Source organism: Chiloscyllium plagiosum, unplaced genomic scaffold, assembly GCF_037043375.1.
Source record: "Chiloscyllium plagiosum isolate Xiang-an unplaced genomic scaffold, Cpla_swu_hap1 HiC_scaffold_31, whole genome shotgun sequence".
Lineage (NCBI taxonomy): Eukaryota > Metazoa > Chordata > Chondrichthyes > Orectolobiformes > Hemiscylliidae > Chiloscyllium > Chiloscyllium plagiosum.
Window position 1 is genome coordinate 41,123,963 of NW_028270169.1, and position 144,179 is coordinate 41,268,141.

The 144,179-nt window shown below is 41.0% G+C and overlaps 1 long non-coding RNA gene across 1 annotated transcript; it reads right to left on the bottom strand.

Moving 5' to 3' along the window:
- Positions 1–22,463: 22,463 nt before the first annotated feature.
- LOC148141912 (uncharacterized) lies at positions 22,464–108,782 on the bottom strand. The gene is made up of 3 exons (XR_015752384.1): positions 108,739–108,782; positions 26,719–28,184; positions 22,464–22,737 (listed from the first exon to the last, which is right to left on the bottom strand). It is a non-coding gene; the product is annotated as an uncharacterized LOC148141912 (long non-coding RNA).
- Between the last annotated feature and the right edge of the window lie 35,397 nt (positions 108,783–144,179).

Here is a 144,179-nt window from a genome sequence, read left to right on the forward strand (position 1 = left end):
CAGCATTCCTGGAGCAGTGGCTGCCACAGCTTTTAAATCTGCAAGCTGGATCAGGCCAGGTAAGGGTAGAATGGGCCTACCGGGTCGCAATACGCGGGCCCGGCTCGAACCAGCGCCCGCGCACGGTCCTGTTCCGGCTGCAGAGCTACAGGGAGAGGCAGATACTCCTAGAAGCCTCTAGAAATCTCGGAAAAGACCCCCAAGCTATGATCTACAAAGGATCCAAGATCATGCTATTTCAGGACTTTTCCCCGGCTCTGGTTCGAAAGAGGAAGGCATTCGACGAGGTGAAGAAGCATTTAAGGGACTTAAATGTTCAGTACTCCTTACGCTACCCAGCGATGTTACGCTTTAACCATGATGGATCCGTATATAACTTTGGATCACCAGAAAAGGCTAAGGAATTCTTGGATTCTCTTAGATAAACTGTAGGACATAATGGATGTTGGTTTGCCTTTCCCCCCCGCTTTGGTTTATGTCCCCTCCTTTTTTTTTCTTTCTCTTACCTTACTGCTTAATATTATCATGGGGGGTGGGGAGAGGGATTTGATTTTCTCCCCCCCCCTTGGAGTTGTTTTCTGTTATTATTTTATGTATATATGAGGGATGTATGTATATGTGTGTGTATGTATGTATATATATATATGTGTGTATGTGTATGTATATATTATATATATATATATATATATATATATATATATAAGCTGGGGGATTTGGTTAATGTTGGTGGGGGGAGGTGGTTACCTTATTCAATTTTACCTCTGTCTTTAGGAGCGGGGTTGTTTTCCCTTCGTTATTTTGTATTATCATATTTAATTATTATTTGTTGAAGTGGTAATTTTATAGTTATATGTTTATATATGGTATTAACATTACCAAATATACCCAGGTGTTGGTATGGGTGGGGGTGGGGTGCTCACTGTTAACTCTAGCTTTGTATTATATTTGAATTCTCCTCATTTTATTGAGGAGTGCCTGGGTCAAGGGTGGGGCATTGGTTGGGAGAGGATATGAGGGACTTTTGGAGAGGAAGTGACGCCCCCTGGGAACAAGGGGGAAAGTCTCCACTTAGATACGTTTTATATTTTTTTTATTTAGAAATAGTTTTTTACTGTATTGTTGTGGGTGTATTAAAGAGGCTTTATTTTTGTAAATTTTACATGTTCCACGCTCGGGATGTTCTGGATAGGGCTCCCCCTCCCGAGGGGTCTCGGATTGGCCCAGAGGATTATGTTGATCAGTCGGTTAAGTGGTGCACCTGGAATGTCAAGGGGAGTAATTCACTCAAAAGGAAGAAAATATTATCAAATCTTAAGAAGGAAAGAGTTGATATAGCTCTCCTACAGGAGACACACCTGTCAGATAAAGAACACTTGAAATTACGACAGGGCGGATTTGATCAGGCCTTTTTTTCTTCTTTTAGCTCAAAAAGCAGGGGAGTTGTTATTCTTGTTCGGAAGAATTTCCCTTTCAAAATCCTAAAGCAGATAAAAGACGAATCTGGACGATATATCTTGATTAAAGCCCTCATAAATGGAGAGGAATATGGGATTTTAAATTTGTACTGCCCCCCGGCACACCTCTTTAAATTTATAACGGAAGCCTTTTCAAAATTGATGGCTTTTGATGCCCGTCATATAATTATAGGGAAAGACTTTAATTGTATTATGGATCCGGAAATAGATAGGATTCCCAAGAGTACTGCAGGAGTATCTCCCAGATCTAGACAATTGATGGATCTGAACAAAGAATTAGGATTAGTAGATGTATGGAGATGTCTTCATCCACAGGGTAGAGATTTTTCTTTCTACTCTAATCCACATAAATGTCATACCAGAATTGATATGTTTTTTGCCCCCTCGATTTTTTTAAATTCCATATCATCCTGTAAAATAGGTAATATAGCAATTTCTGACCACGCTGCTGTATATATGGAAACTAAGGCGAGGAACAGTGGGACATCCCCTCGGTATGGACCCCTTCCTAATGAAAGATAGTAAATTTGTAAAGTACTTCTCTCAAGAATTTAAAACTTTTTTAGAAATTAATTCAGGTACAGCTAGCAACCCATCAATGATGTGGGAGACCATCAAAGCTTACACGCGAGGCTTGATCATCTCCTACTCAGCGACCCAGAAGAAATTAAAGGGAGAACAACAGCATCTGCTTGAAGCCCGCTTAAAAGCGGCTGAAACAGCATACACTGATAGACCTTCTATTATTAAATTGCAAAGGATTACAGCTCTTAGGACAGCTCTAAACACTACACTTACTCAAACGGCTAAGAGGGAAATATTATTTGCAAAGCAAAGGTTATATGAATATGGCGACAAACCGGGTAGATACTTAGCATTTCTTGCAAAGAAAAAAAAGGCCCCTCAGACTATTATGTCCATCAAGGAAAGTACGGGTATTTTGACTCATGATCATAAAAAGATTAATGCGACCTTTAGAGAATTCTATTCTGAGTTATATAAATCACAGGATTGTGAAGATAGGACGAAGAGGATGCAGTCATTTTTTAAAAATTTGACTTTTCCAGACCTAACTCCGGAACAAGTATTGGTCCTAAATGCTCCTCTTACACCCCAAGAAATAGTTGATGCAATTAGGCACCTTCAAAATGGTAAGGCGCCGGGCCCAGATGGTTTTCAAGCTGAATTCTATAAAGAATTTACAGAAATACTGGCTGGTCCACTTATGGACATGTATAACTATGCATATAGTCAGGGCTGTCTCCCGCCTTCGCTGAAAGAGGCAAATATCTCTCTTATCCTTAAAAAAGGAAAGGACCCAGAAGATTGTACATCATACAGACCAATATCCTTGCTAAATGTAGATTTTAAAATCCTCTCTAAAACGTTAGCACTGAGACTAGAAAGGATACTGCCACATATTATAAAGGAGGATCAGACGGGGTTTATTAAGGGCCGTAGATCATCCAATAATGTTAGAAGGGCTCTGAATATGATTCAAGCTTGTCATCAGGGAAAGATACCAGGAGTAGTGGTTTCATTAGACGCGGAAAAGGCATTTGATAGGGTCGAATGGTCATATTTGTTTTACACATTGGAGGGGTTTGGCGTTGGACAGGTGTTTACCAAATGGGTCTCAACATTGTATAGTGATCCCAAAGCAGTTGTGGTTACCAATGGTTTAGGCTCGGATAGCTTCAGTTTGGGTAGGGGCTGCCGTCAGGGATGTCCCCTCTCACCATTGTTATTCACGCTAATAATTGAACCACTAGCAGAAGCTATACGAGCTGATCCTAATATAGTGGCCCCAAGGATTGGTACAGGTAAACATAAAATTACCCTTTATGCAGATGATGTTCTTCTATTCCTCAGTAACCCTTTGATGTCCATACCTCGCTTTATCCAAGTTATTAATACATTTAGTGCATTCTCAGGCTATAAAATTAATTTTTCAAAATCGGAGGCTATGCCAATGGGTGGCCTTGCTATGATACCCCGCTTAGCGGACGGTTCCCTTTTTCCCTTTCGCTGGTCCCTGGAGGGTTTCTTATATTTAGGCATTTTTATTACTCCAGTATTTGGTCAGTTGTATAAGGCTAATTTTGTGTATTTATTGGAAAGGATAAGGCAGGACCTCCAGCGATGGGGAGACCTACCAATTTCCTGGTTGGGTAGAATAGCATTAATCAAAATGAATGTCCTGCCCCGTCTCCTATACCCTATGAGAATGCTTCCGGTGATGCTGCCGAGGACGGCTTTATGTAAATTATATGGCTGGCTGAGTTCCTTTATCTGGAATCATAGGCGGCCCCTCATTAAGCTGAAGAAGCTACAGCTTCCACAGGCAAGGGGTGGATTGGACTTCCCAGACTTTAGGATATATCAGTTAAGTTCCCTATTAAGTTACATAGCTGATTGGGTCTTGTCTGATCCACAATCAATCTGGTTGGACATCGAGGCTTCTCAAGTAAAATACCCACTTATTAACCTTTTATTCTCAGACAAGAGGAAAATCATTACAGATCACTGTAAAAATCCTATAATACTAAATACAATCAAGGCTTGGAATATAATGCGGCAAAATGAGGGTAATTCACATAAAACATCCCCCTATGCACCGATAGTGGGAGCATGGGGATTCCAACCGGGGTTAACAGACGCCACTTTTAAACTCTGGAGATCCAGGGGTATCTCATGTCTAGGGGATTTATTTAAAGATGGGGTCCTGATGTCTTTCGGACAGCTGCGTCAGAAATTCGGATTACCCAATGGAGACCTCTTTCGATACTTCCAAATTCGAGATTATATACAGAAGAAGACTACGTTATTAGATAGTCTTTATAAATCCGATAGAGAATGTAGTGTCCTACGACCAGTGGGGGTATCTTCCGTCAGTAATATTTATCATTTACTACATGATGAAGTATCGGGAGATATGGATAATCTGCTTAAAACATGGGATCAGGATCTGGGACTAGAAATCTCCACAGAAACGTGGAATGATATCTGGGAAAATGCTAGAAGAATTACTATTTGTAACAGAACCCAGGCTATCCAGCTGAAGATACTTCATAGGGCCCATATAGCACCGGTTCGATTGGCAAAATTTAAGGCAGGAGCATCTCCAATGTGTCCTAAATGCAAAATAGAGGTGGGAACTCTTGTACATTGCTAATGGACCTGTCATAAGATCCGTAGATATTGGACTAAAGTAGCAAGTACCCTGACAGAAATTTTAGGAACGGAAATTAAAGTGGACCCTGTATCTCTCCTCTTGGGCTTTTCGAACTTTCCCTCCCTGGACACGTACGGGAAGAGACTATTTTCTATTCTTTCTTTCTGTGCAAGGAAAAATATTTTGGTGAACTGGGCGGCTGAGGGCCCCCCTGGACTTTCAAATTGGCACAGACTAATTATGGAATGTATTCCCCTTGACTTCCTTACAAATATGGTGCACCGAAAGACCGAATTATTTTATAAAATATGGCAGCCCTTTTTGAATTACATAAATACAGATATTTCGGCTATCCTAACAAGGGCTTTTATTTAATTGAGATTACAAACCTGGCTGGTCCGCGGCCCCTCGGGGGAGGGATCCCGCACGAATACGGGTTTTATTATATCTGATGCTAACACATCCCGAGCATGTAAGAGACTTAAATATACATCCTGGTTAGTTTTAGGTTAGATTAGTAGATAGTTGAGTTTTGTTTGTTTCTTTTTTTTTCTTTTCGTTTTTTTTTTGTTGTTTTGTTGTTTTTTTTGTCAAATTTTGGCTATTGTATATTTGAGCTAATTGTATATCAATGTTTATATCTGAGAGTTTTGTTTATTTTTGTAAACTTGTAAAAATGTTAAATTTCTAATAAAAATATCTATTAAAAAAAGAAAAATAGTGCTATAGGAACCATGGGTTTACTGTTGATTTTGATTAATCTGATGTAATGACACAACTGCCATAATGTTCAGGAAATGTAGAATACAGCTACTTAAACTGATTCACATTCAAATTCATCAAATAAACTACAGTCTATTTAAAAAAAAATATTACCAGTCAAAGGCAATATCCCACTTCATCAAAGTATCAATGAATGGATTAAGCAAAGAACTGCAGATGCTGAATACCTGAAACAAAAACAGAAATCACTGAAAAAACTCTAAAGTCTGGCAACATCTATAGAGAGAAAGCAGAGTTAACATTTTGAGTCCAGTCACTTCTTCAAAACTGAAAGTAACTAGGATAAAGTGGTACTTATGCTGAATACAGGGTTGGGCGGGGGGGGGAGGTAATGAAGTGAGTAGATAGTGGAGATAGAACCTAGAAAGAGAAATTTAGGTAGGCAAAGTGATAGTTAATAGTAAGCTTGGGAAAAAGAAAAGCTGATAATGGGGACAATATGTGCGTGAAAATGGATTGGCTGTGTTGAAAGCAGCTGACAGCATGACCTGGGATGTGGGGGTGATAAAAGACATGGTTAAAAAGGTGCTCAGGCCTGAAAATGATTGAACTCAATATTGAGCCCTGATAGCAGCAGGGTCCCCAAGTAAAAACCGAGATGCTGTTGTTCTCGCTTACGCTGAGCCTCACTGGGGTACTGCAGCAGGCCCAAGACAGAGATGTTGACCAGGGAAAATGTTGAAGTGGCAGGCAACTGGAAGCTTGAGGTAAGTGTAAGAGTGTAAGTGTTCCACAAAGCAATCACACAATCTGTGTTTCACCTTTCCAATGTAGATAAGACAGCATTGTAGAATTGAGCAAAATCCCCATATTTTACAATATTGGACCAAGATCCCAGACTTTCAATATTTAAAATACCGGACAAGAGCCAGAGATCAGGCTACAAAAAATACAGACACTGCTAGAATGATTTCAGTCTGGGACCATTGTTCAGCCCAAAAATCCAATTTACAACTTCACTTGAAGAGAATAATCAACTGGACCTAATACTCTAGACTGAAACTAACTTTTATACCTTGGGCTACCCAACCCGGACATTATGGAAACGGTACAGATACCAGACATTCAACTTCAATCAATATTCCTTCCGAGAGACATCGGGCATTCGACCTCTATCAAAATACATTTACATATCCTTGTTAACCACTGGGAAGCCAAATGGCTTCACCAGTAACACAATGACAAGTGCAGATTTGGCATGAAGATAAGATGTCTGCAATAGGATGACCTCAATCTCATCTGAGAGAGCTATCTTCCCTACAGCTATACCCATAGCTTTCTCCAGATCACCCCAAGAGTCAATCCCCAGGCAGCTATTCCCCAGGAGGCGTTCCAAACAGCGATCCTCAGAAGAAGAGTTCTAACAGCTAATTATAGTGACAATTTCCAAAAGCTACCTCTGGAAGGGGAATCCCGACAGCCATTTCTGAAACCTACTGATACAGACCTGTTCTCCACCAGGGGAACCAATGGCAAGCGAACACAACCAGCAGACCTGATAACCGGCAACCCCAGAAAACCACGGATCCAAGGCCTCAGACAGATCCTGAGTGAAAATGGCTCACAAAACTTACCAAAAGTAAGGAAAAGCAAGTACTTACTTGATAAATCCAAAACGCATCCTACCCCATCAGCGGACTCAACCCAGACTGTAGGCCTACACCGTTCGAAGTCTTCATCGAGGCACCGGGTACAGCAAATGGGAACAGCCACCTGTACTTCAAAATTGTGCTTTCCTCAGTGGTGAGCTTAAATTCCTGAGACCCCAAAGTTTCAAACTGAGCTAGCAGGGAGGGGAAGGTGGGTGGCAACAAAGCCGGGGCCCCAAGCCTGATTAAAGTTTCTGTGATTAAGACTGTTTATTACATTTGCTTTTATTTCTTGCATTATGCTAATCTTTTGTATTTAATAAATGCAGAGGTTCTTCTGCCCTAAAACATCTGTCTACTGTCTTCTTAATTTCACATTCCGAAATAAGTCCAGTGTTGAACCAGGGATCTCAGGGTGATTCAAACTACCAAAAAGCAGCAAATTGTAGACTGCAAACCAGAACCCTACAATTGTGAGCAGTGAATGTAGCAGACTAGATTGAGTAAAGTGCAGGTAAATTGCTGCTTCACCTGGAAGGTCTGCCTGAAGACTTGGGTAGTGAAGAGGGACAATGTAAACAGCAGATGTTGCATCCTCTGCGATTGCAGGGGAAGGTGCCAAAGGGGTGTGGGAATGTGTTGGAAGTGGAGGAGGAATGACCCACGTGCCCCAGAGGGAATAGCCCTTATGGAATGCTGACAAGGAAGGGGAGGGGCATATGTGTCAGGTGGTGGTATCCCACTGTAAGTGTTGGAAACGGTGTCTTCTGATTCTTTGGATGTGGAGGCTGTAGATTGGAAAGTGAGGACTAGTAGAGCCCTATGGTGTTGTGGGATGGAAGAGAAGGGGTGAGGACAGAAATGTGGGAAATAGGTGGCAAGCGACCACAACCAGCAGACCTGATAACCAGCAACCCCAGAAAACCACTGACCCAACCAACACCATAAGGTCTCAGACAGATCCTGAGGTGAAAATGGCTCACAAAACTACCAAAAGTAAGGAAAACCAAGTACTTACTTGGTAAATCCAAAAGACATCCTACCACATCAGCAGACTCAACCCAGACTGTAGGCCTACAGCTCCCTGTCAAGTATGCTGGTGGGGAATCTCCGATGATGCCATCTTCCACAGGTGGGCCTCAGAATTGTCCACCTTTTTCCTTAACTGAGGATTCTCTGCCACCTTGGTAAGACCTACCCATTTACTTCTTCCCCCCTCACTATCTCAGGTCCCTGATAGATTGTTCAGGTGGAGCAATTTATCTGCACTTCACTCAATCTAGTCTTCTGTATTCACTGCTCAAAATGTGATCTCCTCTACACTGGGGAGACAAAAACACAGACTTTGCAGAACATTTATGTTCTATCCACAAAAATGACTCCAAGCTTCGAGGTCCACATATATCAATTTCCACAGATACAAAAAAAATCTGTTTCTGCCTTATACCATGTATTAGCGATTGGAGATAGAAGAATAAGAATTTACAGTTTCACAAAGATGTACAAATGAACATGATACATCTCAATTGTTTATCTGATGCATATAAGCATCAAATTTTACAACCATTTCTTAATGCTGCCCACCTTTGATGGTTTGCAAGTTTTGTTTTCAGATGTTTGATGATGACTGGTGTTATAAAAACATTTAATTATTTTTCGTCTAGAATCTGAAAGCAAAGGTATTTACTGAGAAGGATTAAGTTGCCAAGGTTTACGGTTTCAGACAAAATAAAGTTACACGAAAAACAAAGAATGCTGACAAGTACGATGATCTTAAATATTCTGTTACAATGACAATATTAGAAGGATTGTACAATAAACACGGTCACTATAATCTAAATCAAACTTCTGAAATCAACTTTCTTTCTGCACCAATTTGACTTCCATTCCCAACAGCTCATTAGATAATTACCAGAAATTGGAAGATTTAGTATTTAGTCTGAGTAATGTTTCAAAGATTCCTATAAAGGCTGAATTTTCTTGGACCTTCCACTTACTTCCAGAGAGGCTGTCCTTTCAAATCTCCCCCAAATATTCCAGATGTTGTGAAACTTGAAAGGGTTCAGAAAAGATTTACGAGAATGTTGCCAGGGCTGGAAGGCTTGAGTTATAGGGAGAGGCTGAATAAGCTGCAGCTATTGTCCCTGGAGTGTCAGAGACTGAGGGGTGATCTGTAGAATTTAATAAAATCATGAGGGGCTTTGATGGGGTGAATACTCAAGATATTTTTCTCCAGGGTAGGGAATCCAAAACTAGAGGCATAGGTTTAAGTTGAGAGGGGAAAGATATGAAAGGAACCTAAGAGACAACGTTTTCATGCAGAGGGTCGTGCGTGCATGGAATGAACTACCAGAGGAAGTGGTGGAGACTGGTACAATTACAACATTTAAAAGGTATCTAGATAGGTATATGAATAGGAAGGGTTTGTAGGATATGGACCAAATGCTGGAAAATGGGACTAGATTAATTTATGATACCTGGTTGGCGTGGACTATTTGGACTGTGGGGTCTATTTCCGTGCTGTATATCTCTATAACTCTGTAACTATACATTCAAAATTAACTGTACATTCAATAAAAGTATCACAACTTTCTGGCTCTATTATTCTTTAATTCTGGAATCTTATATCTAAAATTCTATCTTTTCTTTTCAACATTACTATCCTAGAAGTTCAATGCACCAATTGAAATCCTTCAGTTAACAAGATTTTGAACTCATTTATCCAACTCCAAGATTTCACTGAATAATACTTGAAAACAATGTTTACAGTACCAAGTCAGTTCTAAAACTATGGGGGGACATTTACCAAATATCAGCTTAGTGTCAATTTCAGGGAATTTCATGAAGGGTTTCTCACGATGAACTCTAACGAGTTATCTTATGCTGCATCAAATTTCTATTGTGTTATGCTTAGGCTATCATGCATTTTTCATAGAATTCCTACAGTGTGGAAACAGGACCTTTGGCCCAACAAGTCCACAGTGATCCTCCATAGAGTAACCCATCCCCCCTACCCTATATTTACCCTTACTAATGCACATAGCCTACAGGTCCCTGAACACTATGAGCAATTTAGCACAGCCAATTCACCTAACCTGCACATCTTTGGACTGTGAGAGGAAACCCACACAGACACAGGAAGAATGTGCAAACTCCACACAGACAATTACTCGAGGCTGGAATGGAACCCAGGTCTATGGCACTGTTAGGCAGCAGTGCTAACCACTGAGCCACCCTGCCATCCCATTTACCAGAAGGGAAAGTCCTTCCCCACTGCTAGGACCTTCTAGATTCCCACTGCAAGCACCAGATTTAAATCCTGCTAGACAGGAATAGCTCTTCACAATTGCAATTTGAGATGAATTGCCCTCTGTCAGTGCTGACAGAAGAAAGTTTATACCGTGCTTTGCTGTCAGGGACCTGGAGCATCTGGTGAATGGAATGTTGGAGAGGGAAGCTATCACCTTTCCTGAGATCCAGCAAAGAACAAGACCACATCATAAGACCTGACCAAACTGATTTAGTGTGCGATTCAGGTGATGGTGTATCTACAGTTTGGAGGAAAACTAAGCAGTGTAGGGAAAAGGTTAATAATCTTCTGCACTCCACAAAGTTAACTGCTACAATATTCTCCCCATTACCTCACACAGCTGCTCTAACTGCTTACTTCACATATTTTTCTCCCATCACTTTCACCATTGCATGCAGCATCTTCTCTCAATGGCTGCCATTTATTCTATCTCCCAGATCAGTTACTTTTTCTGCCTACGCTTCTTACTAACTTGAGCTACCTCATGAACTTTCCTCCACCTGTTGCATCTACTTTCATCTTACTCAGTCCTGCCTTTGTCCAATTGCAGGAGGAAATGGCCCATGTAGAGCTGAAAGACTTAGGAGATTGGACAGGGTACCCAAAAATGGTCTTTTCATCCCAGACGAGGAGAAGATCCTTGAGGAGAGAAAGAGAATGGCTCATGTCTCAGTAACTTAGTTAGAATCATAGAGTCAGAGATTCATAGAGATGTACAGCACAGAAACGGACCCTTTGGTCCAACCTGTCCATGCCAACCACAAATATCCTAAACTAATATAATCTCATTTGCCAGTATTCGGCCATATCCTTTTAAACCCTTCCTATTCATATACCCATTTAGATGCCTTTTAAATGTGGTCATTGTACCAACCTCCACCACTTCCTCTGGCAACTCATTCCATACATGCACCTCCCTGCATTAGAATCTATTGTACCTCTCCCTCATTACCACTACTGTGAATGTATTCTTAACTAGCCCAAGCTCCCCTCTCGTCTTACTACTCATTCCCGCTTTTGTGTTTGCAGACACCAGCAATGTTGACACAGTTTCTGCCTTCATGAGAGCAATCCCTGTAGCCAACATCTCATTCTACATCCATGAGGAAGAAGTTATAGATGGCTCAGAGGCTACCTCCTGCATCTCCACCAGCTCAGCTACAGGCAGTTTGCTGGGTATGTTCAATAGATTAGAGTTAAGAGCACATTCTAGTAAGCATATCACTGCCTCATCTCTGTAGTTGTCTAAGGAGAAACACTCCAGTTCACTGGCATTTAGGGACTGTCGGAGATTAGACACCTGCTTATCCCCAAGCAGGAGATGACACTGTGTTATCAACCATTAACAACTTCCTGAAGATGTGCAAAGAGGCACAAGAGGTAGGTTTGTTGGAGACACTTAGGAAACAGGATCAGAGGTTGGAGGAGTCCATCATCACCCTCTGTGTGTTCTACTTTACTGTGCATGTGTCTGTGTGTCTCTATGGACCAGTTGGTGGCTGTGATGGAGAGCCAGATCCAACTGATTCAATGACTGTTGCAAAGGAACACAGAACTGCACTCAAGTACTGTAGCTATTGATGCTCAGCACCAATGACAAGGCAGGGGTACGAGGGACCCAGCCAGTGGCAGAACTGCAGGAAGCCCTGAAGTAATTACCTCTCATACAACTTAAAGGAAGCCCACCCAACCACATCTGCTCTGCCTGCATTTCCCAACCCTGTAGATTTTCATTTACTCAAAACTTACCTGGTTTAGGGGTAAACATATTTAATTTGACTGTGCATTTGCGATTTAGATGAGGATATAAGGCAGCACAGGGGGCACTTCACAGAATGAGTTTGACAGGCTCAGCTTGTCAATGTAAGTGATGCCCCAAACCTTCATGTTCTTTTCTGCCTTGCCCTTGCTGTCAACCCCCTCAGGTTTGATGTTCCCTACCCAACATTTGCTTTTATTCACCCATGAGATGTGGGTGTTTCTAGCTGGGCCAGCATTTGTTGCCCATCAGCTTAGTTATGCCAAATATAGTTTTGCACTGTTCCCTCACCAAAACCAGGGTGATAATGACTGTTGAGGACCCCCCAACCACCTGCAATACTCCTGTCTCCCTGTGTTCTACCATCTCCCAATCTTCCATATTGAGCTGTTCCTCCTCCCTCCACAATTATTATCCATTCTCCATCTTAGCTTGCTGTCTCCAAACCCCACAACTGACTTCTCCAAACTTACCCACCAAATGATCCCTGAACATCGGGAAGGACGTTCTGATGAAGGGCTCTTGTCCAAAACGTCGATTTTCCTGCCCCTCGGATGCTGCCTGATCTACTGTGCTTTTCCAGCACATCACTCTCGACTCTGATCTCCAGCATCTGCAGTCCTCACTTTCTCCTGACGGATATCTGTCTAGTTCCTCACCTAAGAGGGTGAGTGTGCAAAAGTGAATTTTGGAAGAGTTGTACTTTGCTTGATAACCACTCTTGGTATCTTTGCCATCTCTATCAGAATATGGTACCAGGTTAGGCTTGCTTGCGATAGTTCAGTGCTACCAATCCTCCTTGTCTTTGATTTGTATTCGGTCTATCTAGTGATCAGTGGTAGAAGATACACCACTGTAGAGTATCTACCGAAGTGGCATTTAGATAATAAGAAATTCTATTGCAAGAGAACAATAAGTGCAGATAAATTTCATTTGCCATAATTACTAGGGCTTTATGGAGCTGTTACAGATAGGCCTGTTCCTTCTGAAAGCCAGGCTTCACATCCTTGTCTCCACTCCCAGACTGTGTGTGGCATCAGTAGAATGGGTGAAAGCAATGAAACGTTGAACATTAATTCCTCAGAACCATTACCTTCTACAACATTTTGCCAACCCCAAGCTTTTACTCACCACAGCTAACCCAATGTAGAATCACATAAGTAATTATTGTATGTCTTATTATTTTGTATCCCACCTCCCAAGTCTATAACTGCAAAAATACAAGCAGTTTCAATTTTCACAGTTTTGTTTCCAGAATAATGGTAGGTCTGTTGCTTGAGGACAGTTGACTTTGATTCTGCTCTATGGATTATTTCTCCACTTGATGATCTTTTATCTCTCAGATTTTCTTTACAGAGAACATCATTCTTTGTTATTATTGGTTATTGCTATTGTTTTACTTTATCTGGAATATCTTTAATCTCCTGAATTTTCTTTCTGGAAAACAGCTACTTCATTAAAATAATGTTCCTTCCTTTTACCATTCCGGGTTTTTAAAATTAGACTATCTGTTTCTAATTTAAAATTGTAATTTGTAACATTCCTATTCCCTTGACATTATTCCACCAATGGAACAGTGTCTGCTCAGTAGGCGGTATCTTCGCCTTTTTGAGCCATGTTAATTTGTTTGATAGGATAGTGACCTTTTAACTCGCTTAAATTTAACAGTATTTCTATTGACAGAAACATGTCTGTAAATCCAGGATTGTTGGAAAACACCAATTTCCCCTATAAACATATGATAATCTTTTCTAAAGGAGACCACTGTAGCCTATTAAGTTCTTTGCGCATGTAACCTTCTTGTTTTCTCTAATTCTATAGCTGTGTACCACATCTGTAGTTTGATTTTGAAGTAATACTGTATGCATGATTCCATATCGACAGCAATGTGGGTGCCTTCTGAAATAGTTTGTGAGACACTCAACTACATTTGACAACATTACTGACTGGTCCCTTCTCAAAATCAATTAGGGATAGGCAACCAACACTCATTTTGCCAAAGATATTCATTTTCAATGAAACAATAAAGATCAAAGCAACACATAAGAAATTGCAATGACTAGAAGACAATGTTCTCTCCCCCAGTGTGCATTCATGTTTAACCCAGACATACGGAACTGAAGTTTTTGTGTCTAATGGTGTTTAGTTCGATCTGACCAAGGATACTTTAGGCATAAATATTAAATGACTGCATTTTCTGGAACATTGAAAGACTGATCAATACAATCTATCAGAGATTATGTACTTAATTAAATAAATGCTGGGAACATTTATGTTGTTCTTCATTTCAATACCTAAGGCTTGCTGATAAATACACCTGTAGTATGTACTTATGAAAGTCTACATCAGTTAGAGTTGAGAAAAATTGTTTAGGTGCCATATTTTTTTCAAAAATGTACTTTCTGGTTGTGATATTAGTTGTACCCTTGTGTGATTCTTGATTATCATTAGCAGTGAGATTGCAAAAATACCTGGAACATGAACAAAAAAAAAAGCAAGGTTTGAAACGTTTGAAAAGGATTCCAGAATCCAAAGTAACATGTAAGTCATTGATTGTCTGTCTGATGCTTTCCAGAAGGTTGCCTTGGGTTTCAAGTACATGTGTATAAGTAATCCTTGGGGTGATATCTGTTTTTGTTTTTAACTGTTGCTGGATATGTCAAATGGATGATGTGAGTGCATTTGACTAGCAATGGTTTAAGATTCAAGACTGTGCACGTTGGCTCAAATGTAAAGAATGCACTAATCATAGCTCAGACAGAGCATGATAATTGTTTGATTAATAAATATGAAATTCCCAGCTGTCAATGTATAATACATATTGCCAAAAAAGAATGACTAAGGGCCAGGAATGTAGTCAAGTGGGCCTTTAGAATATTCGAGAATCTTGTTGCAAATACAAGTTTGACACTGATGTGGTAGAAACAAATTTATTGCCCATTTTTGGAAAATGTTAGTTTCAGGAATAAAGCATAACTCCGTGCAATAACTATAACTCATTGGATTGAATCTCATACCTTTCTCATGAAGCGCATAGAGTCATAAAGTCTGACAGTACATAGACAGACTCTTCGGCTCAAACTGGTCCATGCCAACCAAAATGTCCATCCATGCTATCCTTGCACTTGGCCCATATCCTGCTAAACCTTTCTATCTATGTATTTGTCCAAAAGCTTTTTAGATGTTGTTAGCGTACCTGTCTCAACCACTTCTAATGGCAGCTCATTCCATATCCGTACCGCTTTCTGTGTAAAAAGGTTGCCCCCTCTGGTTCCCTTTTACTTTCCCCTCTAGCCTTAAACTGATGCTCTCTAGTCCTCGATTCCCCAACCCTAGGAAAAAGATTGAGTGCATTCAATCCAAGTTTCATTACCCTTTTTTAGAGAAAGTTGCCACAAGGTCCAGTGTCATTTCTTGCTGTACCATATCAAACATACTTCATAACTAACTACACTGCCCCTATGACATCCCTCATATCTGCTCCACACCTCGATCTTACCACATGCCATTCCCAGAATGACTGGCCACTCACCCAATATCCACGAAAAGACGAGCATCCGTGGTGCCCACACCATCTTTAAGTGTGCACCCGGATGGGCACTGGCATTCTGAATCTGCCTTGATCAGTCAAGGATGGAATCCAAACTTGTCAGAGAAGAGTAAGTCAGAGCCATGATAGGGACCTGGAGTCCTTGATCAAGAAGGAGCTACAAAGGAAAAGAGACCCTGGCAGTCTGCTCCAAGGCCATCACCCAGGGTAATGCCATCTCAACATAGAATCATAGAATTCCTACAGTGTGAAAGCAAGCCAGTCAACCCATCGTGTCCACACCAAACCTCTGAAGAGCATCCCACCCAGACCCACCCCCCTACCTTATCCCTGTTACTCAGCATTTTCCAAGGCTAATCCATCTAGCCTACACATCCCTGGGCAATGTAGCATGGCCAATCCATTTAAACTGCACATCTTTGGACAGTCTGAAGGAACAGCCAGCAGTGCCGTTCAAAGGTCAATATCCTTCTCTGCAATGCCAGGCTAAGTGCCACATTCTTGTCTGTGATAAAACATTAAAAGTCTAATCATGACCATGAATCCATTTCTTTTGTAAAAACCCATCTAGTTCATGAATGTCCTTTAGGGAAAGAAAACTGCCCTCTTTACCTGGTCTGGCCTAATTTGACTTCAGACCCACAGTGTTGTGTTTGACTCTTCATTATCCTCTAAATGGCCTAGCAAGCCATTTATCAACTGTATCAACTGCTAGAAAATTTCATAAAAGGAATGAAACATTGTGCATCACCGATGGATTGCAGCAGATCTAGAAGCAACTCAACGGTATTGTCTCCAGGTCAACTGGGACTGGGCAAAAACTGCTGGACCTGCCAATAATGCCCATATCCCATGAATGAACGAAAAAGAGAAAACAAAATCCTCACACACTGCCTCTGCAGCTGCATTCACTTCCTACCAATGTTCATGCTCTACCACTCTTACTACTGCCTACAATACCTTCTCTTACTCACTCTTGAATCCAATCACCTCCTGTGTATCCTCTGTGCTGCCAACTTAGCCTCTCAGAACACTTCATGTTTCATCCACCTACACCAGCACTAATAGTCATGTTTTTTCACCACACCCAATTCCTGGCTTTCTCTCACTAAAGGAGCCCAATCTGGTGAGCACCTCACTGCGATAGTTCCACAGCTGGCCAGGAAAGAAATGACCCAAGTCACTGGCACTCGGAGAATTGCTGGAAACCAGGCACAAGTTCAGTCCTGAGAGGAAAGGATCCCATACCGTCAGCAATTAGGATTTCATCCAAATATACATGAGGAACAGGAGTGGTAGACAGGTCACCTTGGCTTTTCCTTTCAGTCGCAGTGATACTTTTCAATCAAACAACACTCTCTTCCCTTCTTCAAATTATTCCAAACAGAGCTAATCCTTTGCTTAACTTTTATTTTAATATATTGCTCACCAGCCACCACTGACCCCAGATTATTAAAACTGTTCACTTACTCCAAATCTTCACCTTTAACTCGTACACTATAATTCTTTTCTCTGGACTCATTCAAACAGACCATGAATTGGACCTTTGTAACCATGACATCTTACTATCCTGGCAACCAAACTTCAAATTTACTTTATGTACTTACCTTATGGTAGGAGCTGTCAAACTGTCTGTCTATAATTCTAGACATTTAGATGACAGAAAACAGCAAGTGACTACTTTAAAAATTGAGCTGTAGTTTGCTTTTACCTGGCTATCCTTCACTATAAGGAACCGATTAGGTTTAAATTACAGGTTTGTGTTTTTGAAGGAACCCTGATTATAATTTTCTTTCAGAAATATGGAGCTCTTTCTTAACATATAAAAGTATATGAGTTGAAGTGTAAACCTCAATTAAAAAGTGTAGCAATCTCTTTAAAACCAGTCCATTTCCCATTGCAGTTCACAATTAAAAATATAGAAAAGTAAAAAAAAAAGGTCTTTATAGTAATTAGTCCTTCTGGAGTTATGTATGAGTACAGGTTTCTATCAAGCAATTTTTTGACTGCTCTCCACTGAACCCAATCCCCAAAACACAAACGCGGGCATAACACCCATCTCTTTAAATCGCAATACAAGGTTTATTTCTCTGTTAGCTCATTCCATTATTTTATAAGGTTTTCTAATATGCAAACAAGAGTGAAAATCTTAAATGCAAACTGTTAAGATTACAACTGCACTGGATTCACTGGGAAGTTGGTGTAACTGCACTCTCTTAATGCTACTTGAACATTTCTAATGCATTGTCAATGTTAGTATTACCAGGTGCATGCTTACATGGGTCAAGGAGCTCATTTCCACTTGAAAAGCTAATCACATCAATTATTGTGTTTGTTTTCTTGAAATTACCATATTAGGGGCAAAAAATAACATATTACCCTGACACACTCTGATATCAATGCTGAGCAACTCTGCTCCTGTACTAGCTGTGCCCCTAGCCAAGCTATTCCAGTACAGGTACAAGACTGGCATCCACCCAGCAATGCAAAAATTGCCCAGGTGTGTCCTGTTTTCAAAAAGCATGACAAATACAACCTTACCAATTACCATCTTATAAATCTACTCTCAGTCATCAACAAAGTTACGGAAGGGTTTGTTGACAGTGTTATCAAGTGTCATTTGCCTAGCGCTCACTAATGCTCAGTTTGGGTTTTATCTCAGTTTGGGTTATTCAACTTCTGACGTCATTACAGATTTGGTCCAAACAAGGATGAAAGAGTTGAACTACAGAGGTAATGTGGACAGCTACCATTGACAACATGATAACATTTACTAGAATGGTAATAAGGATCTCTAGCATAATTAGAGTTAATAGGAATCAGGTGAAAGCTCTCCACAAGTTGGAATCATAATCAAGGACAAAAGATGACTAGTGTTGATTTAATATGAAATATTTTCAAGTTCACAGCTGACACAAAGCTAGGTGGGAATATGAACCAGGTGACCCAATTTCAAAATTAGGGGAAAAACATTTAGGTCTGAGATAAGGAAACTGTGTTTTACTCTGAAGATTGTAAATCTTTGGAATTCTCCAGTCCAGAAGGCTGCAGAAGCTTAGTCATTGAATATGTTTAAAATATCAATGGACAGATTTCTTAACTCCAGTGTTGCAAAGGGAAATTATGTTTTGGGGGGAGTAGTGTGGGAAATGGCATTGAAATGGATGATCAGTGATGATCCCATAAATGGCAAAGCAGGTTTGATGGACTGAATAGCCTATTTCTGATCCAATGTTTCAATGATGGGGGTTGATAAACTTGGTCCCAGGAGTTGCTCAGAGTAGTACCCAATCTGCTAACCATCATCAGCTGCTCCATCATAAGGTTAGAAGTAGCGATGTTTGCTGTGTTTGCATAAGATTCAGCACAAGTCATGATTCCACAGACAGAAAAACTGCTTGAATCCATATGCAGTGAGATCTGGACAAAATCCAGGCTGGGGCTGATAAATAGCAAGTAGAATTCATACTACACAAGTAACAAACAATGACCATCTCAAATAAAAGATAATCTAACTATTTCTCCATGATGTTCAATGACATGACTGTCAGTGAATCCCCTACTATTAACATCCTGGGAGGTTACCATTGACCAAAAACTGAACTGAAGCAGCTATAGGTCAGAGGCTAGGTATTTTGTGGAAAGTAACTCATCTCCTGTCTCGTGAATGTTTACTCAGCATTTACAAGGCACATATCACTGAATGTCAATTATCCTCTAAGATATACAGAATCTTAACTTGGAACTATACCACTGTTCCTTTACTGTTAGTAGATTTAAAAAAACCTAAAACTTATTTCTTAACAGCACTGTGAATATACCTATACCAGTGGCTCAAAAATAAACAGCTCACCACTACCTTCTCAAGGGTATTTAGTGATAGCCAAAACATGTTTGCTTAACCAGTGATGCCCACATCCCATAAACAAATGTAAAAAATGCCATTTAGGAATTTGCATAATATTGTATTTATGGCGCATAAAATGAAAACTGGTAACAATTACTGGCAATAAACTTCAACACTTTCACAGAGAATGATTGTTCCAAAAACAGTAATTGAATCAGTTTTGTTTGATTAATCTAACTTTGTTAAACAGTAATTTACTTCAGATCTTGTTGTACTAACAAATGCACTTCCATGGTATATTTGGAGCTGAAAATAACTAATACACATTTTTTCATGAAACTGCTTTAGAATGATTATATCCTGCTGTAAAGCTTGCTTGAAAATTTATGTAAATGGAAATTGCATTTTATCCAGCTACTTTTATGAGATTTTCTGACATAAATCAAACCCCAAACTGATACACAAATGAAAATGAGTACCTAGAAATTAATGGGCAAAATATGTATATATCAATATATGCCAGAAAAGGAAAATGTAGAAAGCAGAACCACTTTATTGCACATATTCAGATTTTGTAAATACTGGCTCAGAAATTGCAATAGAAATGATGAATTCATTGTACCTGCCATATGCTGTGCATTTGAAAAAGATCAGCAATTTGTGTCAACTGAAACTTGAATTATGAATTATCAAAAATTGCTGGACATCTTATACTGCTTTACCATTAGACTTGTAAAGATGGGAGTCTGTATGTGTACCTTCCCATAAGCTTCAAGATTGTTGGATTTCGTAATAGTTGTAAATTTTCATGAATCCCACTAAAGATATTTAGGGCTGGTATTTTAGCTATGCCAGGAGTTCATGTGGTGCAGTGATAGTATTATTACCTCTAAACATGAAGTTTTGGTACAAGTCCCATCTCAGGACTGGTAGCCAATGAAGGTATGCTCATAATGTGACGACAAAGCTACATCTTTCCTTTAGAGAGTGTGAGTTTCTTTATCAACCATGTGATGAAAACAATTGAACCCTGTACCAACTATCTCTGTCAATTGTTTCAGATGCAAGTGTATGATACTGCAGCAATCTGCACTCCTTGGAGCTGATGTTTGATCCAGTTGGCTGGGCAGCCAGTGTGGGTCAGATACCTGTTAACTGTGAGGGATTTGATTCCTGTCCTGGTTGAGGTGGATTCAAGGCCTCACACCTTACCCTACCCTGTGGTGGAGGTGCCGTGGTCATTGTTGCCTTCAAGTAGAGAACTCAAGAAGATTTTATATCATAAGATGCTGGAACTAAGCATTTGCTATACAATACTAATTCAATGCTTTATATTTGAGCCAATGCTCTTTTAAAATCACACAGCTAACCATGATATTAAACAGTATGAAGGAAACCCCGCCAACACTAGTTAAGGTGATTATTGACAAGTTGCAAATTATTTGCAGATTCATTCCTTCTGCTTGTTGCTCCAACTGTACACACTTTTTGTATTATCCATCGATATTTCAGGTTTCAAAAGTTGCCACAAAGTAGATGTTGAAGAAATTATAGTACAATTCTAAGCTTCTCACAAGCTAGTCACTCCAAGACATGGGTACACTAGTTAGCCATTCTCTTGGAATTGAGCGTGACTGGAAGAACAAACAAAGTCTACATGGAGCAGGGCAAGCTGCAGGAGAAGTGAAAAGAGTAATGGAGAAGCAGAAAAGGGAGCATCCAGCAGGTGGTCATATCTTTTCAGTGAGCAGTTCTTCAAGCTGTATCTTAGCAGGAGTTATTATTTGAAATAGAGTGTTTCACTGAGGCAAACCTTCAAGCTTAGATCAGGGCAAGATCCTTACTATAAGACAATGTGATGATGACCATGGCTGAAAGAATATGAACCTGTTTTGACTTATGAGGAGAAAGTGAGGACTGCAGATGCTGGAGATCAGAGCTGAAAAATGTGTTGCTGGAAAAGCGCAGCAGGTCAGGCAGATTCAAAGGAGAAGGAGAATCGATGTTTCGGGCATGAAGAAGGGCCTATGCCTGAAACGTTGATTCTCCTGCTCCTTTGATGCTGCCTGACCTGCTGCGCTTTTCCAGCAACACATTTTTCAGCATTGTTTTGACTTATTCCAGGCAACTGTAGAAATATTAGTAACATCTTGCAGTTTGCAGTGAGCTGTTCCATAAAAGGTGTCCACAGAAGCTGTCTATTTATCTCTATCATTTCAATTCCCCTTGAGAAAGAAGCAAACAGAGTGAACCTGATGGTTTACAAGAAGTTTCAAAGGTGCAACATATTATTTTAGGCACACACAACACTTTTGCATGTACCTCATTTTGTTCCTATCATGTCTTCCAGCAACCTTTTACTTGTCATATCTACATGAGTACCAGAAGCAGGAGATGGAGGAGGAAGAAGAAGAGGAAGAGAAAGTGGTGCTGTATCCCAGACAACTTATTTCTGCTAGGGTTTGTTAATTCAAGTGTGGTTTCAGCAACTTCAATTGCAATTCTCCATATTCATCCCATGAGTTCTGCCTCTGTGATTGACAATCACTTTGTGGTCTTGTGCACAACGTAAACATAAAATCCAAAATAAAACAATAGAAAACTAAGTTGTGAGTGTGGTGCTGGAAAGGGCCAGCCAGTCAGGCAGCATCCGAGGAGCAGGAGAATCGACATTTCAGGCATGAGCCCTTCATCAGCACCACACTCTGGACTCTGATCTCCAGCATCATGAATGCTGCAATTTTCAGAGAAGTCTGTACATTTGTGTTCTGTTAACCATCTGCCTCTGCTTTGGGAAAACCTCCTCAACAATCCTAATTCATTGGAGATCAGTTTGTTGACTGATGAGCACAAAACTTTTTTCAAAGCATTATGCAAAAAAAAATGCTCAAATGATGCATATCGCTTCACATTGAATATAAGCATTCTGGAAGAGTTCCCACTAACTCAAGCATTTAATTATGTGTGTGCATCAATCGATTTCTGTAGTCTGATCCATGGAAACCCTCATCTAAATCCTCTGTGGTAAAATAAGATTATGCCTCACTCTCTGGTGAGTCAGAACTCCATCCCATCCCAGTCTGCCTCATGCTTAGTGTCTCATCAAGTGCATAATCCATCTCTGCACTATCGTCTAAAATACATGTCAATATCTGAACTGATGGGTACAAGTATAAAGTCAAGTGATAGTGCGTTATCTTCATCACTACCTCCCTCCATTGCCTGGCCTGGTTCGAAGTCTTCACATTTCTGAAAAAAGAAGACAAGGATAAGGTTATAGTTGAAACAGGTGGTGCTAAAAAAGCACATCAGGTCAGGCAGCATCCGAGGAACAGGAGAGTCAACGTTTAGGGCATAAGCCCTTCATCTGGATTGTGGAGGGAGAAGGTGGAGAGAGAGAAATAGGAGGGAGGGGCTGGGACTGGGGGGTAAGGTAGTTGGGAAGGTGATAGGCGAATGTCGGTGGGGAGGGTGGAGCAGATAGGTGGGAAGGAAGACAGATAGATAGGTCAGTTGAAGAGGGCGGTGCCAAGTTAGAGGGTTGGAACTGGTATGAGGTGGTGTGGGGGGGGGGGAGGGCAGATTTGAAAACTGGTGAAGTCATGTTGATGTCGTGTGGTTGAAGGGTCGCAAGGTGGATGATGAGGCGTTTTTCCTCCAGTTGGCGGGTGGATTTGATTTGGCGGCGGAGGCAGCCCAGAATTTGCATGTCTTTGAGTGAGTGCGAGGAGTTGAAATGATTGGCCATGGGGGTGGTGGAGTTATCTCCCAGAGATGTTCCCTGAAATGCTCCATGAATTGGCGTCCTGTCTCCCTGATGTAGAGGAGACCATATCAAGAGCAACAGACACAGTAACTGAGGTGTTTGAATATGCAGGAAAAGGTTTGGGCACAGGTTTTACACCTCCCGCTGCAGCAAGGGAGGTGCTGGGTATGGAGGGTGTGTTGGTAGGGGGGAGGACCTAACAAGGGAATCGTGGAGGGATTGGTCTCTGCGGAATGCAGATAGGGGTAGGTAGGGAAATATATCCTTGGTTGTGGGGTCTGTCTGTAGGTGGCAGAAATGGCAGAGGATAATGCGCTGTAGTCAGAGATTAGTGGAGTGAAATGAGAGGACTGGGGCAGGGGGGTTCTATGCTTGTTGCGGTTAGAGGGGTACGGTTCTCTTAAGTTCCTTTTAAGTCTTTCTCCTCTCACCTTAACCTTTGCCCTGTGATTCTGCAATCCCCCATCCAGGGGAAAAGATCATGATTTCATAAACCTCTATACGGTCACCCCTCAGTTTCGCGCTCCAGGGAAAACAGCCCCTGCCTATTCAGCTTCTCCCTATAGCTCAAACCTTCCAATCCTGGCAACACCTCTGTAAATCTTTTCTCAACCTTTTCAAGGTTCACAACATCCTTTCTATAGCAGGGAGACTGAGACTGCATGCAGTATTTCAAAAGTGGTCTAACTAATGTCCTGTACAGCTTGATTCCTTGTTTTTATCTTCACCAGGTTGTTACCAGATGGATGCCTGGTTCTGCTCCTAACATGCATCTCTGCACTGCTCATTGAACCAGGATAGGACTGTGGGTTTGTTGATAATGGTGGAATTGGTATCTGCTGATCCATTAGGTTATTTTAGGTCGACCGTTATGCAATGAAAAAGGATTAATTAATTATTGTCTAGATTAGAGTGGTGCTGGAAAAGCACAGCAGGTCAGCCAGCATCCGAGGAGCAGGAACATCGACATTTCGGGCAAAAGCCCTTCATCAGGAATACAGCCCTTCATCAGGAATAATTAATTATAGTTCAAGCTTAAACTAAGGTTGTAGACTTACAGAACAGTAGTAGTTCATTTGACTCAACATGTCTCTGCTAATCAAGAAAGATCTACCCTAATCCCATTATCCAGTTTTTGGCCCAAAGCCCTGGTGGCATTGACAATGCAAGAAAATCTTTAAATACTGCTTAAGTGCTACAAGAGTTTCTGACTCAGCCACCCTTTCAGATAATGACTTCCAGACTCCCACCTCTCACCAGTGAAAAAGGTCCTCCTAACGCTCTTCTTAGCCTTCTACCTCTAACCTTAACTCTATGATGGCTGTTTACTTGACTAATGGAAAATGTTTCTTATTATCCACTCTTTCTATGCCCCTCATAGTCCTACACATCTCAATCTGGTCCCCTCTCAACCTTCGCTTCTCTAAGGAAAACAACACCAACTCCCCAATCTTTCTCCATGGGTAAAGGGGAGGCAATGACCTGGTGGTATTATTGCTAGACTTTTAATCCAGAAACTTAGCTAATGTTTTGGGGACCCATGTTCAAATCCTACCATGGCAGATGGTGGAATTTGAATTCAGTAAAAAGAAGCTGGAATTAAGTGTCTAATAATAACCATGAAGCAATTGCCAGGAAAAACTGATCTGGTTCACTAATGCCCTTATGGGTGGGAAATCTGTCATCCTTACCGGGCCTGACTTACATGTGACTCCTGACACACAGCAATGTAGTTGACTCTTAATTGCCCTCTGGGGGAAATAAAAGTTGGCCAAGCCAGCAATGCCCTAATCCCATGAGTGAAAACTAAAACAAATCCTCAAGCCCAGGCACCATCCAGGTAAATCTCACCAAACCATCTCTTGTGCAATCATATCCTTCCTGTAAAGTGTTGACCAGAACTACACATGTATTCAACTTGTGGTCTAACTAGCATTTTATATAGTTCCGGCATTATGTCTTTGCTCTTATATTCTATGCCTCAGCTAATAAAAGCTAGCATCCCATCTGCCCACCGGCTTGCCTTGTTAACTCCAGGGATCTGTGGATGTCCACATCAAGGTCCCTTAGTTCTTCAGTAGTTCCCAAGAATCCTATCATTCAGAATAAAATCCACTGCAGTGATAGTTTTCCCAAGTACATTACCTCACACTTTTCTGGGTTAAATTCCACTTTCCTGTGCTCTGCTCTGCTCTGTCCAGCTGTCCAGTCCATTGATGGCTTCCTGCAATTTATGGCTCTCCTCCTCATTATTTACCATCCTACAAAGCTTCGTGCCATCTGCAAACTGCTTAATGACATATCCTACATTTAAGTCCAAATCACTAATGTACACTACAACAGCAGGGCTCCAGCACTGAGCCTTGTGCAACCCCACTAAAAATAGGCTTCCAGTCACAGAAATATTCCTCTACCATCACCCTCTGCTTTCTGCCGCTCAGCAAATTTTGGATCCAAAGTGTCACTTTAATTACAATCCCATGGGCTCTTACTTTGATCAGTGTGCCATTATGTTCCTCATCAAAAGTTCATGTAGACCATATCAAATGCATTATCTTTATCAAAATTTCTGGTTGCCTCCTCAAAAGAAAATTGATCAAATTTGTCAAACAATGTTCCTCTAACAAATTCATGCTGACTATCCCTGATAAATCCATGCAGATATTCCATCTCTTAGCATTCCTTCTTGTAACTTTCCCATCATTGAGTGACTGACTGGCTTGAAATTTCCTGGACTATTCCTTCCACTTTTTTCATTAATGGAATTCAGTCCTCTGGCTCTTCACCTCTGGCCAGAGACGATTTGAAATTACTGGCTTTCTCATCCCTTGTCTCCTTCAACAGCCTGGAATACACCTCACCTGACCTATAGATTTATCTAATTTAAAGGCTGCTTCATATTGTTACATCCTTCCTCTCTAGGTTAATTTCTCTTAATAATTCACAGTCCTCCACCTTGATATCCAGACCTTTCTTGTCCCTTTCCATTATGGAGGTTGATGCAAAGTATTAATTGAGATTGTGTCCATGTCTTCCAAATCCATAGAGAATCTCCACAGTCCCTAACGAGCCACACTTCAATTTAAGAAGTTTGTTTCTCCCTAGTCTGCACACTAAAACTATCACAGAGCTATGATTCATATTTCCCTTTGCCTTTCTATGCTCTCAGCTCATCTGTCTTGCTCCTCAGGCTCCTTCGCAATAAAGTATATTCCACATAGCCTTGCTAACTCATTTCTTTCTTACATAGAATGTGTTTCCTTTGCCCTTCTAACTCACTTGTTTGTGTTTTAATTTCTAATTTCATCTCAGCTCTCTGTCCTCTGGACGAATTGTCAGGATCCCAGTCCGCTGTCAATCTAGATTAGATTAATTGATTGACTTGATTTATTGTTACGTGTACCTAAGTACAGTGAAAAGCTTTGTTTGCAAGCAGCATATTTGGTCATACTTGAATTCCTTACATTTGAGTGGGTTTCCTGATCTGAAGGCCCCATGCCTGGTTTTTAGCAGGTTCTGAATGTCCTGATTCATCCAGGGTTTCCTGTTGGGGAACACCCGGATTAACTTCCTCGGTATGTAGTCCTCCACACACTTGCTGATAAAGTCTGTGACAGTGGTGGCGTACTCGTCCAAGGTACCTGCGGACTGTTTGAACATGACCTAATCAGCCGATTCCAGACAGCATCGGAGTTGATCCTCTGCCTCCTCTGACCAGCACTGGACCTGTATCTGCGAGGGGGGTCTCCTGCTTGAGATTTTGCTTGTAAACCAGGAGAAGAAACACAGCATTGTGGTTTGAGTTCCCGAAATGAGGGCGGGGGATGGAGCGGTAGGCATTGTTCATGCCAGTGTAACAGTGGTCTAAAATGTTCAGGCCTCTGGTGGGGGAGGTAATGTTCTGGTGGTACTTGGGCAATACCTACCTTAGATTGGCTTGATTAAAGTCAGAGTTCCAATAAACAGAGCCTCGGGATGTTCTGTCTCCAGGGTGTTAGTGGTGGAGTACAGCACATCCAGAGCTTCCTCAACTTTGCTTGTGGCGGTATGTACACAGCAGTTAGTATAGCAGCGGTAAATTCCCATGGTAGATAGAAGGAGTGGCATTTGGTGGTGAGGAATTCATGATTTGTCCATGCACCACAAGTTGTTGATTAAAAAGCAAACCCCTCCATCCTTTGTCTTAACTGAGCTTGATGTATGGTCCATACGATGGATAGAAAAACTATCAGCCTGAAGTGCGCAGTTGGGAATGGATGGGTTGAGCCAGGTTTCTGTGAAGCAGAGTGCGCAGCAGTCCCACAGATTACACTGGAAACTGAGCCGTGATTTGAATTTGTCCATCCTGTTCTCCAGAGATTGTATATTTGATAGGAGTAAGCTAGGAAGGGGGGCATTGCAACCATGTAGTCTCAGTCTTACTAGCAGGCCAGCATGCTTACCGCGCTTCCTCACAGGTTTCTTACATTTGAGTGGTCTGGTGATCTGGTGGAGTGTATTCTGACTGCTTCCAGTAAAGTGATCCTTCCTACAACCCTGTGGAGCAGGTAGGTTGCAGTTCAGTGCATCTTTGCACAGGGTCTGCTTAGGATCCAGTGGAGAAGTTCCTGGTTTCAGTTGCTGCTGATTTGCGGCTCCAGGACCAGCCACGTTTATTTTGCAGAAATGTTTGGGGGGCTCTCCAGGTACATTCTGATCAATTTCATATTAGGCAGGCATCTTATTGAGGCGGGAGTGTTTCCTGTCAGTTCTCCTTCCTGGGACAGGTCTCTCAGGTCCCTCCATTTGGCAGGCTCCAAGCCTGGGCCTCGCATAGGTTGCCTCTGGCTGGCCTGTCCTTCTTCCAGGGTGGTTGGATGGGGCATGGGTACTATGTAGTCAGCTGCCTTCATCCAGTAAGCTGGCTTTGAGGATAGGAGGAGCTTCAAACCTGTGAGTGTAGATAAAACATAGTTATTAGTAATTTGTAAAAGTATGTGATTAAGTTTAAAGAGTGTAGAATGATTGTAGGAAATAGGAAACTTAGATCTGCACGCAGGAGTTCACAAACAGTCAACTAAATCCGGCACCATCTTGCAGGGAAATGCAGTGCAGGGATTTTGCAGTGCAAGATAGCAGACGATGACACAGCCCTCCCAGATTGTCTCAACGCCTTCTATGTTCACTTTGAGCAGAGTTTCAGTGGAGAGGTAACACCTATTCTGACAAGTCGGAAAAATGTCTGGCTGTAACAGCTACTCCTTTTTTCAGTTATTTTAGGTGTTGGAGGGGATTTCTTTGAATTCCAGAAGTAGCAGTTACTGATTTATATGCTGTTGCATTGTTTTGGAATTTTGGATAAAAGAAAAGTCAAAACACAGCACTTTTAAAAGGGAGAGGAACAGATAAAGGAAGCACATGGTAAGGTCAGTGCAGGAGAGACAGAGACAGAGAGACAGAGAGACAGAGAGAGAGAAAGAGAAAGAAACCTACACTGACAAAGCAGTGAACCTGTATAGTTACTGCCTTTGCTATTTGAATTCATGTATTGCTGGACATCAGAGTACGTCTGGGAAAGTTAACAAACAGTGAAATTCAAAACTGATCTTGGAGGAACCTGTTTGTGAGAGGTCACAGCACAGAAACAGATAAGTGGATATTTTAAGCGTGGCCTTACAGTAAGTCTGCAGTAGTGAAGTAGAGTGGGTTATTTCTTGATTATATGTTTTATTGAGATATGTCTCTTGATTAAACTTAAAATATAAGCCATAAGTATTAATTTAACCTGGAACAGTGTTTTGTCGAGGAATAAGACAGTGCTATTTTCTGGGTCTGTAGATTTAAAGAAGCAAAAATGGCCTTTAGTAGAGTGATATGCTCCTCTTGTCAGATGTGGGAGCTTAGGGGGAGTTTATGGGTTATATCTGCAAAACAAAATGCTGTTGGTTGTGAATCCTATCAGATCAAATGGATCAGTTGGAGAGACAGTAAGAGGCAATGAGGAATTTACAAGAGCAAGGGGATATAATGGATGGCATTTATAAGAAGGGTGAAAAGTTGCAGATACAGTCACATAGATGGGTTAACTCCAGGAAAAGTAAGAGGGGGAGGAAATTAGCGCAGGAGTCTTCTATGGCTATCCCTATTTCAAACAATAATGCTGTTTTGGAAAATGTAGGGGGTGATGGGTTCTCAGGAGAATGTAGCATGAACAGCCAAGTATCTGTTATTGAGACTGGCTCTAATGCAATGAGCAGTACGTCGGGTTCCAAAAGATCGATTGTGTTAGGGGACTCTCTAGTCCAAGGTATAGACAGATGTTTCTGTGGCCTGCAGCAAAACTCAGAATGGTGTGTTGCTTCCCTGGTGCTAGGGTCAAGGATGTCTCAGAGAGGGAGCAGAATGTTCTTAAGGGGGAGAGGGAACCAGCCGGAGGTCATTGTACACATTGGAACCAACTACATAGGAAGGGAAAAGGTTGAGATTCTGAAGGGAGATTACAGAGAGTTAGGCAGGAATTTAAAAATGAGGTCCTCGAGAGTTGTAATATGTGGATTACTCCCACTGCTAAGGGCTTGTGAGAGCAGGAATAGGAGGATAAAGCAGATGAATGCATGGCTGAGGAGCTGGTGTATGGGAGAAGTATTTACATTTTTGGATCATTGGAATCTCTTCTGGGGTAGAAGTGACCTGTACAAGAAGGATGGATTGCACCTAAATTGGAAGGGACTAACATACTGGCAGGGAGATTTGCTAGAGCTGCTCAGGAGGATTTAAAATAGCAAGGTATTTGGGGGGGTTGGACCCAGGGAGATAGTGAGGAAAGAGATCAATCTGAGACTGGTACAGTTGAGAACAAAGGCCAGTCAAACAGTCAGGGCAGGCAGGGACAAAGCAAAGAACAAGGTAGGACTGATAAATTAAACTGTATTTATTTCAATGCAAGAGGCCTAACAGGGAAGGCAGATGAACTCAGGGCATAGTTAGGAACATGGGACTGGGATATCATAGCAATCACAAAAACATGGCTCAGGAATGTGCAGGATGGGCAGCTTAATGTTCCAGGATACAAATGCTACAGGAAGGACAGAAAGGGAGGCAAGAGAGGAAGGGGAGTGGCATTTTTGATAAGGGATAGCACTATAGCTGTAATGAGGAAGGATTCCCGGAAATATATCCAAGGAAGTTATGTGGGTGGAACTAAGAAATAAGAAAGGGATGATCCTTATTGGGATTGTATTACACACCCCTAATACTCAGAGGGAAATTGCGAAAGGAACTTGTAAGGAGATCACAGTTATCTGTAAAAATAATAGGGTGGTTATGGTATGGGATTTTAACTTTCCAAACATAGACTGGGACTGCCATAGTGTTAAGGGTTTAGATGGAGAGGAATTTGTTAAATGTATGCAAGAAAAGTTTCTGTTTCAGTATGTGGATGTATCTACTAGAGAAGGCGCAAACCTTGACCTGCTCTTGGGAAATCAGGCAGGGCAGGTGACTGAGGTGTCAGTGGGGGAGCAGTTTGGGGCCAGCGACCATAATTCTATTAGTTTTAAAATAGTGATGGAAAAGGATAGACCAAATCCAAAAGTTGAAATTCCAAATTGGAGAAAGGCCAATTATGATGGTATTAGACAAGAACTTTCCAAAGCTGATTGGGGGCGGATGTTCGCAGGTAAAGGGACGGCTGGAAAATGGAAATATGAGATGTGAGATAACGAAAGTCCAGAGAAATTATATTCCTGTTATGGTGAAAGGAAAGGCTGGTTGGTATAGAGAATGCTGGATAACTAAAGAAATTGAGGGTTTGGTTAAGAAAATGAAGGAAGCCTATGTCAGGTATAGACAGGATAGATGGAGTGAATCCTTAGAAGAGTATAAAGGCAGTATGGGTTTCCTCAAGAGAGAAATCGGGAGGGCAAAAAGGGGACATGAGATAGCTTTGGCAAATAGAGTCAAGGAGAATCCAAATGGTTTTTATAAATACATTCAAAACAAAAGGGTAACTGGGAGAGAATAGGGCTCCTCAAAGATCAGCAAGGTAGCCTTTGTCTGGAGCCGCGGGAGATTGGGGAGATACTAAACAAGTATTTTGCATCAGTATTTACTGTGGAAAAGGACATGGAAGATATAGAATGTAGGGAAATAGATGGTGACACTTTCAAAAATGTCCATATTACAGAGGAGGAAGTACTGGATGTCTTGAAACATATAAAAGTGAATAAGTCCCCAGGATCTGATCAGGTGTACCCTAGAACTCTGTGGGATGCTAGGGAAGCGATGCTGTGCCCCTTGCTGAGATATGTGTATCTTAGATAGTCACAGGTGAGGCACCGGAAGACTGGAGGTTGGCTCACGTAGTGCCACTGTTTAAGAAAGTTGATAAAGACAAGCCAGGGAACTATAGACCGGTGAGCCTGATGTCGGTGGTGGGCAAGTTGTTGGAGGGAATCCTGAGGGACAAGATGTACATATATTTGGAAAAGCAAGAACTGATTAGGGATAATCAACACGGCTTTGTGCATGGGAAATCCTGTCTCACAAACTTGATTGAGTTTTTTGAAGAAGTAACAAAGAGGATTGAGGAGGGCAGAGCAGTAGATGTGATCGATATGGACTTCAGTGAAGCATTTGACAAGGTTCCCCATGGGAGACTGGTTAGCATGGTTAGGTCTCATGGAATACAGGGAGAATTAGTCAATTGGATACAGAACTGGCTCAAAGATAGAAGACAGAGGGTGTTGGTGGAACATTTTTTTCCAGACTGGAGGCCTGTGACCAGTGGAGTGCCACAATAATCGGTGCTGGGTCCACTACTTTTCATCATTTATGTAAATGATTTGGATGTGAACATAAGAGGTATAGTTAGTAAGTTTGCAGATGACACCAAAATTGGAGGTGTAGTGGACAGCGAAGGTGGTTACCTCAGATTACAATGGGATCATGATCAGATGGGCCAATGGCTGAGAAGTGGCAGATGGAGTTTAATTCAGATAAATGTGAGGTACTGCATTTTGGGAAAGCAAATCTTAGCAGGACTTATACACTTAATTGTAAAATCCTAGGGAGTGTTGCTGAACAAAGAGACCTTGGAGTGCAGGTTCATGGCTCCTTGAAAATAGAGTCACAGGTAGATAGGAAGAAGGCGTTTGGTATAACTTTCCTTTATTGGTTAGAGTATTGAGTGCAGGAGTTGGGAGGTCATGTTGCGACTGTCCAGGACATTGGTTAAGCCACTGTCGGAATATTGCTTGCAATTCTGGTCTCCTTCCTATCGGAAAGATAGGGCTCACAAAATTTGAAAGGGCTCACAAAGGATTTACAAGGATGTTGCTAGGATTGGAGGATTTGAGCTATAGGGAGAGGTTGAATAGGCTAGGGCTGTTTTCCCTGGAGAATCAGAGGCTGAGGGGTGACATTATAGAGGTTTATAAAATCATGAGGGGCATGGATAGGATAAATATACAAAGTCTTTTCCCTGGGGTGGGCAAGTCCAGAATCATCGATTTAGGTGAGAGGGAAAAGATACAAAAGAGACCTAAGGGGCAACTTTTTCACGCAGAGGGTGGTACGCGTATGGAATTAGCTGTCAGAGGAAGTGGTGGAGGCTAGTACAATTGCAACATTTAAAAGGCATCTGGATGGGTATATGAATAGAAAGGGTTTGGAGGGATAGCAACCAAGTGCTGGCAGATGGGACTAGATTAGAACATAGAACATAGAACATAGAACAATACAGCGCAGTACAGGCCCTTTGGCCCTCGATGTTGCGCCGATCCAAGCCCACCTAACCTATACTAACCCACTATCCTCCATATACCTATCCAATGCCCGCTTAAATGCCCATAAAGAGGGAGAGTCCACCACTGCTACTGGCAGGGCATTCCATGAACTTACAACTCGCTGAGTGAAGAACCTACCCCTAACTTCAGTCCTATATCTACCTCCCCTTAATTTAAAGCTATGCCCCCTTGTAATACCCGACTCCATACGCGGGAAAAGGTTCACACTGTCAACCCTATCTAACCCCCTAATCATCTTGTACACCTCAATCAAGTCACCCCTAAACCTTCTTTTCTCTAATGAAAACAGCCCTAAGTGTCTCAGTCTTTCCTCATACGATCTTCCTTCCATACCAGGCAACATCCTGGCAAACCTCCTCTGCACCCGTTCCAGTGCCTCCACATCCTTCCTATAGTATGGCGACCAAAACTGCACACAATATTCCAGATGCGGCCGCACCAGAGTCTTATACAACTGCATCATGACCTCAGGACTCCAGAACTCAATTCCTCTACCAATAAAAGCCAGTACGCCATATGCCTTCCTCACCGCACTATTTACCTGGGTGGCAACTTTCAGAGATCTGTGTACATGGACACCAAGATCCCTCTGCTCATCCACACTACCAAGTATCCGACCATTAGCCCAGTACCCCATCTTTTTGTTACTTTTCCCAAAGTGAATCACCTCACACTTAGCTACATTGAATTCCATTTGCCACCTTTCTGCCCAGCTCTGCAGCTTCTCTATATCCTGCTGTAACCTGCCACATCCTTCCTCACTGTCAACAACTCCTCCGACTTTCGTATCATCCGCAAACTTGCTCACCCAACCTTCTAACCCCTCTTCCAGGTCATTTATAAAAATGACAAACAGCAATGGTCCCAAAACAGATCCTTGCGGAACACCGCTAGTGACGGCACTCCATGAAGAAACTTTGCCATCAACTACTACCCTCTGTCTTCTTCCATCCAGCCAATTCCTAATCCAAACCTCCAACTCACCCTCAATGCCATATCTCCGTATTTTCAGCAGTAGCCTACCATGGGGAACCTTATCAAACGCCTTACTAAAATCCATATATACCACATCTACCGCTTTCCCCTCATCAACCTCCTTCGTCACCTTTTCAAAGAATTCAATAAGGTTTGTGAGGCACGACCTGCCCTTCACAAAACCATGCTAACTATCCTTGATCACATTATTCCTATCCAGATGTGCATAAATCCTATCCCTTACAATTCTCTCTAAGACTTTGCCCACAACAGAAGTGAGACTCACCGGCCTATAGTTACTAGGGTTATCCCTACTCCCCTTTTTGAACAAGGGAACCACATTTGCTATCCTCCAGTCTTCTGGCACTACTCCTGTAGACAAAGAGGACATAAAAATCAAGGCCAATGGCTCTGCAATCTCCTCCCTTGCTTCCCAGAGAATCCTAGGATAAATGCCATCAGGCCCAAGGGACTTATCTATTTTCACCTTTTCCAGGATTTCCAACACCTCTTCTCTACATACCTCAAAGCCATCCATTCTACTTATTTGTGACACAGTATTCACATCGACGACAATGCCCTGTTCCTGAGTAAATACTGAAGAAAAGTATTCATTCAGTGTCTCCCCAATCTCTTCCGCCTCCACACGCAACTTCCCACTACTATCCTTGACTGGACCTATTCCTACCCTAGTCATTCTTTTATTCCTAACATACCTATAGAAAGCCTTAGGGTTTTCCCTAATCCTACCGACTAAGGACCTTTCATGTCCCCTCCTTGCTGCTCTTAGCTCTCTCTTCAGGTCCTTCCTGGCTACCCTATACCTCTCAATCGCCACAATTGAACCTTCACGTCTCATCTTGAGATAGGCCGCCCTCTTCCATTTAACAAGGGATTCCAATTCCTTATTAAACCACGGCTCCCTAACACGACCCTTTCCTCCCTGCCTGACAGGTACATAATTATCAAGGACACTCAATAGTTGCTCCTTGAACAAGCTCCACATATCATTTACACTCTTGCCTTGGAGTCTACTTTTCCAAGCCACACATCCTAAGTCATGCCTCACTGCATCATAATTTCCCTGACCCCAGCTATAACTCTTGCCCTGTAGTACACACTTATTCCTCGCCATCACGAGAGTAAAAATCACCGAATTATGGTCACTATCCCCAAAGTGCTCACCTACCTCTAATTCTAACACCTGGCCTGGTTCGTTACCCAGAACCAAATCCAGTATGGCCTCACCTCTTGTTGGCCTGTCTACATATTGTGTCAGGAAACTCTCCTGCACACATTGAACAAACACTGACCCATCTAACGAACTTGAGCTATAGCTTTCCCAATCAATATCAGGAAAGTTAAAGTCCCCCATAACAACCACCCTATTACTGTCACTCATCTCCTGAATCACCTTCCCTATCCTTTCTTCAATGATTCTAGGACTATTAGGAGGCCTGTAAAAGACTCCTAACAGGGTGACCTCACCTTTCCTATTCCTAACCTCAGCCCAAACTACCTCAGATGGCAAGTCCTCATCCATCGTCCTTTCCACCACTGTAATACTATCTTTGACAAGCAATGCCACACCTCCCCCTCTTTTACCCCCACCTCTGACCCTACTAAAACATTTAAATCCTGGAACCTGCAACAGCCAATCCTGTCCCTGTTCTAGCCATGTCTCCGTAATAGCCACAACATCGAAGTCCCAGGTACCAACCCACGCTGCAAGTTCACCTACCTTATTTCGTATACTTCTTGCATTGAAGTATACACACTTCAAGCCACTTTCCTGTTTACAGGCACCCTCCTTGGAAATTGAGGCCATGTTCCTAACCTCCCTACACTCCAGGCCCTGCACCCTGAAGCTACAATCTGGGTTCCCATGCCCCTGCAGAGTTAGTTTAAACCCCCCCCAAGAGCACTAGCAAACCTCCCCCCAAGGATACTGGTGCCCCTCAGGTTCAGGTGTAGACCATCCTGTTTATAGAGGTCCCACCGTCCCCAGAAAGAACCCCAGTTATCCAAAAACCGGAATCCCTCCCTCCTGCACCATCCCTGTAGCCACGCATTTAAGTGTTCTCTTTCCCTATTCCTCGAATCTCTATCACTTGGCACGGGTAACAAACCAGAGACAACAACTCTGTTCGTTCTAACTCTGAGCTTCCAACCTAGCTCCCTGAAAGCCTGTCTAACATCCTCGGCACTCCTCCTACCTATGTCGTTGGTGCCAATATGGACCACGACTTCGGGCTGCTCCCCCTCCCCCTCCAGGACCCGGAAAACACGATCAGAGACATCACGTACCCTTGCACCTGGGAGGCAACATACCAAACGTGAGTCTCTCTCGTTCCCACAAAACCGCCTATCTGTGCCCCGAACTATCGAGTCCCCAATTACTACTGCTCTGCTCTTCTTCACCCTTCCCTTCTGAGTAACGGGGACAGGCTCCGTGCCAGAGACCTGAGCCCCGTTACTTACCCCTGGTAAGTCATCCCCCCCACAAGTATCCAAAACGGTATACTTGTTCTTGAGGGGAACGGCCGCAGGGGGTCCCTGCACTGGCTGCTTCCTCCCAGTCCCCCTCACTGTCACCCATCTATCTGCCATCTTTGGAGTTACTACTTCCCTATAACTCTGATCTATGACCCCCTCTGCCTCCCGAATGATCCGAAGTTCATCCAACTCCAGCTCCAGTTCCCTAACACGGTCTTGGAGGAGCTGGAGATGGGTGCACTTCCTGCAAGTGTAATCGGCAGGGATGTCGATGGCATCCCTCACCTCATACATGTTGCAGGAGGAACATTGCACTGCCTTCACTGCCATCCCTCTAAAGCTAACTTTTATTTTTAAAAAAACTGGGTCTAAAGAATACAACAAGCAAAATTCAGCACTTACCTACTTACCACAACAGATGTTATTATTAGGTTAGAGGAGGAGGGCGGGTGGGAGGCACTACCCGTGTAGTGCCTCGGGTTCCTCTCCTTCGCGCTTTTAAAGGGGGAAAAAAACCTACCCAGGTAAGCTTACACTAACTGCTTCCGATTGGGTTGGGACATCTGGTCAGTATGGATGAGTTGGACAGAAGGGTCTGTTTCTGTGCTGTACATCTCTATCACTGTATGACTATGACTCCGTGTCCTGATGAACCTATCCCAACAGTCACTGCATCAGTGGTCAGATCAGTTTTCCTTCGTGTGAGTCCAAGGAAAGTGATGGGACGAGACTGAGTACCATGCTGTGCACTCAGACCATGCACGGATCAATTGGCAGAGGTCTTCTTCGACATCTTCAACCTCTCCCTGCAGCAGGCCGCTTTCCCTGTATGTTTCAAAAGGGCCAACATCTGGGGCGGCACGGTGGCTCAGTGGTTAGCACTGCTGCCTCACGACACCAGGGTCGCAGGTTCGATTCCAGCCTGGAGCAATTGTCTGTGTGGAGTTTGCACATTCTCCCAGTGTCTGTGTGGGTTTCCTCCCACAGTCCAAAGATGTGCAGGTCAGGTGAATTGGCCATGCTAAATTGCCCGTAGTGTTAGGTGCATTAGTCAGAGGGAAATGGGACTGGGTGGGTAACTTTTCAGAGGGTCGGTGTGGACTTGTTGGGCCAAAAGGCCTGTTTCTACACTGTAGGGAATCTAATAAAACAAAAAACATCTCTGTGCCTAAGAAGCGTCATGCAGCATGTCTCATTAACTTCGGTGGTCATGAAGTGCTTTGAAAGGCTAGTCATGGCATTAATCAATTCCAGCCTCCCCACTACTCTTGACTCACTCTAATTTTCCTATCGGACCAACAGATCCACATCAGATGCCAAGTCACTTGCCTTTCACTCCTCTCCAGAACATCATGACACCAAGAACAGCTAAGTAAGAATCCTACTCTTAGACTAGAATTCAGCCTTCAACACTATTATCCCCTCGAGACTGATTACTAAACTTACTGATCTCGGAGTAAGCCCCACTCTCTGCAACTGGATCTTCAGTTTCCGGACCCACAGGCCACAAGCAGTGAAGATTGGAGACAATATTTCATCCTCACTAACACTCAACACTGGAGCCCCTCAGGGGTGCGTACTCAGCCCCCTACTGTACTCAATGTATACCCATAACTGTGTCGCCAAATACCAGACTAATGCCATTTACAAGTTCGCTGATGACACTACCATAGTTGGTCGAATCTCAGATGGCGACAAAACAGACCACAGACGGGAGGTGGAGGACATGGAAAAATGGTGCATTGACAGTAACCTAGCTCTCAATGCCGGCAAAACCAAGGAACTTATTATTGACTTTTGACAGGATGTTTCTCATGCCCCCCTACACATTAACAGCACAAAGGTGGAACAAGAGACTATCAAGCTCCTGGAAGTTGTCATCCACAACATGCTTTCTTGGATTCTTCATGTGGACACATTGTTACAAAGGCCCAACAGTATCTCTTCTTCCCTCTTACCCTCCGCCCCCACTCCAACCTCTCACCCTCACAACGCGCAGCCCTCCAATCCCTCTGCTCCAATCCCGACCTCACCATCAAGCCAGCAGATAAAGGGGGCGCAGTGGTAGTCTGACGCACTGACCTCTACACCGCTGAAGCCAAACGCCAACTCGAGGACACCTCTTCCTACCGCCTCCTCGACCATGACCCCACCCCCCATCACCAAACCATCATCTCCTAGACCATACAGAACCTCATCACCTCGGGAGATCTCCTACCCACAGCTTCCACCCTCATAGTCCGGGAACCCCGCACTGCCCGATTCTACCTCCTTCCCAAGATCCACAAGCCTGACCACCCTGGCCAACCCATTGTCTCAGCATGCTCCCGCCCCACTGAACTCGACACTGTCCTATCCCCCCTAATCTAGGAACTCCCCACATACGTTCGAGACACCACCCACGCCCTCCATCTCCTCCAAGACTTCCGTTTCCCTAGCCCCCAATGTCTCATCTTCACCATGGATATCCAATCCCTCTACACCTCCATCCGCCATGACCAGAGCCTCCAAGCCCTCTGTTTTTGCCTCTCCCGACGTCCCCAATAGTACCCTTCCACCGACACTCTCATTTGTTTGGCCGAACTGGTCTTCACCCTTAACAATTTCTCCTTCGAATCCTCCCACTTCCTCCAGACCAAAGGGGTAGCCATGGGCACACGTATGGGCCCCAACTATGTCTGTCTCTTTGTTGGCTACATAGAACAGTCGATCTTCCGTAATTACCACTCCCCACCTCTTCCTCTGCTACATTGATGACTGCATTGGCGCCACCTCGTGCTCCCACGAGGAGGTTGAGCAATTCATCAACTTCACCAACACATTCCACCCTGACCTTAAATTTACCTGGAACATCTCTGACACCTCCCTCCCCTTCCTGGACCTCTCCATCTCCATTAATAACGACCGACTTGACACTGACATTTGTTTTACAAACCCACCGACTCACACAGCTACCTGGATTACACCTCTTCCCACCCTACCTCTTGCAAAAATGCCACCTCGTATTCGCAATTCCTCCTCCTCCGCCGGATCTGCTCCCAGAAGGACCAGTTCCATCACAGAACACACCAGATGGCCTCGTTCTTTAGAGACCACAATTTCCCTTCCCACGTGGTTAAAGATGTCCTCCAACGCATCTCGTCCACATCCTGCACCTCCGCCCTCAGACCTCACCCCTCCAACCGTAACAAGGACAGAACGCCCCTGGTGCTCACCTTCCACCCTACCAACCTTCGCATAAACTAAATCATCCGCCGACATTTCCGCCACCTCCAAAAAGACACCACCATCAGGGATATATTTCCCTCCCCACCCCTTTCCGCCTTTAAGCGGGCATTGGATAGGCATATGGAGGATAGTGGGCTAGTGTTCCGAGGCGGAAGATGAGGCGTTCTGCCTCCAGGCGTCTGGTGGGGAGGGAGCGGCAGTGAAGGAGGCCCAGGACCTCCATGTCCTTGGCAGAATGGGAGGGGGATTTGAAATGTTGGGCCACAGGGCGGTGTGGTTGATTGGTGCGGGTGTCCCGGAGATAGAACATATGCCTATCCAATGCCCGCCTCCCGCAAAGACCGTTCCCTCCGTGACTACCTGGTCAAGTCCACGCGCCCCCTATAACCCACCCTCCCATCCTGGCACCTTCCCCTGCCACCACAGGAATTGCAAAACCTGCACCCACACCTCCTCCCTCACCTCCATCCAAGGCCCTAAAGGAGCCTTCCACATCCAAAATTTTACCTGCACATCCACCAATATCATATATTGTATCCGTTGCCCCCGATGCGGTCTCCTCTACGTTGGGGAGACTGGATGCCTCCTAGCAGAGCGCTTTAGGGAACATGAGGTTTGGGGTTTAGATAGGGTTGACTGTTCACATCTAAATCATTTATATAAATGACAAAAACCAGTGGACCCAGCACCAATCCTTGTGGCACACCACCAAACACAGACCTACAGTCTGAAAAGCAACCCTCCACCACCATCTTTTACCTTCAAGCTAGTTCTGTATGAAAATGGTTAGTTCTTCCTGTATTTCATGTGATCTAATCTTGCTAATCAGTCTATCTTGAAGAACCTTGTCGAAAGCCTTACTGAAGTCCATATAGTTCACATCCACCACTCCTCCCTCATCAATCCTCTTCATTACTTCTTCAAAAAAATTCAATCAAGGACTGATTCTGGATAGTCAACATGGCTTTGTGCGTGGGAAATCATGTCTTATAAACTTGACTGAGTTTTTTGAAGAAGTAACAAAGAAGATTGATGAGGGCAGAGCAGTTGATGTGATTGATATGGACTTCAGTAAGGCATTCGACAAGGTTCCCCATGGGAGACTGATTAGCAAGATTAGAACTCATGGAACACAGGGAGAACCAGCCATTTGGATACAGAATTGGCTCAAGGGTAGAAGACAGAGGGTGGTGGTGGAGAGTTGTTTTTCAGACCGGAGGCCTGTGACCAGTGGAGTGCCACAAGGATCGGTGCTGGGTCCTCTACTTTTTGTTATTTACATAAATGATTTGGATGCAAGCATAAGAGGTACAGTTGGTACGTTTGCAGATGACCCCAAAATTGGAGGTGTAGTGGACAGCGAAGAGGGTTACCTCAGATTACAACAGGATCTGGACCAGATGGGCCAATGGGCTGAGAAGTGGCAGATGGAGTTTAATTCAGATAAATGCGAGGTGCTGCATTTTGGGAAAGCAAATCTTAAAGGTAAGGTACTAGGGAGTGTTGCTGAACAGTGAGACCTTGGAATGCAGGTTCATAGCTCCTTGAAAAGTGGAGTCGCAGGTAGATAGGATAGTGAAGAAGGTGTTTGGTATGCTTTCCTTTATTGGTCAGAGTATTGAGTACAGGAGTTGGGAGGTCATGTTTCGGCTAAACAGAGCATTGGTTAGGCTACTGTTGGAATACTGCGTTCAATTCTGGTCTCCTTCCTATCGGAAAGATGTTGTGAAACGTGAAAGGGTTCAGAAAAGATATACAAGGATGTTGCAAGGGTTGGAGGATCTGAGCTACAGGGAGAGGCTGAACAGGCTGGGCTGTTTTCCGTGGAGGGTCAGAGGCTGAGGAGTGACCTAATAGAGGTTTACAAAATTATGAGAGGTATGGATAGGATAAATAGACAAAGTCTTTTCCCTGGGGTCAGAGTGTCCAGAACTAGAGGGCATAGGTTTAGGGTGAGAGGGGAAGATATAAAAGAGAGCTACGGGGCAACTTTTTCACACAGAGGGTGGTACATGTATGGAATGAGCTGCCAGAGGACATGGTGGAGGCTGGTACAATTGCAACATTTAAGAGGCATTTGGATGGGTATATGAATAGGAAGGGTTTGGAGGGATATGGGCCGGGTGCTGGCAGGTGGGACTAGATTGGGTTGGGATATCTGGTCGGCATGGACGGGTTGGACCGAAGGGTCTGTTTCCATGCTGTACATCTCTATGACTCTAAGTTAGTGAAACACTATTTCTCATGCACAAAGCCATGATGACTATCCTTAATCTGTCCCTGCCTATCCAAATACATGTAAGTTCTCAGGATTCCCTCCAACAGCTTGCCCACCACTAATTCACCAAAGAACTCTTACAAATTTGTGAGGCAATATTTCCCACTCACAAAGCCCTGCTGACTATTCCAACTTAAACCCTGTCTTTCCAAATGCATGTATACCTTAATCTCTCAGAATCTTTTTAAGTAACTTACCCACCATACATCTTAACCTTACTGGTTTATCATTTTGTTTGCAGTTGTTCTTGAATAATGGCACAACATTCAGTACACTCCAGTCTTCTGGGCATCACCCATGGCTAATAGTGACGTAAAAAGAACAGCCAGGGCCCCAGCAATTTCTTCTTGCAATTTTCTTGGATATATCTGGTCAGGACCAGGAGATTTATCCTCCTTCATATATTCCAATACATCCAACATGTCCTCTACTGTGATATGGACTGTCCCACCAACTTCCCCAAGTTCCCAAGTCTTTGTGTGTTTCTCCATGGTAAACACAGAAAACCTTGCCTCTCTCCTGTGGTTTTACACATACATGTCCACTTTGATCCTTGAGGGGCCCTACCCTTTCTCAAGTCATTCTTTTTCCTTTAATATACTTAAAGGACCTCTTTGGGTTCACCCTAATCATCTCAGCCAAGGCTATCTCGTGCCCTGTCTTCGCCCTCCTGATTTCCTTCTTCAGTAAACTTCTGCATTCCCTGTATAATCCAGGGATTCCCTTGATCCCAGTTGCTTGTACCTGAGCCATGCCTCCTTCTTTAATCTGGTCTAAGCCTTAATATCTCTTGTCATCCAGGGTTCCCAATTCCTGCTAACCTCTAGCTGTCTCACTTTTAAAGGTCTGCCACTTGGCAGAAATCCCTTTGCCTGTAAACAAACTATTCCAATCAACCCCTGCAAGCTCCTGTCTAATTCCATTAGAATTTGTCTTGACCCAATTTCGAACTTGAAACTGTGGACCAGTTTTGTCCCTCTCCATAACTATTCTAACATTGATAGAACTATGGTTACTGGTCCCAAAGTGCTCTCCCACTGTCACCTCCGTCATATGTCCTGCCCTATTTCCCAAGAGTAGGTCAAGTTTGGCTCCTTCCCAAGTAGGACCAATATACTGCTTGAAGAAACCTTCCTGAACACATTTATCAAATTCTATTCCATCTAAGCCCTTAACACTCTGGCAGTCCCAGTCTGTGTTTCGAAAGTTAAAATCCCCTACTATGACAAGCTTATTGCTCCTGCAAGTCTCTCCAGTCTCCCTGCATATTTGTTCCTCTAATTACCATTGAGTATTTGGGGTTGTATACTACAACCTCAATAATGTCACCATCCCCCTCTGTATTTCTTAGTTCTACTGACAAAGCCTCACTGGCTGATCTTTCAGTTTTTTCATCTCTAACTATTACTATCCTACCACAGTGGTGACATCAGCAAACTTGTAGGTGCTGTTTGTTCAGAATTTGGCAACAGAATCATAGGTGTACAGGGAGTACAGTAGGGGGCTGAAAATATAGTGTTGAGTGTTATCATGGAGGAGGTGCAATTGTCTATCCTCACTGGTTGCAGTCTATGGGTCAGGAAGCTGAGGATCCAGTTGCAGAGGGTGGTGCCAGTCTTAGATCTCGGAGTTTTGAGATCAGTCTGGAGGGGATAATGGTGATAAAAGCAGAGCTGTAGTCAATGAGCAGGAGTCTGATGTGGGTGTCATTGTTGTCCAGACGTCCCAGGGATGAGTGCAGGGTTAGGGAAATGGTGTCCGCTGTGGACTAGTTATGACAGTAGGCAAATTGGAAGGGATTGAGGCAGGCTGGGAGACTGGAGTTGATGTGGGTCATGACCAGCCTCTCAAAGTGCTTCATGAATATGGAGGTCAGAGCCACTGGGCCATAGTTATTAAGGCAGGTTGCATTTCTTTGGTACTGTTGGTGATCTTCTTGAAGCACGTGGAGACTTCAACTTGTGGAGGGAAAGGTTTTAGGTAAGTACTTCCGCCAGCTGGCCTGCACAGGGTCAAAGTGCACTGCCAGGGACTCTGTCCAGGCCCGTCGCTTTCCTAGGGTTGACTACCAGGAAGACGATGGAAGGAACAGCTGCACCCGGGGCTGTCCAGGCAGGTGGTACCGGGCTGCTGGTATTATGCTTGTACCGAGCTTAGAAAGCATTGAGCACATCAGGGAGAGATATGTCTTTGTCCGCTATCTTGCTCTGTTTTATTTTTGTATCCCATTATGTTATTTATGCCTGGCCACAGGCAGCGGGAGTCCATATGGTTGGTTTGGGCATCTAACTTGATCCTGCAGTGCCTCTTGACCTCTCTAATGGCTTTGTGGAGGTCATATCTGGATTTTCTGCAGAGGTCTGGGTCATCCTGGTCTTTAGTAGGGACTGGATTTCCTTGTTCATTCAAGGTTTCCAGTTGGGGGACATCTGGATTCACTTCCTTGACATCCAGTCCAGCACGCATTTCCTAACAAAGATTAGGAAAAAGAAAATTACAAGATAATACATGGCTTGGAAAGGGTGGACACTAGGAAATTGTTTCCGTTAGGCGAGGAGACTAGGACCCGTGGACACAGCCTTAGAATTAGAGGGGGTAAATTCAGAACAGAAATGCGGAGACATTTCTTCAGCCAGAGAGTGGTGGGCCTGTGGAATTCATTGCCACAGAGTGCAGTGGAGGCTAGGACGCTGAATGTCTTCAAGGCAGAAATTGATAAATTCTTGATGTCACAAGGAATTAAGGGCTACGGGGAGAATGCGGGTAAGTGGAGTTGAAATGCCCATCAGCCATGATTGAATGGCGGAGTGGACTTGATGGGCCGAATGGCCTTACTTCTGCTCCTATATCTTCTGGTCTTATTAGGTCCACCACAACAGCATTAGCAAACCACTCCATAAAGATGTTGGTCCTAGTTCTATGTACAGTTGCCACCTTCCCCAGAAATGCTCCCAATGCCTTAGCAGTGCAAAGCCCTCACTCCTGCACTGTCTCTCTAGGCTTGCATTCATCTGCTATGTCTTTCTATTCTTCTTCTCACTAAAATGTTGTACTGGGAGCAAAGTGAAGATTACTACCTTTTGAAGTTCTACTTTCAGTTTCCTCCCTTATCCGCTTGCAGAACCTTATTTCTCTTTCTTCCTATGTTATTGTGCCAACATAGACTATTACTTCCAGCTGTTCAGCTCCCCTTACAAAGTACTCTGCGTCCATTCTATGTTGCATCTTACCATCCTGGAGTCACATCTATGGCTACAACAATGGCTGTCTACTCCCCTCAGTAACAAATCCACTACCGCTATTCGTTAGGATATCTAGTTGGCATGCATGAAAAAGGCTGCTATCGTGCTGTACAACTCTATGACTCTCTTGCCTTTCTACTCTTCATTCTCCCACCACTGAGCAACTGGACCATTCACACTGCCACAATCTTGCCTGTGGCTCACTTCCATAAATAAACCATTTCTCTCACCACTTCCCAAGGCCAAAAAATGGTTTGCAAGCAACTCAGGGAATTGCCTCTCCTCTCCTGTCTTGTAATCACCCATTCCCTTTCTGCCTGAACTTCCTTAAGCTTTGGATTGACTACATCCTGAAATTTATCATGAGTTGCTCAGCCTCTTGAATACTCCAAAATCCAGAGCTTGATTTGCTCCAAACAAAGACACCTCCAGGACAATCAACATTGATTTGTGGAGGAAAGGTCATGCTTGACAAACCTATTTTTTGAAAATGGTACAAACAGAGTCAATAAGTTTGATAACCAGTGCATGTGTGAATTTGTATTTTCAGAAATCATTGATAAAGTCCCACACAGTATTAGTGAACAATATTAAACTAAAGCAATTGGGGGTAATAAAATATTATGGATTGAGGTTTTGATAACAGGCAGGAATTGTAAAGTAGAAACAATTGGGATATTCTCAAATTGACAGATTATAAACAATGGGATATGGGAAGGACTCCCAACTGTTTCACAAATTATATCAATGATTTAGATATGGCAGATAATTGTAATATTTCCAAGTTTGCAGAGGATAAAAAATTTGGTGGGAATGTGAATTGTGGGAGGATGTAAAGTGGCTCCAAGGCAATTTAGACAGATTGAGTAAATGGAATATAATGTGCAAAATGTGAGGTTATCCACTTTGGTAGGGAAAAAAGGTGCGGAGAATTTCTTAAATCCTGAGAGATTGGAAAATGTCGATGTCTGTAGGTATCTAGGTGTCCTTGCTCATAAGTCACTAGCATACTGGTGCAGCAAACAATTTGGAAAGTAAACAGTATAGTCACCATTATGACAGGAGCAAAAAGGATTTCCTTCAATTATATGGAACATTAGTGAGACCATATTTGGAGTATTGTATGAAAGTCTGGTCCCTTGCTTAAGAAAGGATATACTTGCCACAGAGGGTGTAACAGACACTCACCAGACTGACTAATGGTATTACTAACTTATGAAAACACTGAGTCTGTATTGTCTGGAGTTTAGAAGAATAGGAGGTAATTTCATAGAAACCTACAATACTCTTAAAGGGATAGACAGAGTTAATTCAGAAAAGATGTTTTTCTGACTGCGTGATCGAGAACCATGGAGCACAGTATCCAAATAAAAGGCAAGCCATTTAGGACTGAGATGAGGAAGAAAGAGATAAGAGCAGAAAGATATGATTCTGTAAAAATGACTGTTGGTCTGCCATTTGACCCATTAATGCAATAGTTCCACAAATTTTGGTAGAAGTCTTTAAGTTTTAGTGAATATAAACTTAAAAGTGTCACTCAGCTAGTTGTGCCTTTATTATGCCTTGTGCCTCGAATAATGGCAGGCGGTCTGTCAGAATTTATTCTTATCATAATTTATGACAGCGACCATCCGTGATTGCAGTCCTTTCAAGACATGGGTTGGAAACTCACTCCAGAATTTTGAGACCACAGTTTAGGCTGACATTCAAGGCAGTATGAAGAAGTGCTGCAATGTTAGAGATATTTGCTTTGGACATATTATTAAACTGAGGTTCACCCCCCTCATTTTCAGTGAATGCAAAAGATCTACTCACACTCCTTGAAGAGTTGGCATTCATCCTCGCCAACATATATAGCCCAGAATACCACAAATCTTGTCATTTTACCCTTACTTTTTGTCGCACTCTGACATGCCGTAAAATTTTGCAATATTACAATGATGAAAACACTTCAAAATACTTATTGTCTGCTGTAAGGCAAACTGGGAGATCCAAAGTTTAGAAAAGGCACAATATAAGATTTTCATTTTTTTTATCAGTACTGAATATTAAAGATTAATTGTAAATAATACTGTTTTGGATAAGCCAACAAATGATGAACATTCCCGTGCAACTCAGTAAAGGAACAGGTGAAACATAGTTGATGACCGGATTGGATGTTTACAGAATTGCTTCCCTTAAATGATATCTGCTCCAGGGTATTATAATTAACAGTTTTTAAGCTTCTTCATGAAAGGAGAGTTCCAGATTAAATGGTAAAATGCCATTTTGATTATAGGATAACAATGTGTGAAATGTTACTGTTGATATCCTGAATTTACTTCATTAACTTGTTAACATTTCAAGGTACAAAATCTGTAGAGGCTCTTATATTCCTAATAGGGAGGAAATTTGATTCAAGTATGTGTATTGCTGCTCCTAGCAAAAAATGTCCTGTATACTTAAGGATATAGTATTCAATATACATTATCTTCATTTATACACATATAAAATGTGGAGTTTCAAGGCCATTTAGCCAAAATTATCTTAGCAGATTACATTCAATCGTTTTTAAGTTTGATGAATGTATGACTTAATTTTGGAATGGATTCCCAAAAGAAAAACAGCCTGCAGTCAGGCACTTACTGTTGGCTTTTTCCCAACACAGGTCGATACCAATATTTTCCATCAGGTTTAAAAAAAATTACAGACCTCGGAATAGCTTTTCTCAGACACATCTGATATGAAAGCCTTTGGATCAAATTAGCATGTTTTAAATGGACAACTGCCAGAATGTTTATTCCTGGTACAGACTGCTGGAATTCATTATTCTTCACTGTCACAGTTTGTATTTGGTCTACAGAAATACCAAAATTGTTGTTCCACTGTAAATTGCAGAACACTGAAAATGTTGTACAGACTCATGAATAGGACAAATTGTATGATGTCTTTCCACTGAGCAAACAACTGAAGAACTGTTAGAGCAATGACAAGTAGCGCTACATGCCCCTAGCAGGATTGATGTCTGCATTCTCTACTCTATTTGAGGGTGATCAGTTCAGTTGGCTGATTTGTATTGTAGAATGACACTAACAACATGGGTTCAATTTCCATACCAGCAAGCTCACCAAGAAGGCCCCATCTTTTCAATCTCTTCCCTAGACTAAGGCATGGTGACTCTCAGGATAAACTCAGCGCCAGTAATCCCTCTCTAATGACAGAACAGTCTATGGTCCTCTGGGCCCTGCAATGACTTTTGCTTCACTTGCCTTCCTGATATCGTCCTCTTCACATGAATAATGGTATTATGAGAGAGACTTTGAATTAAAAACTACAAACACCCACAAAGGTCCACAGGATGAGACACAACTTTTAATAAAGCAAAGAAATACAAATTTCCCAGATAAGGTAGAATAAAATTTGAGATATTACATACCAGTTAATTTATTTTTTCATATGCAGTTCTGCTTTTCCTGTATAATGTAGCAATGTACACATACCATTTCAGAGGTCATAATTACTTCTTCAAATAACAAAAATATCGTAAGCTGGATGGTCACCTGCTTTCTTTTAGTGTAGTTTTGGACAAAGGCTGAGTTCTTTTAGATATCCCGGTGACCTGTTAAGATTCTGGTGTTAAAACAGCTCACATAGCATCAGAAGATCACATAGGGCCATGTGCCTTTGTTGGAATTTAGGTTTTTGCTCGAATTTAGGTTTTTGCTCACAAAGAAGATATGTATGCCCTTTACTTGGATTACCCTGGCATGCAATAATAACACCCAATTTCTTTTCTCCATTGAGTCTTGTTAATTACTCTGCTTTGTCCCATCCTCATCTTCAACAGCAACTGTGAGGTACTCACTGACTTTGTTGTCACTAGGGTTGAGGCAATCTAATTAATTGCCTCTACTACATCTTCTCCCTATACACATCAGGGTGGAGATGGCCTAGTGGTATTATCACTTGACTGTTAATTCAAAGACCCACATAAAATTCTGGGGACGTGGGTTCTAATCCTCCCATGGAAATAGTAGATTTGAATTCAATGAATATTTGGAATTAAGAGTCTAATGATGACCTCTAATCCATTGCTAATTGCCAGTAAAAGCCATCTGGTCTACTAATTCCCTTTACAGAAGGAAAGTGCCATCCTTACCTAGACTGGTCTGTAAGTGACTCCAGACCTACAGCAATATAAATGACTTGTAATTGCTGTCTGGGCAATTAGGGATGAACAATAAATGCTGGCTCCAGATACTAACCCATCTGACTAAAGGCTCTTTAATACACCTCCTTGTCTAAGCTCTGAACTTGCACATCTCTCTCATCTCCCATTATGCTCTCTCAACTAAGCTTCTCCAAGACTCAACTCCTGGTCTTTCAATCCTATTTCTACTTAACAATTGATTATCAACTTACTCTTGACCCCCTTGTTAGTTGATGTGATAAATAATTCCCGCTCTTTAAATTTTATGCATCATTCCTTTACATCTGCTGCCATCATCACCTTCCTACAAAAGCAACACTTGACCCTCACACACACACACACACCTCTTTAAAAACTGCCATCTCATCTCTAATCTCACTAAATATTGGGAAGAATGAAATCATTGTTCTTGGTGTCCACTCTAAGCTAGGAGAAAGTGAGGACTGCAGATGCTGGAGATCAGAGCTGAAAAGTGTGTTGCTGGAAAAGCGCAGCAGGTCAGGCAGCATCTAAGGAGCAGGAGAATGGACGTTTTGGGCATAAGCCTGAAGAAAGGCTTATGCCCGAAATATCGATTCTCCTGCTTCTTGGATGCTGCCCGACCTGCTGTGCTTTTCCAGTCCACTCTAAGCTTCAATTCATAACTACTGACTCAATCCATCCCAGAATGTAAAGACAGCTCTATGGAAAACACAATTTTGGGATGGTGAACTAAAATGGATTTCAATTTAATGCCTGACTTTTCAATGTTTTAAATGATAGCCAAGGATGATGATCTTCCAAATTCATATCCATGTAACCATCTATATCCACCTCCTTATTTGTCTTTGCTGAAATCCTCATCCATGTCTTTCTTATCTCTAGACTTGACTATTCCAATGCACCCCTAGCTGCATGTCAACATTCTACCCTCCACAAATTTGAGATCATCTTCATCCAAAACTCAGTTGCCTATATCATAACTCACAGCTAGTCCCATTCCCATATAATCCCTGTGCTTGCTGAACTACATTGGCTACTGGTCAAGCAATTTGTTGATTTGAGAATTTTCATCCTCATTTTCAAATCCCTCCTTGATCTTGCTGCTCCATATTTCTGTAATCTCCGTCAATTCCACACTCCTTTGAGATAAATGTGTTTCTCTATTTCTGACCTCTTATGCATTGTCATTTATATTTGCTCTACCACTGGGGACCATGCCTACTGTTGCCTAGGCCCCAGCACTGGAGTTTCCTCCAGACGTCTCTCTACATCTCTACTGCAGTTTCCTTTCAGATGATGCTCTTTTAAAATCCTTGAAAACCTTTTGATCATTGACTTGATATCTTCTCATGAGACTCAGTGTCCAAATTTATTTTGTAATTCCCCTGTGAAACCTTGCAACATTTCATCACATCAAAGGTCCTGTACAAATGTAAGTAGTTGTTGTACAAATATCAGTTCTTTCGGTGAAAATGACAGAACTATTGGGGAAAGAACTGGTTGAGCTGAGCATTCCTGTTCAGCCCAAAAGTTTCACGTTGCACAATGCAATGCTGATGAATCTACCTCTACAGCCCCACATTTCCTTTTTCCTTTTATGAAATTCTTTGGGTCTGTTATATGCTACATTATATTTGTTTGCTTGCCAAATCTGTCTTCCTCATAACACTTTTCTTTTGCTCTTTTTTCCCTGGCTCTGCCCCAAATAGAAATTTGCTCTTTGACCAGAAAAACTGATCAAGAATGGCACGCAACATTCCACTGCTCTCACTCAGCAGACACTCCATTTTTGGCCTGAAATATTTTTTAAAAAGATGCATGTGGCTTTACCTCAAAGAAATACCAGTTTAACCATATATAGGATTTTATACTGAGCCTATGGCTCTTAGTTAGTCCAACAACATGGCATCTTCTATCATAAAATCCTGCAACATGCAATCTAACATTAATTCACCATTTTCCTTGTTGATATACAGAGACTGGAAGAATTGGTCAGGAAACAGGGAGTTGGCTTGGCTGATATGAAACGTCAGTACCTTTGACCGGAGTTAAATAGAGATGAGAGGTTTTGGACTGCAAGGAAACGTTGCTGGACTGGGCGGTAAGTTGCTCACCTCTTTGCCAGAAAGGAGAGCAAATCTGGTCTAACTGATAGAGAAAGGGGACACAACTAACTACTGAATTGTTATGGGCACGCTCCTGGCCTCACAACTTTGGTAGAAGCTTTCAGTGACATAAGCACAAATGTTAACAAGATAGAATAGGAAAGGTATGATTACGGGCATGGAGTAGAAGCAAGGAAGTAAGAATGTTGCTGGGACGAGAAACAGAAACACTGTTAACACCATGTAATAAATCAGGAGCACTACCAGCATTATTGACATTGAGCAGAAAAGCAATTCATACTTAATGACATGGAATGTAGGAATATTGCCTGCATCATTGACATGTAACGGGAGTATCTACAAGGATCAGAAATGTGAAGTAGAAATGTTACCAGTCTCATGCACTTGCAATACTAATGCTAATGACTTTAGTACCATACTACTATATAAGGAAACCACTGGCATTACTGGCATGAAGTGAAACTACAACAGCTTTCAGGAACACTGCTTTCTTCAGTGACATGAAGTTGTTGTCACCCTCACTGGTATGATGTGACAATTCAGCTACCTAAGCACAGATGGATTAAAAACTGATGCTTCTGGTTGTGTTAGTAAGCCTTTAAAATGCTGTTTGTCTCAGATAAAGAAGAATCATGGAGTTCATGGCCTCATTAGGATAGCATAACAAATCTGTTGACTCCACTGAGCAGGAAAATTGGTAATAACATTTGGTTGATTCGTGACACATCTGAGGACTTTCCTGTGTTATCCTCAACACATTTTTAAAAACACACAAACTAGACACTCTACTGCACCTCTGGGATATGGTGTTAAAATCCACCAAAAGAATAAACAAAGTCTGCTCATCAACAGGAATAAAGCAATATAGTGTTTTTAGAAACATAATAATCTAGATTGTTTTTGCAACAAATACTTTGCTTTTTATTTTGGATGAAAAGCAGAACTCCCAGTTATGTTTAATTTAAATTCCATTCTATTTCTTGAGATCAATGCTAAGGGCACACAAAAGACCTATGAAAAACATTTAAAAATAACGAATAATATTTTTACATGATTGTTATCAAATGGTGCAAGGTATCTCAGCAAAGTGTCGACAGTTCCTTCTCTTTACACTTTTAGCTCTTAATGTATGGGTTATGGATCCTTGTGGGATGGATTCATAGAAAGAAATAGATGCAGGAGTAGGCCATTCAGCCCTTCAAGCTTACACCACTATTCAGTATGATCATGCAATCTCAGTATCCCATTCTCACTTTCTCTCCATATCTCTTGATCCCTTTAGCCATCAGGGCCACATCCAGCTCCCTCCTGAACGTATCTATTGAACTGGCCCCAATGGTGACACAGTGGTTAGCAATGCTGCCTCACAGCGCCAGAGACCTGGGTTCAATTCCCACCTCAGGCAGCTGACTGTGTGGAGTTGCACATTCTCCCTATGTTTGCGTGGGTTTCCTCCGGGTGCTCTGGTTTCCTCCCACAGTCCAAAGATGTGCAGGTCAGGTGAATTGGCCATGCTAAATTGTCCGTAGTGTTAGGTTCAGGGGTAAATGTAGGGGAATGGGTCTGGGTGGGTGTGCTTCGGTGGGTCGATGTGGACTTGTTGGGCCGAAGGGCCTGTTTCCAGACTAAGTAATCTATTAAACTTTCTGTGGGAGAGTGTTCCACAGATTCTCAACTCTCTAAGGGAAGATATTCCTTCCTCATCTCAGTCCTGAATGGCTTATCCCTTATTCTTAGACTGTGATCTACTTCTGGACTTCCCCAGCATTAGGAACATTCTTCCTGCATCCGGCCACTCCAGCTCATCAGGATTTTATTTGTTTCCATGAGGTCCCCCCTCATTCTTTTAAATTGCAGTGTGTACAAGCTCTGTCAATCCAGTCCTTCTCCATATGTCAGTCCTGCCATCCTGGGGATCAGTCTGTGAACCTTCGTTGAACTTCCTCAGTTTCCTTTCAGTGTCTCATCCAAGAAGCCATTGACTGTCAGTGAATTGTGTTGGTGAATGCTGGTTAACACTAAATCTGGAGATAATTACAGTGCACTTTCCAACAAGAGTCACTTGATGGTGATTGGGAATGTCAACACTTGTCCATTCCTAACAAAAGGGACACTGCAGCCTTCAAATGCAATCCCTAATGTTTCAATTTATTCAGCATGGAACAAGGATCAAACCTGGCACAGTCTTGATGCATAGGGACCAATGCGGAGGGATTTTTTTAGAGCGAGAGGGGAATGCCCATGGTGTCAGTTATTACAAGTTAATTTTCATTTGAAAATGTGCCTTTGTTTCCATTTGAGAAAAACAACCTTAAGGAAGATTCTGCGCGGTATTTTAAATACGTCTAGTTTAGTATGTGTTGTTACTGCATTTTCAAGAATTTATGTTCATACGTGTATTTAATGAAGTCTCTGTATGTTTTGATTATAGAGTGTGGGATGAGTAAATATTTGTTGCAATATTTCTGGATGCATGTGCAAGTTTGAAAGTTGAAAAACATTGCCCCTGGCTTTTGTGGATCTTATTTCTGTTTTAGCAAGTTCATAATTTATATTTCAATTGGAGTTTATTTTCTGGGTCAGCAAATCTAAGGAACAGATGAGCAAAGTGTTCAGTTCTAACAAACCATGCTGACATGTCGACAGTTTTTTTGTAACATAATATCCTTTATCAAAGATGTGTTTTTGATCATGTGGCATACTTTGAATGCATTTGATGATTCTAGGGTAAATTAGCCTATTTAGACCAAAATTTGTTTCTTTCAAGTTTCTACTCTGAACTCATTTAGATAATGTTGAACACAAAATAGACTCGATGAGCCAAATGGGCAAACGGGAGGACGGCAGATGCTGGAGATTAGGTCCAGAGTGTGATGCTAGAAAAGCACAGCAGGTCAGACAGCATCTGAGGAGGAGAGTCAACATTTCAGGCGAAAACCTTTTACAGGAAGCCCTGATGAAGAGCTTTTGCCTGAAACGTTGACTCTTCTGCTCCTTGGATGACAATAGACAATAGGTGCAGGAGTAGGCCAATCTGCCCTTCGAGCCTGCACCACCATTCAATATGATCACGGCTGATCATCCTTAATTAGTATCCTGTTCCTGCCTTATCTCCATAACCCTTGATTTCACTATCCTTGACAGGTCTATCCAACTTTTTCTTAAATGAATCCAGAGACTGGGCCTCCACTGCCCTCTGGGGCAGAGTATTCCACACAGCCACCACTCTCTGGGTGAAGAAGTTTCTCCTCATCTCTGTCCTAAATGGTCTACCCCGTATTTTTAAGCTATATCCTCTGGTTCGGGACTCGCCCATCAGCGGAAACATGTTTCCTGCCTCCAGTGTCCAATCCTTTAATAATCTTATATGTCTCAATCATATCCCCTCTCAGTCTTCTAAACTCAAGGGTATACAAGCCCAGTCGCTCCAGTCTTTCAGCGTAAGGTAGTCCCGCCATTCCAGGAATTGACCTCGTGAACCTATGCTGCATTCCCTCAATAGCCAGAATGTCTTTCCTCAAATTTGGAGACCAGAACTACACACAGTACTCCAGGTGTGGTTTCACCAGGGCCCTGTACAGCTGCAGAAGAACCTCTATGCTTCTATACTCAATCCCTCTTGTTATGAAAGCCAGCATGCTATTAGCCTTCTTCACTACCAGCTGTACCTGCATGTTTACCTTCATTGACTGGTGTACAAGAACACCCAGATCTCTTTGTACTGCCCCTTTACCTAAATTGATTCCATTTAGGTAGTAATCTGCCTTCCTGTTCTTGCCACCAAAGTGGATAACCATACATTTATCCACATTAAACTGCATCTGCCATGCATCTGACCACTCACCTAACCTGTCCAGGTCACCCTGTAATCTCCTAACATCCTCGTCACATTTCACCCTGCCACCCAGCTTAGTATCATCAGCAAATTTGCTAATGTTATTACTAATACCATCTTCTACATCATTAAAATATATTGTAAAAAGCTGCGGTCCCAGCTCTGATCCCTGCGGTACCCCACTGGTCACTGCCTGCCATTCCGAAAGGGAGCCGTTTATCACTACTCTTCATTTCCTGTCAGCCAACCAACTTTCAATCCAAGTTAGTACTTTGCCCCCAATACCATGCGCCCTTATTTTGCTCACTAACCTCCTATGTGGGACTTTATCAAAAGCTTTCTGAAAGTCTAGATATACTACATCTACTGGATCTCCCTCGTCCATCTTCAGAGTTAAATCCTCAAAAACTTCCAGAAGATTAGTCAAGCATGATTTCCCCTTCATAAATCCATGCTGACTCTGACCTATCCTGTTACTACTATCCAGATGTGTCGTAATTTCATCCTTTATAATAGAGTCCAGCATCTTTCCCACCACTGAGGTCAGACTAACTGGTCTATAATTTCCTGCTTTCTCTCTCCCACCTTTCTTAAAAAGTGGTACAACTTTAGCCACCCTCCATTCCACAGGAACTGATCCCGAATCTATCGAACACTGGAAAATAATCACCAACGCATCCACGATTTCTTGAGCTACCTCCTTCAGTACCCTGCGATGTAGACCAGCAGGCCCCGGGGACTTATCAGCCTTCAGACCTAACAGTCTCTCCAACACCAATTCCTGGCAAGTATAAATTCCCTTCAGTTCAGGCCCTTTAGCCACTGTTACCTCAGGGAGATTGCTTGTGTCTTCCCCAGTGAACACAGATCTGAAATACCAATTCAATTCTTCTGCCATTTCTTTGTTCCCCGTAATATATTCCCCTGTTTCTGTCTTCAAGGGCCCAATTTAAGTCTTAACCATTTTTTTCCCTTTCACATATCTAAAAAAGCTTTTACTATCCTCCTTTATATTTTTGGCCAGTTTACCTTCGTACCTCATTTTTTTTCTGCGTATTTCCTTCTTAGTAATCCTCTGTTGTTCTTTAAAAGTTCCCCAGTCCTGTGTTTTCCCACTTATCTTTGCTATGTTACACTTTTTCTCTTTTAACTTTCTATGTTTCTTAACTTCCCTGGTCAGCCACGGCCACCCATGCCTCCTCCTAGGATCTTTCTTCCTTTTTGGAATGAACTGATCCTGCATCTTCTGCATTATACACAGGAATATCTGCCATTGTTCCTCCACTGTCATCCTGCTAAGGTATTGCACCATTGAGCTTTGGCCAGCTCCTCCCTCATAGCTCCATAGTTCCCTTTATTCAACTGAAATATTGTCACTTCCGATTGTACCCTCTCCCTCTCAAATTGCAGATTGAAGCTTATTGTATTATGGTCACTACCTCCTAATGGCTCCTTCATTTCAAGGTCCCTGATCAATTCTGGTTTGTTGCACAATACCAGATCCAGAATTGCCTTCTCCCTGGTAGGCTCCAGCACCAGCTGTTCTAAGAATCCATCTCAGAGGCACTCCACAAAGTCTCTTTCTTGAGGTCCAATACCATCCTGATTCTCCAGTCTACCTGCATGTTGAAATCCCCCATAACAACTGTAGTAACATCTTTGCAACAGGCCAATTTCAGCTCCTGATTCAACTTACATCCGACATCCAGACTACTGTTTGGGGGCCTGTAGATAACTCCCAAGAGGGTCTTTTTACCCTTAGAATTTCTCAGCTCTATCCATACTGACTCTACATCCCCTGATTCTTGGTCCCCCGCGCAAGGGACTGAATATCATCCCTTACCAACATGGCCACACCACCCCCTCTACCCGTCAGTCTGTCCTTACGATAGCACGTGTAGCCTTGAATATTCATTTCCCAGGCCCTGTCCACTTGAAGCCACGTCTCAGTTATCCCCACAATATCGCATCTGCCAATTTCCAAATGAGCCTCAAGCTCATCCATCTTATTTCTAATGCTTCATGCATTCATAGTATTTTTAATTTGTTACTGCCCACACCCTTCCATCAACTCCTATTTCACTCAACCTTACAGCATGATCCCTTTTTCAGTTTTCTGCTTCATTGATACAGTTGTCTTTCTTGACTTCCCTTGTTCTAACTTTCCCTTCAATTTCCTTCTTAAACATCCAGTTTGTCCCCTCCCCCCCACTACTTAGTTTAAACGCAGCTGTGTTGCAGTAGCAAACCTGCCTGCCAGAATTCTGGTCCCCAACCTATTAAGGTGTAAACTGTCTCTCTTGTATAATTTATGCTTACCACAAAACATACCCCAGTGATCCAAGAATTTAAATCCTTGCTTCCTGCATCAGTTCCCCATCCACACGTTCAAGTCCATTATCTCTCTGTTTCTGGCCTCACCAGCCCGAGGAACTGGAAGCAAACCAGAGATAACCATCCTGGACATCCTGCTTTTCAGCCTTCTTCCTAGTTCTCCGAAGTCCCGCTGTAGTATGTTCCTCCTCTTCTTCCCGACATCATTTGTGCCGACATGTACCACCACCTCTGGCTCTTCACCTTTGTCCTTGAGGATTTCCTGCACTCTGTCTGAGATGTCTTTAACCCTGGCACCAGGAAGGCAATACACCACCCTTAAGTCCCGCCTGCTTCCACAAAAACCCCAGTCAGTTCCTGTCACTATGGAGTCCCGTATTACCACGACTCTGTGCGATGTCCGACTCTTCTGCTCTGCCTCCACGCCAACGTTGATTGACAGACCTGGCCGCTTCGCGGACTGGCAGTGTCATCTGTCTCTACTGTTTCCAAAAGATTCAACTTGTTCCTGACAGGTACTTCCCCTGGGGTCTCTTGCACCTGTCTCTTCTCTGCCTTCCTCATGCTGCCTGACCTTCTGTGCTTTTCCAGCACCACATTCAATGAGCTGAATGGCCCAATACTGTTCCTTTGTTTTAATGTCTCATGGTCTTATAATGTGATCATAGAGTCAGAGCTGTACAGCATGGAAACAGACCCATCCATGCTGACCAGAATACAAAGTTAATCTAGTCACTTTTGCCAGCATTTGGCCCATATCCCTCTAAACCCTTCCTATTCACTTACCCATCTAGATACCTTTTAAATATTGTAATCGTACCAGTCTCCACCACTTTTGGTAACTGATTCCATACATGCACCACTCTCTGCGTGAAAACGTTGCCCCTTAGGTCCCTTTTAAATCTTTCCCCTCAGGTCCCTCTTAAATCTTTTCCTTCTCACCTTAAACCTATGCCCTCTAGCTTTGAATTCCTCTACCTCGGGAAAAGACCTTGGCTATTCACCCTATTCATACTCTTCATAATTTTATAAACCTCTAAAAGGTCACCCTTGAGCCTCTGACACTCCAGGGAAAGTAACCTCAGCCTATTCAGCCTCTCCCTATAGCTCAAACCCTCCAACCCTGGCAACAGCTTTGTAAATCTTTTCTCAACCCTTTCAAGTTTCACAACATCCTTTCTATGGCAGGGAGACCAGAATTGAATGCCGAATTGAATCCAAAAGTGGCCTTACCAATATCCTGTATAGCTGTAATATGACGTCCCAACTTGAATACTCAATGCACTGACCAATAAAGGCAAGCATACCAAATGCTTTCTTCACCAGCCTGTCTACCTGGGAGTCCACGTTCAAGGATCTATGAGCATGCACTCCAAGGCCTCTCTGTTCAGCAATACCATTAAATATATAAATTCTACCCTGATTTGCCTTTCCAAAATGCAGCACTTTATATTTATCCAAATTAAATTGCATCTGCTACTCCTTAGCCCATTGGCCCATTTGATCAAGATCCCATTGTACTGAGGTAACCTTCTTTGGTATTCATTACACTGCCAATTTTACTGTCATCTGCAAACTTACTAATGTTCACATCCAAATCATTTACATAAATGATGAAAAGCAGCAATAGTAACATAACACAACCTCCAAGAATATATCCAAACATAACTGAAGTCCCTGTTCTGAACTTATATTAATTTTAGATGCTTGACGCTCTGGAGAGTCTATCAGAACACTTATTCCCTTATGAAGTCAGTTCTGCCGAAAGTATAATTTCAACTGTCAAGTGGATTTCCCATTTGAAGTATTACTTTTCAATGTTTTAAGGATGTGGAGTGAGGATGGGGAAACAGGATAGGCTAGATTGAAGACTCTTATGAGTGAAGTTTCAGTGTAAGTGTCCATTTCCTAGCTCAAATGGCTTTACCACTCAGGTGAGTTTACATACAAAGAACATTGGCACCAATATGGCTTTTCAATCTGGCAAAAGGCATTGACCTGAAATATTTCTCCCTTCACACTGTTGCCTGATCCACTTAATTTCCAATCTTTCATCTTTTACTTTGAGTAAATAAAATAGCATTAGGTTTTGCAAAAATGCAATAGCAACCTGTTGAAGCTACAATGCAATGCTAAATCGCCAAAGACCCATGCTACAGAAAGAGCTAAGTGGTCCCACAGGCAACGGACAAGACCAAAATTCTGCACTCCTAACACATCCAAATGTAGTTGTGGTGGGGAACTAAACGATAAAGAGCAGGGTAACATTGTACATGAACATATGCTAAAGGAGTGGAAATAGGCCTTTTGGTCACTCAAGTCACTCAAAGGATCACAGCTGATTTTTTTTTTGGATTCCTTATTCCCCTCTATGCCTGATCACTCTTGATTTCACTGTCTCACAAGAATCTATGCACCAATGCCTTAAAAATATCCTATGCCTCCACCTCTAACATCTCTCTAAGCAGACAGTCTAAAGTCCTGTCAGAGAGGCAAATTCTCCTCAGCTCTGTCCTGATAGGGTATCCCCCAATTTTAAAACAGTACCCCTTAAGTTTTAGACTGACCCACAAGAGGAAAATCCTATCTACATCCAATTTGACAAGACCATTCAGAATTTTATGCACTTCAATCCAGTCACTCCTTTTTTTGAAATCCCATGGAAACAAGACCGGTCTGTCCAATCTATCCTCACAACCAGTTCATTACAAGTATTAAGCTTGTAACCATCCTCTGAATTGCCTGCAAAGCATTGACATCAGTCCATAAAAATGGAGGCTACAACGCACGTAGCATTCAAGTTGCGATCTTGTCAATGTCCTGAATCACTGAAGTATAACATCCTTATTTTTATGTTCAGTACCTCTTGTAATAAATTATAACAACCCATCAGCCTTCGTGATTACATCCTGTAGCCACATGCTAATGTTTGTGACTCCTACTGCAGAACACCTAAACCCTTCTGCACCTCAAAAGTTTGCAGTCATCCTCTATTTAAAAATACTTTGCTTTTTCATTCTTTCTGCCGCAGTGAACATCATATTTTCCCACATTATTCTCCATCTACCAGATCTTTGCCCACTCACTCAAGTTACCTATATCTGCAGCTTCTTATGACTTCTTTACAGCATATCTTTTTACCTATCTTTGTCTCACCTGTGAGTTTCACCACAATACCTTTCTTCTCCACATCCAAGTCATTGATGCAAATTGTAAGAAGTTGAGGCTGTAGCACAGACTGCTGCAGGATTCCTTGTTTCATCCTGCCAATCACACAAAGACCTGCTTATGCATACATATTTTCTGCCAGCCAGACGATTTTCTAACCATGCTAATGTGTTTTCCTTATACCATGAGCTCTTATTTTCTGCAATAACCTAGGAGATGGAGTCTTATCAAATAACAGCTGGATATCCATATTATAGTCGTCTACAGATTCCCCTTTAACCAGACAACTCCATAAATTGATTAGACATCATTTTTCTTTGGCTAAACTATGCTGACTCTTCATGATTACCTTGAGTTTTGCTTTAAGAATACAACTTGAACATCCCTATCCTCAATCATCCCAGCAGATGAGTACATATGAGTAAAATAGCTACAACTATCTTAGCTCGAAATGCCGAATAGATGAACCATCTTACTCCTGAGGTATTCAACACTATGGAAATCCATCTCCAGTCAAGTTCCATTATATAAAGAACATTCTACTGGCTCAAACAACATTTTGGGCTGTAGTTAGGAATAATTCTGCTCCAGACATAACTGCCCCTATATGCTAACTATTCCAGTACAACTATAACAATAGTATTTAACTCACAAAATGAAATATTGCTCAGGTATGCCCTTTCCGAAAAAAAGAGAACAAATCCAGGCTGGCCAATCACTGCATTCTCAGCAATGTTATCAAGGGGGTCATTGGCAGTGCTATTAGCAACATTTACTCACCAATAATCTGCTAATTGATTCTCCAAGACTGTGCTGCTCAAATCCTTATCAATGACATGGTCCAAGCATGGACCAAACAGCTGAATTCTAAAGGAGAGATGAGAATGGTAGCACTTGAAATCATGGCAAAATTGATAAAGCATGGCACTAAGGAGGCCATAAAAATGATATTAATGAGAATCAAGAGATTCTCCACTGATTAAAATCATAATGTGCACAAAGGAACCTGGCTACTGGGCACTAATAACTTTAGCTCCAGGTATGCTAATGCAAAAGTACGCAGACCTTAGGGAGCACTTTATTTATTCTTACATAGGTCGTGGATCTCACCAGTAAGGCCAGCGTTTATGGCCCAAAAACTAACAGGCTCAGCCATTACAGAGTGAAATTACATGTCAATCATATTTCATGACTTTGAAGTTAGATGTAGGCCAAACCAGATAAGGATGGCAGGTTTACTTCCCTAAAAGATATTAATGAATCAGGTGGGCCTTTACAATAATCATTTCATGATCACTATTACAGACAACATCTTCGTTTTCATCCATTGCATTTGAATTCAGCCAGATACAAAGATACAATTTGAATCTCCACCCTGAGGCTATTAGCTCAGGACTTTAGATTACTTGTCTCGTGACTACTACATTATCACCATGACACTGTCTGCTCACTAATTCCAACACAGCTGACTCTGAAGGAATTGCCCAGGAAATTTAATATTCCATTGGGCATTTCCTGTGTACCTGGAGCCCTTTGAAAAATGTAGAGTTCCAACTCAATTTTAATGATTCTGAAAGACAAGTTAAAGGTTCAAACATAAGTCCAATTCCAATCCTAGTCAACTGTTAGAGTGAATCCGTCTGACTTTTATTGACCATCCCTACTACACCCCACCAAACCTTGACACCTCCAGACGTGACATCCCTCACTTCAGCATAACAACAATTCTGCCCTCCCTTCAATAGTTCTGCTGGAAATAACCTATTTTATTATGTAGTTATAGTCCAACAGGTTTGCTTGGAAGCATTAGTGGTTGTGGAGTATAAGATCGTAAGACACAGAATTTATAGCAAATTCTGTAACTGTAATTATGTAATGAAAAAGACCTGGATTGTTTGTTAAGTCTTTCATCTTTTAGAATGAACATGTTGGTTTCAGTTCTTATATGTAAATCGTAGAACTTTTTTTTAAAGTTTACAGAGAAAAAAGTTCTGTTCATAACAATGATAAATACTACGCCTTTACATACAAACAAGTCTACTCTTAATCTTTCCACAGATCTTGATGACAATGATTATGGTGGGCATAACGTGGAGGTGCCAGTGTTGGATTGGGCTGGACAAAGTTAAAAACCAGGTTATAGCCAACAGGTTTATTTAGAAGTGCTAACTTTCAGAGTGCTGCTCCTTCATCAGGTAACTAGTGGGGCAGGATCATACGACACAGAATTTATAGCAAAAGATCACAGTGTCATGCAATTAAAGTGATATATTGAACAAACCTAGATTGCTGATAAGCCTTTCATCTTTTACAATGGATTGCAGGTTTCAGTTCATCAATATGTAAATCCAAGGACTTCTTTTAAGTTTCATTCTTGAGATAACCTAAGGTTTTATTAAAAAAGGTGACATCTCAGCTCAGACAATGCATTAAAGGTGTTAGTTTAGTCTGTCTGTATCTCAACCTTGAGAGCAACTGGTTCTATTTCCAAAGTAAGAAATTATAAAATGTTATATGGATTGACTGCCTGCAGGTTGTGTGCTTTTTGTTTTAGCAAAAATAGAATGTATCTGCAAATACAATTTCACCCCATAGATGTGTGTGTGTGTGTGTGAGAGAGAGAGACACAAAGAGAGATTGTGAGAGTGTGGGTGTGCATGAGTGCTCTTAAGAGAGCGTGTGTTTGCATGTGTGCATGCTTGGTAGAGTGTCACAGAGTATAAGCACGTGAGAGGGTGTGTGCATGGGTGTTAGCGTTGGGGGTGTACATGCGTGTGACTGAGAGAGAACGTGTATATGATTAGATTACATTACAGTATGGAAACAGGCCCTTCGGCCCAACAAGTCCACACCGACCCGCCGAAGCGCAACCCACCCATACCCCTACATTTATCCCTTACCTAACACTACGGGCAATTTAGTATGGCCAATTCACCTGACCTGCACATCTTTGGACTGTGGGAGGAAACCAGAGCACCCGGAGGAAACCCACGCAGACACGGGGAGAACGTGCAAACTCCACACAGTCAGTCGCCTGAGGCGGGAATTGAACCCGGGTCTCTGGTGCTGTGAGGCAGCAGTGCTAACCACTGTGCCACCGTGCCGCCCACAATGACAGAGCATCTGCATGAGTGTGTGAGGATGTAAGAGTGTGTCTGTATGTGTGCGTGCGCATGTGGGAGTGTATAGTGTAGCAGGGTCAACTGTAGTGTGACATGAACCCAAGGTCCCGGTTGAGGCCATTATGGTGGTCAAGTTTCTTTCTGTTGCTGATACTGACACTGATAATACAGATTTGACTGTTGATATAATTCTCTCAGTCAAATGAGTAATCCCAGGTCAACATTTTGATATTTTGGGGTGACACTGGTGTAGTCATGGAGTCATAAAGTTACTGAGTCATAGAGATGTACAGCATGGAAACAGACCCTTCGGTCCAACGCATCCATGCTGACCTGATATCCTAAAGTAATCTAGTCCCATTTGCCAGCACTTGGACCACATCCCTCTAAATGTAGAGGTTTATAAAATCATGAGGGGCATGGATAGATTAAATAGAAAAGGTATTTTCCAATTCATATATCCATTCAGACGCCTTTTAAATGTTGTAATTGTACAAGCCTCCATCATTTCCTCTGACAGCTTATTCCATACATGCACCACCTTTTTCATGGAAAAGTTGCCCTTTAGGTTCCTTTTAAATCTTTCCTCTCTCACCTTAAACCTATGCCCTCTAATTCTGGACTCATCGCCCCAGGGAAAAGACCATTTCTATTTAATTTATCTATGCCCTCATGATTTCATAAACCTCGATAAGGTCAACCCTCAGTCTCTGATGCTCCAGGGAAAAAAGCCCCAGCATATGCAGCCTCTCCCTACAGCTCAAACCCTCTGACTCTGGCAACATCCTTGTAAATCTTTTCTCAACCCTTTCAAGTTTCATAACATCCTTCCATTAGGTCTTTGGAGAAGATTACTTTTGAGTATTTGTCAATCTTTCAGTAAAAATTAGAAATTATCTATCACAATGATACTTTAATTGCTCAGATTATTATCTTAATCCATGTTGTATTACGTCTCATGGTCAGTATATTTTTAAGAGACACAATATGCCAGTATACCTTTAAGAGGCATGTACAGGACATCATCATTATATCACCAAATGTGGCCTCAGTGTATGAACATGGTATACTCATCTTACCTTCAATTATTTCAAACTTATTCTACTGGAATGTTACAATCAGTATAAGTGGTACAAGCAGTGGAATGATAGAAACAGTAGACATCTGTATGGACTTCAGCCATGCCTTATGCATGATAGACGTCTAAGTTATTGATCACATAGGATCCACAGAAAGCCAGTCAACTGCATACAAAACCGACATAGGGGTGGCACAGTGGCTCAGCAGTTAGCACTGTTGCCTCACAGCACCAGGGACCTGGGTTCAATTCCACCCTTGGCCAACAGTCTGTGTGGAGTTTGCATATTCTCCCAGTGTCTGCATGGGTTTCCTCCAGGTGCTCCGGTTTCCTCCCACAGTCCAAAGATGTGCAGGTCAGGTGAATTGGCCATGCGAAATTGCCCATAGCGTTAGGTGCATTAGTCAGAGGGAAAATGGGTCTAGATGGGTTACTTTTTGGAGAGTTGGTGTGGACTTGTTGGGCTGAAGGGCCTGTTTCCATACTGTAGAGAATCTAATCTAATCAGGACAGGAGGAGACGGAAGGTGGTGGTAGAGGGTTGTTCAGACTGGAGGCCTGTGACCAATGGTGTGCCATGAGGATTGGTGCTGGGTCCACTGTTGTTCACCATTTAAATAAAGATTTGGATAAGAATACAGAAGGCATAGTTAGTAAGTTTGTGAATGACACCAAAATTGGTAGTATAGTGGACAGTGAAAAAGGTTGTCTACGAGTAGAACGAGATCTTGATTAACTGGGCCAGTGGGCTGAAATGATAGATGGAGTTTAATTTAGATAAATGCAAGGTGTTGCATTTTGGGAAGACAACCAGGGCAGGACATACACAGTTAATGGTCTGACCCTCGGAAATATTGTTAAACAGAGAGACCTGAGGGAGCAGGTACATAATTCCTTGAAAGTGGCATCGCAGGTAGACAGGGTGATGAAGAAGACATTTGGCACACTTGCCTTCATCGGTCAGAGAAATGAGTAAAGGAGTAAGAACGTCATTAGATTAGATTAGATTAGATTAGATTAGATTAGATTACTTACAGTGTGGAAACAGGCCCTTCGGCCCAACAAGTCCACACCGACCCACCGAAGCGCAACCCACCCAGACCCATTCCCCTATACTTATCCCTTCATGTTACAACTGTATTGGTAAGGCCATGTTTGAAGTACTGCATACAATTCTGGTCACCCTGCTATAGGAAGAATGTTATTAAACAGGTAAGGATACAAAAAAGATTTGCCAAGGATGTTACTAAGACTGGAAAGTGGAGCTATAAGGAGAGGCTGAATAAACTGAGATTTTTTTTCTCAAGTATAGGAGGCTGGGGTGACCTTATAAAAATCATGAGAAGCATAGATAAGGTGAATAGCCAAGATCTTTTCCCCAGGGTAGGAAAGGCAAAAACTAGAGGGCATAACATTATGGTGAAAGAGGAAAGATTTAAAATGGACCTGAGGGGCAACTTCTTCACATAGAGGGTGGTATATATATATATGGAACAAGCTGCATTGGAAGTGGTGGAGGCAGGTTCAATTACAACATTTAAGAGACATTTGGACATGTACATGGATTGGAAAGGTGTAGAGGGATATGAGCCAAACACAGGAAAATGGGACTACTTCAGTTTAGGAAACCTGGTTGACATGTACAAACTGGGCTCAAGGGCCTATTTCCATACTCTATGTTACATCTTATTATCTTAATATTATCCCGGGTACTTATGCATCTAAAAAATGCAATGTAAGTCTATAACAGTTGTAATAAACATTTGTTACCTTTTTCAATACAGCAAAACACATTCCCAGTATTTTATATTATGGAAGACATTAATATCTCTGCCAAGTCCGGTAAGTCAATAGACTGGAGGTAAAATCACATCAAGGTAACAATAGTGGCTGACTACAAAAGAATCTAATATCTTGGTGGTAGATATTAGAGAACTAATTGAAGACCATGACAAGACTATGGCTTTAATGAGAGGTGTTCCATGCTGTTTCGCTTGCAGAGAGGTGTTGCCAGAATGTTTCAGACAAGCAGTTGGTAAACAGCTTGTGGGTTTTCCCTTTTTAAAATGAGACAAAAGAATCATGAGTGGGGGAGGGGGAGTAGTCAGGGCTCACACAGTTGCAAGTAAGCTTTTAATTTGGCTGCAGAAAGCTGCTAGAGTGAAGTCTTAGACAAAAGGCTTTCTCTTAAAAATCTTCTAGATTTCTTCTAGAATTCTTCTAGACTGGATAGAGAGAAAGTAAGTGAGAATAATTCCCATTTGCTGATCTGTATTTTTGCCAAAAGTTGTGTTTATGGGCTGCTGCCTACATTGGAACAGTTGATGTTTAAATAATACATTTTCTTGTTAGGTATTCCAAAAAGGGTAAAGTTATGCCAATTCTTTTTTATTTGTATTCTAACTGTGTTGTAAGTATAAAGTTTCATGAAGTGTTTTGATTAAAACTTAGTAGTGAACCAATCGAATCACATATGAAACACGACACCTATACTTGTATTTGAATAAGTATTGAAGTTAGGGTCCATGACAATCATAACAGCACAATAGCTTTGGACATCAAAGAATTCGGACAAAGAGAAAGGTTTGTAGCATCAGTTTCTAAGAAAAAGCAGATCTGTAGATCGAGTATTAAAGATACAGCGAATTTCTTTTGATTTGAATGAAGCTCTTTCAGAATAAAACAGATTTAAAAGATAGCCTCAATTAAAAAATAAAAAGAGTTGCAGTCTACTTTTAAGATCAGATATAATGCTATACATTGCCGAGAGCAAGAAGCCTAGAACACTTTAAGTAAAGATTGATAAAGAAGTAGCAGTCTTCCACAATAGTTGCGGAGTCTGTGTTTTTAAAGAAGAAGCTGTTCCAGTTTCACTGACACAAAGTTAAGGACTTCTTTTTTAAAAGAAAATGTATACTTTTTAACTGTTTAAACTGATACTGTTCCAACATTTTTAACAAACACTTAGATAGCAGAAATCTCATTCAAGATTGGGCATCCAGTGAAACCTTTACTGAATTACAACTATTTAAAACAACTTTTGAAATTTGTTTTACCGATCAAGCAATGGATGATCAAAGCAGAAAAGAAAGGTCTAAATATCCTTTGGCAAGGAGGAGCTTCACAAAATTAAGGAAATGAGAAAGATCCATAAAAGCTATAGATTACAGAAAATCAGTTCAATGTATGATGTGACTTTGGGATTGACAAACTCAAATGCATGTCATATAGACAGAAACCCCAAGAGTCTATTGACCAGTTTTTCCTGAAAACGCAGCAGGAAAGTGACTTTTCCAAAACAGAACCGTCAAAGAGGCTCATCGAGATAGTCATTGCTTCTATAACAATTAAAACCCTTAGAAAGGACATTATGATCCAGTGAAAGGGCCATACCATTGACATATTACTTGAGGTTTGTCATAGCTGCCTAAAAGCTATACAACTTTTCTTGATAACTGTACAGCATGTGGTACAAAATACCATTGGGCTTGCAAGTGCAGGAAATCTGGTTCCAAAAGCCAAGCTAGAACCCAGAACAAAACACAGATGACCAATAAGACTATGTGACATCACACCAGCAACACAAGAGCTGTTAAGAAGGTATACAAATACAAACATAACAGTAACGTTCAAAGTCAACCAGGTGTAAGGCAATTTTTTGAACATTACCAAACTTCCCACATCCTAAAAAGACAGATTGACATACAATAAAACCTAAAATCAACTCAGAAGCTAGCGTCACTATATTACCAATATGTACCCTGAATGATATTTATATCAGCCAGTGGTGTGACATGATATAGTTTATGAGACCCCATCTAACAGTGTATATTGTGCCATTTTTCCAGTCTACTCCCCTTTTAATGTTTGTCCTAAGTCAGCATGTCTAAACTCTGAGATGTGGACTACAATAATATTTGTGTTATTTAAATGTAACACAAATGACACCTGCGGTTGAAGATCTCTGGTGGGGCTATTTACAGCTAAACTAACATATAGAGTGAAAACCAATCAACAAGCTCAGTTTAACTTTCCAAACTCCTTTACCTGGTAGATGCTAATAGTCCAGAATTGACAGGATTAACAGTATATTCAAATATAAGAAAACAAAAAAAAAATTACGGATGCAATTGTGGGAATATGAAACAAAAAAACCCAGAAATTGCTGGAAAACCCCATCTGTGGTAAGCATCTGTGGTAAGCAAGCACTGTCAATGTTTCAGGTCCAGTAGCCCTTCTTCAGAATTGGGTGCATGTGGCTGGTTCCCATGGACAGTCCCCTGGCATCTGGTTTTCAGTGTGGAAGTTGGTTGGAATACACGGTGACAATATAATGCAGAACCTGCTGGCTCACTTGGCTAAAAGACTTTAAACCCATAGGAGCAGAAAACCTAAGCAAGATAAATCCTTGTCAATTATTCTTCAAATGTTACCCTTGATGTTGGGAATGCAGGACACATTATTCTGCATTTCTGTATAATGTTCCATCCATTCACAATAATCTATTTGTTAGAATTTTATGAGAAATTCTGACTACTCTTAATTGATATTGTGCAAGAAGATTCTGCAGCTGATGTCTAAAGTCAGTGGATCCAATGTGCAGTTGTCACTATGGCCAAGTTTCTCGTTCTGAGCTATTGTTAAGAAAATGATGACCAACTAAGCTTGGTGTGTCAAAGGAATTTTCTTTTGTTAATCTGAATAAATCTGCTGCCAATAGGAATCAAACTCTAATTAGCAGAACTTTTCAAAATGATTGAGATCTGCATTGCATAGATTGTACAGCATTAAATATTTCAGTCACAATAATTTCACTAATTCCCATGATATTTTATGGCATTTTAAGTGCTTTGCTGTTTACTTTATAATTACCTGATTTATACTATCAGATTATTTAGAATTTTTTGAAAAGGCTGAATTAACTGGAATAAGCGAATAATATTTTTAAGACGCGTATATCTATCCTATAGTTAATCCACCTTTTTGGTTATAAATATATGGACACCCAGTCTATGAGAGCTGTGATTGCTTCACTGAAAAGATAATGTTAGCAAGTATCAAATACAGGTAACTGGAAACCACATTTCATTCCGAGTTATAAAGATTTTTCCACAATAAATTATTCCATTGAGGAACTATGCTAATCAGAATCTGCAGGATTGAACTGTAATTTGTCAAGACGCACTTCCTGCAAATACTTCTCCTTTCTGAAAATATCAGAAAGGAAAATAATCACTTTTACCATGAAATGTATAAATATAAAAACAAATGGTCATTTTATACTCCCTCAGAAAATTATTTAGGAGATTGGACTTTTGAGCGACCTTGGATATTATAGTCCTCAAAACTATCAAAACATTGCATGATCAAGAAACTACAGACGAGGGCTATGTTACTTGAATTAAAGTAATATACTTGTGAATGACTAACATTTGACTATAGTCTGTAGAAGACTGAAATAAATGAACATGTATGTATGGCAGGATCTGCGGTACATAATACAACAATGTGCTAATGCTTTAAATTGTAACTTACTTAGATTAGATTACTTACAGTGTGGAAACAGGCCCTTCGGCCCAAAATGTCCACACCGCCCCGCTGAAGCGCAACTCACCCATACCCCTACATACATTTACCCCTTACCTAACACTACGCGCAATTTAGCATGGCCAATTCACCTGACCTGCACATCTTTGGACTGTGGGAGGAGACCGGAGCACCCAGAGGAAACCCACGCAGATACGGGGAGAACGTGCAAACTCCACACAGTCAGTGGCCTGAGGCGGGAATTGAACCCAGGTCTCCAGCGCTGTGAGGCAGCAGTGCTAACCACTGTGCCACCGTGCCACCCACAAACTTGTGAAATAGAGTTTAAAACAATCTGTTAGTACCTAAATCAGAGAGTAGTTCTTAGTGCTGTAAGAAAACATAGTTGGAATACTTTTTGTTCAATCCAGAAAAAAGTTTAATATTGTTTTTCTTATGTCTGTGTTTCAAAATGAATTAAGGTCCGGTCTTTTGCCTGATCAGTTTATTTTTCAATCATGCCATTTCTAGAGACTTCAAGAGTTCTACCAATTTAGGAAACATTATAAACTATTGTTGCAATTATACATTCAATGCTTCAGGTCTTGATTGTTGGGTGTTTGTGCTCAAAATGAATGTTAGCATTTAGTAAGTTGTTGATGAGGATTTTCAATGGCACATTGGAGTACTTTGGGCCTTGCTTATAAATTGTGAAAAAATATCATTGAGTGGGTTCAAATAACACACTTCTTAGAGTTAACTTGTTGAATCCAGTTATTACTGAATTGATCAGGAATCTTGCTTTACCAGTGATGGAAAGCTTGAACTGTCCTGGGAAGGTTTAATTTTGGCACGCTTGATGATACAACAGAGAATAACAGATGAAGTTTTTTTGTGAAAACCAATTGAAAATCCATCTGGACATTGACTCCAGCTATACCCTGGGAGATTTCACCCATTATATTTATTTATATCTCACTAGTACAGCAGTAAAGTCCACTACACTTTAAAATGATTTGGAATGCATAATCTATTTATTTTCCTTTGAAATGCTATATGGTCATTTAACCAACCAGCACTTTTTGATCATTTCAATTTTGAGTTTTCTGCTCGAGATTAATATATAGTTGTAGCATAGATACAGTGGAATAATTATAGTACCTTTTCAATTTTTTGTACATTTTTACAGATTTCCCTCATGTATTCACCAGTTTCTCGTTTCAGGATTTCTTTGTGCTAGTGAAACCATCCAATATAAAATGTATAGAAAACAATTCTACAGCATGTGTGAATATGGGTCTGCAATACTATGTTATATAAATTGCATGGAATCATAGTTAATTACATTGTATATCTGAAGTTCAAAACATAATCTTGATTAAATGTTGGAAAATTGTGTCCTGATACATAAATAAATTGATTTACATTCATGGGTTGCAATAAAAGTTGGTTAAAATGGGATTATGATTTTTAACCAGTTTAAGTTTTGACGCTTCTAAAAGCCAGAAATTGTGCTATTAACTGTAGGCACAATAAGTAGTGGGAAAACCAATTTCAATCTACAGGTAGTTCTGCACCAGAGACAAAAGAAGCTTATAATCCTACATAGACTAAAAGACTTTATGTACTGGATACAGTGCAACATCTCAAAATGTTTATGTCAGCAGTATTTTTACCACAAGCAAGACAAATGTAATGGTAATGTGATCACAACCAGTGTCTTCTTCAAATCTAATTTTTTCTGACACCCTTAAATACCATGTTTCAAAAGTTCTAAATCAATCAATATCCAGTAATATTCTGAGACGACATTATGGGATCTCTATCAACACAAAGGATCAAAGTGGTTCAAGGAAAGGATATACCACTGCTCCCACCTCTCCAACCACCTCCTTAGTGTTTCTAAATCTCAGCAGCAAATAAGGCTGACTACTGTTGTCCACATCCTGACAACAAATTGACAAATGCAATTGGGTAATAGACTATTCTTTCTCAAAATTGTATACGTTTATCCAGGAATTTGAAGTAATGTGCAAACTTGTTGATGCACAACTGTAAACATACACGCATTAGCCCTTTTAAAATTCTATCAATCTCAGATTAGGCAATATAATTAAACTTTAATTCTCAAATTTCTTCTCTTATTTTGATTTTGAAGCATTGCAATTTTAATGGTTTTAGTTACTTGTCACTGGTCGATTGTTGTTTGATCCCTGTAACCAACTACAAATCACAAGTATTTCACTCTCTCCTGTCCAACATTCCCTGTTAATGGGAAGATAATTTATGTACAATTCCAGGGAAGTAAGAACGTACCAATAATTGACTGTGGAATAGCAGGTGTGCTTTCTACTCTAGTTTCAATATGCCTTTATGAGGTTGTAATTTTCAAGGGAAAATAGAATATCAGTCATCTGCATTTTGAAATTTGCTGCCAGGACATGGACAACATTAGTTGATGTGATGTGATGAAATATACTGGTAATCTGCCAGTATCATCTATGATACTTATGTTAGCTCCCATAACATAAATGTGAAGAGTTCAATTAACTTTTATCAGAGCTTCCAATATCTACATTCATATTTTACAATCACTGGCACTTATGTGTTTGGCTCAAGCTAAGTAATTCAAATGTTCTGTAGCATATTTTCCTCAGTGTGGAATGCTATGACAGAACATAACTCAGTGGACTGGAGGTGGTCACATGCCATGATATAGTGGTTAGGTACATTGCACATCTACTGTAAGTCATAACAAAATGGTAGTCAACCTTGTTGTGAACCTCCGACTGCCGAAGAATGTGGTGGCAGATCTTCTTTCCAGGCTATTGTAGCCCTTTATTTGTAGTGAATATCTCCCTGTATATTACATGGGTGCCACAGTTGACTAAAATACACTGGGAAAATAGATTAAAAGATATAATAGTAGTTAAGCAATGGCAAATATTTAAGGAGATGTTTCATAATTCACAACCAAGAAATATTACATTAGGAGAGAATTGCTCTACATCTGTGGCAAACTAAAGTGGCTAAGATCCAACTTGAAAGAAAATATTTGTCATGCTGCAAAGGCTAATGGGAGGCCAGAGGATTGGAAAAATGTGAGAAACCAGCAAAGAACGACTATTTAAAAATGGAGTAACTAGATTTAAAGAGTGAAGGAGTAAGAAATATAAATTTATGCAGTAAAAATATCTTCACATCTATTAAATGGAAGCAAGTAGCTGAATTAAATCATAGACCCTTAAAGGATGACACTGTGGAATCAATCATGGGAAAGAAGAAAATGGCAGAAACCTTGAAAAAATATTTGCATTGATCTTTATGGTAGGATACACTAAAAAAGTGTCCCAATAATAGTAGAAAATGTAATGCCTTGTTCAGGAAAAGAGGAAAATAGTAAGTAGGAAACTACAGGGCAATTAGCCTGACATTGACATTAGGAAAATGCTGGAATCTAGTATTTAAGAAACAGTAGCAAGAGATTTAAAAACAAAGTCAAAATGATTTTATGAAAGTAAATTTTTTTCACAAGTTTATTTGAATTCTTTGAAGCTGCAACAGATAAGGTGGATTGAGGCAAATCAGATGTAGTGCATTTGGATTTCTAAATTACTTTGATAAAATGCCACATAAAAGGTTACCATACAAAATAAGACATCATGTTATTGAGGGTAATAAGGATACAGGATTGGCTACCTAACAAAAAACAGAGGCTTACAACCTCATTTTGGGGTGCCACAGGGATCAATGCTGAGGGCGCAACAATTTACAATTTATACAAATGAATTTGGTGAAGGGATAGATTACATTTAAGCAAAATTCACTGATGACAGGAAAGCAAATTTTCAGGAGGTCATAAAAAGTCTGCAAAGGGATATAATTAAGTTAAAGGATGGAGTATAATGTAGGAAAAGTTAAAGCTATCCACAGTGGTAAGAATAGAAGGTCAGAATATCATTTAAATGGAGAAAGACTGCAGAAAGCTACTGAACAGAAATTCTGGACATTGTTGTATATGAAAACCAGAAGTTAGCATTTAGGTACAGCAGGTGGTTGAGGAAATAAATGGAACCTTGGCTTTTCTTGTAAGGTAATTTAGATCCCACTGAACCTTTTTTAGGTAGATCTCTTTTGATTCAGTCCTCTGGTGAATATTGGTTGCTGCAAAAGAAAAGTCATCTGAGGGGATTGAAATTTGATGTTCTGGTTCTGCATAACATCTGTAAGTAATCTATAATTTTACAGAAAAAGCATTCTTTTGTCATAGTTGGGAACTGCTTGTGCTTGAGACCTTTTTTCTATAGAACTGGTACACACTTTTAGTATCTGCAATTTGGCTTATGCTTTGTAAGATTGTCATGATATCGTTAGAATATTTATATCATACATTATGGAGAGATTCTTTTGTTCTCCTGTGATGAGGTTATTCTTCTCCATTCAGGATTTATTTGTGATTCTTTAATATGCCGGCTTCTAATACAAACAGAATAGCTTTCTCCAAAGTTGTATCATAATTGGGATGCAATTAATTTGACAAAGGCTCAACAATAATTCTATCTAAAATTTTGTCTGCTATGACTTCTAATTTCAAAGCACAACAGTTACATTCAAACAATAGGTCACTTTCAGAAAATATACAGAAGTAGGATGGAGTTTCAAAGCGGGAAGTGGAAGAGATGCGGAGGAGGGCATCGTCGATCATGTCTGGGGGGAAATTGCGGTCTTTGAAGAAGGAGGCCATCTGGGTTGTACGGTATTGGAACTGGTCCTCCTGGGAGCAGATGCGGCGGAGATGAAGGAATTGGGAATATGGGATGGCGTTTTTACAGGGGGCAGGGTGGGAGGAGGTGGCGTTTTTACAGGGGGCAGGGTGGGAGGAGGTGGGCATTTTTACAAGGGGCAGGGTGGGAGGAGGTGCCTCCCACCCTGCCCCCTGTAAAAACACCATCCCATATTCCCAATTCCTTCGTCTCCGCCGCATCTGCTCCCAGGAGGACCAGTTCCAAAACGGTACAACCCAGATGGCCTCCTTCCTCAAAGACCGCAATTTCCCCCCAGATGTCATTGACGATGCCCTCCACCGCATCTCCTCCACTTCCCGCTCCTCTGCCCTTGAGCCCCGCCCCTCCAATCACCACCAGGACAGAACCCCACTGGTCCTCACCTCCCACTCCACCAACCTCCATATACATCGTATCATCCGTCGTCATTTCCGCCACCTCCAAACGGACCCCACCACCAGGGATATATTTCCCTCCCCTCCCCTATCAGCGTTCCGAAAAGACCACTCCCTCCGTGACTCCCTCGTCAGGTCCACACCCCCCACCAGCCCAACCTCCGCTCCCGGCACCTTCCCCTGCAACCGCAAGAAATGCAAAACTTGCGCCCACACCTCCCCCCTAACTTCCCTCCAAGGCCCCAAGGGATCCTTCCATATCCGCCACAAAATCACCTGCACCTCCACACATTTATTGCATCCACTGCACCAGATGTGGCCTCCTCTATATTGGGGAGACAGGCCGCCTACTTGCGGAACGTTTCAGAGAACACCTCTGGGATACCCGGATCAACGAACCCAATCACCCCGTGGCCCAACACTTCAACTCCCCCTCCCACTTCACTAAGGACATGCAGGTCCTTGGACTCCTCCATCGCCAGTTGGAGGAAGAGCGCCTCATCTTCCGCCTAGGAATCCTCCAACCACAAGGGATGAACTCAGATTTCTCCAGTTTCCTCATTTTTCCCTCCCCCCACCTTGTCTCAGTCAAATCCCTTGAACTCAGCACCGCCTTCCTAACCTGCAATCTTCTTCCTGACCTCTCCGCCCCCACCCCCACTCCAACCTATCACCCTCACTTTGACCTCCTTCCACCTATCGCATTTCCAATGCCCCTCCCCCAAGTCCCTCCTCCCTACCTTTAATCTGAGCCTGTTGGACACACTTTCCTCCTTCCTGAAGAAGGGCTCATGCCTGAAACGTCGATTCTCCTGCTCCTTGGATGCTGCCTGACCTGCTGCGCTTTTCCAGCAACACATTTTCAAAACTTAAAAGAAATATTGATTGGACTTGGATCCACAAATGTTAAATGAGTTTTTCCACACACGAGATTCCTAAATAGACAGTTTGTCTCATGTATCAGTCTTGTGTGAATGAATGTGTTTATGTTTAAATCTGAAGTTAATAGTTCAAGTTTGCATATTAGCAATTAATAATCTGTTTTTGACATATATTAGAGAATAGGTTTATTACAGTAAATTTTTTTTTGTTTTCTTGTTCATTGATGGAGTCTGGTATGAATTTCTCTTATCTTAAACTGTGGTAACAGTTAGGCACTCGTCTTCCAAGAGATTAAATTGGTTATATTTTTGTAGAATGGGGGACCTAGGGATGCAGGTGCATAATTCTTTGATTTTGTGTTACATATAGACAGGCTGGCTAAAAAGCCTTTTGGCACACTTGCTTTCATTGCTCTGTCCTTGATTATGGGAGTTAGCAAGTTATGTTGAGATTGTACAGGACATTGGTGAGGCCTATTCTGGAATATTGAGTCCAGTTCTGGTTACACAGTCATAGGAAGGATATTATTAAGTTGGAGAGGGTTCAGAAGAGATTTACCAGGATGTTTAGTTATAAAGGAAGACTGAAGAGGCTGGGACTTTTTTCACTGGAGGTCAGAAGGTTGAGAGGTGACCTTATACAAGTTTATAAAATAATGGCGGGTATAGATATAGTTAATGGTGGTTGTCTTTCCCTAGGATGGGGGATTCCAAGACTAGGCAGCACAATTTAAAGTGAGAGGAGAAAGATTTAAAAATGACATGGGGGCAAATCTTTTACACAGCCAGTAATTTGCATGTGCAATGAACTTCCTAGGGGAATAATGGATGCGGTACAATTACAACTTTTAAAGGACATTTGGATAAGTACATGAATAGGCAAGGTTTGGAGGAATATGAGCAAGGAGCAGGCAGGTAGAACTAGTTTAGTTTAGGATTATGTTTGGCATGGGCTGGTTGGATAAAGGGTCTGTTTCCGTGCTGTATGACACACTTGTGACTCATGGAATAGTGTGACTTTACTTCCAGAATACTATTTTTACCAGGTTCATGACAAACATTTGCGGGCCCATTATATGATGTTTGTACATGGGCAATGTGAGATTAGACATGGAACAATTGGCAAAAGATATTTGGACAAATGTCAGTTTTCATTATGTAAATAAGATGATATTGCAAACAGGTAAGACTATCCTGCAATTAGAGGAAATAGACGTGGCTGTTTACAAGATTCAATGAAAACTAAAGCCACAGAATTGACCAAGGGGTTAAAGGTAGAACTTCCTGTAAAAGCTAAGGTGGCAGAGATAATTAAAATACTAAAGTAGCACAGTATTTGGGATTGGTAGAAATACAAGAGGGACAAGACACTCTAAGTGAGTCATCAGAGGTAGTTATCATTGAGTTAAAGTTAAAAAAATTGAACATTGTAAAGAATTGAGGCAGCTTGATATTGAGAAGAAAAGAACATTGGAGATGGAACTTGAAACATTTGCACTTCTAAAGATAAAGATGGAGGGAGAGAATTTAAGAGGCTGGAACTTGAATTGTAAAGAGGCAACAGACAAAGAAAGAAAGAAAAAAGTTTTTAACTTTAAAAAGCCTCAAAGTTCTGATAAGAAAATCATAATATAACTTAAAGTCCAATGAGGAAATGGTTAAATTTGTATTGGTCCACCCAAGGTTTGTGGAGACCAAAGGAAAACTAGTCTCTGCTGATGCAAAGCAGGTTAGAGACAAACAAACCCTGCAGATGCTAGAATCCCAAGTAGACAGGCAGGAGGCTAGAAGAAGACAGCAAGCTAGGCAGCATCAGAAGGTGCAGAAGTTGATGTTTCGGGTGTAACCCTTCTTCAGGACTGGGGTGGGTGGGGAGGGAGCTGCAGACAAAGGGGGTGGTGGGGGCAGGGTGGTGAAGTTGGAATAGGTGAAGACAGGTAGAGGGTATGATCTGGTTGGTCAATGGGAGGAATGAATCTGGTTGGTGGCAGGTAGCAGTGGCAGGGTGGAGGAGGTGCTGGGAAGGGAGTGTGGGGATGAGGAGGCAGATTATTTGAGACTGGAGAACTCAATGTTGAGTTCTCTGGGCTGTGGGGTGCCCAGGTGGAAGATAAAGTGTTGTTCCTCCATTAGGTGTTGTAGTTTGTTTTGGCAATGGCGGAGGCCAAAGATGATCATGTCAGAAAGGGAATGGTTGGGGGAATTGAAACGGGCGGTGACCGGGAGGTCTGGCCAGCCCCGCAGACCTGGCTGTGATGCTCGGTGAGGCATTCCTTAAGTTTACGTTTGGTCTCCCTGATGTAGAGAAGACCACATTGGGAGCACCTGATGCAGGAATCTAGGTTGGAAGAGAGGCAGGTGAACCTGTCTCACCTGGAAGGACTGTTGGGACCTTGGATGGAGGTAAGAGGGAGTGGTGTGCTGGCAGGTTTTGCATCTTTTCTGGTTTCAGGGGAAGGTACCTGGAGGTTCAGTGGTGGGGTTGGTGTGAACCAAGGACTGTCGGAGGAACGGTCCTTTCAGAAGGTAGAGAGGGGTGGGAAGGGGAAGATGTTCTTGGCGATGGGATCTACTTGGAGTTGGCAGAAATGTTTGAGGATGATGTGTTGGATGCGGACACTGATGGGGTTGTAGGTGAGGACATGGGGACTATGACTTCATTGCGTTGGGGGGGTTTAGAGTGGTGGACTGGGGAATGGAGGTGGTGCGGCAGAGGGCTGTCTGAATGATGGAGGGAGGAAAAGCACATGGTTCGAAATAGGTGGACAAGTGGGAAGCTCACGAGTGGAATGTCTCCTCATCTGAGCAGATGCAGCTGAGGTGGAGGAATTGGGAGAATGGGATAGAGTTCTTGCAGGATACTGGGTGGGAGGAGATGTAATCGCGATAGTTATGATAGTCTGTGGGTTTGTAGTCGACATCAGCCTGGACACTGTCGCCGGAGATGGAAATGGAAAGATCAAGAAAGAGGAGCGAGGTGTCGGAGATGGACCAAGTGAATTTGAGGGCAGGGTGGAAGTTATGGCCCCTGCAACCAAAAAATCTGCCAGTACACCACCCCTCACACCTCCATCCAGAGCCCCAATTAGTCCTTCCAGGTGAGACAGAGGTTCACCTGCCTCTTGAAGTTTCCTTCATCAGGTGCTCCCAATGTGGTCTTCTCTACATCGGGAAGGCCGAATGTAAACTTAGGGAACGGCTCATCGAGCATCGCAGCCAGGTCTGCAGGGGCTGGCGGGACCTCCCAGTCACTGCCCATTTAAATTCCTCTTCCCATTCCCTTTCCAACCTGACCATTCTTGGCCTCCTCCATTTCCAAAACAAACCACAGTGCCTATTGGAGGAACAACACCTTATTTTCAGTCTGGGGTCCCTACAACCCGGAGGACTCAACAGGGAGTTCTCCAATTTCAAATAACCTCCCTCCCATCCCCACAATCCCTACGCAGCCCCTCCTCTTCCCTGCCACTGCTCCCTGCCACCCACCGGATTCATTCCTCCTATTGACCAACCAGGTAGTACTGTCTAACTGTCTTCACCAATCCCCACTTCACCACCCTGCCTCTACCACCCCTTTTATCTACAGCTCCCTCCACATCCACACCCAGTCCTGAAGAAGGGTTACACCCGATACATAGCAGGTTGATAGGTAGAACACATGAAATTTATGCATCACTGTCAAAGGAGGTTTTGATGGAAACTTGTTAAAAAAAAAGTCTATTCTGGATGCACAAATTATTTCCTGAAGCATACAAGCTTAAGTTTCAAAATCTATGAAAGAGCCTGAGCAAACCTACATTGAATACATAAGGATAAAGCAATATAATGTTGATCAGTGGAAACAGATATTAGGAGCAAATACCATGTATGAATATTTCAGGGAGCTCATTCTTATAGAACAATTAAAAATACTCTCTACCTTTAGTAATTCAAAATGACATTGAAGACCAGAGGGGAGCAACCGAGACAGGAATGTCTGATAAGTACACCCTGGTCAATAAAATTAAAAAACTTTCTTCCATCATCCCAATAAAACTGAGAAGGATACAAATTTGGAGATTGAAAAGATGATAAGCCAACCTGGGAAAGGGACAGCGGGGAATGTCCAGAAAGGATGGCGCTAAGGGTTGAAATGAGAGTCAGAGGCCGAAGAACAGAAGAACTTTGATTATCCAAAGAATACAGGCAGGGAGTATTTCATTCAGTTAATCGAATTCCAGATAATCGATTTCCGGATTATTGAATGCTGGATAACATAGTTTAGTCAAACATCAGGACGTTGCAATCTTGCCGGAAAATCTGATATTCGGATAATCAAATGCCGGATAATCAAGGTTCCTCTGTATTTCCATTGTAACAAAGTGGAAAATTGTATTGTCTGAATGCTGGAAATTGTCATGGAAGCTCGTCAGTCATAATGGAGTTTGCAAAGTGAGTTGGAAAAGGAAACCTACAAAGAAAATACCAGGTCAAATTGTAGCTTTATCTGCAACTATGGATCAGAAGGTAAACAGCACTGAAGTGCTTGAAACATGAATAAAATAGCTCAGATACATAAAAGATTTTTGTCAAAATTAATGTAATTCCATATGCTTCAAATGATATTAAACTCATAATGATATTAAAGGACATAGGAGCTACTGAAACTCATTTACAAGAGAAGGATCTAATTTTTCCTCCAGAGGATTCCTTGAATGCCAAAGCTTCAATATACATGTAAACATATACCAAGTTCTTTGTAGAAAGTGTGCTGAATTTGTATTTTGCTGTATGGAAAATGGTTAGAAGAAATTATTGAGGAATTACCCATAGATGGAGTTGATTTACTGGAGGAACGATTGTAAACTGCCTATCATTGCAGAAAATCCAAATGATATTAAAGGGACTAAACACTTACAGGTACAAATTGTGGGTGGTTTTCCATTTCATGGTAACCAAAGCAATGGCTAAACAAAGTCCATCACTACAGGTCAAAATAATACCATAACCACATGATAGAATAGTCAAAATGTTTTTTTTAAGGATGACGATAATGCCAAACAATTGTTTATTATGTCTTCTTTAATTGAGTCTCAGAAAGTAGATTCAAAGTTAAGCAAGTTAACACAATTAGCTCACACTGAAGTCAATGGCTGGATGTGTTCTGCAGCATTACTATCCTAAAACCAGAGTTGCAGGACCTAAGTCCACCTGGCCTTCTAGCAAATTACAACAACAACAATAACAACGTGATATCACAGTCAAAACAAACTATGAGAAAAGTCATCTCATTCAATCCATTTGGATTTGGACTTTGGTCCACAAACATTGTGTTTTTTGCTTCTATTTTCCATTCTATTTTTAAAAGGATTATGTATATCATCTGTCTGTCCACCTCAAATGTGAATAAATATGTGTTTAGCCAAAGTTTATATCAATAACTAATGGTCTGTTTTGCCACATTCGAGGATAAGTCTATTGTAATAAAAACATTCTGTTTCTTGTTCATTAATGAAACCCGTGCTGAGTTCATTTTATCTTACCTAATGGTAACAGCCATGCATTTACAATCTACAGATTAAATTGGTCATATTTCAAACTTGTGATGATCTGTTGAATAGAAGGGTTTGATTTCCAGTAGGGTGGTAACACTGGTAGTGTTCAAGTCCCATCTGGTCTTGAGGTGTGTAACACTATTTCTGAATATCCTGATTAGAAAATATTGACAAAAAGGATTATGTAATAAAACTAATCAATATTAGAAAAGATACCCAGAACACGTTTACCTGGAATTGGTGATCAAACTAAATAGTTATTGTTGAATCTGTTTAAGGATGTTGACTTTTTCAGTCCCAGCTTGACTTTCCAAAATATTTACTTGTTCTCAAATGAAAGTAAATGTTGAAGGACTTTCTCAAAAGTATTTGTCTCCTTTTATACTTTAGTGATTTAAAATTTCATTAGTGTTATATTCTGTTGAATACAATAGTAGATTTATTTGTTCAGTTTTGGTTTAGTATTTAAGTTTGAATCAATTCTGTGGTTTAAGAATTGTTTTTTTCCTAAGATGTCAATTCCCATCTTATTTGGCTTCTCTTTGATATTAAATCTTACAGGTAGTATTATTTCTCTGGCCTTACTTCCTAGTATGTTTTTTTTTATTTTTCTTACTTTAAAACTTTTATATAACATCAAATGATGTCCAAATCTTTATTCCCTGAAGACTTTTGCTCCAGGAAATAGAAATGCTGCATTGATTTTCTCATTTTAAAACTGTTAATTCTGTTAAATAGTACCACTGTATCTCTATTCTATTTGCTGGGGATTTTGTCATGTTTTGTTTTAATGCCAAATGAAGGTTTTCTGACTTCGGCAGGCAAAATGGAGGTTTACAATCTTCTTGCAACAAATAAGTTGATTTTCCACCTTTCACCATCTTGTACACAATGCTATTTTTTTCTCATGACTTCCCAAAATAAAGTCTCAGGTCTGCAGCCTAACTAAACTATTCCAACTGAATCTGCAGTTTAAAATATGAAGGACTACTCTGATCTCAATTTCAAAATCTTCAGGCTACCTTCTTCTGTTGGTCTTTATCTGCTTTAAGTTAAAACTTGTTCCTTTTATCATGGTGATGCCACAAATCATTTTTCCCTAACTGGTTTCCAGTGTAGAGGATCAACAACTATTAAGTTTTAACAAGATGTACCTAATTGCTCTCAATCAATAAACTACGAGTTACATTAGTTGGCTAGACATTGCCATCAAGACTATGAGGTGGCATATGGATCTTGATCTGGATGCCTCAAGATTCTAATTTTTAAAATTTTATTTTGACCTTGTTTACCTGTAGATATTTTCTACGCAACCTGTCAGAAATGTTATTGCACCCTAAAATAAAACAAAAAATGACAAATGCTCGAAATCAGAATCAAAAACAGAAATTGCTAGAAAATCAGCAGCAAAACTAAAAGTTCAGTTAATGTTTTGGGTCCAGTAGCCTTTCTTCAGACCTAATGAGATTCTCCAGCAATTTCTATTTTTGTTATTAAGCATGCCTGGTGTGGGTGAGTTTTGAACTCAGACCTCCTGGCTCAGAAGGAGGGACACTACCAATATGCCAAAAGAATCATTATCTTAGCGATATCTCCATCCAAGCCAGTATGACATTGTTAGCTTGAATGGAGTATAATACTGCCTCAAACCATACATTGTTTGGAACCACAACTTGATACAACACTCACCTTTCAATTCAAATTACAGTTCTGCAGGCAGTTACTGATTGCCAGAGCAATGCTTGGGACAACCGAGACGCTGAACCCCAAACTTATGATGACAAGTCTCCACTGTTGCCCAAAAGTTCTGGTATGGACTTTTGAGGAATTCATCCAGGATATCAGTGATGGTCCATGTCATGAAGGTGCACAGAGAAAATGCCACTGCATATAAATGAATGAGTTTCAAAATATCAGCGAATGGAATCTTCAGATGATTAGATTTTTCCATGCCTCATGGACATTAAGATCCTCCCTGAAGGCCAAAGTCTGAAATCACATGATACCAGGTTATAGTCCAACACATTTATTTGAAATCATAAACTTTAAAAAATGTAGCTGCTTCGTCAGATGCAGGGCCACTTCACCTGACAAAGGGGCTATGCTCCAAAAGCTTGTGATTTCAAATAAACCTGTTGGATTATAACTTGGTGTTGTGTGACTTCTGACTTTGTCCACCCCTGTCCAACACCAACACTTCCACATCATGGTTCCCTTGAAGCAGCTTAAATAGTTACCTGCTGCAGCTCATTCTCCACTCCACTCCAATTACTCCTCAGAGAATCAAGCTGTCTACCTCAATCACGCTCTAAAAAGATTTCCTGTGTAGGGTCAAGTTACGTATCACCCAGGGTGACTCCTGCTTGGAGGGAGATTCTGGCCATGCATACTGGAGTGAACCACCTGATGTGTTGAGGCATCTGGGTCTCACCTTTTTTTAGATTAGATTACATTACAGTGTGGAAACAGGCCCTTCGGCCCAACAAGTCCACACCGACCCGCCGAAGCGAACCCACCCATACCCCTACATTTACCCCTTACCTAACACTACGGGCAATTTAGTACGGCCAATTCACCTGGCCCTGCACATCTTTTGGACTGTGGGAGGAAACCGGAGCACCCGGAGGAAACCCACGCAGACACGGGGAGAACGTGCAAACTCCACACAGTCAGTCGCCTGAGGCGGGAAGTGAACCCGGGTCTCTGGCGCTGTGAGGCAACAGTGCTAACCACTGTGCCACCGTGCCGCCCACCTTGAACAGACCATTGGTCTGTTGATGATGGATTTGGTCACTAGGTGGCTTTCGTTGCAACAACACACAGTTGACACCATTGTACTTTGAATTGGAGTCATCAGCCAGTTGTTTGGGAGGTATCCTTTTTCTCTGAACATCCCACCATCCAAAATGTCCAGACTTGTAAACATGCCTGACATTTGGAAGATCTGAGGATATACAAGCTGGGGTTGCTTCCTATGTATCTTGTACACCTATGATTTTTCAATCATGTTTGTATACAATCTGCACATTGATGGAGAGGTATCTTTTGCAATTTATAAAATCTTCTAAATGTCCTACTGGCGCATTGATGGTTACCTGGGTACAATACATGACCCATTGCTCCTGTGGAAAACCACCAAAACCTCAAACACTTTCCAGTTGACTGTTCTGGTCTGTTCTACAGTACGTACATTAGTGGACATGCCTAAATATACCAACAATGAATACCTTTAAACAGTGATCCCACTGCAGTCTCTGCAGTCAGTTTGAAGTAACCTGGAGGTGAGAAAGTTACATTTAAATCTGCAGGCATTGGTGCCATACACACATTTGAAGGCCATCTTGGATGCAAGCACACCATAGTGACTGTCTCATGAAAGGTGAAGTCTGATGTAACATTGTAATTCTATTATCTGAAGGTATGACTACCCTTGTTTAAATCAGCTGCAGCCTTTTCTCAACAACCCCTCACTGCTCAGTAGCTTTCCCACTTTCCTGGCACTCCTACCTCTGCATAACTGACCACCTTCTTCTTTTCCTTGCTCTTTTATTGTCGAGGCACCTCCCACACTTATACACTGCCCACAGAGACATCATTTCAATAGTCAACGTAGATACAAACAAAACCGTACCTTGCAAACTGAGTTCACGGGTTGTTTTATCATCAGATGATGGAATAACAATGCCATAGCAGATTTCTCACAGCAAAATTGCAGAAGATCAAAGTGTATCAGAGCATCAACAATTTGGAACCTCCCTTGAGGAGTAAATCTGAATGTGTTTATGAACAGCAAACTTTTCTGAAAGAAATCATTCTCAGCCTCTTCTGCTAAAGTTAGGCTAGACACACTTACAAACATTATATCCACTCTTTCATGAGACCGTGAAAAAGACATACTTTCCAACAGTTATATTTCCTGTGCATCCATCTTATTTTGGCATGGGAACATAAAATTCAGTCAGTTATTGTGTGCCTGTTTCAGTAAGAACAGAGAAGATGGTAAAAGAAGGGAAGGTGTGGCATTGTTAGTCAAGGACAGTATTAAGGTAGCAGAAAGGACTTTTGAGAACTCATCTACTGAGGTCGTATCGGCTGAGTTTAGAACCAGGAAAGGAGAGGGTCACCCTGTTGGGAATTTTATATAGGCCTCCGAATAGTTCTACAGATGTAGAGGAAAGGATAGCAAAGATAATTCTGGATAGAAGCAAGAATAACAGGGTAGTTGTTATGAGGGACTTTAACTTTCCAAATATTGACTGGAAATATTATAGTTCGGGTACATTAGATAGGTCAGTTCTTGTGCAATGTGTGCAGGATGATTTCCTGACACAGTATGTAGACAGGCCAACAAGGGGCGAGGCCACATTGGATTTAGTACTGGGTAATGAACCAGGTCAGGTGATAGATTTGGAGGTAGGCGAGCATTTTGGTGATAGTGACCATAATTTGCTTATGTTTACTTCAGTGATAGAAATAGATAGGTAGATAATGCAGGACAAGTGTTATTTCTGGGAGAAACGCAATTAGGCAAGATTTAGGATGCATAAGATGGGGAAGGAAACTGCAGGGATGGACACAATTGAAATATGGAGCTTATTCAAGGAACAGCTACTGTGTGTCCTTGATAAGTATGTACCTGTCAGGCAGGCAGGAAGTGGTTGAGCGAGGGAGCCTTGATTTACTGAAGAAGTTGAATCTCTTGTCAAGAGGAAGAAGAAGGGTTATGTTCGGATGAGACGTGAAGGCTCAGTTAGAGCACTTGAGAGTTACAAGCTAGCCAGGAAAGATCTAAAGGGAGAGTTAAGAAGATTCAGGAGGGGACATGAGAAGTCATTGGCACGTAGGATCAAGGAAAACCCTAAAGCTTTCTATAGGTATATGAGGAAGAAAAAAATGACTACAGAAAGATCAGGGCCAGTCAAGATAGTAGTGGGAAGTTGTGCATGGAGTCCAAGAAGATAAGTGAGGCGCTAAATGAATATTTTTCATCAGTACTCACCATGGAAAAAGATACGTTGTCGAGAAGAATACTGAGATACAGGCTACTAGACTAGATGGGATTGATGTTCACAAGGAGTTGTTAGCAATTCTGGAAAGTGTGAAAATAGTTAAGTCCTCTGGGCCAAATGGGAATTATCCTAGGATTCTTTGGGAAGCCAGGGAGGAGATTGCAGAGTCTTTGGCTTTGATCTTTATGTCATCATTGTCTACAGGAATAATGCCAAAAGACTGGAGGATCGCAAACATTGTCCCCTTATTCAAGAAGGGGAGTAAAGACAACCCTGGTAATTATAGACCAGTGAGCCTTACTTTGGTTGTAGGTAAAGTGTTGCAAAAGGTTATAAGAGATAGGATATATAATCATCTAGACAGGAATAAGTTGATTAGGGATATTCAACAAAGTTTTGTGAAGGGTAGGTCATGCCCCAGAAACTTACTGAGTTCTTTGAGATGGTGACCAAACAGGTGGATGGGGGTAAAGCAGATGATGTTGTATATATGGATTTCAGGAAGGCGTTTGCTCAGGTTTTCACACTTTCCAGAATTGTTAATACCTCCTCCTTGCGAACATCAATCTCATCTAGGTAAAAACAATGACTGCAGATGCTGGAAACCAGATTCTGGATCTGTGGTGCTGGAAGAGCACAGCAATTCAGGCAGCATCCGAGGACAGGCAAAATCGACGTTTCGGGCATCATTGACTTTTTCCATGATGAATACTAATGAAAAATATTCATTTAGCACTTCCCCTATCTCCTTGGACTCCACGCACAACTTCCCACTACTATCCTTGATTGGCCCTAATCTTTCTGTAGTCATTCTTTTATTCCTGGTATACCTATAGAAAGCTTTAGGGTTTTCCTAGATCCTATGTGCCAACAACTTCTCATGTCCCCATATTAGGCTCTTGCACAAAATACAGAGGCATGGGATTGTGCATGATTTAGTGGTTTGGATCAGAAATTGGCTAGCTGAAAGAAGACAGAGGGTGGTGGTTGATGGGAAATGTTTATCCTGGAGTTCAGTTACTCGTGGTGTACTGCAAGGATCTGTTTTGGTGTTGCTGTTGTTTGTCATTTTTATAAATGACCTAGATGAGGGCATAGAAGGATGCCTTAGTAAATTTGCAGATAATACGAAGGTCAGTGGAGTTGTGAATAGTGCTGAAGGATGTTGCAGGTTACAGAGGGACATAGATAAGCTGTGTTGAGAGGTGGCAAATGGAGTTTAATGCAGGGAAGTGTGAGGTGATTCACTTTGAAAGGAGCAACAGGAATAAAGAGTACTGGGCTAATGGTAAGATTCTTGGTAGGGTAGGTGAGCAGAGAGATCTCTGTGTCCATTTGCATAGATCCCTGAAAGTTGCCGCCCAGGATGATAGGGCTGTTAAGAAGGCATATGTTGTGTTAGCTATTATTGGTAGAGATATTGAGTTTTGCAGCCACGAGGTTATGCTGCAGCTGTACAAAACTCTGGTGTGGCCGCACCTGGAGTATTTCGTACAATTCTGGTCACTGCATTATAGAAAGGATGCTGAAACTTGGGAAAGGGTTCAGAGGAGATTTACTCGGATGCTGCCTGCTATGGAGGGAAAGTCTTGAGCAAAAGCGGAGGGACTTGAGGCTGTTTTCATGAGACAGAAGAAGGTTGAAAGGTGACTTAATTGAGACATACAAGATAACCAGAGGGTTAAATAGGGTGGACAGTGAGATCCTTTTTCCTCAGTTGGTGATGGCTAGCATGAGGGGACATAGCTTTAAATTGATGGGTGATAGATACAGGATAGATGTCAGAGATAGTTTCTTTACTCAGAGTAGCAGGGACATGGAATGCACTGCCTGCAACAGTAGTAGATTTGCTAACTTTACGTGCATTTAAATGGTCATTGGATAAACATATGGATGAAGATGGAATAGTGTAGGATAGATGGGCTTCAGATTGGTTCCACAGGTCAGTGCAACATCAAAGGCAAAAGATCTTTAACTGTGTTGTAATGTTCTATGTACCTTAAAGGACCTTTAATTATTGAGGAATGACCTAATGAAATTGAGTTTGATGACCTGATGCTATCATGCTGGATGTTATTCTTCTACAGACTGAAAAGTTCATCCAAAGGAGATTAAAGCTGCAGACAGTGGGTGGCATCTTCTTCTGTCTCTGGTGTTGTATTTGGAGTCAGTGAGGAAATCTAGTGGGTGTTGAGTGCACACCCATGATCTTCCTACCTCTACCCTGATTAAATCTGGGGCAGGCAAGCCGGTAGTCAGCATTTCTGTTCCAGCTGAGTTGCTTGCGTGGACAATTTATGACCATTTAAGTGCCTCATGCCATTGCTGATAAAACAAGCACCGCTGTAGGCAGGCCTGTTGCCAAGCATGGAGAAGTTAAATAGACCTCTGCAAGCTGCTTGTCTTCTTCTGGAGGAGGTTGAGGGGAGGACAGGCAGGCTCTTCTTCAGAGATACTCAGTGCATGATCGAAGGGCCTATAGCATTGAGAATTGAGGGTGTTGGTCACACTGAAAGCCATCCTGTCTTTGTTGCTGATCCTTCCTTTTCCACCCCACCTACACTGAGACCTTCACTCCATGAACATACTGAACATAACCATGGATAGCTTTTATGATCTTTGACCTCTGATGGCTGTTGTTCTAGCATAAGTGAACGCATACATTTAAAAAAAAAACTATATGCCAACTCAGTCAACCTATCTAAATTCCTTTGCAGCCTCCTCATAGCTGACATTCTCAACAAACTCTGGCCCATCAATCAACATGCATTCTTTAATTTGTCCAAATCATTTACCATAGCTGAGGCAGGCAATTATTCAAAATAAAAATGAAAGAATTGCAGATGCTGGAAATCAGAAACAAAAACAGAAATTGCTAGAAAGGTTCAGCAGGTTCAGCATCTGTAGTGAAAAATCAGAGTTAACATGTTGTGTTCAGCGAGCCTTCCTCAGAACTGATGGTAGCTTGGAAAATGTTTTCTATGCAGAAGATACCATGGGGGAAGTGGGTGAGGAGCAAGCGACAGTTGGAGATAGAGCCAAAAGAGTGAGGAAAACAATTGGTCGGACAAAGGAGTGGATAACGATCAGTCTGGAAGAATGAGTGGACAGTTAGAGGCTAACAATGGGTTCTGTGTAATACCAGACCATGTGATAACAAGGCCTGATGTGTGAGGGTTGGGGTAAGGACATGGGATAAGGTGCCTCAGCCCTTAAAATTGTTGAATTTGATGTTGAGTCCAGAAGGCTGTAGAGTTCCTCAATGGAAAACGCAGTGCTGTTTATGCAGTTTGCACTGAGCTGCACTGGCACACTGCAGCAAGTCTGAGACAGAGATTTTAGCCAGGTGACGAATCCAGATGGAGTGTCACTTAACATATTTACATTAGCTGTTGAGTACCACATGCATTAGATATATTATGCTGACATTAACATTTTTCTGGCATTTATTTTGCAAGGACTCTGAAGTTAATTAATGCAATTGGGTTAGCAATCATCGCTCCACATCCTCACCCTGTCCTGTCTTTCTTCTCATCCTTCATTATATCATTAAATTGAAAGTGCTGCATTTAAGTCTGGATTATTTAAAATGCTTTCAGGAAACAGTTATGTATCGCTAAATTTCAGAATTTCAAAGTTGTTTGTATAATGGATATAGTAGAAATAAGTATTAGCCAATATATCATTGAATCAGTACATCATGAATGCCAAGTCACTAAACATTTTTGAGACGCACAGTGATTGGGATTGTTATAACCTGCTTATACATTGTGCCCAATGAAGCTTAAAACTATTCCATTCAATTTGATCCAGTGTTTAACAGCAAAAGTCAGGAGGTCAAAACCGCAAAAGAAATTTACAAACTTTATATTAAAATATAATGGTTGTGGTGGTGGGAGCAGAGGGGATGGGGTAAGATAGGATGCTGGATCACAGCTCCTCCAAAACTCTCCACTTGTAGAAAGCCTGAGATATAGGATTGGACATCATGTAAGCTGACCTAGTGTGGATGAGAGGCACACAGATAGGTAGAGTGAACTCCTCCATGACTGTTGCCTGTTTCTGTTAATGGCTACCTCAGTCAGGCTCAGGATCAGACCCACAAGAAGGTTCTTTCAATACTGGGTTTTCAAAGATCAGGAGCATAGAACTGGAGAATAACCTGAATTTTATAAAACCAAAAATGGGGCTGTAACTTTTTGTATTCGATATAAGATGGCTCAGGCACTCCTGAAGATCACAAAAACTATAGACAGTCCATGAATCTTCTTAATCTATGATTGCACAGGACTGCTGCATGCAACACTGTGCACCCTAAAAACCAGCGGAAAGGGGGAGGGCTCCTGTGTTGTTATCCCTCCAACTGGGGCTCTCTCTACCACTAATTGACAAGTTGCAAGATCAGGACAATTCCAGATGGCTGACAATGGTAACAAAGTGTAGGGCATGAAGCAGCAGTCTGAATTGGAAATGCCTCATGCCAAGCTAAAGGATGCACTGAGAATATCCTGAAGATGGCTTAGATTGTGACATCTGGGGCTGGTTTTTGGACCGGGGTCAATATTAATTCTATCTGAATTGGGGCAGAGATGCAGTTTGGACTTATGATCATGACATGCTTGAACTGCCTCATCACCCCAAGTGCTCTTGGGGCTAAGCACCACTTGGTTTTATCCACAAGTTGGACATCAATTGAAGGACACCTAATCTTTAAGAGTTCTTACAGTGCCACTCAACCACCCCCACGTCTTGTCACCCTAGCAACCCAAGCCCTCTCCTCCATTGGCCACTGAAAATTGTACTTGTGGTGGTGCAGATTATTGAGCAGCTGCTCCCTTACAACAGCCCAGAATTCTGATGTGTGAATGCACCAGCATGAAGTGACCATCTCCCAAATTCTGATCAGGTCCTGGTAAAAGACAGGCAACTCCTGTAAAGAGTTACAAAGATGGATCACTCTATGAACATGAGGTGCATGCAGTTATTGAGGCCATGGACCTGGCAGCAGAACTACATATTGGAGGACATCATCTTGGGGAAGTCTGAATATAAATGTACCACTGCAGCATCTGAAACAGAAAGTTGCCATTGGGTATAAAGGCACACCCAAGCCAAACTGCCCTCCCTAAGTGGGAGACTTCAATACCTCAGCAGTTACCCAATGCTGCCTTTAGTCCCAGATGAAGGCTATAAGAATTCTCTGTATCTTAGTGACAAACCACAGGAGAGGCATTTTCCTCTCTCTTCTGAATAGAAGGACATTTTTAATTGTCGGTAATGGCATATAAGCCACTCTTGAGCCCTAATGAGAACCAGCAACTGTTTTACACAACAAGATGTAGTTTGCTGCTTGATAGCAATAGGCAAATTGATGAATTAGACATTACTTTAAGACTAAGCGAAGGTGGAGATGAAACATCTGTCACTATCAGAACCTCATACTATACTGCTTCTTCTCACCAAAACTGGATGGAATCATCAAATTTGGTGGTGCTTAATGCAGCTGCATGATGGACTCTTAAGAACCATTGTCTTATCCAACAGCTGAGGCCAAGCAATCCACTAGTTACAACTCTTCAACTTGGAAATATACCACTTACTCCCATTATCTGCTTAATGGGTATTAACAAATTAGCCATCCACGTTAAATATTAACCCAACTCCATGATCCCCGATTTGTGCACTAACATTTCTGTGGCAACTTACAGAATTTTTATAGGAAATCCAAGTACTTGCGTTTTTATAGCTGAATTGTGCTGGGAGGATAATTTCAGGCTCAAAGCTCTCATTTAAATCTGTGATAGGCGTTATATGTTTCCAAAAGCTCATATTGTATAAAATCTGTACAGAATAAAATAGAATTCTTGCTGTATTGGGTGAGTCCTTCTGTTGATTTGATTGTCTGAGCCAAAGCTTATTGTGAAATACAGATTACTGAAGTGTATAACTACCATGCAGGAGAAAGAAGAAATACTTTGAAGATTCAGCTTAGGTCACTAAGGACTCAAAGATGAAGATATTCCAAAGCTGCTGGCAAATGTAAACCTTCACATGAGATTTATTGGAGATTTAGGAAGGCAGTTTTATCTGTGGTAGAAAAAGACTTTGCAATGTGTAATGTATCTAAGATTCCCACAGCTCAGTAAAATAACTTGTTTCCTGTTTCTAAAGCAAACGGCAATCACATGTTTCTCTGGAAAATATTTCAGGCTGATAAATACTAAAATGACATATTATTTGAAGGGCCTCTTCAGTTCTTAGAATTGCGATATTGCCACAGTCAACAAGTGGCGGATTGTTGGAACCGTTAAACCCATGATGGAATACTTCTGTTAGTTAAGAAGGATGTCTTGCATAGTTGACTCAATTAAACTTGATTGAGAGTCACAAAATAGCACTTGATTCCTTTTGGAATTTTGATACTACGTTGTACAAAAATTAAATCATTCATTACCTGCATCAGAGAATAGGATTGGTTTTTTTATGCAAAGAAATAAAAATTAAAAAGATGGAAATTGGGCAGTTAGTCACTATCATCTGTTTTGTACTATTACACACAGTTAAGATCCAACTTAATGATTGCATGTACACTAATGGTCGAACAAATTTGGTTGCTATGAATCTGATAGTGTATATATAGTCTTTAAATGAGCTGTGATCATGTATAAACAGGGTAGTTGATTTCCACACGCAGTTAAAGTGATAAACATGGACAAGCTCCTTGCCCATGCATACAATGTACAATAATACATTCAGTAGATAGTTGGCAAGATTATATCAATGGCAATTGAGATCTTCACTAAGTCATTAGAGTTGTAATCCATCATCAGTGGCTGGAAATCATCTATGGTCACAATAATGCACAAACTAGCCAAAGATTCCAGTGAGCCCAGCATTTACTTGCTTAAAATTCCAATTAACTGCTTGAAAAGGCTGCTAGAGAATCATCAGATACATTCCCTCAAGAGCATTAACTTTTCACCTCAGGCTATGAATTGTCCCCACAAGGAAAAGGGCACCAGGGACATGAACATATGCTCGGAGCTTCCAAAAAAATCAACTGCCCAATTTACACATGATAACATTCATAGCTACAGCTATCAGAATGCATCCTTGAAGATGCATTAAAAAACAGTGGTTTAATGGCTTTTCAGAGATTTCTCCAGGTCAAATGAAGATTTCTACAATATATTCCTCATTGAGCAACTGACTTCTCCCATATTCATTATCATAAAAATGACACTGAGAACCTGGATTTACTATTCCCACCTCTATTTCTGCCAGACCCTATTTTTGCCAGAAGGAGAATTAGAACAGAAGAACATAAGAGTAGGAGTAGGCCATCCTGCCCTTCTAGCCTGTTCCGCCACTCAATAAGATCATGGTCAATTTTTTTGTAGACTCAGCTCCACTTACCCGCGCTCTCAGCATATTCCTTAATTCCTTTATTTTTTAAAAAAAAATCTACCTTAACTTCAAAAGTGATTATGGTAGTAGCGTCAACTACTTCCATCGGCAAGGAATTCCATAGATTAACAACCTCTGCGTGAAGAAGTTCATCTCAGTTCAGTTCTAAACCTGCTTCCTCTAATCTTGAGGCTATGCCCTCTTGTCCTAGTCTCACTCACCAGTGGAAACATCCTATCTACCTGTATTTCTATTTTATCTATTCCCTTCATAATTTTATATATTTCTATATGATCCCCCCTCATTCTTCTGAATTCTAATGAATATAATCCCAATCAACTCAGGCTCTCCTCATAAGCCAACCCCCTCAACTCCAGAATCAACCTAGTGAACCTCCTCTGCACCCCCTCCAATGCCAGTATATTCTTTCTTAAGAGAGCAATTCTGCACACAGTATTCCAGGTGTGACCTCATCAGCACCTTGTACAGCTGTAACATTATCTCTCTGCTTTTAAACTCAACACCTTTTGCAATGAAGGACAAAATTCCTTTTGCCTACCTAATTACTTGTTGTTCCTGCAGACCAACCTTCTGCGATTCACGTACAACATCACCCAGGTCCCTCTGCAAATCAGCATGCTGAAACTTTTTACCATTCAAGTAATAATCTATTTTACTGTTACTCCTACCAAAATGAATGACTTGATATTTACTAACATTGTAAGTCCATCTGCAAGACTTTTGCCGACTCACTCAATGTATCTGTGTTCCTCTGCAAAGTTTCACAGTCCTCTGCACACTTTGCTCTGCCACTCATCTTAGTGTCATTTTTGACACCGTAGACATGGATCTCAATTCCAAATCATCTATATAAATTGTAAATAATTGTGGTCCCAACACCGATCCCTGAGTCATTGATTGCCAGCCAGAATAGCACTCTTATCTCCACTCTTTGCTTCCTGTCAGTCAACAAAACCTCTATTCATGCTAATATTCTACACACCTAACACCATGCAGAGTGGCGTTGGAAATGCACAGCAGATCAGGCAGGATCAGAGGAGCAGGAAAATAGACTTTTCAGGCAGGATCCCTTCACCATTCCTGATGAAGGGCTCCTGCCCAAAATGTCGATTTTCCAGCTCCTCGGATGCTGCCTGGCCTGCTATGCACTTCCAGCACCATTCTAATCTTGACTCTAATCTCCAGCATCTGCAGTCCTCACTTTCGCCTAACACCATGCAGCCTTACCTTTTGCAGCAGCCTCATGTGTGGCACCTTGTCAAAGGACTTTTGGAAATCGAGGTGCATCACATCTGGGTCCCTGTTGTGCACCTTGCTTGAAATGCCTTCATAGAATTCCAAAAGATTTGTGAATTCATGAACCCATGCTGCGTCTGTACAGTGGGACAATTCTTTTTGAGATGCGCTGCTATTTCTTCCTTGATAATAGACTCAAGCATCTTCCCCACTACAGAGGTTAAGCTCACTGGTCTATAATTCCCCATCTTTTGTCTACTTCGCTCTTTAAACAGTGGTGTCACAGTTGCTATTTTCCAATCTGCTGGGACTGCCCCAGATGATTGGCGCAGATGGTAGAAAGTCAAACTTAGCAGGGCCATTTTAAATCATTGCTGAATTCAAACAGACCATATTTTTTGCTGGAGCAAGGGTCCAGATACATATAGAACATAGAAAAGTACAGCTCAGAACAGGCCCTTTGGCCCACGATGTTGTGCTGAGGGTTAATTCTAATGAAAAATAAAACTTAACCTACGCACCCCTCAACTCACTGCTATCAATGTGCATGTCCAACAGTCACTTAAATGTCACTAATGACTCTGCTTCCACCGCATTCCATGCATTCACAACTCTCTGCATAAAGAATCTTCCTCTGAGGTTCCTTCTATACCTTTCTCCTAATATCTTAAAACTATGAACCCTCATACCAGTCAATCCTGCCCTGGGGAAACGTCTCTGGCTATTGACTCTATCTATTCCTCTCATTATCTTGTATGCCTCGATCAGGTCACCCCCCCACTTCCTCCTTCTCTCCAGAGAGAAAAGTCAGAGCTTATTCAACCTCTTTTCATAGATCTTACAAATTGTTACAATTTTCTTTAAATTATATAGAAATGTCTTAAAGATAGATAAGCTCCATGGAACAGTCAAGCTGTCAATTTATTTAAGTAATGTTCTTTAAGTTTCAAAGAAAAGAACTTCCATCGATGTCTGTTGATCTAATCATAAGTGTTATCATTATAGCAGCTTGGCTGCTTTCACAACCTCCCATTATCACAGTGGGATGAGGTTGGTGCTAAAAATATACATGACTGAGAGCTATGAGATATTAAAGGATTAGCTGTCTTTGGTGTAGGTTTATTGAATGCAAAGGTCTGTTTTCATAAGGAATTAAATACATGAGAGGTTTTAAGTGTATTGAATGGGAATATAAATTAATGTTTATTTAATATAGTGAAGTCCATAACAGATATTCAGAACTTTGCTTTATTTCATCTAAACATGGCTTCAAAAATTGCCAACTGCCCCAGATATAATTGTCAGATCCTTCCCAGTGACTGTGAATGTGCCTGTGACCATGAACTTTAATGCATACACGCTGCTATGTTTATTGATTGACAGATGAGCAATATCTCACATTTGCTACCTGCGTCGAAAAAACAGGAGTCTAGTTGGAGAACAGACTGTACATTTCACTTCTCCATCTACTGAATTCCTGTTTAATAGCACATTCCTTCATATGACCAAAATTTGCAAGATATAACTCTATCATTAAGTGAAATATCCTCCCATTTAGGTGTACTTAAAACAACAAATGCGGGAGATCACAATGAGGCAGACAGCATCCACGGAGAGAGAGAGAGCAAGCTGAAGTTTCGAATCTCGATGACATTTCTTCAGAGCTGAAGTGAAGTGAAGTGTGGAGGGGGCAGCATTTGTGCTATAGTTGTGGTGGTTGTTGGTGGGCATAGTAGTGGGTGTAGAGTGCTGGTGGAGAGAAGATGTTGATGGTTCACATTAAGTTATCGGAATGTGTGAATGGCAGAATAATAGTGTGTCTAACTGGCGAACTTGAAAGAGAAGACAGTCCCACTGGGGTGGGGGGTGGGGGGGGGGGGGGGGAAGAGGAGAGAGGACATGGTGACAGAGAATGCAACATGTACAGGGCAGGAGGTGTTGGGTTTCTTGAAACACATAGAAGTAGATAAATCCTCAGGACCTGATCAGGTGTACCCAGTAACTCTGTGGGAAGCTAGGAAAATGATTGCTGGGTCACTTGCTGAGATATTTGTATCATCAATAGTCACAGGTCAAGTGCTGGAAGACTGGAGGTTAGCTAATGTAGTGCCACTATATAAGAAATATGGTAAGGAAAAACCAGGGAACTAAAGACCAGTGAGTCTGACATGGTGGTGGGCAAGCTGTTGGATGGAATCCTGAGGGACAGGATTTACATGTATTTGGAAAGGCAAGGACTTTAGGGATAGTCAGCATGGCTTTATGCATAGGATATCATGTCTCACGAACTTGGTTGTGTTTTTTGAAGAAGTAACAAACAGGATTGCAAGGGCAGAGTGGTGGATGTGATCTACGCGGACTTCAGTAAGGCAATTGACAAGATTCCTCATGGGAGACCGGTTAACAAGGTTAGATATCGTGGAATACAGGGAGAACTTGCCATTTGAATACACAACTCACTTGAACTTAGAAGACAGAGAATGGTGGAGGAGGGTTGTTTTTAGACTGGAGGCCTGTGACCAGTGGTGTGCCACAAGGATCGGAGCTGGGTCCACTACTTTTCATCATTTATATAAATGATTTTGATGTGAACATAGGAGGTATAGTTAGTACGTTTGCAGATGACACCAAAACTGGAGGTGTAGTAGATAGCAAAGAAGGTTACCTCAGAGTACAATAGGATCTTGATCAGATGGGCTGAGGAAATGGCAGATGGAGTTTAATTTAGATAAATGCGAGGTGCTGCGTTTTGGAATGGTAAGGTCCTGGGGAGCGTTGCTGAACAAAGAAACCTTGGACTCCTTGAAAGTGGAGTCACAGGTAGATAGGTTAGTGAAGAAGGCATTTGGTATGCTTTCCTTTATTGGTCAGAGCATTGAGTATAGGAGTTGGGAGGTCATGTTGCAGCTGGATAGGACATTGGTTCGGCCACTTTTGGAATATTATGGGCAATTCTGGTCTCTTTTCTCTTGGAAGGAAGTTGTGCAACTTGAACGGGTTCAGAAAAGATTTACAAGGATATTGCCAGGGTTGGAAGATTTGAGCTACAGGGAGTGGTTGAATAGGGAGAGAATGAATAGGCTAGGGCTGTTTTCCCCAGAGTGTCAGAGGCTGAGGGGTGAGCTAAAAGAGGTTTATAAAATCATGAGGAGCATTGATAGGATAAATAGACAAGGTCTTTTACTGGGGTGGAGGAGTCCAGAACTAGAGGGCAGGTTATAGGGTGAGAGGGGAAAGATATAAAAGGGACCTAAAGGGGCAATTTTTTCATGCAGAGGGTGTTGTGTGTGTGGAATGAGCTGCCAGAGGAAGTAGTGGAGGCTGATACAACTACAGCATTTAAAAGGCATCTGGATGGGTATATGAATAGGAAGGGTTTAGAGGGATATGGGCCAAATGGGACTAGATTAGGTTAGGATATCTGATCAGCATGGACAAATTGAACTGAAGGGTCTGTTTCCATGCTGTATATTTCTATGACTCTAAGTAAAGCTAAAAGAAAAGGAAGAAATGAGAGTTGGTTCACAATTTGAAGGTGTTGAACTCAATACTAAGTCAGGAAGGCTGTAAAGTACGGAGTCTGAAGATGAGATGTTGTTCCTCCAGTTGGGAACATTCTCTCTCATCTCTACCACCCTCACTGCAGTTGGACTTTCTACTTTCAAGTCTGACAGTTAGGTACACCATCATCTGCCATTCTCACATTCTGATCACTTAATCTGAACTATTAACATCTTTTCTCCACCAGCACCCTACACCCCACCACCACCACACCCCCACCTTCTCCCCGCCCCCCCCATTCTTCTACAGCATAAATACTGTCCCCTTCCTCACTTCATTTCAGCTCTGATGAAGAGCCATCTAGACTCGAAATGTTAGCTTGCTCTTTCTTGGTGTATGCTGTTTGACTTGTTGTGATCTTCAGCATTTGATGTTTTCAGTACAGGTTCCATCATCTGTAGTAATTTGCACCCATTTGAGTATAGCCCTTTTTAAATCAAATGAGGTTAGTGCGGATTAGATTTCCTACAGTGTGGAAATAGGCCATTTGGCCCAACAAGTCCATGCTGACCCTCTGAAGAGTAACCCACCCAGACCCATTTGCACCTGACTAATGCACCTAATGCTATGGCCAATTTAGCATGGCCAATCCACATGGATTGTACATCTTTGGATTGTGGAAGGAAACTGGAGCACCTGGAGGAAACCCACGCAGACACGGGGAGAATGTGCAAACTTCACATAGACAGTCACCCAAGGCTGGAATCAAACCCGGGTCCCTGATGCTGTGAGGCAGCTGTGCTAACCACTGAGACACCATGCCACCGGTCGATATTATACAAAATAAATTGGTGAATTTAGTTTGTTCATTAGGCCTTTCATATACCAACCACCTCCCTGGTGACCCACCTGAAACATCTTTACTGGGTTGCGAGCCATACTGGGTTGTTCCTGTGACCCTCCATCCTCTCTCCTCTTACAGGACTTGAGTAAGAGTTGAGTTCTGCAACTTACTCCAAAAACCTCTCACTCATAAAGGTCCCAATGGCTCTGCTGACCCTCACCCTCCCCTGATTGAGGAGACCAGTTGAAACTGTTTTCTTCTGTACCCAGGTTGAGCGAACTTTTCAGATTCAGAAACAGAAAAACAGAGGCATGTCTGCAAGACTTAGTACGGAGTCTGACTTTGAACACAGTGCTGGTAGTTGTGTGGCTATGGGATTGAGGGAAAAGATGTACTTTGCTTTTTTCCAACTTCTTATCTTTAGGAATTGATTTTTATTCTAGTGGAGAGAAAAAGTTGTTTGGTGAGTTTTCTGCTTGGTAATCTGTTAAGTAGGTAACTAAAAAAATCTGGCAGCATCTGTAAGGAGAGAAAAGAGCTGACGTTTCGAGTCTAACTGACCCTTTGTCAGTTAGCTTTGACAAAGGGTCAGTTAGACTCGAAACATCAGCTCTTTTCTTTTTTGGTTTCAGATTCCAGCATCTGCAGTAATTTGCATTTATCATATATGTTAAATAGGTAAGATTTGTTTTATTTTAAAAATGTAATATGTTATAGGAAAATAGCAAGGTTAATTAAATCTAACAAATGGAAACTAAATTGAATAAAACAATGAATTAAAACACAATGAGCATGGCAGGGAAGATGATTGTTACAATTACAGAATGTGAGAGATCCTGCATATCTGAGGTCCAGGTCACACATGTCTTCATTAGGGTTTGCAGCTCGAGCAGTTTTGGATCAGAATTTATGAGCTGAGGCCAAACTGCAGATGCAATGACACTTCAGGAAGGTGCAGAATTACCTGGACAACTGGATCCAGGAGAAAGTCACAGCCCTTAAGACAGAGTCTTCTGATTTGGTGACTGGTAAAAGGAGTTTGTTACTATAAAGGAGACAGACAGAACTCAGAGGTGAGGAGTGCACGAGCCTCAGCCTTTGCAAAGATACAACAAGTTTGAGATGCTTTCAAATTATTTTGATAAGTGCGGACTACGGAGTGGATGAACTAATGGACCATAGCACCACATTATAGTAAGCATTCTAGTATGGGAAAGTAAAACAGAATGTCATGGTAGTAGGGAACAATATAATGACAATGTTGTTGTTATTTGCAGCACAGAGAGAGAGTCAAACTTTGTTGCCTACTAGTGCCAGGGTTTGGAACATCAGCCCAGGGCTGAAGAGAAACTAACAGTGGAGAAGAATGGCCTGTGTAAATACCATCGAGGAGGACAGTGGAAGAAGTTTTGCCCAGTCATTATTAGTAGATGGTGTTACAAATCATTGGGTAGCACACTGAAAATCAAACCCCGCTGTTCCCAGAGTGACCAGAATAGTAAAAGAATTTTAATAAGTACACAAAAATACCCTAATTAACTGTCTTGTAGATTAATGTTGATAGAGGCAGGATTCCTATATTTAGCTAAAATACCTATTTATTACAAGTGGTTTGAATCTAGCTATAGGTATACAATTACAAATTGTTGATCTATAACAGGATTAATTAAAACTCTAATCCCCTTAGAAACACGCACACAGACACCGAAAAAAAATGGTTAAGGATGGAGGGTAAAATTGGAATAACAGTTCAGTGATTCCTGCCCACAGGTTGCTGATATGATTCTTACGATTCCTATTCTGGTCAGAATGCTATTTCTCAAATCGCCCTTCTCGAGAAGCTTTCATTGTTTAGTGAGAGATGCATGGTAGCTGGTTTACTTATAAAAAAGGTCTCTGACTTATCATTAAAAATCATGACGCACAGCAGACACAGAAGGAAAGATAAACTGGGCTTCTTCAGGCTTCAAGAGGCTTACTCAGAGAACAAAGAGAGAATATCTGGCTGGTGGAGACCTGATGGCTTCTCAGTGACTTGATTCCCAAACCCAAGTGGTCAGTTACCTGAGAATCAATTACGTGGTTGCTGGCAAGCAGAAGCCTGTGTCATCAATAACTGGTCACTAGTCCACAAACCAATCATCTTGTTGCTATGCAAAAGCTCCATCTGTGCACAATCCTTTGACTCTAAGTTGTCTGCAAACATGGTTGCAACTCAGTGTACACAATAAATATCAAATTACTTGCTTTTAAACCATCAGTATCCTTGATTTTTAAAACAGTTCTTTTCTCACCCTCCCCTTTTCACATTAAAAAAGTATAAATATATAAAGATACAGTAGTTACATAAGACACCAAATCAAAAGCAGAACCCCAAAGGTAATAACACTTTGATTATTAAAGAACTACACACAACTTCACATTGAGCAAATCGGAATACAAAAATGAATACATGCTCAAAGACAGGTGTGGGAGAAGGGTGCTCCAATTCATGGGCACTCACTCCAATATTCAGGAAATGGAGGACTATTACACTCAAAGGAGAAATCAAAGGATCCAAGAATCACCAGACACCCAGGACATCCAAATCATCAAAAGGTTTATTATTTACACAAGGGGGGTGCAAGCAACCAAGATAGGTAAAAATTAAATTTCTTCATTGAATACATTTAATTTTTTTGCCAACCTTGACTGTTACAAACCATTAATATTATTAATTGATCACATACACATCCAATCAGGTTTACCATGTAACTCATAGGGATAGTCAACATGGCTTTGTGCGTGGGAAATCATGTCTCACAAACTTGATTGAGTGTTTTGAAGAAGTAACAAAGAAGATTGATGAGGGCAGAGCAGTAGATGTGATCTATATGGACTTCAGTAAGGCGTTTGACAAGATTCCCCATGGGAGACTGATTAGCAAGGTTACATCTCGTGGAATACAGGGAGAACTAGCCATTTGGATACAGAACTGGCTTAAAGGTAGAAGACAGAGGGTGGTGGTGGAGGGTTGTTTTTCAGACTGGAGGCGTGTGACCAGTAGAGTGCCACAAGGATTGGTGCTGGGTCCTCTACTTTTTGTCATTTACATAAATGATTTTGATGCAAGCATAAGAGGTACAGTTAGTACATTTGCAGATGACACCAAAATTGGAGGTGTAGTGGACAGCAAAGAGGGTTACCTCAGATTACAACAGGATCTGGACCAGATGGGCCAATGGACTGAGAAGTGGCAAATGGAGTTTAATTCAGATAAATGCGAGGTGCTGCATTTTGGGAAAGCAAATCTTAGCAGGACTTATACACTGAATGATAAGATCCTAGGGAGCATTGTTCAACAAAGAGACCTTGGAGTGCAGGTTCATAACTCCTTGAAAGTGGAGTCGCAGGTAGATAGGATAGTGAAGAAGGCATTTGGTATGCTTTCCTTTATTGGTCAAAGTATTGAGTACAGGAGTTGGGACGTCATGTTGCGGCTGTACAGGACATTGGTTAGGCCACTGTTGGAATATTGCGTGCAATTCTGGTCTCCTTCCTATCGGAAAGATGTTGTGAAACTTGAAAGGGTTCAGAAAAATTTTACAAGGATGTTGCAAGGGCTGGAGGATTTGAGCTATAGGGAGATGCTGAACAGGCTAGGACTGTTTTCCCTGGAGCGTTGGAGGCTGAGGGGTGACCTTATAGAGGTTTACAAAATTATAAGGGGAATGGATAGGATAAATAGACAAAGTCTTTTCCCTTGGGTCGGGGAGTCCAGAACTAGAGGGCATAGGTTTAGGGTGAGAGGGGAACGATATAAAAGAGACCTAAGGAGCAACTTTTTCACGCAGAGGGTGGTACGTGTGTGGAATGAGCTGCCAGAGGATGTGGTGGAGGCAAGTACAATTGCAACATTTAAGAGACATTTGGATGGGTATATGAATAGGAAAGGTTTGGAAGGACATGGGCAGGGTGCTGGCAGGTGGGACTAGATTGGGTTGGGCTATTTGGTCGGCATGGACAGTTAGACTGAAGGGTGTTTCCATGCTGTACATCTATGACTCTAATCAGTCCATTGAAAGCTTTGATCTCAGGATATCCACCAGATCATCATCCCTTCACCCCTCCCCACCCCCCCCCCCCCCCCGCCCCCAAATTGTAGATTTATCTCCTGTACCAGTTATACAGCACTCCCCTGCGAAGAGTAGGGAAGTCCCCTAGTCACCTTGGACTGAATGTCCGCAGGGATGCAGCTAAATCCCATAAAGCCCCTTTATAACACTCCATTTTGATTTTGACATGTGGCTACACTTTGTTATACAATATATGGCTGTATTTTGCAACATCATACAATATGTGATTAAAGGTAACTGCCTCTGCCTTGGAAAGAACTGTTCTAGAGGCAGGATTGTAGAGAGTCACATAACTAGGGCAGCAGCACAGTTTGGAAAGAAATTGTGGGAGCAAGTAATCACATTTTGAAAGATATGGTAAATCAATGAATACAGACAAGGGGAGAGATATTTATTTACATGGGCAATAATAAACAGACTTTGTCAAGAAGGGACAGGCAATACAAATCAAGTGAGGTGAGAGGTTACAAAAATCATAAAAGGATAAAAGTAAAGATTCTCTAATTGTATGCATGTATCAATTGAAATAAAACAGATAAACTGATAAGACTAAATAAGTACAATCTGATAATTATCACAGAAACATGGCTGTAGGATGACAGAGACTGGAATCTGAAAATTGAAGGGTGTATGGTATTTAGGAAAGATAGGAATCTAATTAACGATGGTATGAGCACAATAGAGAAAGATTACCTCAGTTCAGTAAAACAGGGAGGAGAAGCAGTTTGAGTAAAAATGACAAATGACAGATGATAAAGGTAAGATATCACTTGTGGAAACCCCCAAACAGTCACACATGGTAGGATGAAATATAGAGGAAGAAATAATGGCAATATAGTGGTCTATAACCTGTATATGAAGTGGAGTAAACAGAAGGACAAAGCTTACCTAGGTAATGAGTTCATAGAATGTAATTACGCTAGTTTCTTAGATCATCATTTTCTGTAGCCAACAAGAGAGGAGGCTATACTATTTTTGGTTTTCTATAACAAGACAGAATTAATTAATTACCATAAAGTGACATGCCTCTAGGTAGCAGTGATCATTACATGATTGAATTTACATTCAGCTTTAGGGTGAGAAAAGTGGTTCAAGGTTAGTTATTTAAGCTTATATAAGGATAATTATGAGGGCATAAAAACAGAACTAGTTAAAATTCACTCGCAAATTTAGGTGGAGAGAGATGTTGTAGCAGGCACTTATGGGGATATTGCAGAATACATGCATTAGATACATTAATAAGAAAGGGAATCCAAGGGAAAGGCCCATCATCCTTGGCAAACTTAAAGAAAGTTAAAGATAGAACTAAACTTAAAGAAAAATTATACAATTTCTCAAAGACAGGTGGCACATTGAAAGATGGGACAGCATATTAAATAAAACAAAGATGACTGAAAGATTAAATGAGGGAAAACAAACAAAGTAGGAGAGAAAGCTACCTAGAAATATAAAGACAGATGGTCAAAAATTCTACAAGATAATTAAAAAAGAAAAGCTTAGCAAAATGAACATTGGCTGTAAAAAAGTATGGAGATGACAGATGAATTGATAAGGTATTTTAAATTAGTCTTCACTGTAGATGATACAAGTAACATTCCAGTAATTGCTGAAATTTAGGAAATGAAAGGAGGGGGAAACGGAGGGAAATTACAATTACTAGGGAAGTGGTATGGAGTAAATTATTGGAGTTGCAGGCTGACCAGTCCCTGGATACTGATGAACTTCATCTTAAAATCTTAAAAGCTTGCCCAATGAGATAATTCATGTCTTGATTTTAATTTTCCAAAAGTCCCTAGGTTTGAAGAAGGTTCCATTTCATTGGAAAGTATCAAGTGCAACTCCTTCATTCATAAGGGAAGGAAACAGAAAAGGAAAGTATAGGCTTTCCTATCAAGATTCAAGACATTAGAGATATTAGAGCGGACATTAGAAAAGTTAGAAGTAATCAAAGTAATCATGATTTTGTGAAAGGGAAATCATATCTAACCAATTTTTACAGTTTTTTTTAGAGGAAGTAAAATATGCCATAGATATTGGGGAACTAGTAAAAGTACTGAATTTGGATTTCTGAAAGGAATTTGATAAAGTGACATATCAAACATTAGTGCAGAAAATAAAAGCTAATGGTATTGGGGATAGCATATTGACATTTTTACAATATTGTCTGGCCAAGGAAGGAGAAAACATACATTCCAGTTGACAAGATTTAAATTAGATTAGATTCCCTACAGTGTGTAAACAAGCCCTGCAGTCCAACAAGTCCACACTGATCCTCCGAAGAGCAACCCACCCCCCTCTGACTAATGCACCTAACACAATGGGCAATTTAACATGGCCAATTCACCTGGGCTGCACATCTTTGGACTGTGGGAGGAAACCAAAACACCCAGAGGAAGCCCACGCAGACATGGGGAGAATGTGCAAACTCCACACAGCCAGCCAGTCACCTGAGGCTAGAATTTAACCTGGGACCCTGGTGCTGTGAGGCAGCAGTGCTAACCACTGAGTCACTGTGACACCAATGCTGTGCCACAAAGATCAATGCTCCGAATTCAACCTTTTACAATTTATAAAAGTATGGTTGCTAAATTTGCTGCTGACACAAGGTAAGTAGGAAAGTAAGTTGTGAGGGCAACATTTGGAGGTGAAAAGTAGGCCAAATAGGTGAATCGGAGTATAACATGGAAAAATGTGTAATTGCCTACTTGGACAGTAAACCTTAAAAAAAAAGGAAGCATATTATCTAAAGGGTGAGAGATTTCACAGCCCTGAGATGCAGAGGGATCTCGGTGCCCTTGTGTATGATTCACAAGGGGTTAGCATGCAGGTATGACAAGTATTTGGAAAAGCAAGTAGAAAGGTTTCATTTATTGTGAGAAGAATTGAATACAAAAGTTTGGAAGTCAAGCTTCAGCTATACAAGCCACTCGTGAGACCACATTTGCAGTATTGAGACCAGTGCTAGTTCCCCTATTTAAAGAAAGGTATAAATGTGATGGAGGCTGTTTAGAGAAGGTTTACCAGATTAAAACCTGAAATGTGTGGGCTGTGTGATGAGGAATGATTGGACAGGCTTAGGCTTGTATCCTCCGGAATTAGAAAAGTAAACTATAATTTGGTTGAAACATAGAAAATTCTGAGAGGTCTTGATAATATTCATTTGGAAAAAAAGGGTTTCCTCTAGTGGGACAACCTAGAATTAGGGTTTTTAGTGTTTAGAAATCTGTTCCTTAAAAGTTGACTGAAAGCAGTCTTTGAATATTTTTAAGGCAGAGATAGATGGATTCTTGAGCAAAGAGGTGAAAGGTTATTGAGGATGGGAAGTGGAGTAATTTGACTGGATCTGATCCTATTGAACGGTGGAGCAGGCTTGAGGGACTAAGTGGCCTAGTCGTGCTCCTAATGTACATGCATCTATGTTACAAGTGGAGTTCCGCAGGGATCAGTTCTGGGTCCTCTGCTGTTTGTAATTTTTATTAATGACTTGGATGAGGGAGTCGAAGGGTGGGTCAGTAAATTTGCAGATGATACGAAGATAGGTGGAGTTGTGGACAGTGAGGAGGGCTGTTGTCGGCTGCAGAGGGACTTAGATATGATGCAGAGCTGGGCTGAGGAGTGGCAGATGGAGTTCAACCCTGCCAAGTGTGAGGTTGTCCATTTTGGAAGAACAAATAAGAATGCGGAATACAGGTTTAATGGTAGGGTTCTTAGTCAGGTGGAGGAACAGAGGGATCTTGGGGTCTATGTACATAGATCTTTGAAGGTTGCCACTCAGGTGGATAGAGTTTGTAAGAAGGCCTATGGAGTATTATCGTTCATTAGCAGAGGGATTGAATTCAAGAGTCGTGAAGTGATGTTGCAGCTGTACAGGACTTTGGTTAGGCCACAGTTGGAGTACTGTGTGCAGTTCTGGTCGCCTAACTTTAGGAAAGATGTGGAAGCTTTGGAGAGGGTGCAGAGAAGATTTACCAGGATGTTGCCTGGAATGGAGAGGAAGTCGTACGAGGATAGGTTGAGAGTTCTCGGCCTTTTCTCATTGGAACGGCGAAGGATGAGGGGTGACTTGATAGAGGTTTATAAGATGATCAGAGGAATAGATAGAGTAGACAGTCAGAAACTTTTTCCCTGGGTACAACAGAGTGTTACAAGGGGACATAAATTTAAGGTGAAGGGTGGAGATGTCAGGGGTGGGTTCTTTACCCAGAGAGTGGTGGGGGCATGGAATGCGCTGCCCGTGGGAGTGGTAGAGTCGGAATCATTGGCGACCTTTAAGCGGCATTTGGATAGGTACATGGATGGGTACTTAATCTAGGTTAGAAGTTCGGCACAACATCGTGGGCCGAAGGGCCTGTTCTGTGCTGTATTGTTCTATGTTCTATGTTCTATGTTCTTACCACCTCTGGGACAGAAAATCCAATCTGGCATGCCGCACCTGATGGGATGGATAAAAAAAAAGTATGTTACAACTTTTAAATGTGCAGCATCCATTTTCAACAAGGAATCCTAAAACAGTAACAGACTCAAGGGTGTCACAGCTGGAATAGCTCCCAAATTCTTGAAAGCATCTCTGGAGTTCTTTTGGCAATAGTAGAAGAGTAAGATTGTAGGGTTCGAAGGATAGGAAGTATCGAAAAAGAACAGTGCAGATTATCTAGGAGGGACAGCTAAAGACAATAAATGCCATTCAATGCTAAAAGGTAGCTATGGTAACTACAAAGCATTATTGTAAATACATATTCTTTATCACTCTGACAAATTGCATGAAAAAGCTGGCCAGTCCCCAGGCAACTCCACTGCATATTTAGCTTCCAGAGTTGCAGATTTAGATGTGGTCATGTCCTCAGCAATTCTGTCATGGCATCTTATTGCAGAAGCAAATGCACTGGGATACTTATTCTAGATGAAGTATTGCTGGATGAAGCACTGAACACTGTTTGGTACAGTTGGTATATTTTGTGGTACATCTGGTACACTGACTTCAATGAAAGGCTCTTGATGAAGGATAAGACAGATTATCAAACATTTGCCATATAATTAATTGCAAGGAAGAAAGCTGCAGTCTATAGGAAAATATCAATGGTCTGGTCAGATTGCACAAAATTATCAAATGGAATTCAAAACAGAGAATTAGGGTTACCATTGACCAGAAACCAAATTAGACCTGCCATACAAATACAACGGCTATAAGAATAGCTCCGAGACTAGGAATCTTTGAGAATATCTCACCTCCTAACTTTCCAAAGTCTATCCATCATCTACAAGATACAAGTCAGAAGTGTGCTGGAATACTTTGCACTTACCTGGCTGAAAGTAGCTCCAAAATTACTGAACATTGGCACCATTCAAAACAGAGCAGCCTACTTGTTTGCCAGCCCATCTACCTTTGCCAATCTGATATATGTCTGATCTATACATAAATTAAAGTCATGCATGGTTATCATTGTACCTTTCACACAAGACTCCATTATTTCATTCTGTATACTCTTTCCAGAAACTACTCCCACAAGAGACTTTTTAACATTGCTATTTCTTATCTTTATCCAAGCTAATCTTACATCTTGATCTTCAGAACTGAGAGTGCAGTGTTTTCTTGTTTTGGCTCTATTGGCTGTTTTGTACTAAATTAAAGTTTCTGGGCTGAGTTCACAGTTGGAGGCTTTGGAATGGGACTTCTGCCAGGGCCTTTGGTTGGTATTATAGATTTGTAAGTCAGGTGCCAGATTTCCTTCTTCAGTATCAGTTGATTGATAGACTCCAGGCGGTTCTTCATCTCGCCGCAGCTGTATCTCAGTCACTGCTTTCGGCAATCCTTGGAAATTGTACGCATTGAACTGAATTCTAGAATTAGATTTATTATCTCATGTACTCTCGTAAGTACAGTGAAAAGTTTACTAGTCACCATGTATGGCGCCATTTTAGTAACAAAGGTACCTAGGTACAGAATCTTACGTGAAAAGCAGAAAAATAAGGAAAAAAAGGTTTAAGAGTTTAAAATTTCAGTCCTTCTTACTAAAAAGTGGAAAAACAAAGCAACACAGTTAAGAGTTCCACACCACAATCCATAAACACCTGGTCATGGTGGGTTCACACTCCTCACAAGGACTCTATTTCTGCTGCTTTGAACTCAATCTTGTCTCTGCCTCCACTGCTGGCTGCCTGCTTCTGCCTCTGCCGGCTGCCCTAGGCTGCTGATTCTCACTCTCATCACTGGCTGTTCCAGGCTGCCTGCTTCTGTTCTGGTCATCGGCCACTCCACCCTGCCTTCACCCACTATTGCCACCAACCGCCCTGGGCTGCCTGCTCCCGCACTCAAACTCACATGAATAGGATTCTAGCAGGAACCGCTCTGGGTCCCCAGGTGCATTCACACCCCAAATCTTGAAGAAGTCACGATGTGGCTGGCCACCAGAGTTCTCCCCAGGCACATCAGCCACCTCATGGCCAGCTGCCAAAGCCTCCAGCCACTGCCACCACCACCATGGCCTCCCGAACTGAGCTCCCTTCAGAGGTAAGTGGAGAAAAGAAAATTAAAAAAAAACAAAAGAAAAAAAAAAAAGAGAGAAAAGAAGAAAGAAAGGCAGTCAGAGTGGATGAGCTCTGGCTCAGGAGTCCTCCTCCACTGCTATTCTAGGGTGGATTTTGCCTAAAACTGTTTTGCCTAAACTCTACAACTCATTGATGCACTTGCTGTATGTCGTGTTAATTCAATGCTCTTTTTCAGTGGCTATGCTCTATTTTGTTGCTGACAATTTTTAAAAAAAATGGCATTAAAATTGAAAAATAAAAATATATACCCTGATATCCATGATTATTCTTCCAAGCTGTTTGGTATTAGACTACGTTATTTTTTAAAAACATTACATATCCTCCAGATGTACAATCCAATTGCCATTAAATTCTCTCTTGCACAAGAGGGATTTGGGATATGTTTAACTGCAGTCCAGTGAAGCTAAAGTATATAAAATAACAGCTGTTTTCTCACTGCGGCTACAGAGATACACAACCCTAAACAATTAGCAGAGTTTCTATTGAGAACTAATCTTTTTATGATATTTGTTTATTTCAAGATGCAAATGAGGAACTAATCACTAACAGGAACAGACAATAGCCTGGTGAATAGATATGATTTTAAGATATATTCGTGTGTGATGAATATTTTTCGACATGTGCTGGATGATCTACTGCAGCTACCTGTCATGCATGTGCTTGATATAGAATTCTCTCTCATTGAGATTGAAAAGTCATTGATTCCTCAGCAGCAAGGAAAGCAGCTGCAAAGGACATAATACAATCTGAGCTTCTCAAGTATGGATTGTTTCATCAGATGCTACATCTCCATCAGCACCTCATCCTCTGCTGGAGTGAAGGCTCTGACCCACAGGATATGTGTGGTGCAGGCATCACCACATTAAACAAGAACAATGGTAATCAAAAGGTTTGCCACAAAATGAGAAATCTCACTCATCAGTATCACCAGCAAGAGTTTTGAATGGTCACCCCAGGAAAGCAATATCGACTAGCTAACAGAATATATTAACTGGAGGCATAATGAGGCTTCTGAACAGACAAATCCACTGTTAATATGTCAGCCTCAAGTGAAATGAAGACAGTCCACTATGACTGTTCTTCAGACCCTTCAATTGTTAAAAAATGAAGGACTAACTCTGTTCATTTCACCACAGATTTCATCAGACCTGCTGAGTTTTTCCAGCACTTTGTCTTTATTTCAAATCTCCAGTATCTGCAGTACTTTGTTTTTAACTAACATCCCAAAATGCTTATCTGTACAGCCTATGTACTGAGCATATTTGTGTATAGCAGTGAAGCTTGAACGACTCATACTGACCAAGAAAACAGGCTCAATAATAGCCATGAGATAGGTGAGGACTGCAGATGCTGGAGAAGTCAAAGTCAATAAAGTGTGGCACTAGAAATTGCACAGCAAAAAAGGCAGCATCTGAGGAGGAAGAGAGTTGACGTTTCAGGTGTAATCTTCATCAGGATTCTCTAACTCAATAATAACCATTTCCAGAACACTTCCACAGCATTGAGTAGAAAGACAGAGCCATGAATGAAACAGTCCTTTTTCAGCTAAGCATGTCATATGTGAGAGCACTAATTAAGCAAAGATATCCCTGGGCATGTGCACAGAATGGAAGATAGCCCTTTCTCCAGGGATATTCCACATCAGAGGATAACCTGCATCAAGAGATCAGCAAGTATCCAAAACTTTGATTTAAGGATGCTGTCAAAAAGGACAAGCTTTCAACATTAACTGTGACAAGTGAGAAACTGTGGATGACGATTGATGCAAACAGCAATATCTGCTGTGGTCAGGAATTCTTGATCATGACTACGTATAGCTTCAAAAGCTCCAAAACAAACTCCAAAACTATAAACCAGGCATCAGCAGAAATTATCTTGTACTAGCAAGGGAGAATTCCATGCAAGACCTTTGAGGCAAACTTTGCCTTTCCAGAATTTGCACTTTCAGCTGCCAAAGAAGTGCAGCAGATACATTCAATCTCACCAAAATTTTGAGGCTACATCCCTATCAACTCTCATAGATGGAAAGATATGAACTTTGAAGTCATTCTCATGGTCTACAGTTTTACAGGCACCCTTTGGTCCTTCAGCTCAATGATGGGCTATTATATATGAACTCAGCCAGTAAACATTAACAGGATATTCAGTATGATGGGAATCAAATGCAAAAGTATTTTCTCACCCAACATGCAAAACGTTCACAAACTGTTGCACAGCAGTCATTGGATGGTGACCTTAGCTGATGTTTCTTCAAACAGTATAGTGCCTTAATGCTGTCACAGCTGATGGCATGTAATTCAGTACAAGCTTGGAATTCAACCTAACCATTTTGAATATATAGTTAAATACCATTCCACCTCAGTAGTTATCCATTAGAACAGCAGGGAAGCATAGTAACAATCTCTTCAAATAGATAAATAAATCATTCAAGTGTATTTGAATGAGTATAGTTCTCTCATTTTGTTTTAATATACAAGAGGTTGGCTACTATGTACATTATTCAATTTCAGTGATAATCACAGTAGAGGTATGGCTTTTCTTTCCTTCTGGTATTGGAGTATAATTTATACTGTTCCTTCCTTCAGTGAAATAAACTAGCCTCTCAAATCTTCAAACATGTTGAAGCACCACAACAAGTATAGGTTCCTGTGGCTCAGTAGGACTCTAATCCAAAGTTTTGGATTCAACTTCTACTCCAACTCTTGTATTCTACAAAAAGCATTAAAGTTGTAATTAAGAAGTTAATGATTAACTTGTTAATCCTTCAAAGCCTTCCCCATGATTTTCCAAGGAGAAAAATGTTGTGTGTGAAGATGACAAATAATACTAAAGTGCCTTAATGAAATTAAGTGGGGTGAATAAAGTAGAACCATAAAACTACAGAGCAGAGAACAGAACAATTCTGTAGTCCATTGTGTCAGTCTGAAAATCCTTCCACCATCCTCTAATTTCAAGCTTTGCATTCCAGTTGGCAACAACTAAGTGTGTAAGTTTTGAGACTCAACCTGCCTTTGTTTGTTAATTAACTTAAATCTGTCTCCTCATGTTATGGACCATGTTATGGGAACGGCAACATTTTCTCTATCAATTTTTTTAATGATTTAGAACATTTCTATTAGCTCTCTCTTTAACCATCTCTGTCCTCAGAGAAAACACCCAGATTCTTCAGCCTGCCAAAATAACAAAAATCTTTCACCCTAGTAACATTTTAGTAAATCCCTGCTTTAACTCTTTTCTATACTGTCTAGAGAAAATGAGTTTCTCCTCCCCTGTCCAAGGCACTCTCATTCTTCCTAAGTGTGGTACCTAGTGCCTGAACACAACACTAGAGGCCAAATGAGCAACTTATAAAAGTTTAGTATACTTACTTGTTCTATAAATCTATGGATATTACATGCACTTTTAACAATCTTCTCAATACACCTTAAAAGATATTATACATACACTCTCCCGGTTCCTCTGTTTCTGTATTTTCTTTACCACTTCATTTATGATGCCTTTATCCATTCCTTCAATTTTTTTCATGTGATTAGGTTCATCTGTTATGTGTTTACTCAATTCACTAATCTATGTACTCCAGACATCTGCTATTATCCTTCTCATTGTTTCCATGTTTCATGTTACCTGTGAACTTTTGAAGTGTTGTCCTGTATACCTAAATGCAAGTCATAAATAGCTATCAAAAAAGAGCTGTGGTGACCATACTGACCCCAAAGAGACACTATGGGATATCTTCCTCCAGTCTAAAAAAAAAGCTGTGCATCACAAATTATTGCTTTGAGACAGTTCTCACCTCCTTTTACCTTTAATGATGGCCTGTACTCTGATCTCAGCCTTTTACGTGGACCTCAATATAAAATAAAATTTCCAAATACTTTATCATGAAAACATTTCCTCTTTAATAACCCCAGCAGTTATAACTCATTGATGAAAGCTCATCATCTAAAAGGAACTTAATGTATCTCTAAACAGCATATTTTGTAATGAAGCTCTCTATTCTTGTTGCCAATTTTTGGAGGTGTACTGTGAAGACTGAAAATTTCCACTTGCTGCCAGACGTCTGGTCAGACCTTGTTGCAAATTTTACTCAAGCAAATGTTGGAATGGAACTTCTTGGAATCCCTTACTGCCACTGATCAGTGAACCAGAACTGTAGGATCTGTACTTGACATTAAAACTTATAGACATTACTTAAATGACTACCTTCTTTAAGAGAGATAGAAAATTAATTTTGCAAATTTATTTTACTGATAAAGAGTTTCATCTGTAAATCAAGCATATTGAAAAATCAATGGGATATGATTTAGTAGTGTGAACTGAGAAAAATGTACTGTGGATGGGAAGTATTTCAGAAATAAAGACAACATTTTAAAAACAAAATAAATAATATTGTGGTCAAATTGAGAAACCCCAGACACAAACATTGAGCATTTTGCATTCAATGATAACTTTACTGATTTTTCTTTTTGTAATATAAAAACATTCAATGCTAATTTCACAAAAAGTAATGATCAGATGAACTTTGTTACAAAAACAACTGTAGAGTTGGAAACTTTAGTCAAGTAACCTAAAACTAGAGTTATGAAGTGAGGCGTTGAGCTGCACTTTCCCAACATTAATCAATTCCAATCAAAAGTCTAAACAGGGCCTCTAGCAAATGTTCCCACATTCAGGCTGTGCTTTAGGAATGCCTGAAGGATGTATTTATATTAATTTAATGTATTTATATTAATCTAATGGCAGTGTTACTGTACAAACCCAACATCTGTTTCCCATGTGTCAGCATCTCAAAGATATCTAAAGAGCTTGATAAGATGCTTCAAGCTGACCTCATTGACTTAGTCAGTTAAACACAGATGTATTGTTCAAATGGTGCATTGTACAGTGTTGGTTTTTGCAGTACAATGTGTATGTTGTATAGTATTGTATTGTAAGTTGTTGAATAATACAAGCACCATGTGAAGTATTGCTTGGCACATCTTGCATGTTACTTTCAAATGGACTATGCATTGTAAACTATTTTTGGTTTTATTCCTTCATGGGATGTTAGCACTTCTGATAAGGCTAGAATTTGTTGCCAGATTATCCATGAAACTGGATGGCTTGCTAAGGCATCACAGGTGACAGTTCAGGTTATCCACATAGCTTTGGATCTGAAATCACATGGAGGCCAAGCCAGATAAGGATGGAATATTTCCTTCTCCAAAGAAGGTTAGTGAACCGGGCATATTTTTACAGTCACTGAGACTAGCTTTATTTTCCAGATTCATTGACTTCAAATTCCACTAACAGCCATTGCTGAATTTGAACATGTGACCACAGGGTGCTACCCTGTCCCTCGAGGTTATTTCACCAACAACTTTATTACTATTCCACCAACTCATCAAGTATAGTGTTGTAAAATATTGCTTGACTCACTGAAGATTTTTGCATTGTGCGCTATAGTAGTCCATGGTTATTCACACAATGTTGGATGTCAAATATTGCATTTTAAATATTGATACAAAGATGGCTACTGATAATCCAGTAAGGAATTCAAGAAAAACTTCTTTATGCTGAGAGTAGTTAGAATGTGGAGCTTACTATCACATGGGGATGCATTTTTAATCCCTGATTAGGGTAAGACACAGATGGGTAAGCTCTGAATTTTACACTTACAGCTGATAGGTCAGTTTCCCAGTTCCATTTAACCCTGGACCATTATTCTGAAAATAGGATGGTGATGGGGCAGACGACAGTACATGTGAGACCGTTTTGTGAGCTACAGACAAGTTGCAGACACTTACTACCAGAAGGCAATGGAGCTTTTCCCCTTACAGGGGTCAATGCAAGTCTCTGGAGGAGATGTCCTGTTGCCAAATGAACACTCCAGCTTGGCTTCAAATGCTCTCTCTCTCTCTCACACACACTAACCTGCTATAGCATTCTTGCAGTTAAATGGTCTTCTTTTGTCCCTCTATTTTTGAAAGCTAGTCTGACTGCGAGGAGTCATTTCTTTCTGAGGTACTTCTGGAGATTGTTTCGAGGGCTACTTTTAAATTTTGGGGACTTACGTTTGGTTTTCATGTGTTTTTTTTTCATTCCTTCCATAAGTTCACAACAAATGCACTTCATCACATGGGCACAGGAAGTAGTGATCAGACAGTTACAGCCCTTTTTTTACTGCATTAAAAAAAGATTCCTCAGATGTATTAAAGCTCTTTTTTTGAGAGTACAAGTCAACCCACTTTGCAAAATAAGTTAACACCAAAATGATCATTCACTATCAATTACAACATATCACACAATGACTCAACAGATCAATAAATTGACTAAGAGAAACATTGTCAAGAAGTAAAACGAAATATAAATTCAGTGAGTCAATATAATATCACATCAGCTCATAAAAGAAGCAAAAGCCTAAAAAAAAGTTAATTTGGTGCAGAGTGATGATACAAGCTACCCAACTTCCCAAACCTTTCCATTTACATTTACTCAGAACCTTTACACAGTTTCCTTCAGTCCCTTGGGGATGGGATGAGGGCAGACTGGTTAACAAACCTGCAACCCCATCCAAATTCCTGGAAAGGAAGTCGACAGAACACATGAAAAAACTCACCCAGCAACCCAAGCTTAACATGCTGCAGCTGGGCTAAACAAGGTGACAACAGGACATCTGGCTCTCAGTGGATTACGGCAATCTGATTGTCCACGACAAAACTGAATACATGTATTGCCAGGACTGCACAGAGAAGCTGGGAGAAAATGACTGTGAGAGACAGGTTTTTATGAGGAGGGGAGGGTTCCAAGAGCCCAGAGATGGGGGAAGGGGGATGGCTGGGTTTTAGATGACAGACAGCAAGGAATGAAGTTGAAAGTGATACCTTGTGAGGGGTGTTCCCCAACGTGCACAGGAAAGATCATGAACAATGTACCAACCCCTGCCCCTTGCTTCTTCAACCCAGTCTCCACAAAGAGAATGCGTAACTACTGTTAGACTGCCCATGTCAAGCATATTATGGTCAGCATAATATCCTGATCAATTGGCTTGTAATAACTCAATTGACCTTTAATAATTTACTTAGACACAGCAGATGGACTGTTAAATTTCAATGCCCAATCTCATGCATCGTGGGGGCAAGTGCAGGAATGCCCAGAAAAGTAATGACCTACATTAACTTTACACACCCATCTCCTGCTGAAATCATGTCTGGTAGGGGGCTCCAAAATCTGGCCCAGTTTCTATCTACAGTACGCCTGCTAGCTGAGTCCCATCCCCCTTGGAATCCATGCATATTTCTCTGACTTCCTTGGAGTCAATCTCTCACTTACATTTTCTCTCTCATTTATTTTGTATTTAACTCTCTGATAGACCGATGGAGTCTCCAAATGTACATCTCTCCCACTTTTTCAGAGACCCTCTCTCTCAACATCCTGGAGGTCTCCCTCTGACTTTCTTTCACTTTTTAAGAGTCGCCCTTTCTCCCTTTTGCTCTTGGCTTCTGTCTCACTCAATTGCACTCTTAAATAATGTGTGCGTATATGTTTCTCTCAGTACCTTGGAATTTATACATATCTCTCTCTTTTAATATCTGCCTCTCCTCTTTCTCACCACCATGGCACCTTTGATTCTCTCCCATGCCGTCTCACTACGCCGCAGTGTCTCACTATCACTGCACCAGGTTACACAGTCACTGTGTCCATCTTTTACAGGCTTGAATGCAGGTAACATTAGGTAATTTGATTCTATGGGTTGTGGTTTTAAGACAACCAGGGCCAGGAAGTTGTGGCTGTTTTTGGAGCTAAATACAAGCACCAGGAAGTCAGGGATCAGCAGCTAAGGTGAGGAGGGCAGCATGAAGCCTGGCTGCTGCTCTGTCTCTCAGATTGTCTAGGAGCAGTAGCAATGGTGTGTACTTGGAGTGAAGATGCCCAATTTCTCAGGTAATTGCTTAAATTGTCCAGGTTCTTTGTGGTCAGGATCTGAACTGTTGTTTCTCAGCATTATTATATTACATGCAGCCTGTCACTTGCCTACTGCACCTCCAATCATGTGGTGAAAATATTACTTGCCACTCATCAGCCCAAACAATACTTGCTTCTTAAATTGTCAACTGCTTTCATCTGTGATCCAAACAATAACAAACATGGCTGTTTCGCTGGACCAGTTTTTTTTAACACAATGGCTAAAAGAGCAGGTCAACCCTTTGTAATTCTGTGATGAGTAACTCACCTCTTGTACCCTCAAAACTTGTCCACCATCTACAAGACATAAATCAGGAATGTGATGGAAAATTCTCCCTCACCTGGATAATTGTAGCTCCAACAAAATTCAAGGAGATCAACACCATCCAGGACACAGCAGCCCACTTGACTGGCCCTCATCTACTAACTTCAACATTCACTCCCTTCACCACTAAACACACAATAGAAGTAATGTGGAGTGTTTCCAAGTTGCTCTCCAAAAACTCACTTAGCCTCTTTCAACACCACCTTTCAAAACTGCAAACAAAGCAAATGTACAGACACATCAGCACTGCATGTTCACTCCAAGACATTCAGCTTCCTGACTTGGAAACTTATTGTCGTTTCTTCATTGTCATGTGTTAAATTCCTGGAGCTCCTTCCCTAACATTATAATGGGAGCATCTAACTTCATGGAATGCAAGGATTCAAGAAGGCAGTTAACTACCACACTCTCCAGCACAATTAGGTACTGGTAATAAAAGGTGACTAACGAGTTATGCCAAGATCCAATAAACAAATTTTAAAAATTAGCTGTTGCTTGAATATGTGAAAAGTTCACCAACTACCTCATAGGATGGAAATTCCAGTTCAAAATGGATCACATCATAGGTAACACTTTGGGATCAAAAGAAACCTCAACAAGCCTTGACACATACAGATATTCAGATTTAGGCTGATGATATAGAACCATGGAATAATCTTTGTTATAACAAAGGTGGAAATCATGGCAGATGTACTCTCAAGAGCAGCTGAAGATCTAGCAGTAAAAGATGATCTTATTCTTGTTGAAAAAAATGGAGTTAATTCTTTACCTATAGTCAACACTTTACAAACGAAAGCAAACTTGAGTGGAGATCAAAAATCTAAAAGTATGCCAAGGTCAGGCAACTGTGTTTGCAATGTTGATTCTAACATAGCGTCACAGTCTGAGTCCTGACATTTACCATATGCAGAAATAATACTGAACAAATATGTAAAAAGTATTGGTACACAATCAGGAACTGTTATTCCAAGGTCGATGCAAAAAAAAAACCCTATAGAAACTCATAGGATCATCAAGGTTTGACGTGCAAAACAAGAGCTTAACAATAAGATATACAGGGACTAATTGTATCATTTCAAACTTGTACCATGCATAGCCAAGTGCCTACAGAGACAATGATTTCATCAAGATTTTTGAAAAAGTCACAGGAAAGGTTAGCTTTGGGATTGGTTGAATTTTAGAGAGAAAGAATGGACTTGGTCCCCTGTCAAGTATTATTCAAGATGTATTGAGATTTTTGAAGAAGTAACAAAGAAGATTGATGAGAGCAGGGCAGTAGACATAATCTATATGGACTTCAGTAAGGCGTTCGACAAAGTTCCTCATGGTAGACTGGTTAGCAAGATTAGATCACAAAGACGACAGGAAAAGCTAGCCATTTGGATTCAGAACTGGCTCGAAGGTAGAAGAAGATAGTTGGTGGTGGACAGTTGCTTTTCAGACTGGTGACCTGTGACCAGGGGTGTGCCACAAGGATCGGTGCTGGGTCCACTGCTTTTCGTCATTCATATAAATTATTTGGATGTGAACATAGGAGGTGTAGTTAGTAAGTTTGCAGATAGCACCAAAATTGGAGGTGAAGTGGAAAGTGATAAGTTACCTCAGAGGACAATGGGATCTTGATCAGATGAGCCGAGGAATGGCAGATGAAGTTTAATTTAGATAAACATAAGGTGCTGCATTTTGGAAAGGCAAATCAGGGCAAGCCTTACATACTTAATGGTAAGGTCCCGGGGAGAGTTGCTGAACAGAGACCTTGGAGTGCAGGTTCACACTTCCTTGGAAGTGGAGTCACAGATAGATAGGATAGTGAAGAAGGTGCTTAGTAAGCTTTTCTTTATTGGTCAGAGCATTGAGTGTAGGAGTTAGAAGATCATGTTGTGACTGGATAGGACATTGGTTAGGTCACTTTTGGAATATTGTGTGCAATTCTGGTCGTCCTCCTATCAGAAGGATGTTGTAAAACTTGAAAGCGTTGAGAAAAGATTTACAAGGATGTTGCCAAGGTTGGAGGGTTTGAGCTAGAGGGAGAGGCTGAACAGGCTGTGACTGTTTTCTTTGGAGGTGTGACTAATAGAGGTTTATAAAATCACGAGGGGCATGGATAGGTAAATAGACAAGGTTGGGAGATTCCAGAACTAGAGGGCATAAGTTTAGGGTAAGAAGGAAAAGATTTAAAAGGGACCTAAGAGGTAACATTTTCATGCAAAGGGTAGTGCGTGTATGGAATGAGCTGACAGAGGAAATGGTGGAGGCTCGTACAATTAAAAAGTTTAAACGGCATCTGGATGTTTACATGAATAGGAAGGGTTAGAGGAATATGGATCAAATACTGGCAAATGAGACTAGATTAATTTAAGGTATCTGGTCAGCGTGGATGAGTTGTTAGTGTTGTACATCTCTATGACTCGAGGTGGCAAACCTTCATTCAACTCAAAGTAAACTCAGTTATTCAAGCACTAAGATGGATCTTTGTGATACAGGGTTTCTTGGAAGAAGTGGCATTGGATAATGGATTTCAATTGCTAATTTTGAGGATTTCAGGAAATTCATCTTGGAGGCAGTCATTAAACAGGTGATAGAGTGGAGAATCAATTCTTAATTGAACAGAGAAATTATAAAGCAGTTTAGACCCAGAGGTCACGAATGCACAAGAATCCAAACTGGGAATGAGTTGTACTCAATTTGAGAGCAATACCATGGACTCCTGAATAATCAATGGAATTGTTAATTGTTAATTTTTAATAATTGATACAGCAGTTTTAGAATACAACCTCAAGCCAAATGTAACCACACAAGACCATGAGAAGGTACAACAACAAGAGCCAATCCATGTTGATGAAATGCACATTATAGAATGATGTGTATATCAGCCAAAGCAGAGACATAACACTTCATGAACAGAGCTATGCATCACAGTAGTTAAAGCAAGGTTATCAATATGCAACATGCCAAATGAAACACAGCTTGAGTTGGCTCAATTAAAGTTACAGATGAAGCAGCTTGAGATAGAACAAGAGATGCAAATGTTTGGAATTCACTTCAAAAAAAAAGAGAAAGAAATGAGAAGGCATGAACTGAATGAAAAAAACATTTAAGTTATAGACAGCAAGAGAGTCTAGAAGTTCAGATAAGAATTGCACTCGAATAGATCACAGAATTCTCTGCAGGGAATGCTACATTAGAAATTTAACTGTGGAAGAAACCCATTGTTGTCTATTGGTTTCATGGTGAGAATAAATGAAGATACCAAGATCTGTAATGGTCTAAATTTGAAGAGGAAATCACTCCATTTTTGACCAAGGAAGGCCCCATAGAGATTGTGATTCGGAGTGATACTGGTTTGGCTCAGAGCTTCATGTTAACAAAGGATTTAGATCCTTCTTCAAAATGTTTGCTGAATCAACATATATTAGTACAGGGCTTTCATGTAAAATGTGTGCCTTTCCTGTTACATAAAGTAAACTTAACATGATTATATGATGAAGAGATTTTATATTTTTGAAATTGTTCCTGAATTGGTATTTAAAAATACAGATTTTATAAATGGAAAACAATTTATCAGAAAGTATGTCTTTTCTACAATCTGAAAGGAGTGCCCTAAGTCCAAAGTTATTTCCCTGAGTATAAACTCTTTGCCTAATTGAATCCAGTTAGGCAAAGAATTGGTTCAAATAGAAGGTTACAGTGATCACTGCACAGTCCTTCTGGAGACAAATTCTCACTTTCACATTGAAAATACCTTTCATTGTGGAGGAAATGGAGCCCAAGAGTGGCAGATGGAGTTTAATTTAGATTATGATTTAGCAATATTGCATTTTGATAAGACAAATCAGGGCAGGACTTACACAGTTAATGTTAGGGCACTCGGGAGTGTTGTTGAACAGAGAGACCCAGGGGTTCAGGTACATCGCTCCTTGAAAGTGGCATCACAGGTACTCAGGTTGGTGAAGGTGGTGTTTGACTAAATGAATGCAAGCAATCCAAAGTATTGAGTATAGGAATTGGGACATCATGTTGCAGCTGGCCAGGATGTTGATGAGGCCACTTTTGGAATGCTGCAGACAGTTCTGGTTGCCCTGCTACAGGGAGGATATAATTAAATTGGACAGAAGGTAGAAAAGATTTACAAGGATATTGCTGGGACTGGAGAGTTGACTCATAGACAATGCTGGACATTTTTTCCTGGAGTGTTTGGAGGTTGAGGGATGATTTTATAAACCTTTATAAAAAGTTATGAGGGGCATAAATAAGGTAAATAGCAAAAGGTCATTTCCCTTGGGTAGGGAAGTTCAAAACTAGAGAGCATAATTTTAAGTTAAGAGAGAAAATATGTAAAAGGGACCGGAGGGGCAGCTTTTTCACACAGATGGTGGGGCGTATGTGGAATGAACTGTCAGAAGGCGTGTTCGAGGCAGGTATAGTAATATCATTTTAAAAAATATTTGGACAGATACATGAATAGGAAAGGTTTCGAGAGATATGGGCCAAATGAGGGGGCAAATGGGACATGTATCAGGAAACGTGTTCAGCATGGACAAATTGGACTGAATATTCTATTTTCATGCTGTATGATCTAAGTACAGATGTGTCCTTCATGCAAAGGTCTGAAACTACAATCAAAGGGTTAATACCAAACCAAGAGTGTTTGTTTGTGTAAAAATATAGGATGTAACAGCAGGAATAGCAACACATTTGGCCGTTCTCAAAAGACAATTTAAAACTCCAAGAAGATTGGAAGAATATTGTTTACGATTTATGTGGGAGACTACAAGAGTTGGCAATGAAAATCGAAGACCAAAGGAAGGAAGCCACGGATATCGCTCAGAAATAATTAAATAAAGCAGATTCACAATGAGATCAGGAGAAAGTGAAATATCTCAGTGTGCAGAGACCTAATCCAGCAGGATTACATCATAATTGCAGTGAAACACATAAGCATCTCAACAACATTCTTGGAAGAAAGGGGGTTTTCATCAGGAAAAAGTCAAATTATTGGCATAAAAAGAAGCCTTTTTAATTTATGGTATGAAAATGATAAATTATTCTAGTTGAGTTTAGAGAATGAATTGAAAGGTGAGATCATACCTGTTTGACAAAAAAAGACACACTTTGGTATTTAATTGAAACTTTCATTGCAGAGTTTTTAAAAATGAGGCTTAAGAAGAAAAATTAACAGATGGAAAGAGAGACGATAGGAGCAGGAGTATCCTATTCAACCCCTTTAGATTCAGTGGTGAATCAGAGGGCAGCTCAGAGTCATCACAGCGGAATTCTGGGAGACACTACCACAATCTTCATGACTGTACAGGAGACCTCTGCAGAAGAAGGGTGGCTGAGAGTCACAGAGGAATTCTGGGAGATGCCACAGTAGTCACTAGGATTGGTCTGAACATTGCAGAGGGACTAGTGTCAGGAAATGGTTTTATATTTTATTTCTCTTGCAAGAAAAGCTGATATTCCATTTGCCTTCTTAATTATTTGCTGTACCTATATGCTAACATTTTGTGATACAATACAAAACAGCCTAGATGTCATTGAATTGCAGCATTCTGCAATCTCTTAACTTTTAAATAATGCTTTATTTTTCTACTTTTCTTGCCAACTTGGTCAAAGTCACATTATACTCCATAAGCCAAATTTTTGCCACTTTACCTCCTGTCCAAGTCATTCGCATATTCTTTGCATTCTTCCCACAGCTTATTTTCTTTCTTATCATTGTACAATCAATAAATTTGGCTGCAGTACAATCAATCAATCCCTTCATCGAAGTCATTGATATTGTTCGTAAATAGTTGACGTCTCAGCATTGATGTGTGTGGCACTCCTTTAGTTATAATTTGCCAACCTGAAAATGACTTATTTGTTCTAACTGTCAGTTAGCCAGTCCTCTATCCAAGACAATGTACAACCCCAATACCATATGCTTTTGTCCTACATAGGAACTTTTCATGTGAATACCTTATTGAATGCCTTTGGCAATCCAAGAACATTGCATTCACTAATTTCTCCTTATCCAGCCTTTCATAAAACTGTTGACTCTGTCTGAAGGTATGATAATTTTTTAAATATCTTGCTATTACTACATCCTTAATAATGGATTGTAGCATTTTTCTAATCAGAAATGTTTGGCTAACCAGCCTAATGAACATAGAATGTTACAGCATGGTACAGGCCCTTTGGCCTTTGCGCCGACCTGTGAAATTAATCTGAAGCCCATCTAACCTACACCGTTTCATTATTATCCATATGTATGTCCAATACCTGTTTAAATGCTCTTAACATCAGCGAATCTACTACTGTTGCAGGCAGGCTGTTCCACGCCCCTACTAATCTGAGTAAAGAAACTACCCCTAATATCTTTCCTAAATCTCAATTTAAAGCTATGTCCCCTCGTGTTAGCCTTCACCATCCAAGGAAAAAGGCTCTCACTATCCACCCCATCTAACCCTCCGATTGTCTTATACTTCTCGATTAAGTCACCCCTCAATCTTCTCTCCAACGAAAACAGCCTCACTTCCCTCAACCCTTCCTTGCAAGACCTTCCTTTCACACCAGGCAACATCCTAGCAAATCTCCCTTGAACCCCCTCCAAAGCTTCCACATCCTTCCTATAATGCGGTGACCAGAACTGCACGCAATACGCCAGGTACGGCCCTGCCAGTGTCCTGTACAGCTGAAGCATGACCTTGTGGCTCCGAAACTCAATCCCCCTCCCAATATAGCATTACAGCTGTACGGAGGGAGGATATTCCTGGAAAATACATCCAGGGAAGTTATTTGGGTGAAACTGAGAAATAAGAAAGGGATGATCATTTATTTGGGATTGTATTATAGACCCCTGAATAGTCAGAGGAAAACTGAGAAACAAACTTGTAAGGAAATCTCAGATATCTGTAAGAATAATGGGGTGGTTATGGTAGGGGGATTTTAACTTGCCAAACATAGACTGGGACTGCCATAGTGTTAAGGGTTTAGATGGAGGGGAACTTGTTAAGCATGTACAAAAAAAAAAATTCTGATTCAGTATGTGGATGTACCTACTAGAGAAGGTGCAAAACTCTTGGGAAATAAGGCAGGGCAGGTGACTGAGGTGTCATTGGGGGAGCACTTTGGGGCCAGCGACCATAATTCTATTAGTTTTAAAATAGTGATGAAAGTTGAAGTTCTAAGTTGGAGAAAGGCCAATCTTGATGATATTAGGCAAGAACTTTCAAAAGCTGATTGGGTGAAGATGTTCGCAAGTAAAGGGATGGCTGAAAGATAGGAAGACTTCAGAAAGGAGATAAGAAGAGTCCAGAGAGAGTATATTCCCGGTAGGGTGAAAGGAAAGGCTGGTAGGTATAGAGAATGCTGGATGACTAAAGAAATTGAGGGTTTGGTCAAGAAAAAGAAGGAAGCATATGTCAGGTATAGACAGGACAGATTGAGTGAATCCTTAGAGGAATGTAAAGGCAGTAGGAGTTGAAGATGATTCATACTGGACTTGAAATGTCAACTCTGTCTCGCTTTCTACAGATGCTGCCAGGCTTTCCGAGTTTCTTCAGTCTTTTCTGGTTTCAATTCAGAGTTTCAGCATTCGCAGTACTTTATTTTAATGTAACTATGTTTTCCGTCTGTCTGTCCTTTTTTGAATAGTGCTATTAAAATTTTTATTTTCTGTTAAGATTCAGAGACTCAAATGTTCATTGCTTTGTTCTAGTGTACATTTAAACACACACTAGTTTTCCTTTGATATAATACAGATAATTTCAATTAATTAAATGTTACAACTTTAAATTAGAAAAAAGGGAGATGTCAAAGTATATTTTTAAGTGGCATATCTAAAAATGCTGTTGTGAGTACTAATATTGATTGAAGGACTTAAATTTAAGGATTGTGGGAAAATCATTTCTTCTAAGTTTTATGGACATACCTAGGATGGATTTTTCCTTTTGAAAGTTTGTTTGGTAGAAAACACAGCATTAGACATGTGGTGTAAAAAAGGGACTTTAATTCCAATGAACCATTTGTTTTAGCTATTTCTAATTGAAGTACCATTACAGGTAATTTTAATCAATCTGATCAGACCATGTATGCTTAATTATTTTCTGTGTCTCACTGCTTCTGAATACTACCCTGTTAATGTTTGCTGATATGTACTGGTCGGGCACTATGTTGTATTTTTACCTTTTAGAAAGAAATAAAGAGAAAATTATGACATCTCCAGTGACTGCCAATGAAATATATCACACAGAAAGGTTAACCATAAATCCTGACCTCCATTTCTTGGATATGCTATGTATAAGAATGTCGATTTGGGGGGCTTCACAAGGGTTTCCATCGCTTTATGAAAACTGACTGTTTGCATAGACTTTGTCTTTTTACAATATCGACAATGTCCAAGACTCTGGCACTGGATCTAACAAAATTCTGTTGAAGAATTTTAATGAGGCAAACTGAAGGACAGGTTTATTTTAATTGGTATTAACCAAACCAAAACAAAACATTATATACAAAGGAGAGATCAATACACCTTCGCTCCCATCATGAAAATATTAGCCATAAATCCCAAAATGTATAGAACTTGTTGTGGCTGATGGATTTATGCAGATGCATCAATTTTATTATAGATCAACATATATATTTGCAGAAAGTTTGCAGTTTTTAAGTCCTATAGTACTTATATTTGCATAGAAACAGAAGGTAGGAACAAGAATCGGTCATTTGACTTGTCAAGCCCACTCCGTGGCTCAACATGATCATGGTCGATCCTCTATCTTAACATCATATTTCACACTCCCTCCCCAAACCCTTTGACTTCTTTACCCTCTAAAAAGCCATCCTTTTCTTTCACAAATATATTCAGTGACTTGTCCTCCTCAGAATTCAGTAGTAGTGAATTCTACAGGTTCACCACATTGAGTAAATAAATTTCTCCTCATCTCAGTCTAAAATGGCGTCCACATTTCCTTGTTCTGGACCCTACCCCTTCTCCTGGCCAAGTGAAACATCATTCCACCATCCAGTCTGTCCAGCCTTCTCAGAATTTTATATGTTTCAATTACATCCTAATCTCCAGTGAATATAGGCCCCAAATACAATGAATATAGGTCCCTGGAGGAACATCAAATCATGATAATACTGACCATAGAGGAATATAAAGTAAACATGATGGGTCTAAAACCATTATGACCATAAAATGGGGAGCCAGTACCTCATGGACTTCATTATAGTGAACCTTGAATGTTACATTATTGGTCCCATTCTCTTCAGAAAATCAGGTTACGCCAGAGAGGGTCTCAAAAGTTCATGGAGCCTGAGGGTCACATCTGTGTCTTGTCATTTCAAATCTCTCACAGAATTGTTGCTGCAGTTGTAAAGCTTACATGCTGCACATAACAGACATACCCTCACTGCCCAGGAATGAGGGACCCAATGTAAAAACACAATTTCCCTACATTTTTGTCACTGTGAATCAGAGCCATTAAAGTTTGGACAGGAACAGAGAACTGCTTTTGAATGCCAAAAGAAATAACGCAGTGGGAAAGCAGTGCTAGAATAAACAGGTGCCAAACCAAATGTTTGCCAGTTTGTACTCAGGAACAGGTGATCTTGATGGAAAACAGCACTTTATTCACAATCTGGCCCCAGCAGAAACATTGGAACTGTACAGGAAACAAGTTTAAGCTACATCTGTCAAAACTTGGCAATTTTTACAACACCTGTATTAAGTTTATTTGAATCTATTCAAACAATCTTCCTATGCTTCAGCTTCAGATCACACATTAATGGTGGATTCTCAGACAGTGAGTATTACTTTCTTTTGCTCAAAGTCTGTGGGTCTAACACTTTTGTTCAATTACGAGTGGCTTTGGGTCAAAGAACAGACTATGACCTTCATCTTATTTCTTTTGTATATATATTATATTTCCTCTGACACATGCCAGCTTATTGACGTAAAATAATACTATTCTGGTCGTTACATGAATACTACTTTGTGCTTTTGGTGAGGATGCCAGCTTTGAATCTCCATGAAGTTAGAAATGTTTTGAGAGGGAAGTGCCGTAATATATTTTGGGGATGGTGAAAGGCATAAAACAGTGTTTAAGAGAGAAAGGGTGAGGCAGAAGATTCTGGGCAGAAGTTGAGAGCAGTGTTTTAAAAAAAAAAACTGGATTTGATTAGAAATATCTTTGGTAACTAGGATCAAATACAACTTGAGTAAAACAAACACCTGTTTAAAAATTCAATATTTGTAATATTAAAGACTGTTGCAATGCTCCACTTGGTCATGTTAAATCTCTTCTTCAGATTTTGCAAAACTCCATTCTACCACTCAACTCCATTCCAGGAACATTTCCTGTTAGTGAAGAGATGTTCCTCTGATTTCTATTCACACAAATTTTGCTCAGATTCCTGATGCCACACTCGGTCAATTAAGTTTATTTGAATCCACTTAAACAATTGCCCTTAGCTTCAGACTCTGGCTCTATTATTGTGAATTGTGGTCACTTAACTCACTTCTGGAATTCAATTCTGTTGTTCATGTTCAGATCAAGACTTTTTTTGTGGCCTGGTGCCAAGTGGCATTTTCAGACTCCAACCTAAGCATCATGAGCAGGTGAATGGTTAACACAGGGCTAAAACTTCCCACATTTTGGCTGTGTCCTTTTTGGGAAGTTTTATGGATGTCTTTGGGCCATGACAACTTTTCTCACATAAACCTTTGCAACTCATCTTATTAGAGGGCACAGCAACAGCAGCTTCATAAATACCAGGAAAGGAGAGAGACGAGAGAGCAGAGGCAGTAGCTTCATGTAAGACAAATAAAGGCAAGTATCTCATGTGCTTTCTTAACCACCTTACCTACGTGGGCTGCTACATTCAGGAATATATGGATATGTATGCCAAGATCCTTCTGATTTTCAGCATTTAGTGGGGTCCAACCATTCACAGTGTAATCCAATGCCTTATTTGCCTTCCACAAGTACATTATGTTTCACTGACAAGTGCATTGATATCCTTCTGAAGTTTATAGCAATCCTCCTAAATATTTATCACCTTATCAAATTGCATGCTTCTGTGAACTTCTTAATCACATTGTATGCAGATATTAGAACCAGGTGTTAAATTAATAACATAACAGAAATTAAATCAATAGCACCTTCTAAGCCAAATAGGTAAAAAAATCCCAAAATAACATAGGCACTAAAGGCAGCAATTAGCACAGATACCAAGGTACCTAATGTACCTCAATGGCAGATAAAAAACATTCCCATCTTAGCTTGTTGAAATGTCAGTTTTTCAGAAAGTTCCAGTTTCCTTAGGAGATGGTAACATGCCTGTGCCATCCCCTGAACCTAAAACATAAAATACACTTAAAATAGTTTGTAGCAAAGCATTCAATGGAAAGCAATAGAAAGGAAAGTTGTGAGGGATATAAAATGGGGAATTACTCCATAACTGCTCCCAGTTAAATCAAAATACTGTGTTGTCAATAAAGTCAAACCCTATCAGTACACAGTCTACATCCACCACATTCATTACACTACAAACTACCTTCAAGCAACATTAGAACATAAGTGTTGTTTAAATCTAGCAGCTCACTACTGCAGGTTACAGTATCCAGTTTTAAAAATCTAGCCGACTTACCTTTCTAATGAACATCACACATCAGGACGAAAGGGTAACTTAATTTCTGAAAAATATAGGATTCTTTGGGCCCTACAAGATCATGTTGATTGGTTCAATGTAGCTTTGCTTGCCTGTTGCATGGGCCAAAAGAACATGCCTTAAATACCACCTACTGTGATGAGGTTGTATGTCCGTGGGCAGAATAGCTCAGGGTCTTGCAGAAGTTAAAACTAACATCTGGTCTTTCTCCTAGTCTCTGTAACAATGTCCAACATATCAGTGTAACCTGCAATGGATTGCTAACATGCAATAAAATATTTATTTTTCAATACAAGATCACCTCCTAGTTAGACCACTATGTGGTTTTCTTCTATCACTCTAGACCATGCACACCCTGTCCTTTTTTACATTTAAAGGAAATGTGGTAGTAATCTGCATCATAAGTAGAGCAGCTCGTACAACTAGTGAGTTGGCATACACATAACAATGCCCACTTCTAAACTCAGAAACAACTTTGTCAGTGGAAAAGGTCACACTTATTTATTATGCAGTTTGTAAATGCCTACTACTGGATGCTGGAACAAAACTTTTTTATATAGTCAAGTACAACTGCTTATCAAGCCAAGTCAGTATTCCTATTGGTTACAAGAGGAAAGGATACTCTATAGTCATTGTTTCATCACCCCAAGTACAGAAGCCCAAAATCACTAAGTACCCAGGATTGAAGGTATGACACAAGGAAATCTATTTCTTTTTTTTTTAATTAACCCCCACACGACCACCTAAGTGCGGTAGTGCTTATTTTTTTCCCCAGCACCCATGATGTGTGCGTATACGTGTGAGACACAGTGAAAGACACAAAGTGCACGAATCTTTATTCAAATTCCACCACCAGGAAGATAGGAAAACACCCGGGTGGCCAGTGACAAACACTGCCCTTCACATCAAAGGGCAGTGTTGTGTGATCAAAACAGTGAAGGGGAGGGTAGGAACTAAATCAAAATAGAGTTGGAGGGAGAAATAATGCACTCCACTCCTTGCGGTGCCCACCTCTCCCTGAACAACTCCAGGGTGTTGGTCGACACCGCGTGCTCCTTCTCCAAGGACACCTGGCCTCTAACGTAACTGCGGAAGAGGGGCAGGCAGTCGGCCCTAACGGCCCGCTGCCTGGACCTGTTAATGGCCAATTTGGCCAGGCCCAGGAGCAGACCCACGAGGAGGTCTTCAGACCTGCCCTCCTTCCTCCGTACCGGGTGCCCAAAGATCAGGAGCGTGGGACTGAAGTGCAACCAGAAGCAGAGGAGGAGGTTTTTCAGAAAATCAAAAAGGGAGTGCAAACGCCCACACCCAATATATACGTGGTTCACGGACTCCACAGCGCCACAGAACAAGCAGTTGGGCTGGGAGTCCGTGAACCACCGCAACCTGCGGTTGCAGGGGACTGCTGCGTGCAGTACTCTCCACCCCAGATTCCCGAGAGCCCTCCACTGGGGATCCCCACCGCCCGGTGGGGAAATCTATTTCTTTCAAAAACGTTCAATTCAAGCGGTTGGTTCTTAAGTGAGGGAGGAGAAACATACTCTTGTATATTCCTGAATGAGTTTCGCAATATATTGATGTGTGTTGCAATATCAGTATTAGAAAAGGTCTTTGTCTTGCAAAGATGAAGTAGTAAATCCAGGGCAACTGATTCCAAAATATGAAGCTACTCAACAAGATGGGAAGGAGTGTAATCCTATGCCAGGTGATTGACACATACAATAACTCACAGTAAAGAATAACCCCTTCCAAATCCATTTTGATTTAGCCTCCTCCCTTTTACCTTTGATGGTTAGATTTCCCCTAATGGGCTTTGTACACAAATAGACCAATTGGAAAACATAAATGATTAACAGATGGTAATTGATGGACCTAATCTTCACCAGTTGATGCATGGAGGGCTGCATGCCAAATAAGTCAATCTGGGTGTTTCCCAACTGGAAACCTTGGATGAACCAGGAAATCCACTCCTTACTAAAGACCAGGCATGCAGCATTCAAGTCGGATGACCCAGACTGATGCAGAAAATCCAGATATGACCTCCGCAAAGCCATCAGAGATGCCAAGAGGCAGTACAGGACCAGGTCAGATGCCCAAACCAAAAGGGCTCCTGTCACGTGTGGCAAGGCCTAAGTAACATAATGGGATAAAAAACGAAGCACAGCAAGATAGCTAACAAAGACACATCCCTCCCTGATGTGCTCAATGCTTTCTAAGCTCAGTTTGAGCAGAATGTCAGTATTGCAATGTCACCTGCCAGGGCAGCCCCGAACACACCTATGCCCTCCATTACTGCTGCAGACGTCTTCCTGGGAGTCAACTCAAGGAAAACAACAGGATCTGATGGAGTCCCTGGCAGTGCACTTCAATCCTGTGCAGACCAGCTGGTAGAAGTATTCATCTTCAACCTCTCCCTCCTACAAGCTGAAGTTCTCACCTGCTTCAAGAAGGCCACCATCTTCCCAGTACCTAAGAAGGGCAACGTGCCTTAATGACTACCACCCAGCAGCTATTACCTCCAAATTCATGAAGCACTTCGAAAGGCTGTCATGGCCCACATCAACTCCAGTTTCCCAGCCTGCCTCGATTCCCTGCAATTTGCCTACCGATGTAACAGGTCCACAGTGGATGCGAATTACCTGGCTCTGCACTCATCCCTGGAACATTTGGATAACAAGGACACCCACTTCAGACTCCTGCTCATTGATTACAGCTCTGCCTTTAACACCATCATCCCCTCAAAGCTCCAAGACCTAGGCCTCGGATCCATCCTCTGCAACTGGATCCTCAGCTTCCTGAACCATAGACTGCAATCAGTGAAGATGGACAACTGAAACTCCTCCACGACAACACTAAACATTGGAGCCCCCAAGCATGCTTTCTCAGCCTCCTACTCTACTCCCTGGACACCCACAACTGTTGCCAAATTCTGACCAAACGGCAGCTACAAGTTTGCTGATGACACCACTGTGGTAGGACGGTTATTAAACAACAATGAGTCACAATACACGAAGGAGATAGAAGGCTTGGTGACATGGTGCAATGACAACAACCTACCTCTATGTCAGCAACATTAAAGAACTGATCATTGACATCAGAAAGAAAGGAGGATGACACACACCCATTCTCATCAGCAGAGTGGAGATTGAGAGGGTTGAGAATGTCAAGTTTCTAGGAGCAATGTTAACCTATCCTGCACTTCCCACATAATGCCTTGTATTCCTCAAGCTGCTCAGGAAATTTGGCACATCCATAACTTTTACAGATGCACCATAAAATGCAGACTGTCTGGTGCAAAGTGGCCTGGTACGGAAACTGCTCTTCCCAGGACCACAATAAATTACAGAATGTTGTGTGTCCAACCCAGACCATCACGGAAGCCAACCCCTCTCACCTATGGGTTCCATTTATACGTCTCATTGCCAGGGAAAGGCTGGCAACATCATTAATGACCCATCCCACCCCAGAAATGCTCTCCTACAACCTCTTCCATCAGGCAGAAGATACAGAAGCTTCAACACATGCAGCAGCAGATTCAAGAATAGCTTCTTCCCTGCCATTATAGACCGATGAATGGATTCTTTAAATTCAAATATCGCTGATTTTGTTAATAATGACTTTGCCTCGCGCATGTCCTGTGCGGTGTAACCTGTATGCATTAATCTGTCCAAGTTTATGGATCTGTATGTCCTTGCTGCTATGATCTGCCTGTACTGGTCTCAAACAAAACTTTTCACTGTACTTAGGTACACATGACAATAAATCAAGTCAATCAAACAATCTAACCTAGTTTGAGAGCGCACTGGAATCCTGACAATTAGTACAGAAGACAGAACTGAGATGAAATTAGAAATTAAAAGACATACAAATACAAGAAATAAGTTAGCAGGGCTAGGTGGAGTATAGTTTAGTTTAATGTGAGGAGCCTGAGGAATAAGACAGATGAGCTGAGAGCATAGAAAGGAACAGGGGAATATGAATCATAGCTATAGTCAAAGACTTGGCTCAAAAATGGGCAGAATTGGCAGCTCAACATTCCTCATTGTAGGGAGTCAGATGAAATAGAGAGGGGTATAAAAAAGGAGTGGGGTGGCAGTATTGATCATGAAATAGATGATATCATGAATGGTTCATCAAATAAGATCATATGGATTTAAATACAAATCACAAGTATGGCAAACATGTTTTTGAGTGGGTACTATAAGGGAGATAGAAGATCAAATAGGTTATCAAACTTTAGAGAAACGGAAGAATAACAAGGCAGTAATAGTGAGGAATTTTTCAACAGCACAAACATATTAACTGTGAGAGTTTTAGTGTGCAGTCTAGGGTTAAAACAAATTACTTAAATTGAAGAGTGGCCTATTAGGGACTGTGGAGATAATCTATGGATCTGGAAGACATGGGCATAGTCCTCAATGGACAGATTAATGCATCAGTCTCCATAATGGAAAAGGACAAGGAAGGTCTGGATATCAAGGTGGACGACTGTGAAATATAAAGAGAAATTAACATAGAGAGGAAGGCTGTAATAGAATACTAAACAGCCTTTAAATTGGATAAAGCCATAGGCCAGATGAGATGTATCTCAGGCTGTTGAAGGAGGCAAGGGAAGAGATAGCCAGGGTCTTGGCAGTAATTTCAAATTCTGTCTAGCAAAAGGTGAAATGTCAGAGGACTGAATTATTAACATTATCCCAGGAGTAAAAAGAATGGAATGAATAGACCAGGAAATTTCAGGCCAGATAGTCTACCCTCAATGATGGGTTATGTTGTGAAACTTGAAAGGGTTCAGAAAAGATTTACAAGGGTGTTGCCAGAACTGGAGGATTTGAGCTATAGGGAGAGGCTGAACAGACCGGGGCTGTTTTCCCTGGAGCTTCGAAGGTGGAGGGGTGACCTTAGAGGTTTATAAAATCATGAGGGGCATGGATAGGATAAATAGACAAGGTATTTTCCTTGGGATGGGGGGAGTCCAGAACTAGAGGGCATAGGTTTAGGGTGAGAGGGGAAAGATATAAAAGAGACCTAAGAGGCAACTTTACGCAGAGAGTGGTACATGTATGGAATGAGCTGCCAGAAGTAGTGGAGACTAGTATAATTGCAACATTTAGAAGGCATCTGGATGGGTATATGAATAGGAAGGGTTTGGAGGGATATGGGCCGGGTGCTGGCAGGTGGGACTAGATTGGGATATCTGGTCGGCATGGACAGGTTGGACCGAACAGTGTGTTTCTGGTTTGAACATCTCTATGACTCTATCACTCTAATTCTGAGAGATGGAATGTCTGCAGGGATTAAGCAGGGATAGTCAGCGTGGATTTAATGGAAGATTGTGTTTGACAAATATGATCAATTTTCTTTGAGGAGATAACTAGGAATTTTGATAAGGATAATGCATTTGATGTAGTCTACATAAACTTTACTAAGACTTTTGATAAGACCATTATGGCACATTGGTCAAAGTAAGAAGCCATGGGCTTGAAAGCTAAGTGGCACATTGGATTGAAAATTTGCTGAGAGGCAGGAAGAAGAGGGTGATGGTAGAGGAATGGTTCTGTGACTGGAATTTTTTTTTTAAGTGGGGTTGTACAGTTTAATGACATAAACTTAAATGTAGGAGATAACGCCAAAAGGTTTCCAGATGGCACGAAAATTTGTAGGGTGATAAATAATGTGGAGGATAGCCATAACCTGCAGGAGGACATCAGTGGACTGGTCAGCTGGGCTTGAGGATTGTTTTGTTTTCACTCATGGGATGAGGGTGTTGCTGGCTTGGCCAAATTTTATTGACCCCAGAGGGCAAGTAAGAGTCAATCACATTACTGTGGGTGAGGAGTCACATATCGGTCAGACCAGGTAAGGATGACAGATTTCCAACCCATAAAGGGCATTAGTGAACCAGATCAGTTTTTCCTGACAATTGCTTCATGGTCATCATTAGACACTTAATTCCAGCTTCTTTTTACTGAATTCAAATTCCACCATCTGCCATGGTAGGATTTGAACCTGGGCCCCAAAAACATTAGCTGAGTTTCTGGATTAAAAGTCTAGCAATAATACCACCAGGTCATTGCCTCCCCTTTACCTATGGAGAAAGATTGGAGAGTTGGTGTTGTTTTCCTTAGAGAAGCAAAGGTTGAGAGGGGACCTGATTGAGATGTGTAGGACTATGAGGGGCATAGAAAGAGTGGATAATAAGAAACATTTTTCCCTATGTCAAGTAACCAGCCATCATAGAGTTAAGGTTAGAGGTAGAAGGTTATGAAGAGAATTAAGGAGAATTTTTTCATTGGAGAGAGGTGGTAGTCTGGAACTCATTACCTGAAAGGATGGCTGAGTCAGAACTACTTGTAACACTTAAGCAGAATGTAAACATTTTCTTGCATTGTCAATGCCACCAGGGCTGTGGGCCAAAAGCTGGATAATGGGATTACGGTAGTCAGATCTTTCTTGAGCAGAACAGACATGTTGAGTCGAATGGCCTCCTTCTGTTCTGTAAATGTCTATGTATCTACAATCTTAGTTTAAGCTTGACCCATAATCAACTAGCCCTTTCTCATTGAGCAATAGTAGACATAAAATAACCTCATGATTCAGCAGACCCTAACTCCACCTAAATCAACAAACTAGTGGTCCTATCCTGGTTCAATGAGGAGTACAGAGTTGAATATTAGAAGCAGAACCAGATATCAATCTAGTAATGACCTAGTGAAGATGAAAAGAAGGAATCAATTTGCAGCTGTATAGGACATTGGTTAGACCACTTTTGGAATACTGCATGCAATTCTAGTCTCCCTGCTATAGTAAGAATGCTATGAAACTTGGAAGCTGGTATAATTACAACATTTAAAAGGCACCTGGATGGGTATATGAATAGGAAGGGTTTAGAGGGATATGGGCCAAATGCTGGCAAACAGGACCAGATTATTTTAGGATATCTGGTCAGTATAGATGAGTTGGACTGAAGCCATTCAGATTCCTTTTAAATGTTGTACCAGCCTCCACGACTTCCTCTGGCAGCGTACACCTTCTGTGTGAAAAAGTTGCCACTTAGGTCCCTTTTAAATCTTTCCCCTCTCTCCTTAAACTTATGCCCTCTAGTTTTGGATTCCTCACCCCAGGAAGATGACCTTGGTATTCACCTTATCCGTGCCCCTCATGATTTTATAAACCACCCTCAGCCTCCGGTACTCCAGGGAATATGGCCCCAATATATTCAGCCCCTCCCTATCACTCAAACCTTTCAACTCTGGCAACATTCTTGTAAATCTTTTCTCAACCCTTTCAGGATTCACAACATCCTTCCTATTGGAGAGAGATCAGAATTGAACACAATATTGCAAAAGTGGCCTAACCAAAGTCCTGTTACAGCTGCAACATGACCTCCCAACTCGTATACTCAATGTACTAAGCAATACAGGCAACCATAACCAGTGTCTTCTTCACTATCCTCTCTACCTGGGACTCCACTTTCAAGGACTTATGAATCTGCACGTGAAGGTCTCTCTGTTCAGCAACTCTCCCCAGGACCTTACCATTAAGTGCATACGTGCTGTCTTGATTTGCCTTTCCAAAATTCAGCACAGGACGTTTATCTAAATCAAACGCCATCTACCATTCATTAGCCCATTGGTCCATCTGATCAAGATCCCACTGTACTCTGAGGTAACTTTCTTTGCTGTCCACTATACCACCAATTTTGGTGTCATCTGAAAAACTTACTAACCATACCTTTTATGTTCATATCCAAATCATTTATATAAATGACAAAAAGCAGTGAACGCAGCCATGATCCTTGTGGCACACCACTGGTCACAGGCCTCCAGTCTCAAAAGCAGCCATCCACTACCACCCTCTGTCTCCTACCTTCCAGCCAGTTATGTATCTAAATGGCTAGTTCTCCCTGTATTTCATGTGGATCTAACCTTGCTAACTAGTCTACCATGTGGAATCTTGGCAAACGCCATATTAAAGTCCATATAAATCACTTCTCAGATCCTCATCAATTCTTTTCATTACTTCTTCAAAAAATTCAAAGTTAGTGGAAAGTGATTTCCCACACAGAAAGCCTTATTGACTATCCCTACTCAGTCCTTGCCTTTCCAAATACATATAATTCCTGTCCTTCAGGATCCCCTCCAACAACTTACCCATCACTGACGTCAGGCTCACTGGTCTATAGTTCCCTGACATTTCCTTTCTCAAGGAAACCTTTCTTAAATAGTGGCACCATCTTATCCAAACTCCAGTCTTCTGACACCTTGCCTGTGGCTATCGATGATAACAAATATATCAGCAAGAAGTCCAGCAATTACTTCCCTAGATTCCCAAAGAGCTCGAGGTTCACCCGATCAGGTCTCAGGTTTTTACCCACCTTTGTGTGTTTTAAGGATGTCCAGCACCACCACCTTTATAATATGGACATTTTCCAAGATATTGCTATTTATTTCAAGTTCTTTTGCTTCCAAATCCCTCTCCACAGTAAACACTGATGCAAAATATTTTAGTGGCTCCCCATGTTCTACACATAGGTGACCTTGTTGATCTTTAAGGGGTCTTATTCTCTTCCTCGTCACTCTTTTGTCCTTAATGTGTTTGTAGAATCCCTTTGGATTCTCCTTAACCCTATTTGCCAAAGCTATCTTTTTGACCTCCTGATTTCTCTCTTATGGATACTCTTCTAGGGATTTACTTGATCCCTGCTGTGTATGCCTGACATATGCTTCCTTCTTTTTGTCCAAAACCTCAATTTCTCTGGTCATCCAGCATTCTCTACACCTCCCAGCCTTGTCCTTCACCCTAACAAGAATATACTGTGTCTAGAATCTCAATATTTCATTTTCGAAGGCTTCCCATTTTCCAGCCATTCCTTTATCTGCAAATATCCTCCCCCAATCAATGTTTGAAAGTGCTTGCCTGATACCCTCAAAATTGGCCTTCTTCAAATTTAGAACTTTTTGTTTAATTAAATCTATGAACAGGACTAAACAAAACAGTCACTTATTTATTCCCAAATTCTATCAATAATTAATTGTTCTGTGCACTTCCAACTTTAGAAGATGGTAGAGGACATAAAACATGACTGACTGACATGAAGTAAATATTTGATGGTGTAGGACGCTCCTGCTGGAGGTCTTCGGCTCTACTTGTTCCATTTCTTCCTTTTTCTATCGCTCTTTTTTTCTTTTTCTCCCCTTAGCACGGGAGGCGAATACTAATGCAGCGGCATGTGCCGATAGCAAGTTCCCGGAGCAGCAAGTCGGCTGCAAGCCCCAGAACACCGGGGGAAGCAGCCCTTGGGGAAGCAGTCCTGGAATAGTGTGCAGGCAGTCAGTCCTGCACAACGGAGGTAATCCGGCAGTTACCTTCTGTGGGATATTGTGTTATAAGGTATTGTGTTATAGGTTCTTTATTAACTCACTCATCAGCTTGCTTTTTTCATTAATACCGAGTTCCTGGTCATTCATTCATAACTCTTTACTAACTCGTTATTTACTATAACACAGTTTCATTCATTCATAAAACCACGGTTTTGTACCAAATTTTACTATCTTATCAAATTTAAAACAACCCTTTCAAACCCATTACTGCATTTTCACAGCATATCAGCCCTTGCAACAAGCAGTATTTATCTCTGAATAAGTGTAGCACACAATACCAACCTCATAAAGTCTACACAAACATTATGATAATAAATAGCCCTTACCAACCAGCTCCTGGAACTGAATAGGTTCCTCAACTAGTAAGCACCTGTTAAATATCTTCTAATTAGGCCATTATCCCTTTAAGAAATTAAAAGACAAAATGGCGCTTCCATAAATTTGCATGAATGAATGAATGAAACTCATACTGGCAAATAGTAAACAAATCTCACAACCCAGCTGCAGTAATCCGTTTAATATCCTTTATTAAGTATAGGTACAATGTTTAACTTACTTAGAGCAAAAAGGCCCAGTATTTTTACTATCAGTTACGAACTTAAAAGATAAAAGGAGCAACATCTCTTAATTGTGCAAGCAAACCAGACAGACACCCTTAATCTTCATCAGATATAGCAGACAGCATTTAGCACATTTTAACGTATCTCCTGTCCCCCAGAACAGAAGTCTTTCAAATCTTTGTGTACTATAGATAAAGCAATGTAACACTATAGTAATGGAATTTTAATATATCTAAGAACTACGTATAAAGAGGGTCTTGTAAGAACTGTATTTCGGGATTGTATTGCCACCTTGAACTTGTGCTGTGATTGCTGAATAAAAGAGGCTACTTTCGTCACTCAACAATTTTGGTTGTTACTTGAACACAATCCCATACTTGGAGCAGCGAAATTGATGTTTCGGGCTTTTGCCCAAAAAGTCGACTTTCCAGCTCCTCGGATGCTGCCTGACCTGCTGTGCATTTCTAGCACTATTCTTATCGTGATTCTAATCTCCAGCATCTGCAGTACCCACTTTTGCCATACTTGGAGCAGCTGAGTGCCAATATGGAACAGACTGGGGCTTGAAGCCGAGTGGGGCTGCTGTTGGACTTGGGTCTAGCACAAGTGGAGAGACCATATGCGGAGGTCTTGTGCTAAACTGCTACACTGCAATGTCTATTTGAAATTTCCTACCTTATAGTAATGTCAACCCTTTAATGATGTCCTGTTTTTAACTTATTTGTCAACTATGTAAGTAATGCAACTATTCCTCTCCTGTATCCAAGAATTGCACTTAGGTACTTGTACCTAAGATGTTACCATACGACGGCAGACAGTAAAAGCTTTTCAATGTATTCCTACAATGGAGCACATGTGACAATAAAAGGATATTTTATTTTATTCCAAAAAAAAATTATGTTTTTCATTCCTGCAGCTTTGTAATTAGGGAGAATTGGAAGCTGATGTTGTGAAATACTTTCAAATTTAATTGGGATCAATGCATTTCATTTATTTTTAATCCTCATCAGATACAAACATTTTTTATAGCAGCTGCACTGAATTAATTTAAAATGATGTTCAAACATCTCTCTCAGAGAAGAAAACATGCTCTAAATTGATCCACTAAGCAAAACAGAATTGGAGAGAAAATGAAACCAAAGCTTCACTTGGATTGAATGTCACTACGAAGGAAATTAGTCTGTTAATATATTATTTCTTTGTGGAATCTAAGTAGACCTCAATTCAATTTTCCCCTGATCTCCCAACTTCTTCATTTACCAGTAAATATCACTAAATAGTGATTAGAACCAAGATCCTTGGGTAATTTGTCCATTCCCATGTGGTAGAAAGTCAAGAAAATTGATAAAGCCTGTACTGCTGTTCTGTAAGATGCATTAGGGGCTACAAATAGTCAAGTTTGTCTCAATACCACAAATAGAGGGTATACATACCATGCTATCACGAAAAAATTAAAACCTGATAAATTCTAACTATGAACAATTGGAACATTGTTCTGACATTCCATAATCTGTAAATAACCAGGAATATTTGACTTTACAATGGTGTACAACAAATACATTTCATGAAATAATGACTATTATAAAATGACTTAGTTGGCAGAATTTTGCTTCTGATTCAGAAAATCGTGGGAACTTAGTAGATACTAGCGCAATCCTGGGGATGCTTTCTTAAATGTATCATGTTTTATATGAGAAATTGAAGGAAGAATTGTGTGTTAATTTGACTGTATTTTAAGTTCTTATTGTAGAATACAAATAATATAGGAAATTTTCCTCTTGATCTGGTCATCAGTTTCCCAACAATAAATACCCCCACAACCAAACTGTTTGGTCATTTATCTCATTGCTATTTGAGGAACTTTATGTAAAGTACTGATGTGTTTGCCCGTGCAATGTTGTAACTGAAACTCAGTAAGTTAGTGATTAAAATAATATTTTATCATATTTAAGTGACATAGATGGCATCTTCCATTTATTTATATGTTGTTTTGACCCTTTGACATTCTAAGAATTGATGAGAGAAGCACAAAGTGCAAACTTGATATTTAAATAGTAATGCAATATTTCTGTCTGATCTTTGTTCAGTTCTGGTTTTCATCTTGTTTGTTTAAGCATTATTGGGTTCTCCCAAAGTGTTTAGTGCTCTGCTAAGCAGCACAAATACAAGAGCATCGATCTATCAAAAGTGTTTGGTTTTTAGACCTGAAAATGCAGACAATATTAGTATTAGCTGATATTTGATCTCAAATCACAGAATATCATTGGTAATCTTATCGAGAGGCTTCACACCTATGTAGCATGTGTCACATCATCTAGTTTTATTTAGATATTGCCATGGAGAAGTTTTGTGAATGTTGTAGTTCTACTTCATTTCATTATAGATTTATTCATTTTTGCCTTCCATATGGTCAAAATGTTCATTCTGTTTGCTAATTGCTTTTATTACAAACCTCCAGAGCAGGTGGAATGTGAACCTGGGTTTCCCAGTTTAAGGGTAGGGAACACTTGTCCCCTTGTTGCTCATTCTGTATACAACAGTGGCGGTACTGTCCCTACCTCTGAGCTTCAAGACCTAACCTGGCTCAAGACCTACCTGCTCCAGCAATGTGTCACAACATCTCTGAACAGATTGACTGGAGACTATCTACTACAATAGTGGTGACTATTTAAGGACTTTGACGTGTTGGCATCATGTAACTTTACATGCATGTCACAGTCTGATGCTATGGATGATCTTCGTAGAGATTCCAACTTTCTTTCCACGATGTTGCTGATCTGAAATCTTGCCTGCTTTTGCTGCCTGCATGTGTTATAAGGATTTGCAGCTTGATAATTGACCTGTTTAGCCATGTGAGGGCTGCACATTTGATGAAGCCCCAGGGTGGGGCTCAGACTCAGAGCACTTCACTCAGAGACAGGGATGTTACCCACTGCATCACAAAACCTTCTTAATGTGCTATAGAGAACTTATTGATGTTAACACATAACATTCCAATTACTTCTTAAATTTAACATTCCATTTTTATAATTTCTGGTGAATGTATTGTTGTTTATTGTCATCCATATCAAAGTTCTCCAGTTAGTGTAGTCATTTTGGAATCTATGTGCTTCAGGTAAGTTCATCTTTCTCAGCTGACAGTCTACTTTCTGTGTATGAGAGATGAGGGGGAAATTTCAACAGTTAGACTTCCTTTGTGTTAACACCTGCATAGCAAATGTGTGTACAAGAAAATTGTACAAAATTTTAAGCATTCACAAGATTTTTTAACTGGAACTTCTAAATTCTTAATTTCAATTACGATGGTAAAAATGATGTTGTAGCAAACCAAGCTTGAACTGAATATGTGCTATTTGTTGCTGGAAATAAAACTGTTGCAGATATTGAAATTGATCTAATTAGCACCTTAATCTGGAGATAAA